The 112,632-nt window shown below is 44.8% G+C and overlaps 4 protein-coding genes across 12 annotated transcripts; 2 read left to right on the top strand and 2 right to left on the bottom strand.

Annotated features, from left to right (window-relative positions):
• Positions 1-12,715: 12,715 nt before the first annotated feature.
• Positions 12,716-21,012, bottom strand: ZNF892 (zinc finger protein 892). 4 transcript variants are annotated; one of them, XM_015112838.3, is made up of 6 exons: positions 20,698-21,012; positions 19,806-19,894; positions 17,248-17,313; positions 16,996-17,098; positions 16,437-16,523; positions 12,716-14,390 (listed from the first exon to the last, which is right to left on the bottom strand). In XM_015112838.3, the coding sequence occupies exons 1-6, from the start codon at positions 20,714-20,716 to the stop codon at positions 13,123-13,125; spliced, it is 1,632 nt and encodes a 543-aa protein (XP_014968324.3). In that variant the 5' UTR covers positions 20,717-21,012; the 3' UTR covers positions 12,716-13,122. The 4 variants fall into 4 exon arrangements, with proteins under 4 accessions (XP_014968324.3, XP_077814924.1, XP_077814922.1 ...); XM_077958798.1 differs by having other exon boundaries at positions 20,935-21,012; XM_077958796.1 differs by lacking the exon at positions 17,248-17,313.
• On the top strand, positions 20,888-60,075 carry LOC144333981 (uncharacterized). The gene is made up of 3 exons (XM_077960225.1): positions 20,888-21,417; positions 23,987-24,100; positions 59,226-60,075. The coding sequence occupies exons 1-3, from the start codon at positions 20,888-20,890 to the stop codon at positions 59,305-59,307; spliced, it is 726 nt and encodes a 241-aa protein (XP_077816351.1). The 3' UTR covers positions 59,308-60,075.
• ZNF2 (zinc finger protein 2) lies at positions 46,599-69,051 on the bottom strand. 3 transcript variants are annotated; one of them, XM_015112844.3, is made up of 5 exons: positions 68,979-69,051; positions 55,019-55,090; positions 53,064-53,190; positions 50,409-50,522; positions 46,599-49,592 (listed from the first exon to the last, which is right to left on the bottom strand). In XM_015112844.3, exons 2-5 carry the CDS (start codon positions 55,049-55,051, stop codon positions 48,595-48,597), a joined length of 1,272 nt encoding a protein of 423 aa, XP_014968330.3. In that variant the 5' UTR covers positions 55,052-55,090; positions 68,979-69,051; the 3' UTR covers positions 46,599-48,594. The 3 variants fall into 3 exon arrangements, with proteins under 3 accessions (XP_014968330.3, XP_014968329.3, XP_077814928.1); XM_015112843.3 differs by lacking the exon at positions 68,979-69,051 and adding an exon at positions 63,778-63,830; XM_077958802.1 differs by lacking the exons at positions 55,019-55,090; positions 68,979-69,051 and adding an exon at positions 63,778-63,830.
• Positions 63,965-88,393, top strand: ZNF514 (zinc finger protein 514). 4 transcript variants are annotated; one of them, XM_077958799.1, is made up of 6 exons: positions 63,965-64,638; positions 68,992-69,168; positions 72,888-72,976; positions 82,814-82,940; positions 83,307-83,402; positions 85,798-88,393. In XM_077958799.1, the coding sequence occupies exons 4-6, from the start codon at positions 82,820-82,822 to the stop codon at positions 86,781-86,783; spliced, it is 1,203 nt and encodes a 400-aa protein (XP_077814925.1). In that variant the 5' UTR covers positions 63,965-64,638; positions 68,992-69,168; positions 72,888-72,976; positions 82,814-82,819; the 3' UTR covers positions 86,784-88,393. The 4 variants fall into 4 exon arrangements, with proteins under 4 accessions (XP_077814925.1, XP_014968327.3, XP_077814926.1 ...); XM_015112841.3 differs by lacking the exon at positions 72,888-72,976; XM_077958800.1 differs by lacking the exons at positions 63,965-64,638; positions 68,992-69,168 and adding an exon at positions 70,641-71,805.
• The last annotated feature ends 24,239 nt before the right edge of the window (positions 88,394-112,632 follow it).

Below are 112,632 nucleotides of genomic sequence, written 5' to 3'. Positions count from 1 at the left end.
GTTTGGAGTGGAAGCCTCAAAAAGGCTGGCATGCTTCTGCTCTCTTGAACTCCTGCCACCAGAAGGGCATGCCTGAGTTAGCTAGGCTGCTAGGAAAGCGGAGCCAAGGCCATCACAGGGCAGCCAGCCACAGCTGATCCATCACCTTGCTGCAGACACATAACTGAGCCCAGCCTGAATGGGAGAGGGAGCACTATGAAGCTGACCGTTAGATTCATGAGGAGTTATGCATGGCTATCATTTCGTACCATTACATTTTAGAATATTTGCTTGCAGCAAGAGCTAACCCATACCGAAATGACTGATGCTAAATCATTCTAAGGTCCTTTATTTCATTGTAGGAACAATAAAGAAACTGATTAACTTTAGAGTCTTAAATACGCTTTAAGCTAATTTAGCTTGCTAAAGTATTAATAATAGCTGAGGCACAAGAATTGTTGAACCCGAGAAACGGAGGTTACAGTGAGACAAGATCGCGCCACTGCTCTCCAGCCTGGGTGACAGAGTGAGACTCTGTCTCTGTCTGTCTGTCTGTCTCTCTCTTTATATATATATATATATATATATATATATATATATATATATATATATATATATAAATAGACTAGGTGTGGTGGCTCACACCTGTAATCTCAGCACTTTGGGAGGCCAAGGTGGGTGAATCACTTGAGGCCAGGAGTTCAAGACCAGCCTGGGCAACAAGGTGAGCCTCTGCCATCTCACAAAAATTTTAAAAATAGGCTGGGTATGATGGTGTGCACCTGCAGTTCTAGCTACTTGGGAGCCTGAGGCAGGAGAATCACTTGAGCCCAGGAGTTTGAGGCTGCAGTGAGCTATGATGGTGCCACTGCACTCCAGCCTGAGCATCAGAGCAAGACCTTGTCTCTTAAAATTAAGATATTAAAAATAACCATTACAAATAATAGAAATAGAATGATATGGTTTGGATTTGTGTCCCTGCCCAAATCTCATGTCAACTGTAATCCCCAGCATTGGAGGAGGGGCCAGTGGGAGGCGATTGGATCATGGGGGTGGAATTCCTCCTGCTGTTCTCATGATAGTGAGTGAGTTCTCACAAGATCTGGTTGTTTAAAAGTGTGTAGCACCTTCCCCTTCACTCTCTTCCTCCTGCTCTGGCCATGTAACACATGCCTCCTTCCTCTTCACCTTGCACCACAACACTACAGCTCAATATCCCTGATGTATTCATTGATCAGGATTTATTGAGGAATTGATGCAAAATCCCCTTTAAAAAATACTAGCAAACTAAATTCAACAGCACAATAAAAAACTATAGTTCAACCATTGTGGAAAACAGTGTGGCGATTCCTCAAGGATCTAGAACTAGAAATACCATTTGACCCAGCCATCCCATTACTGGGTATATACCCAAAGGATTATAAATCATGCTGCTATAAAGACACATGCACACGTATGTTATTGCAGCACTATTCACAATAGCAAAGACTTGGAACAAACCCAAATGACCATCAGTGACAGACTGGATTAAGAAAATGTGGCACATATACACCATGGAATACTATGCAGCCATAAAAAAGGATGAGTTCATGTCCTTTGTAGGGACATGGATGAAGCTGGAAACCATCATTCTGAGCAAACTATTGCAAGGACAGAAAACCAAATACCACATGTTCTCACTGATAGGTGGGAACTGAACAATGAGAACACCTGGACACAGGAAGGGGAACATCACACACCAGAGCCTGTCGTGGGGTGGGGAAGGGGGGAGGGAAAGCATTAGGAGATATACCTAATGTAAATGACGAGTTAATGGGTGCAGCACACCAACATGGCACATGTATACATATGTAACAAACTTGCACGTTGTGCACAGGTACCCTAGAACTTAAAGTATAATTTTAAAAAATGAAAGTTATATAAAAATAAATAAATAAATAAGAAATTATAGACCATGACCAAGTGGGATTTATCCATGAAATGCAAGGATGGTTTATATATGAAAATGAACCAATGCAATAAACCATATTAACAGAATGAAAAACAAAAAAACACACAATTATCTCAACTAATGCAGAAAAAGCATTTGACAATATTTAACATCCTTTCATGATTTTAAAAAACCACTCAACAAACTAAAAACAGAAGGAAATTACCTCAACATAACAAAGGCAATATATAAAAAGTCCATAGCTAATATCACGCTCAATGGTGAGAAACTGAAAGCTTTTCCTCCAAGATAGGAACAAGCTCACTCTCACATCTTCTATTCAACATAGTACTAGAGGTCTTAGTAAGAGTAATTAAGCAATAAATTGGAAAAGAAAAAATAAAATTATGTGCAGATGACCTGATCTTAAATGTAGCCCTAGATTTCAAAGGATGTCATGAACAGCCTGGGGCAGAGACTTGTTACAGGGGTGGAGCCACTGTAGAGAGACCCCACTAGGACAATGCCCAGTGGAACTGCGGGGTCAGAGCCACTGCATAGAGTCCCCCACTAGGCCTAGAGGAGCTGTGGAGGCAGGGCCATTTCCAAGACCCCAGAACTGTAGAGCTACCAGTGTGCAACACCAGTCTGGGAGAGCTGCAGGCACAAGATTTCAACCCACGAGAGCTTCTGTGTGGACTGAGCCCAGGAAAGCCACAGAGTGGACTTGCTTAGGATCTCCTCTCTTTTTCTCTGTCTCTCCTTTTTGGAATGCAAATGTCTATCCTATGACTGGCTCACCACTGTATTTCAGAAGCACATAACTTGTTTAATTTCACAGGCTCAGAGCTGGAAATTTGCCTTAGGATGAATAGTGATTTGAGTCTCACCCATATCTGATTTCAGATGAGACTCTTGGGCTTTGGAATTTGGAGTTGATTCTGAAATCAGTGAAGACTTTTGGGGATATTGGGATGGAATGAATGTATTTTGTATGTGAAAAGGACAAAAGTTTTGGGGAGCCAGGGGTGGAATGCTATGGTTTGAATGTTTACCCCCTCCAAAACTCATGTTGAAATTTAATTGCCGGTGTTAAGAGTTTAAAGAGGCAGGACCTTTTAAGAGGTGATTAAGCCATGAGGGCTTCACCCTTGTGGGTGCAATTGGTGCCATTACAAAAGCGTGAGTTCAATCTCCTCTTCCACATTCCTTCATGGGATGATGCTGCAAGGAGGGCCTCATCCGATGCTGGCCCCTTGATCTCGAGCTTCTCTGCCTCCAGAACTGTGAGGCAATAAATTTTCCACCCTTATAAATTACCATCTGTGGTATTCTGTTATGGCAGCACAAAACAAACTAAGACAATGGCTGAGAGGGTAAATTTTATGTGTTTTTTACCACAATAAAAAAGTACTATCACATTTGGGATTTTTTTTTTAAAAGGAAAGAATGTTTATAAAATAAATGAAGCACTAATATATTCCATAACATAAACCTTATGAAAACATTACGGTAAGTGAAAGAAGCCAATCACAAAGACCATGTCTTAGCCCCTTTTGTGCTGCTATGACAGAATGCTATACTGGGTAATTTATAATGAATAGAAATTTATTTCCTCATAGTTCTAGAGCTTGGGAAGTCCAAAATCAAGGAGCTGGTGTCTGTTGAGGGCCTTCTTGCTGTACCATTCCATAGCCAAAGGGCAAAGAGAGGGCAATAGAGGAGCAAGAGGGAGCCAAACTTGTTCTTTTGTAAGGAATCCACTCCTGTGACAACAGACCCACTCTCACAATAGCATTAATCCATTCGTGAGGGTGGTGCCCCCATAATCTACTGACCTCCCATTAGGCCCCATCTCCCAGAACTACCTCACTGGGGATCAAGTGGCCAACACATGAACTTTAGGGGACACATTCTGATATGGTTTGGGTCTGTGACCCTGCCCAAATCTCATGTCAAATTATAATCCTCAATGTTGGAGGCGGGACCTGATTGGAGGTGATTAGATCATGGGGGCAGATTTCCCCCTTTGGTGCTCTTCTTGTGATGAGTTCTCATGAGATCTGGTTGTTTAAAAGTGTGTGGCACCTTCCCCCGTCTCCTGCTCTGGCCATGTAAGATGAGCCTGTTTCCCCTTTGCCTTCCACCATGATTATAAGCTTCCTAAGGCCTCTCCAGCCATGCCTCCTGTGCAGCCTGTGGAACTGTGAGCCAATTAAGCCTCTTTTCCTTATAACTTAGTTTCAGGTTATTGATAGCAGTGTGAAAACGGCCGAATTCACATTCAAACCACACCAGATCATATACTGTATAATGACTGTATGATTCCATTTATATGAAATGTCTAGAACAGGCAAATCTACACACATAGAAAGTGTATTCATGGTTGCCTAGTGCTGGGGAGAATAGAGGAGTTGGGAGTCATCTTAGTCTGTTCCAGCTGCCATAACAAATGTACCACACACTGAGTAGCTGATAAACAACAATAAATGATTTCTTACAGTTCTGGAGGCTGGGAAGTCCAAGATCAAGGCACCAGCATAATGAAATTTGAGTGAGAACCCACTTTCTAGCTCACAGATGACTGTCTTTTCATTGTGTCCTCACAAGGGAGAAGGGGTGAGCGACCTGTTTGTGGCCACTTTCATAAGAGCACTGAGCTCATTTATCAGGGCTACGCCCTCTTGACCTACTCACTTCCCAAAGGCCCCATCTCCTAATACCATCAGCTTAGGGGTTAGGATTGCAAATTACGAATTTTGAGGGTACACAAACATACAGACCATAGCAGAGGTTATAGCTAAAAGTTTTATTCTAGAGGTGATAATGTTCTAAAATTTATTGTGGTGATGGTTGTACAACTCTGTGAATACACAAACACTGAACTGTACATTTTAAATGGGTGAATTTTATGGAATGTAAATTATATCTCAATAAATCTGTGGTGGGGCAGAGTGGTTCATGCTTGTATTTCCAGCACTTTGGGAGGCCAAGGTGGGCAGATTGCTTGAACTCATGAGTTCAAGACCAGCCTGGCCAACATGGTGAAACCCCATTTCTACAAAAGATGCAAAATAATTTAGCTGGGTGTGGTGGTGCATGCCTGTAATCCAGCTACTCAAGAGGCTGAGGTGGAAGGATTGCTTGAGTCCAGGAGGTTGAGGCTGCAACGAGCCAAAATCACACCACCACTGTACTCTAGCCTGGGTGAGAGTGAGACCTCATTTCAAACCTCCTCCCCCCAATATTATCTGTTATAAAGTATTCTTATGTTTAAAGAAAGTTGCTACATAATGAGAAAACATTCAAATCACCACAGATTTGACAATTCTTAACTTGTATTCAGATAACCACCGAGTGTCAAAATACATAAAGTAAAACTTGACATAACATATAGACAAATATATGACAGTGGAAGCATATAAATTAGAAAAAGAATAAATTTGAAGGGCTTACATTACCTGATTTTGAGATTTACTACAAAGCTACAGTAATCAAGATAACGTGTGGTTTTGGCAAAGGGATGGACACATAGATCAATGGAATAGAATAGAAAACTGAGAAACAGAGCCACTTAAACAGGAGCAATCAATTGTTGACAAAAGGGCAAAGGCAATTCAATGGAGAAACAATGTTTTCCACAAATGATGCTGAAACAATTGGATAACCACATGTAAAAACAATGAGCCTAGGCCTTTATTTAACACATTATATAAAAATATGAAAATTGTCACAATATGAAAAACATTACCAATAAGCTAGTAGAAGAAAAATTTCCTAAACATTAGTTCCGGATGGGTTCTTAAATATGACACCAAAGTATGGTCCATAAAAGGAAAAACTGGACTTCATTAAAATTTAAAACCTTTGCTTTATAAAAGACACTGAAATAAAAATTGAATAAAGGAGAATAAAAAGACAAGCCACAAACTACAAAAATAAACTAGGAAAACAAACAATAGAATTATTTTAAAATGGCAAAAGATTTGAAAACTTCATCAAAGGTACACAGATGGACAAAAGCACATGAAAAGATGCTCAACATCATTAGTCATTAAGGAAATGCAAACTGAAGCCACAATGAGATACCACTACACATCTACTAGAATGGATAAAATAAAAACAATGAGAATACCAGGTGTTGGCAAATTATGGAGCAACCACATCTTCATACATTGCTGGTGGGAAAACAAATTCAACCAATCATTCTGGAAAAGGTTAGCCCTGTGTTACAAAGGTAAATATATACTCACCATATGACCTAACCATTTCACTCCAATATTTACCCTACAGATATGAAAATTTATGTTCATACAAAAACCTAATGTTTGTAATAGTTTTATTCATAATTACCAAAAATTATAAACAACCTAAATGTGCTTCAGTGGGTTAATGGCTAAGAATACTGTGGTACGTAACGTGGAAAACTACTCAGCAATAAAAATTAGTAAATGACACAACACTGATGCAAATCAAAGCCTTTATACTCAATGCAGGGTGGGGAGCCACTCTTAAAAAAAAGCAGCACAAGGGGAATTTGTTGGTGCAGTGGAATTGTTCTGTACCCTTTGTGGTGATGGTTACACAAGTCTACACAGGGTGTTTTAAGACAGAACTGTGGAAGAAAGAAAGGAAGAAAGGAGAAAGAGAAAGGGGTGAAAGGAGGAGGAAGATGGGGAGGAGGAGGAGGAGAGAGGGAGGGAGAAGAAGGAGGAACTATTATAACCACACACACAATTACGGTGGTAGTTACAAGGGTAATATCTTCGTCAAACATGGCAAACACCTTTAAGTGGGTGAATTTTATTGTGTACTTTGATAAAAGTTGATTTTTGCAAAAGTTCAAAAAGCCAGTTATTTTAAAAGACTAGTAAAGTTGACACATCTCTAGAAACATTACCAATAGAGGATACAAACAAGCGATATCAGGAAAGAAAAAAGGGACATAAGTTCAGATAGAACAAACACTTGAAAATAAAACCATTTTAAACAACTCAATGACCAAAAAGGATACATTTTTAGAAAAACCTACAACTTTCTAGAAGAAATAGTAAATCTAAATAGCCCCTAAAACCAACCAAACCACACACTACAAACACAATAACCCCAGTTTAACAGATGAATGCAACTAAAATTCAAGGGACACAAACTCCCCCAGAGAGAGAGAAAAAAAATCATGAACTTGCATCCCAGGAATGCAAGGATTCTTTCACATCAGAAAATCAATGTACTTTACCACATTAATAGATGAAAAGGAACCACATGGTTATCTCAAAAGATGCATATTTTAACAGGATCCCAGAAAACTTATTTAAAAAGATAAAAAGTCTCATTCCATTATATTCACAGTTGTTTTTATTGGGCCACCACTGTGAAGCATACATGATGGATATGTCTTCTAAATGACTGTATCATTAATACCTAATAGTTATGTAGCACCTGATCGCTTACAAACCACATTTGCATCCCTTTTCTACCTAACTCTAATCATTCTCAAGTAAGCATTAAATTTTAAAACATTTATCTATGAGGAGATAGATATCAAAGGATGAAGGTGACTTGTCCCAAATCTCAGTTATTTTCGTTCTTTATTTTGTTGATTCTCTATGATCTCATATGTCACATGGCAAATTAAAGTGAACAGATAGCCACATGTAGATAATATACAACTGGAAAAAAATCTGAAATTCTGAGTCCAGTTCTCCAGTGCTTCTCATATGCTTTTCAAACAAAAATACAAATACAAAAAATTTAACCCTACAGTTTATATTCTTAGTCATATCTATCCTTCTCAAGTTTATAACCTACAATTAAATACTAGTGTTTCCTCAATTTATAAACTATTGTTCCTTCAAAGCTAGATGAAGCAGGCTGATAGTTTCTACCTATCAAATTGGCAGCTTATCTTCAGGAATCCAGTGAGCATTTCTTTTAGTACCTATTCCTAACTGGTTACAAATGACCTGTATACACCACAAACCCTATATATACCACAACTTGATGTGTGATTTCAGTGTCAAGCACAAAGATGTCATGGGAAAGGTGGAGCACTACTTTCTCCTACTGCTCTCACTAAGTACGACTAAAAATCTGGGATATTATATACAAAGCAAACATAAGAAAGTTCTAGAAGGTGGAGAGAGAATGGACTGGCTAGGGACCTCAGAACCTGAGGAAGAACACAGCAGTGACGTTCTTGGGTTTTCTCGTTGCCTCATCTATCCCAGATTGGGTTCTAGAGAAGCTGACAACCCAGAAATGCCAACAGGCACAGGCACAGACCAAAAAAAAAAAAAAAAAAAAAAAAGGCCCAAGAAAAATCTGCTTTTTCTAGCCAAAGGACTGGAAAGGCAGTAGCCTAGCAAGACAGAAAATGTTTAGGAAACCACAATCCTACTTAAAAGACCACAGAAGCAAGCTATGGTCCTATCCCCACCAACAAAGGCCTATACTTCTGCCCTCACCAGGCTGTAACAAGGCTCTCAGTCCTCCACCTTTAGCCTGGGGTGGTATCAGAGAAGACCAAGTGGGCAGATAGATTTCTAAAACCCACCCCTCCCCACACATCACCCTGGCAGTGTCCCCCCTACTCAGAGCTATCTCTCTTCTTTCTTACTGGTGTGGTCTCAGTGGAAGCCAAGTGGGGGGTCAAGACTTACACCAATTCCCAACAGTAATGATGTCACCCTCAACCCCACACCATGCTGTCAATCGAGGCCATGTAAATAGCAGTAACAAAGCATTCCTGATCTTCCCTGGCCAGTGTGGTGTCAGCGGAGGCCTAGTGGGGAGCTGTAAATCCCACCCTTGCCCAGCAGTAGTGAGGACCCCTGCCCAGGAGTCATTAGAGGCCAATGGTGAACCTGGACTTCCAACACCAACTTAAAGTAATGAGGCAGCACCTCCGCAACACTTTCTCCACCACAGTGGTATCCGAGGAGGCCTGTCAATACAGAAGACTTCAACAGGATACCAAGCCTCATACCAAAAGACTCCAGATGTCCAGACTTCAACTGAAAATCACTCCTCACGCCAAGAACCAAGAAAATCTCAACTTAAATGAGAAGATAACCCAAAGATGTCAATACTGAGATGACACAGATGTTAGGATAGCCTGCAAGGATTTGAGAGCAGCCATCACAAAAATGCCTCAATGAGTAATTACAAACATGCTTAATGCAAACAAAATAAGCAAAGAAAGGCTCTCAGCAAGGAAACAAAGAATCATGTGCAACTAAAAAATACAATAACTGAAATAAAATTCAAGGATGGTCTCAACAGCAGAATCAAAAGGACAGAGGGAAGATCTAGTGAACTGGAAGACAGAACAGAAAATACTCAATCTGAAGAGAGAAAACTGTGATGAACTATGTCCCCCCACCCCAATTCATTATGTGGACACCCTAACCCTCAATGTGACTATATTTGGAGATATGTTCTGAGGAAGTAATTAAGGTTAAAAGAGACCTTAAAGGTGGGGTCCCAATCCAACTTCTCTCCACACCTATGCACTGAGAACAGGTCATGTGAGAACACAGTGAGAGTACAACCATCTACAAGCCAGGAACTGAACGCGGTTGGACCCTGATTTTAGACTTACAGCCTCCAGAACTTTGAGAAATAAATTTCTGTGCTTTGAGCCGCCCAGTCTATGGATGTTTGTTATGGCCGACCAAGCAGATTGAGATTCTGGTACCCAGAGGCGGATGCTGCTGTAACATATGCCTCAAAATGTGGAGGCAGCTTTGGACAGGGTGATGGGTAGAGACCAAGAGTTTTGAGGTACATGCTAGAGATGCGGATATTAAAGGCCACTCTGGCAAGGCCTCCGATGGCAATGAGGCACATATTATTAGAACTGGAAAAAAAAAAAAAAAAGGTGGCTCTTGTTATAAAGTGGCAAAGAACTTCTCTGAACTGTTCTAGTGTTTTCTGAAAGGCAGAACTTGAGAGTGATGAAACTGTTTATTTAGCAGATTTCTAAGCAAAGTACTGAAGGTGCAGCTTGGGTCCCCTTAGTGCTTGTAGTAAAATGTGAGAGGAGAGAGATTAAGTGAAGAAGGAACTGTTAAGAAACAAGGAAGCACAATTAAAGAAATATGAAAATTCCATTCGTATCACAAAAATATGAGAAAATGTGCTATGAAGAAAACACTAAGCGTGTGGCTTAAAAACTATTTCAACCATTTGATAAATAGATCAAATGGGTTTAGCAGCCCCAGGAGAAGCCAGGAATATAAATGGGATTATAACAGCAGAAACACAGCCACCTGGCACTAAAGGGGGCAGAAATACAACAAAATAAAATGAAGGCAGGCTTTAGGACTTCTTAGATCCTACAGAACCAGAGAGCGATTTGTCTATGAGTATGTGTTATCCTTCAAGAAAAGAGAATGACCCTGAAAACAATTCAGAGACCATTGGGGATGCCTCCTGTTTCAAAGGGTGGAACCATCACCCTGGTTTCAACAGAACAGAAAGCCTCCAACTGAAGCCTTAGGGGCAGAATTGCCCTGCAGAGGCTTAGGCGAGGGGCTACCTGGCAGTACCAGAGACAGGACCTCTACCCCAGTGGGTCCGGGAGGCACTGAGCAAAAGAGGATTATTCTCACAAGATCCGACGAAACACAAGACCTAATGGAATTTGCCTTGCTAAGTTTTGGACTTGCTCAGGACACATCCCTCCTCCTACTTTCCTATTTCTCCCTCTGTGGAATGGGAATGCCTACATTATGTCCTGACCACAAATGTATTTTGGAAGCACATAACTTGTTTGGTTTCACAGGTTCACAGCTGGGGAGTCACTGTGCCTCAGGATGAATTGTACCTTGAGTCTTACCCGTATCTGATTTAGGTGATATTTACTTGAAGGTCTGGACTTTAGAGCTAATGCTAGAATGAGTTAGGGCTTTTGGGGCTGTTGGAGTGGAATAAATGTATTCTGCACGCAAGGACATAAATTCGGTGGGGGCCTGGGGTGGAACGTTATGGACTAAACGTATCCCCTCTTCCCCAAAATTATGTTGAAGTCCTAATCCCCAATGTGAATTTATTTGGAGACAGCGTTTTCAGGGGGGTAATTAGGGTTAAATGAGGTAAGAAGGGCAGAGTCCTAATCTGCTAGAACTGGTGGACTGATAAGAAGAGGGAGCTATTTATCTCTCCCTCTCCCAACTGGCCCATCTGCATGCACTACGGATATGAGAAGACACAGCGAGAAGGCAGCCATCTGTAAGCCAGGAAGAAAGTCCTCATTAGAGGCAGAGTCAGCAGGCACCTTGATCTTGGACTTCCCAGCCTTCAGAACTGTTAGAATTATGTATTTTTTTGAGTCACCCGGTCAGTCTATGCTGTCTTGTTATGGCAGATTGAGCAGATTCAGACAAAAATCGTCAAGAAAAAATGAACAGAGCCTCAGGAACTTGTGAGATGACAACCAAAGAGCTCCTATTTCTTTCATTAGAGTCCCAGGAGAAAAGGAGTAGAAGGTGGGGGCTAAAATGTATTTAAAGAGATGAGGGCTGAAAATCTACCAAATTTGGCAAAAGACATAAACCTACACATTGAAGAAGCTAAGCAAACCCAATAGGGTAAACTAAAAGAAATTCACACCAAGATACATCATAGTACAGCTTCCTAAAATTAAAAACTCTGCACTCAAAATAATGTGTCCAATAATCTTCAAAGTTTCAATGAAAAAAAAATATAAAAAGACGCCACCTACCTCTACCCAAGAGTAAAATGGTAAAAGGTATTTCAAAGTCTTTTCAAGCTTTTCATAATCTAATATGCAGTGTCAGTGCAAATCTACAACTAAACTTTACTATAAGCTATAAAAAATCTAAGGTACAAACTAGATACAACTGAGGTAAATCTTTATAAATAAGCACATTCTCAGGTAACTCAGATACCTTAAAACAGTTTGAACACATCAAAGGTCTCTTCTGTACTCAATTTTCTAAGCTGTGGCTCCTGACCCTTGGAAATTAACATGATTTAGTAGGCGAGGTCTCAGTAAGCAAGGTCTAAAAGACAAAAAGTGCAGAAGCAAACACCCTGCATTACCTGGCAGCCAACAGTCCTTAGATGCAGGGTAAAGCTACCCTCACAGAAACAGTCAGCCAACAGTCCTTAGCTGCAGGGTAAAGCTACCCTCACAGAAACAGTCAGCCAACAGTCCTTAGCTGCAGGGTAAAGCTACCCTCACAGAAACAGTCAGCCAACAGTCCTTAGCTGCAGCCTAAAGCTACCCTCACAGAAACAGTCAGCCAACAGTCCTTAGCTGCAGGGTAAAGCTACCCTCACAGAAACAGTCAGCCAACAGTCCTTAGCTGCAGCCTAAAGCTACCCTCACAGAAACAGTCAGCCAACAGTCCTTAGCTGCAGCCTAAAGCTACCCTCACAGAAACAGTCAGCCAACAGTCCTTAGCTGCAGCCTAAAGCTACCCTCACAGAAACAGTTAGCCAACAGTCCTTAGCTGCAGGGTAAAGCTACCCTCACAGAAACAGTCAGCCAACAGTCCTTAGCTGCAGCCTAAAGCTACCCTCACAGAAACAGTCAGCCAACAGTCCTTAGCTGCAGGGTAAAGCTACCCTCACAGAAACTTTTCAACTGGACAACTATTAAGTCTAATATTTTTCACAGTTGTGAATATTCAGTTGAGTAGTTAACATAATGAACATTTTTTGGGTTCATTCCCCGAGCTTTTTTTTTCTATCCTTTCCCTCTACTTCCTTTGGCTCTTTAAACTTAAGAATGAAGGACAACTCCCCTTCCACCACCACTCCTGACTCTGGACAAACTCATTGTGAATTCTCAATCTTTTATTTCTACCCACGCAACTTCCCTAAAAGTATAACTTATCTCTTTAAAACTTATATTCTTAGTATTATGAAAATATCTAGCACAGTCAAGATGTCCCCTTTCCACCACAGCATACCCCATTTCTCTCCCAAGGATATGGGAATTTACATACACGTTAGGGTGTTACAAATAATTTCCCTCTTTCCTGAGGAAAATTCAGCGTCCTCTGCCAGAACACTTTTAAAAATGTAAAACTATACTTTCAGTCTAATCATGCTACAACCCATATCAGCAGTGACTTCTCAATAACTTTTTTGCAACACCATCTTAAATCTCTCTGTAGACCCCCATGGCAAGCACGGTAAATGCTCAGTAAGTATGCTCTGAATGTACCACATGTACATGGTCTTTATCCAGTATGAATTCTCTTGTGTTGGCCAAAGGTTAAACGCTCACTAAAAGCTTGGACATATTTCTTGGTTTTCACTCCAGCATGAGTCTTCTGATGTTGAGAGAGGGATGAGCTCTGGCTGAAGGCTTTTCCACATTCCTTACACTTGTAGGGCTTTTCTCCAGTGTGAGTTTTCTGATGCTTTGTAAGAGACGAGCTCTGGCTGAATGCTTTTCCACAATCTTTACATTTGTAAGGTTTCTCTCCAGTGTGTGTTCTCTGATGACGAATAAGGGCTGAGCGGTCACTGAAGGCTTTGGCACAATCGTTGCATTTATAGGGTTTCTCCCCAGTGTGAGTTCTCTGGTGCTGAGTCAGGGCTGAGCAGTAGCCAAAGGCTTTCCCACATTCGTTACACTCGTAAGGCCGCTCCCCAGTATGAGTCCTCTGGTGCTGAATAAGACCTGACCGATCACTAAAGGCTTTGCCACATTCGTTACACTTATAGGGTTTCTCTCCAGTGTGAATGACCTGATGCTGGGTAAGGAATGTGCTTTGGCTGAAGGCCTTCCCACATTCGTTACACTCATAAGGTTTCTCTCCAGTATGAATTCGCTGATGTTGAGTGAGGTATGAACTCTGGTTAAAGGCCTTCCCGCATTCGTTGCATTCATAGGGTTTTTCTCCAGTATGAATGATGTGATGCCGAATAAGGGCTGAGCGGTGACTGAAGGCTTTCCCACACTCATGGCATTCGTAGGGCTTCTCTCCAGTATGAATTCTCTGGTGCAGAGTAAGGTGTATGCTCTGGCTAAAGGCTTTCCCACACTCCTTACATTCATAGGGTTTTTCTCCGGTGTGAATTCTCTGATGTAAGACAAAAGCTGAGTAGTAACTGAAGGCTTTCTCACACTCACTGCATTTCCAAGGTTTCTTTCCTGCACAAATTCTCTCATGCCTAATTATTTCTGAATTTTGTTTTAAGTTATTTTTAAATGACTCACAATGATGTAGTCTCTCTCCCTGCTGCTGAACGAGTAAGGACCTCCGAGTGCAACTTCTTCTAAATTCATCAAATTGGTAACTTCTCTCCCTAGAAGATTTCTGAGTGACAGTGTCTTGTATTAAATGTTTCTCATGGTTTTCCTGCTGACTCTCTAAAGAATCCTCATGTTCACTAGAACCTTCCTTTGAAAATCTTACAATTAACACCCCAGGGGCCGATTCTTCTTCAGAAATACCCTTTTCTGGAGTGAGCTCCTTGCTTTCTGGTATTGTTTCCCAGTCTGAAATAAGCAAAAATACACACGTGTATCATTTCCTACCCTGGGAGAAAAATAACTGCTGGGGTAGGAAATTAATGAGACATGTTTGTTAAGAATATTTACAGTGAACACATGAACTTCAAAGCTCTCAAAAATAGTCTTGCAATCTTGGGAGAACACAAGGAAAAAAAGATGACTGGACAAAGAAGTACAGCTGCGTAAAACCAGAGTGTGTACAGGTACTCAACGTTCCCCTACGCAGCAGGATAGGAAATAACGAAAAATAACAGAACGAGACTAACAAGAGGTGATGTGGAGAAATAGCAGATTTTTTAAAAAGGATTTAGAGGAGACAGGGCTAGGATCAGAGAAAGATGGTCTTCCAAAGACTCACTGTACCCATCTGACCAGAGCCTTATCATTTCATGCCTCGAGAATGACCATCTTTACCTAATCTCCTTGCCACCAATCCTTTCCTACTCCAATATGTCCCAACCACTGCTAAAAGACTAATTGCTGAAAACCATCTCCCTTTCACAAAAATCTGTTGCTTCTACTGTCTCAAGATGAGACACAAATTCTAGAAGCTAGCATTCAACATGGTCCAGGTCTACAAACTCAAATGAGCACAAAGCTTATTAACTGGAAAGCAATTAATCACCTCTGATTGCTTACCATCACCCTAGACCCAGCAAACTGGAAAGAGTAAAACAGAACCAAGAAGAAAGAAAAAAGAGAGAAAGGAACGAAAGAGAAAAACAGCAGTGTGTTGGGAGAGGAAGGTTGAAACTCCATGTGTTCAGATTAGTCCCCAACCTCTCAAGATACCTGCCCCAAGTTCCTGGGCTTCCTAGTAAGAATTTGAGGGGGAAAAGCTTCATTGCTAAAAATGTTTAAATCCTTGCAAGCTTAAACGATCTTTAATATCCATTCCAATCATGTCTCTACATGAAATAAATTAATACAATACAGTGTTCTCAACTAGATATACTCAGGGAAGTGCCTGGGATTTTAAAGGACAAATAGGTAGAAGAGGTAAGGCAAACGGACTTCCAGCTAAGGGGAGTGTAAAAATTAAAGCCCCAAATGTTCACGAAGAACACATGGTTAGTGGAGGACACTGAGGGATTTGCCTATCTGATGTTAAGAGTTCAAGCTGAAGAACAGAGAAGGCAAAAAAGTTAGGCAGGTAGACTAACAACGGCTTTGAAAGCAGGTAGAGGAATACAGAACTGGCAGAGGAAGCAACTCATTGGGGCATCTAGCAGTATTATGCTGCCTCAATTTTACAAGGAGAAGAGTAAAGAAAGTATAATTAACCAATAGTCTATTGCAGTAATCCAGTTTGACAGAAGTAACAGGGTCAAATCCATAACATCTTTCAAAAACAGTTACGAGGACTTACTAGCTATCATTTGCTTAGCATATAGCCAGGTACTGTTTAAAACATTTCTCTTGGATTATTTCCTTTGATCGTCACCACAACAGTATAAGCTCTGTGATGTCACTATCCCCATTTCACCACTGAGGAAATTTAAGTCACGGAGAACACAAGTCACCTGTTAAAGGTCGCAAAGCTAATGAGTAGCTAAAGATCGGGTTTAAACCAAGGGAGCTTAGTTCCAAAGTCTGCAGTCTTAACCATCATGCCATGCCGCCTCTGCTTAGACAGAGAAGGTGGCAAGGGAAAACCCAGAGATGAATTTACAGTCATTGATCTGAGACTCAAAAACATGGCGTTCGGCAAAGATAAAATGACACGTGGAAAATTCTGATTTAGAGCCTTGAACCCAAGCAAGTTTTTAACAAACATTAAAATGTTGGTTTCATTGCACCTTATTTGGGAAAAAGAATTGGTTTGAAAGAGTAGAAAGTATTTACTTTCTAAAAAATCAAATTGTAACTTTATAAACAGATCACCATCCACGGAGCTAGGATGTGGCACGGGGGAGAGACAGGGATTTCAACTTTTCCATGGGTCTAGCAATATCTGGACAGGCTCCTCCTCCATAAGCATTTCCATTGACAATCTGGGTTTTACTCGCACCGTTTTCAACACTCACGCACCTGGAGCGGCTGCTTTTGAAACTTCTCTCTTCAGTTCCTCCTCATGCTCCAACTGAGAGATTACATCAGGTGTGGAAATTGGAAGCCCTATTCATAGCGAAAGAAAAAGGAGTCTGGTAAAGACCTCAGTGTCTGTTCCTTGGTCTTCAGGAACATGGTAAGAGAGGGAGAGAGTGAGGTCAGTTCTCCATTTCTTCCTCGACAGTGCTCACGAGGTAGGAAGATTGATAGGGGGTTGAGTCCCTTACCAATTTTACCTCCCCCTATTTAAAGAATAAGCATCCATTCTCTTAAGAGTTGTTTTCATTAGCACTTTGTCTCCACATCCTTGGTCAAGGAGTAGAGAAGAAGGATGCTACAGGTCTATAAAATATAGGTGTTTATGTCTAATTCCAGGAGGGTTAAAACTATATCCAGAAACAAAAGGCAGAAATTGCCTGTCTCAGGCCCTACTAGAATTAAGAATCATTGAATATAAGGACCCTGGAGCTCCGAGGAACTGAGGAGACCAAGGTACCACACTGGGTAAAATCACGGGCACTGGGGGAGCCATCCTTACCCAGCAAGACCAGATTCCTGGGCTTCTCAGGCACATCTCCCTGGGGAGAGTTCAGCTGCCTCCACTGGGTGAGAGCCTCGGCCATATCCCTGATCATCAGTTCCTGAAAAACCAAACAGATTGGTGCTCACCAACAAGCCTCCTTATAGAGGCCTCTGAAGAGGGCTAAAGCTGACAGCACAGGAGGAGGAAGACAGGAAGGATAAAAAGAGGACAGACAACAGGGCCTCGGCCACCCTTTCCAGTACTAACATTCTCTGGTGAATTTGTAGTCCACTGACTCACTCTTTGCCTCCAGGCAACAGAAATGCGTATTACCTGCAAGTAGGAAGGAAAGCACCTTCAATGTAAAACTTGAAGGTATGAGCTTCTTAGTTTATTTATTAATAAATTGCAGAACTACAGAATTTGCTACTACTTATATAGGAAAAGGGGGAGAAAAATGTAATGATGAATTAAATATTTTCCTTATGGTATAGTTTTTAAAATATACGGGGTTCAAGAAATTGAAGTATTGTTTTCTCTAGTTTTCCTAAGAATGAAATCAGTTCCATACATACTAAAAATTAAGACGTTTCCTACACATCACAGAATATAGACTTATTTGTAAAACAGTATCTGAAGCCCAAAATATTATGAAAGTTCCCAGAGCGTTCTTGTCATTTTTCACAATGACCCTGATCAGTCTGCCCCTGCCCCCCAGCTGGTGGCGTTCTTTCATTTGCTTGAAGTGTGTGTCCTATTCCCTTTGGCCCCTTTACACACCCTGCTTCCTATTCCTGAATATTCCACCCCCTGCCCCATCCTTTCAGCAATGTGAATCCTTCTCTCCCTTCAGATCTCAGCTCAGGTGTTACTCAGGGGAAGCCTTCCCTGACCCTCCTGTGAGAACACATGTTCCTTCCCTTCCCTTGGGTTGTACACATAGAGGAGACCTTGTGACTAACATCAGCTCCACAGGAGCAGAGGCCAGGTCTATTTTTGTTCACTGAAGCAGCCCTAGTACTTGGCACAGAGTAGAAACTCTGTAAATATTCGTTGAATATTTGAATGAAGAAAGGAAGGAAGGAACAAGAATTAATAGAAACAAGTTTAAATGGGGTGTTCTATAAAAGTGTGCAGGGGCACAGAAGTGGGGAGGAGAACAGAAGCATATTAAACATAGAAAACAGTGCAGGAGTATTTAGCCTAACCTTCTTCTAGATGACAGGCACAAAGTTTAGTTTGTTTACTAAAATATTGAAATAAGGGAGTAGAGCAGGTAATGCTCTTTTGAATCTGTTACTGCTGCTAAGATAAATGTCTAATAATTTTTCAATTCTATTTTTTAGATTTCTGTGCAACTACAGTTTAACTTAGAGTAAAATAAACCAGTCCTTGGGTTAGCAAATGAATCAATTTTACAGCTCTTTAAATTACCACTTGGGCCACAGCCCCTTGAATGAATATATATATATATATATATCAAATGGTAAATTTTATTTGTATTCAGCTTTCTAATGTATATTTCATAGTCTTTCAAAAATTATTAGTAAAACAATGCACCTAATGACATAAAGTTAAAAGAACCACCTACTCTGAAAATCCTCTGCCCAAAATACACTCTTTAACACTTTAAGTAAGAAATCCCACACATAAGGTCATATGCCTCAGGAGTAATCAGCACAAGTAATATAACGTGCACCATCTTCGTTCTGTACAAACAATGCTAACACCAACAGACTAATAGGCAGTTGCCCTCAGACTTCAGTTCCCTAAGAAAACCTCAGCAATCTACTCACTTAAGTGCCTGTGCCGGGGTCGGAAGGCACAGGCAGGCCAATCAGACACTGTCAGCAGGCGCTACTGACTTTCTCTCCCCTCATCTCTCTGAACGCCATCTACAAATTCACAGATCAAAATCAATACTGGCATTTTCTCCTATGGTTTTATAAGGATCATCAGTACCTGTATGCTTAGGCCTGGTGTGATGGAAACAAAGAGTCCCAGCACCTGAACCAAAGGGTCTGCCATCTCCCACTGTCTTGGCCAGATCTTACAGAAGCATCTTTACGAATCTTCTCTCTCCAATCAGCTACGGCATGTTTCGTCCTGCTGGGCCTCTAAAAACCTTCATGGGGCTGTCATTTACCTCTGGAATAAGACTGAGTGTAGATTGTCCTGGGGTCTGGGTACAACACAGCCAAGCTTCCCTCACCACAGTTTAGGTCACCCCACAGCGACTCACACATCCACACATCCTTGAAAGACCTCCAACTCCCTCATCATTTGAAGACTTTTTTTTTCTTTTTTTGGCCAACGCTGTTCTCTCTTGGAATATTCCCTTATTCTGCCCTCCGACTACCCAATCTCTCTTGTTTTTCAAAGTACAGTTTTTATCCCACACTTCTCCCAAACAGATGATTTTTAAAAAATCTCTTTCAGAGACTTTTACGACTTGTCTGGACCAATCATTTCTATGTTTAAAAAATATCTATTTCCTCATGTTTATTTTATCTATATATCTCTCACTGCCTTAGTAAACTCCACGATGCAGGAGCAAGTGGCTTTTACTTCTTTGCAACTCACCAAGGCCAATTACAGTACTGAGTGTGTGTGCAGCAAACATTCAGTGGGTAGACAGAAAGCAACGCTGGGAAGAGAGTCCTGCACAACCGAAGACCACTTCCTGTGGGGTTCCTCAGTCATCAGTTTATCAGGATGAACCCAGTGGTCTAGGAATCAGGGCTGAGCAATTCCGTAACAATGGAAGGAAACATATCCTTGCTCTGAGAACAGAAGGAAAAAAAAAAGAAGAAATCTAAACTTACTTGGGACCCAGGGGTCAGCAGCACAGCAGTTACGTCATTTTCTTTTGGGTTTCCAGCATGGAGAAGGTCTGAGTCCTCAAAAAGTGATCCTAAAAGAGGAGACAGGAGCCATGACGATTACTCTTTCCTTGCAATAAACTAGGAGGAAGTGCCACACACCAGCTAGTTGTCATCTAAGAAGAGTCAACACTGGGAACCAAAGGACAATCGCATAATATCCTTTAATCAAGACAGTCTTGACCATTGCTGCCTCAGGCTCCTCCTGTTCTCCTCTGCCCTTAAACTCCAGCAGACTGAGCATCTAGACATATAAATTAAACATATTTTTATCTTGCATGTGCTAAGTAGTCAAAATAATACTCCAAGTCTTTGTATGTCCATGCCTCAGTGATTCACCTCTGTTGTATTTCAGGCTCCCAGGATGAACGAAGACGAGTTAAATTCTTTTTGAACATTGGCTTTTCAGATATTGATACAATACCGACTGACTCAGAAAAGCGATGGGTCTTACGGAAGAACCACCACCACCAGCAAAAACAAACCAAGATTGTAAACAAACTCCGTGACTTCTCAAATCCCCGCCTTCCCTTCCTTCCAAAAGGGTCAGATAGTCCCTTCCTACTGCCTTATGGGGCTCCTCTAACATCAAAAGACAAGTCATTATCAAAAGCCAAACTTCAGATGCGTTGATATCTTCCCTTGGGCAAGGGAGGCGTCCAGCGCCTACAGACCAGGAGGGCAATGGAAGTGGCGGGTTGTCCCTCAAAACCCCACGTGAGACCGGCCAGCGGGAAGGGGCTCGTGACGCTACTCCTTCCTGAGCCTGCCCCACACTTTCTCCCTTTCTCCCTCTCCAGCGGGCACCAAGGCCGCCTCACTCCCAAATCCTCACCTCTGCCCCCAGGTTCCATGGAGACTCCTTCCTCCAGCCCGCGCTGGAGGCAACGCCGCGGGGGAAGGGGCCGGGGGTCCGCCGCTCGCGTTCCCCAAGAGGCCCGGAACGCAGCACGCGCTGGCGGCCCGGCGCCCCCACCCGGTGGTCCTCCCGCCACCCTCCTCCCGGGCACTCAGACTGAAAGGGGATGCGCTCAGCCCTCCTCCCCCGTGGGTTCGACCTCCAGCCACACACCGGCAAGCGGAGCCCGACTACAAAGGCATCTAACCGCCGGCTGCGAAGCCTAGCGCCGGCCAACTGTGAGGCCGGACTACCACTCCCAGAATCCTCCGCGGGGCGCGGCTGGCGGCCGTCACGCCCAACGCCGCTTCCCAGAGGACCCCGCGGCCTCCTGCGCCCGGGGCTGCGTTTCTTGGCGCCGCGCGCGCCTGACCGTCCTGCAGGAGCGTTCGGCAGCTGGCGAATCCCTGCCAGTGGCTGTCGAAGGGCCGCTAGTCCCTCAGTGCCGACTGTGGGCGGCGGACGCGCCAAACCCCGCCTGGCGTGGGACTTTCGCGTCCCCGCTACGGTGACGGCGGAGGGCGCGCCCCTGACCCACGTGGGATCCTTCCCGGGCTGCGGTGCTCCCTCAGAGGGGAGGCGCCCGGCGGCGTCCCTGCTGCTGCGCCTCCATGCATCGGCCCTTCGCGGCGGGCACAGAGGGGATCTCAGTTTAAAGTAAGCAGGGATGTTTGTTCCATATTGCACCTCGGAATAAAGAAAAATGGAATTTCAATCCCGAAATCACCTCAACCCCAACAACAGCCACGTCTCCAAGAAGAACCAGTAAACTAGTGCTGCTGCCCCAGGGAGGCTGGAGCCTGGAGGTCCTGCAGACTCCCCAGGAGCTCTAGGGGTGGGCGGGTCTTCAGGTTAGGCCGTGTTTTCACTTACCTTCCCACGTTAAAGTGCCAGGTTTCTGTCCAGTTCCGATTCCCAAGAGAAAATCTAGTTAGCGATGTGCTTGTTTGGATACAAGCCACAATGTCCAATTGACCTTTCTCCAACAGAATCTCCAATTTTTAGACAGGCTCAAGGCTTCCCAAGGCTTATCATTATTCCTGCTCTTGCCCTCCCCAGCACTCCCAGCCCCTGCTGCCTGGAACATAGTGAATCATCATGGGCCCTGTGAACTAGGTCACAACCGAGGGATGGTAAACCAACAAGGTAGAAGGAACGGAGCCCCGAGTAATTTGTTGGAACAGAGCTTGGGCTTTAGCATGAGAGAGATGCAGACTTCTATTTTGTATAAGCCACTATTATTTTGGGTTTCTTCTGCACAGATAACCGCACGTATCTCTAACTGGTCCATAGATTGGCTATATTTGGTACAGGCAGCTAGGGCTGGTGGGGATAAAGGACATGTGGTAGAGACACAGCCGTGCCAGCTCAAATGGCAGCCAAAGGGAGTCTCCCCACTCTTCTCTCTACAGGAGATACAGGATGGTCAGTTTCCTTCAGAAGATGCTTCCTATGAAAGACACCACTTGCTGATGTTGTTACGGAAACCCCAGGGATAAGGTCTAGGCCCTGCAGCTTGCTGCACAAAAAAGCCAATCACTGAGAGGAGTATTGCCAAGGAAGAAGGCTTTAGTCAGGTGCTGCAGCCAAGGAGATGGGAGACCAGCTGCAAATCCATCTCCCTGACCTACAAAAACCAGGGGTCTATATAGCAGGGAAGAAATGTGACTGTGTGGGGGGAACAGGAATGAGGGAGACATAAGGAAGCAATCATGATGAGGAGGGGTCTGGTGTATCCTTGTCTGGATGCCGTCATCTGGTGTGTTTCAGTTCTTTGATACTTTTTTTTTTCATCAAATGCTCTCTCAGAATCACCTTTTGATACTTTTTTGAGAGGCCTGAGGATCTTTCCTGAGGAAGGAACTATGATAAAACAAGTATAAGCTTCAAACTTTAAAACCAGAGAGTCTGCCGGGCACGGTGGCTCATGTCTGTAATTCCAGCACTTTGGGAGGCCGAGGCGGGTGGATCACTTGAGGTCAGGAGTTCAAGACCAGCTTGGCCAACATGGTGAAACCCCATCTCTACTAAAAATAGAAAAATTAGCCAGGCCTGGTGGCACACGCCTGTAATCCCAGCTACTCGGGAGGCTGAGGCAGGAGAATCGCTTGAACCCAGGAGGCGGAGGTTGCAGTAAGCCGAGATCATGCCAGCGCACTCCAACCTGGGCAACAGAGCGAGACTCTGTCTCAAAAAAAAAAAAAAATCACTTTCTATGTTTATCCAAAATAAAGTCTATAGGACTATTGGGCTGGTTTCAATGTGTCTGGAGCACCCCTTTCTTCTTGTTGCTAACCATCCCCATCACAGATATCCCTTCTTTGTTACCACGTCAATTGTCAGTCCTCATCTTACTTTATTAATAGGTGATAACACTTGGCTGCTCCCTGCTCCTGGAAATACTTTCTGGTTTTCTTCCTCCTTGACTGGTCACTTTTTCTCAATCTCATTAGGTATTTCCTCTTCTCCCCACCTCTAAACCAGTGTTTTCCAAACAACAGTCATGCATCGCTTAACAACCAGGATACCCTCGGAGAAATGAATTTTTAGGTGATTTTGTTCTTGTGTGAACATCATAGAATGTATTTATGAAAACCTAGACTGGCCGGGCGCGGTGGCTCAAGCCTGTAATCCCAGCACTTTGGGAGGCCGAGACGGGCGGATCACAAGGTCAGGAGATCAAGACCATCCTGGCTAACACGGTGAAACCCCGTCTCTACTAAAAACACACACAAAAAAAACTAGCCGGGCGAGGTGGCGGCGCCTGTGGTCCCAGCTACTCGGGAGGCTGAGGCAGGAGAATGGCGGGAACCCGGGAGGCGGAGCTTGCAGTGAGCTGAGATCCGGCCACTGCACTCCAGCCTGGGCTACAAAGCGAGACTCCGTCTCAAAAAAAAAAAAAAACAACCTAGACTGTATCACCTACTGCACACCCAGGCTATATGGCATAGCCTATTGCTCCAAAGCTATAAACATGTACAGCAGGTTATGTGGTGAATACTGTAGGTCATTGTAACACAATGGTATTTGTGTATCTAAACATAACATAGGATACAACATATCCTGTGCACCTGTATAGGGCACTTACCATGACTGGAGCTTGCAAGACTGGAAGTTACTCTGTTACCAAAACACTGTCATCTCCTAGGATAGCAATGCCTGCTTCCAGGATAACTCCTGAAGGACCTCTCTGAGGCTGTTTTACAGTTAACGTTTTTTCTTGTAGGTCTAGGTCCTGCCACTCACAGCACAGGAAGCCAATGACTGAGACCATGATCTCACCGCACAGGAAGCCAATGACTGAGATGATTATTGGGCGATGCAGCCTGGAAGATGGGAGGTCAGTATCAAATCCATCTCCTTGACCCACTGAAGTTAGGAGTTTATATAGCAGGGAAGAAATGTAACAATGTGTGGGAAAATAGGAACTCAGGAGAGGTAGGATGGCAATCATGATGCATGAGAGGCGTGGTGTCTCACTGTCTGAGTGTAGTGGTCTGGTGAGTTTCCCTTCTTTGATACTTTTTTTTTGAGAAGAAGTTTCTCTCTTGTTGCCCAGGCTGGAGTGCAGTGGCACGATCTTGGCTCACTGCAATCTCCGCCTCCCCAGGTTCAAGCGGTTCTCCTGCCTCAGCCTCCTGAGTAGCTGGGATTACAGGCGCCTGCCACCATGCCCGGCTAATTTTTTGTATTTTTAGTAGAGACGGGGTTTCATCATGTTGACCAGGCTGGTCTCGAACTCCTGACCTCAGGTGATCCACCCATCTCGGCCTCCTAAAGTGCAGGGATTAGAGGCGTGAGCCACCGTGCCCAACCTGTTCTTTGATACTTTTGAGATGCCTGAAGTTCTTTCCTGAGGAAGGAACTCAGACAAAACAAATTTCAGTTTCAAGCTTTAAGACTAGAAGGGACACATTCTATGTTTATTAAAAAAAAAAAAAAACAAAAAAAAAACAAAAAAACCTTGTCTATGGGACTATTGGGTGGGTTTCAGCTCTGGATGTGTCATTGAATGGTGAGTGAATGTGAAGGCCTATGACATTACTATACACTACTGTAGACTTTATAACTGTTGCACACTTAGGCTACATTAAATTTATAAAAAGAATTGCCCTTCAATAAGTTACCTTTTCTGGCCAGGTGTGGTGGCGGGCAGATCACCTATCAGGAGTTCAAGTCCAGCCTGGCCAACATGGCGAAACCCTGTCTCTACTAAAAATACAAAAATTAGCCGGGCGTGGTGGCACATGCCTGTAATCCCAGTTACTTCGGAGGCTGTGAGACAGGAGAATCTCTTGAACCTAGGAGGCGAAGGTTGCAGTGAGCCGAGATCGCGCCACTGCACTCCAGCCTGGGCGACAGAGCAACACTCCATCTCAAAATAAAAAAAAAAAAGAAGAAGAAGGAGAAGAAGAAAAGAAAAAGCTAAGAACTAAGGCACAAACACACACATTAGCCTAGGCCTATGCAAGGTCAGGGTCTTCAATCTCACTGTCTTCCACCTTCATAGCAAGGTCAGGGTCTTCAATCTCACTGTCTTCCACCTTCATAGCAAGGTCAGGGTCTTCAGTCTCACTGTCTTCCACCTTCATAGCTTGTCCCAGTGGAAAGTCTTCAAGGGCAGTAACAGGCATGGAGCTGTCATCTCCTGGGATAGCAATGCCTGCTTCTGGGATACCTCCCGAAGGACCTCTCTGAGGCTGTTTTACAGTTAACTTTTTTCTTATAAGTAGGAGTATACTGAGTATACTCTAAAATAATGATAAAAGGTATAGTATAGTAAGTACTTAAACCAGTAACAGAGTCGTTTATTATCATTAGCAAGTATTATATACTGTAGATAATTGTATTGCTGTACTTTTGTACAACTGACAGTGCAGTAGGCCTGTTTACACCAGCATCCTCACAAGCACAAGTAATGTATTATGCTAATGGCCACAACGTTACTAGGCAATAGGAATTTTTCAGCTTTGTTATAATTGTTTGGAACCACCATCATATATGTGGTCTACCATTGACTGAAATGCTGTTTTGTGGCACACAATTATATGGTAATCAGAATCATCTGAAAGTCTTGTTAAAACACAGTGCTGAACTCCACCCTCATTCAGGTGGTCTGAGGTGGTTCCTGAGAATTTGTGTTTCCACCAACTTCCCAGATGATGCTGAAGCTGCTCATCTGAGAACTAACCAAATGTTGAAATGCCCCAGAGCTCAGGCCTTGGGCCTCTCTTCTGTCAACACTAGGATAGCAGTAACTACTCTTAAATGATCTTGTTTTACCCACATGCTCTAAATACCACCCAAATGTGGTCAGCTTCCAGTTTATATCTCCAGCCTGGGCTTTTCCAAACCCTGACCTTGAGCTGTCTCCTCCACCTCTGGATTTGATGTTTCATAAACATCTTTAATGTAGCATGTTCGAAAGTGAACCTCTGCTGCTCCCCCTTCTCCACTGCCAAACCTCTTCCCCCTGCAGTTTCCCCACCTTAGTAAATGGCAGCTTGATCCTTTGGTTGCTCAATTCAGATACCTTGGAGTCACCATTTTCTTTATCTCACACTGCACATCCAGTTCCTCAGAAAATTCTGTTGGCTCTACTCTTTTTTTTTGAGACAGAGTCTTGTTCTGTCACCTAGGCTAGAGTGCAGTGGCGCAATCTTGGCTCACTGCAACCTCTGCCTCCTGGGTTCAAGAGATTCTCCTGCCCCAGCCTCCCGAGTAGCTGGGACTACAGGCGCCGCCACCATGCCCAGCTCAGCCTGCATAATCCTTCCCCCATGTGGCCGCCAGACTTGCTCTGTCACCAGCCCCAAGCCTCTGTTCACCATCTCTGTGAAGCCTTTTTGTCCTTCGTTACTTTATTGCTTTTCCATAGCACCTATCTCTTTCTGATATTATAATTATTAATTTTATTTGTTGAGTGTCCCCCCGTGCACATGCACCAGGGATCAGGCTCCCCGGGGAAGGAGCATCCCCAGAATATTTCCTGGTACTGACGTGGTCAGTAACTGAAGGACAGTATACTCTTCTCTGTATGATGCAGAGAAGGTAAAAGTACCTGAAACTAATGTGGTTCTCATTGCTTTTCTTGGCTTTAATTTGTGCGCTTCTGGAAAATTCGAACTTTCTTCACACATAGACACGGGCACTACTTTGGAATAATGTGGCCTTGAACAGCAGTGGCGCCGCCTCCCACTGCAGCACATAAATTGGTGTCACACAGCAGCAGGGTGGAATTGGAACACCTTGTAATAAAAACCCGTTGTCTCTTACAGGTAGATTAACCCTGAGTTTCCAAAACTTATGAGAACATCTATTTCCTTCTAATAGGTCTGACATCCTGTCAGGAAAGCATCCTTGCCTGTCTTAAGCAGCAGTAGTGCCATAAAAGGCCATTTACTTTGATGTGAAAGCTGATGTTAAGAGAAATGAATACGGAATCTGTTCATCACCATGGAAGAGGGCAAAGCCAAAAATGTGAAGGAAGGATTTGGGTAGCAAACGGGTGAAGATTTGGGGTACATGAGATTCAACATAAGAGAGAGAGAGGTGCCAAAGGCCTCAGATAGTGTGAGAGGCAGGCAGACCTGAGGCAGGAAGTCAGGCTTGGAGTGAAGCAGCAGAGGGAGTTCATCGGGCCTGTGTCTTGTGCCTCGTCACATCCCTTAGGCTTCTGCAGAGGCCCTCGGCCATTTGTTCCACTTCAGCTGCCAGGGCCTGTCAGTCCACTCAGCTCTTCCGTTTGCACCACCCGCAGCTGGACGGTTACCTGCCTGGGAGTGCCAGGCTCTCCTCCTGCCAGCCAAAGGCCAAAGAGCTGCACACTCAGGTTTCGGACCCCTCACACCACTTCCGGCCTTGTTGAAGGGCCATACAGTGGGTTGTGGGGTCTGGCTTCCCTAGGAGTGGCTGGGTGATGCCAGCTGAAGTGTGGGGGCATCCAAGAGATGGAGGGAGCTGATCAGATTAATTCCTTCGGCTTCCCTGTACCCATTATTGCTCCGGGGCACGGTCGCTGCACATACGCTGGAATGTGGGCTTCTTACAGAGCCGAGTAGATGCACATGCTGAATAATCTCTCTCCCAGCTGGTGAAGTAAAAATCGACAGGCAAACATCATCTTGCATTTCTTCCCATCCTTTCCTGCTTCACTCCCTTTTCCTCACTCATGTCGCCCTAGGTTTGCACCTCATAAAGCACCAGCTCTTAATCCTTGCCTCGAGCTCTATTTCCTAGGGAATTTGGGCTAAGACTAGGAGCATGACTGCCTGTGACCCCTGGTCCCTCTAATGGCAGCATTGTCGCAAGGGAGAACTGTGAGCCAGGAGCAGTGGCTCATGGTGGAGCAGGAGCAGTGGTTAGGATCAAGTGATGAAGGCAGAGCCACAGGCCTGGATCAAGCGAGGAGGAGCCTGGAGACAAGCCCCTGGGGGAGAATGACAGAGGGGCTCTGGTCCTAGCACCAGGAACTTCAAGGAAGCAAATCCCTTACTCCCTTACCGTCTTAGAGTTGCTCAAGGAGACTTAGTGTCGTGGCCAGAGCCTTAAAGAACTCTAGTATAGCAGGAATTTACTTGTGAAATTTCTGGCCATCTCTGACTGATGAACTCACGTTGGTGGTAGAGGAGCTATTGCAAATAGCAGTCCAGAAAAGAGCCACAGAATGAGGCCAAGACAGCTGCTGACATCACAAGCAATAACCAGATGGACTTCTGGAACCTGATAAATGCCGACCTGGTGTTTTATCTGGTATTTGAAAGGAGCAACCATGAAGACTGAAGAATGCAAAGATACCTGGGACGTGGAGGTCTATATGGGCAGTTTCTGTCAAGCCAGGTGGTACAGTGGTCCACACCCACTTTGCCCAGACACAGGACATTCAGGGTTGGTTTTAGCCTGTCTTTGGTTTGCTGATATCTGCTTGGCTTGTTCCCCCACAATAGCTAAACGAGTATTATGGATTCTTTGAAACTCATAAAGTCATAATCAATAGAGGGGGTCTTATTTCCATCCATGCTTCCATCAGATAGACTTACTGATATGGCTTTTCAAGGGAGTTACAGAAAACTCCCATTTCCTAGCAGGGTAGCTGTTGGGGGTTATTAGGAAAGAAATAGCAGGAATGGGCACCCATGTTGTGAGGAAAACAAATAGACCTTTAGATGAGAAACACCTTCCAGCCTATATCCTGTCATTCTCTTGCACCAAGAGGATGCTTGGGATGTCCCTTTCACCACCTCCAAACAACAGAGTGAGATAAGTAGTAGACCTGGGGGGCCATCAGGCATCTCCACAGACAGGTGTAATAATAGTCAAGAACTCCATACTGAAGTGACTCTTGGCAACCAGTTAGCCAACTGTGAACAGTGTGGTTGTATATTTTGTTTATAATTCATTCTGCGTGTACTTTGAAAAGATAGTTGTATATGGATGAATGGATTTATTTTTAGTGAGAGTGGCAGAGAAGTTGGCCTGAAGAGAACCAGCCAAAGGATGTTTGAAAGATGCTGGAATTGGACTGTCAGATACTTATGAGGGATTTGCAAAGAACGATACTGGACTGTGGGGACAGGGAAGGTCCACACCTCCTCCGTGACTATTATTCTGCCCTTGTGAGCTACAATCCTGGAGGCGTCAGTGCTCTGGAGCTGACCATAAAGCTTCTGAGGTCAGGCCAGCCACATAGTGAAGTACTGCTCACCTCCCTTCTGGTCCCAATATGAGGATGGAAGAGTTAGCTGTTTTTCTATGGAATCTATGTATTGTTTTGGAAAGTTTGACAGGAACTTCCTTTGGTTGTAAGTACAATGGTTAATTACTTCGGGTTTTATTCTCTCACATTCAAGTCCAGAAGTAAGCAGTCCAGGGCTGAGATGAAGGCTCTGTAAGATTATCAGGGAATCAGGCATCCTCTGTTTTTCTCCTCTGCCATCCTTAAGGCATGGCTTATGTCCTTAAAGTCACAAGGTGGCTATTGGGGTTCCAGCCATTAAATCCACATTCCAGGTAGAAAGAAGGAAAAGTCAAGGCCAAAAGGGAGTTTCCTAGCTGTTACTCTTTCTTTTAAGTACCTGACCAGAAGTCCTATCCAAAAAATTTGATTTTTATCAGCATAGCATTCACCTGATATTTGATTTATCAATATTTCATTGGCCTGATTAGCTATACCTAGCTGCAAAAGAAGCCAAGAAATATAGTTGGGTGCTCTGCTGCTCAGAATAGAACCAGAGTTCCTATCATTAAGGAGGTGAAGAATGACTTCTGGCTAAACACAAACAGCTTCTGCCGCAGTAAGCATTACTCAGTGCTCTTTGTCAACACTTTAGCTCTTGCCAGCTACTTTATCATGAGAATCTATAAGGTGGCTCGAAACCCTGAACCTCTGATCTTAGCGTAGATGGCCTTTTGCATCTTCTGCAGACTCTGCACAGGTTTTGTACACAAGTATGATGGGGAGGAATCCACATCTTTGTGTGGCACCTCTGGCATGTTCAACAGGCTGGGTACCACACCAGCGGCCAGATATTTGATCATCATGAGGACTGGTTTTTTTGAGGCCTCTGCTACTGGGGTTCACCATCACTTCATTTGTCCTGCCTGAAGTTCCACATTCCTGCTCATTTACAGGATGAAAGAAGGAAGGGCCATACTAATTCTCTATCCTTCATCCACAGGAGTGTGAATATGGGACAAGAAATTAAAATAATTATGCTTTTTAATGCCTGGATAGCAAGAGCCTATCCTCCTCCTCATCCTGGTGCTCACACACTCTCAGCAGCTGTCTGAAATTACTGCTTTACTCCTAAGCAGGATTTCTTAAAGCCATAGATGTGAGGAAGCTGATCTAAGTCTCTATTGTGTAGGTGTGGACAGGACAGTCTGTGTTTTGGCTTCATGGTACTGATGTTGAGGGCAAGAAGGACATCATGTCTCATAGGCCTGGCCTTCAGTCACATCCTCATGCCTGTTGCTTTGGTACTGAGGGATGACCATTTGTAGACAAGCAGTGTCTGGAGTTAACTTTCACTTTGTGGTATCCTTTGAGATTAGACAAAGCCCCATTTCCTGTAGCCGTTTTCACGGTGGCTAACCTCTTCAGCCTGGGACCCCACCCAGCTGCCACGGCTGTACCTGGATGCTGCACAGGACTCCGAACTTTTTGGGATGAACATGTTTCCCTTCCACAGCTACAAGTGAATATATGGTGAGAAAGGGAAAAGTCTGGCACGGTGGCTCATGCCTATAATCCCAACACTTTGGGAGGCCGAGGCAGGCGGATCATGAGTTCAAGAGATCGAGACCATCCTGGCCAACATGGTGAAAACCTGCCTCTACTAAAAATACAAAAATTAGCTGGGTGTGGTGGCATGCGCCTGTAGTCCCAGCTACTCAGGAGGCTGAGGCAGGAGAATCACTTGAACCTGGGAGGCGGGGGTTGCAGTGAGCTGAGATGGCGCCATTGCACTCCATCCTGGGCGACAGAACAAGAATCCATCTCAAGAAAAAAAAAAAAGAGAGAGAGAGAGAGAGAAAGGGAAGGGGCTATATCCAGGGTGCTGTGGAATGGCAGAGCCAGACTAAGGAAGCTTGGTTATCAGTAAAATTAAACAAAGATGAAACAACCACCACCACTGTAGAAACAAGGATAGTTGGGTGATGGATTTGTCTTCCAGAACCCAGAGGTCAGGTCTGGGGCCAGAAGACCACAAGTAAAGGGAAACACAGGGTGCTGAGCCGAGTGAAGAACAGGAACACATAACCAGAATCAGAGCTCCAGGAAGAGACAAGAGGAGCAGATGAAGAGCTCACAGCACAGCTATAGTGAAGGCACTGGCAGTCCTAAGTACATAGAAGCTTGATGTTTCTTATGGTTTTTTTTTTTAATTGTTTTAATTTTTTTTTTTTTTTTTGTGAGACGGAGTCTCGCTCTGTCGCCCAGGCTGGAGTGCAGTGGCGCGATCTCGGCTCACTGCAAGCTCCACCTCCCAGGTTCACGCCATTCTCCTGCCTCAGCCTCCGAGTAGCTGGGACTACAGGCGCCCACCACTGTGCCTGTAGAGACGGGGTTTCACCGTGTTAGCCAGGATAGTCTCGATCTCCTGACCTCATGATCTGCCCGCTTTGGCCTTCCAAAGTGCTAGGATTACAGGCGTGAGCCACTGTGCCCCGCCTATTCTTTCTATCTTTTTTTGTACCCATTAACCATCCCCACCTCCCTCCTACCCCCCACTACTCTTTGCAGCCTCTGGTAACCATCCTTCTACTCTCTATGTCCATAAGTTCAATTGTTTTTTAGATCCTACAAATAAGTGAGAGCAGGTGATGTTTGCCTTTCTGTGCCTGACGTATTTCACTTAGCATAATAACCTCCAGCTCTATCCATGTTGTTGCAAATGACAGGATCTCATTATTTTTTATGGCTGAATAGTACTCCATTGTGTATAAGCACCAAATTTTCTTTGATGTTTATTTTCTTACTAAAGTTTCTAGTTGTATAAGTGCATTTGATTTTTGGCTCAAGTACTCAGGTATTCATTCGTTTAGAGAATACATGATGAGGCCAGGCACAGTGGTTCATGCCTATCATCCCAGCACTTTGGGAGGCTGAGCCGGGTGGATTATGAGATCAGGAGTTCAAGACCAGCCTGGCCAATATGGTGAAACCTCGTCTCTACTAAAAATACAAAAGTTAACTGGGTATGGTGGTGGGCGCCTCTAGTCCCAGCTACTCAGGAGGCTGAGGCAGGAGAATCGCTTGAACCCGGGAGGCGGAGGTTGCAGTGAGTTGAGATTGCACCGCTGCACTCCAGCCTGGGTGAGAGAGCGAGACTCCATCTCAAAAAAAGAAAGAAAGAAAGAAAATATATGATGAGTGCCAGGCACCACACTGGGAGCACAGCAATACATAGATGTGAAGGAGCTCTTGTTCTCCTGCAGCATTCAGCCTTGCGATAAATAAATAAATAATACGTCTGTTGCCTGTCTTAGGGTTTCCTTCAAACACCTGCAAAGCATATTGATTGGAGAGCTTCTGACCAATTTGGGGATCCTCCAGGCATCCTCTCAAATTTGAGGTATCCCAACGAAGCGTATGGCATGGTTGATTGAGACTGTTTATGAAGACTGTGGTCCCAAATGGAGGTATGAGGATAAGCAGTTGATAGAAGGTGCTCAAACAGAAATCGCCATTACCTTGAACAAACACGTGCTGAGTCTCTCTGGGGACTGCTTGTCTGGCTGAAGCACCTCCACAGTACCCGGAAGCCTGATTTTCATAAGCATCACTGATGTTGGGTGATAGAGGATTTGCGACTGAAGACTTTCCCACAGGTGCTGCACTCATGGAGCTTCTCTCCAGGGTGCACTCTCTGATGGTGAGTGAGCCACCTTTTCTGCAGGAAGGGTTTTCCTACATGCAATGCGCTCATGGGGCTTGTCTCCACTATGAATTTTCTGATGCTGATAATGGGATGAGCCGTCAAAGAAAACCTTCCCACAGTCATTATCTTCGGAATGCGTCTCTACAGTGTGCACTGTCCTGTGTCGAATGAGGGATGAATGGTCCAACAGAGCTCTGCCCTACCCCTGCATTCCTAGGGCCACTCTTCAGGGCGGGTTAGCTGTGGCCGGAATACCTTTCCCGCTGAAGGGTTCTCCACACGCTGTGCATTCATAAGGACTTTCTCCAGGATGAGTTCACCGATGTCCAGTAAGGGTTAATCAGTTGTAGAAAGTTTTCATTGCATTCAAAGGGGCTCTTCCCAGGGTGTGACGTCAGTTGTTTCTCTTTTCAATTTTAATTAATGTTATAGAGACAAGGTCTCACTATGTTGCTCAAGCTGGTCTCAAACTCCTAGGCACAAGTGATCCTCCCAAAGTGCTGGGTTTACAGGCATGAACCACCACGCTGGCTGACATCAGGTTTTTCTTAAGGCTCCTACAGGTGAAGCCTTTTCTGCATTCTTTTTTTTTTTTTCTTTTTTATTATACTTTAAGTTCTAGGGTACATGTGCACAAAGTGCAGGTTTGTTACATGTGTATCCATGTGCCATGTTGGTGTGCTGCACCCATTAACTCGTCATTTACATTAGGTATATCTCCTAATGCTATCCCTCCCCTCCCCTAACCCTGTGACAGGCCCTGGTGTGTGATGTTCCCCTTCCTGTGTCCAAGTGTTCTCATTGTTCAATTCCCACCTATGAGTGAGAACATGAGGTGCTTGGTTTTCTGTTCTTGTGATAGTTTGCTCAGAATGATGATTTCCAGCTGCATCCATGTCCCTACAAAGGACATGAACTCATCTTTTTTTTAATGGCTACATAGTATTCCATGGTGAATATGATTAAGAAAATTAATTTTCTTAATCCAGTCTGTCATTGATGGACATTTGGGTTGGTTCCAAGTCTTTGCTATTGTAAATAGTGCCGCAATAACATATGTGTACATGTGTCTTTATAGCAGCATGATTTATAATTCTTTGGGTATATACCCAGTAATGGGATGGCTGGGTCCTATGGTATTTCTAGTTCTAGATCCTTGAGGAATCGCCACACTGTCTTCCACAATGGTTGAACTAGTTTACAGTCCCACCAACAGTGTAAAAGTGTTCCTATTTCTCCACATCCTCTCCAGCACCTGTTGTTTCCTGAGTTTTTAATGATTGCCATTCTAACTGGTATGAGATGGTATTTCATTGTGGTTTTGATTTGCATTTCTCTGATGGCAAGTGATGATGAGCATTTTTCCGTGTGTCTGTTGGCTGCATAAATGTCTTCGTTTGAGAAATGTCTGTTCATGTGCTTTGCCCACTTTTTGAAGGGGTTGTTTGTTATTTTCTTGTAAATTTGTTTGAGTTCTTTGTAGGTTCTGGATATTAGCCCTTTGTTAGATGAGTAGATTGCAAAAATTTTCTCCCATTCTGTAGGTTGCCTGTTCACTCTGATGGTAGTTTCTTTTGCTGTGCAGAAGCTCTTTAGTTTAATTAGATCCCATTTGTCAATTTTGGCTTTTGTTGTCATTGCTTTTGGTGTTTTAGACATGAGGTCCTTGCCCATGCCTATGTCCTGAGTGGTATTACCTAGGTTTTCTTCTAGGCTTTTTATGGGGTTTTCTAAATATACAATCATGTCATCTGCAAACAGGGACAATTTGACTTCCTCTTTTCCTAATTGAATACCCTTTATTTCTTTCTCTTGCCTGATTTCTGTGGCCAGAACTTCCAACACTATGTTGAATAGGAGTGGTGAGAGAGGGCATCCCTGTCTTATGCCAGTTTTCAAGGGGAATGCTTCCAATTTTTGCCCATTCAGTATAATATTGGCTGTGGGTTTGTCATAAATAGCTCTTATTATTTTGAGATACGTTCCATCAATACCGAATTTATTGAGAGTTTTTTTTATCATGAAGTGGTGTTGAATTTTGTCAAAGACCTTTTCTGCATCTGTCGAGATCATCATGTGGTTTTTGTCGTTGGTTCTGTTTCTATGCTGGATTACGTTTATTGATTTGCATATGTTGAACCAGCCTTACATCCCAGGGATGAAGACCACTTGATCGTGGTGGATAAGCTTTTTGATGTGCTTCTGGATTCGGTTTGCCAGTATTTTATTGAGGATTTTTGCATCGATGTTCATCAGGGATATTGGTCTAAAATTCTCTTTTTTTGTTGTGTCTCTGCTAGGCTTTGGTATCAGGTTGATGTTGGCCTCAAAAAATGAGTTAGGGAGGATTCCTTCTTTTTCTGTTGATTGGAATAATTTCAGAAAGAATGGTACCAGCTCCTCCTTGTACCTCTGGCAGAATTCGGCTGTGAATCCATGTGGTCCTGGACTTTTTTTGGTTGGTAGGCTATTAATTATTGCCTCAATTTCAGAGACTGCTATTGGTCTATTCAGGGATTCAACTTCTTCCTGGTTTAGTCTTGGGAGAGTGTACGAGTCCAGGAATTTATCTATTTCTTCTAGATTTTCTAGTTTATTTGCATAGAGGTGTTTATAGTATTCTCTGATGGTAGTTTGTATTTCTGTGGGGTCGGTGGTGATATCCCCTTTATCATTTTTTATTGGGTCTATTTGATTCTTCTCTCTTTTCTTCTTTATTAGTCTTGCTAGCAGTCTATCAGTTTTGTTAATGTTTTCAAAAAACCAGCTCCAGGATTCATTGATTTTTTGAAGGATTTTTTTGTGTCTCTATCTCCTTCAGTTCTGCTCTGATCTTAGTTATTTCTTGCCTTCTGCTAGCTTTTGAATGTGTTTGCTCTTGCTTCTCTAGTTCTTTTAATTGTGATGTTAGGTTGTCAATTTTAGATCTTCCCTGCTTTCTCTTGTGGGCATTTAGTGCTATAAATTTCCCTCTACACACTGCTTTAAATGTGTCCCAGAGATTCTGGTATGTTGTATCTTTGTTCTCATTGGTTTCAAAGAACATCTTTATGTCTGCCTTTATTTCGTTATGTACCCAGTAGTCATTCAGGAGCAGGTTGTTCAGTTTCCATGTAGTTGAGTGGTTTTGATTGAGTTTCTTAGTCCTGAGTACTAGTTTAATTGCACTGTGGTCTGAGAGACAGTTTGTTATAATTTCTTTTCTTTTACATTTGCTGAGGAGTGCTTTACCTCCAACTATTGGTCAATTTTGGAATAAGTGCGATGTGGTGCTGAGAAGAATGTATATTCTGTTGATTTGAGGTGGAGAGTTCTGTAGATAGATGTCTATTAGGTCTGCTTGGTGCAGAGTTGAGTTCAATTCCTGGATATCCTTGTTAACTTTCTGTCTCGTTGATCTAATGTTGACAGTGGGGTGTTAAAGACTCGTATTATTATTTTGTGGGAGTTTAAGTCTCTTTGTAAGTCTCTAAGGACTTGCTTTATGAATCTAGGTGCTCCAGTGTTGGGTGCATATATATTTAGGATAGTTAGCTCTTCTTGTTGAATTGATCCCTTTATCATTATGTAATGGCCTTCTTTGTTGCTTTTGATCTTTGCTGGTTTAAAGTCTGTTTTATCAGAGACTAGGATTGCAACCCCTGCCTTTTTTTGTTTTCCATTCGCTTGGTAGATCTTCCTCCATCCCTTTATTTTGAGCCTATGTGTGTATCTGCATGTGAGATGGGTCTCCTGAATGCAGCACACTGATTGGTCTTGACTCTATCCAGTTTGCCAGTCTGTGTCTTTTAATTGGAGCATTTAGCCCATTTACATTTAAGGTTAATATTGTTATCTGTGAACTTGATCCTGTCATTTTGATGTTAGCTAGTTATTTTGCTTGTTAGTTGATGCAGTTTCTTTCTAGCATCGACATTTTGGCATGTTTTTGCAGTGGCTGGTACCGGTTGTTCCTTTCCATGTTTAGTGCTTCCTTCAGGAGCTCTTGTAAGGCAGGCCTGGTGGTGACAAAAATCTCTCAGCATTTGCTTGTCTGTAAAGGATTTTATTTCTCCTTCACTTATGAAACTTAGTTTGGCTGGATATGAAATTCTGGGTTGAAAATTCTTTTCTTTAAGAATGTTGAATATTGGCCCCCACTCTCTTCTGGTTTATAGAGTTTCTGCCAAGAGATCTGCTGTTAGTCTGATGGGCTTCCCTTTGTGGGTAACCCGACCTTTCTCTTTGGCTGCCCTTAACATTTTTTCCTTCATTTCAACTTTGGTGAATCTGACAATTATGTGTCTTGCAGTTGCTCTTCTCGAGGAGTATCTTTGTGGCATTCTCTGTATTTCCTGAATTTGAATGTTGGCCTGCCCTGCTAGGTTGGGGAGGTTCTCCTGGATAATATCCTGCAGAGTGTTTTCCAATGTGGTTCCATTCTCCCTGTCACTTTCAGGTACACCAATCAGACGTAGATTTGGTCTTTTCACGTAGTCCCATATTTCTTGGAGGATTTGTTCATTTCTTTTTACTCTTTTTTCTCTAAACTTCTCGCTTCATTTCATTCATTTGATCTTCAATCACTGATACCCTTTCTTCCAGTTGATTGAGTCGGTTACTGAAGCTTGTGCATTTGTCACATAGTTCTCATGTCATGGTTTTCATCCCTATCAGGTTGTTTAAGGACTTCTCTGCATTGGTTATTCTAGTTAGCCATTTGTCAAATCTTTTTTCAAGTTTTTTGTTTCTTTGTGCTGGGTTCATAATTCTTCCTTTAGCTCAGAGAAGTTTGATTGTCTGAAGTCTTCTCTCAACTCGTCAAAGTCATTCTCCATCCAGCTTTGTTCCATTGCTGGCAAGGATTTGTGTTCCTTTGGAGAGGGAGAGCCGCTCTGTTTTTTAGAATTTCCAGCTTTTCTGTACTGCTTTTTCCCCATCTTTGTGGTTTTATCTAAACCTTTGGTCTTTGATGATGGTGACGTACCGATGGGGTTTTGGTGTGGATGTCCTTTCTGTTTGTTATTTTTCCTTCTAACAGTCAGGACCCTCAGCTGCAGGTCTGTTGTTTTCTGGAGGTCCATTCCAGACCCTCTTTGCCTGGGTATCAGCAGCAGAGGCTGCAGAAGAGTGAATATTGCTGAACAGCAAATGTTGCTGTCTGATCGTTCCTTGGAAGCTTCATCTCAGAGGTGTACCCAGCCATGTGAGGTGTGAGGTGTCAGTCTGCCCCTAGTGGGGGATGTCTCCCAGTTAGGCTACTTGGAGGTCAGGGACCCACTTGAGCAGACAGTCTGTCTATTCTCAGATCTCAAACTGCGTGCTGGGAAAACCACTACTCTCCTCAAAGCTGTCAGACAGGGACATTCACATCTGCAGAGGTTTCTGCTGCCTTTTATTTAGCTATGCCCTTCCCCAGATGTGGTGTCTACAGAGGCAGGCAGGCCTCCTTGAGCTGCAGTGGGCTCCACCCAGTTTGAGCTTCCTGGCCGCTTTATTTACCTACTTAAGCCTCAGCAATGGCGGGCACCCCTCCCCCAGCCTCGCTGCCGCCTGCAGTTAGATCTCAGACTGCTGTGGTAGCAATGAGGGAGGCTCTGTGGGCGTGGGACCCTCCAAGGCAAGCGTGGGATATAATCTCCTGGTGTGCCATTTGCTAAGACCCTTGGTAAAGCACAGTATTAGGGTGGGAGTGACCCGATTTTCCAGGTGTTGTGTGTCACAGTTTCCCTTGGCTAGGAAAGGGAATTCCCTTCCCCCTTGCACTTCCTGGGTGAGGGGATGCCTTGCCCTGCTTCGGCTCTCACTCATTGGGCTGCACCCACTGTCCTGCACCCACCGTCTGACACGCCCCAGTGAGATGAACCCTGTGCCTCAGTTGGAAATGCAGAAATCACCCGTCTTCTGTGTCGCTCACGCTGGGAGCTGGAGGCTGGAGCTCTTCCTATTCGGCCATCTTGGCGCGGATCCTTCCTGCATTCTTGACAGTCATGGGGCTTTCCTCCACTGTGAGTCCTCTGATGATGGGTGACGAATACGTGGTTATATCAGGTTTTCCCCCACACGCTGCATTCAAAGTTCCTCCCCTTACTGTTGGTTTTCTTGGCAGGAGTAGATCTTTGCCTCAGTCGTTCTCCTTGGGGGCAGATTTCTTCAACATTTCCCTGAATGGGTTTTCTTCTTTCTCCCCTCAGGCTTTTCAGGGATAAGTACAGGACCCAGAGGACAATCTTTTCAGAGTTTTTCATTAATGTATTTAGTGATTTTACTTTTTTAGAAACATCCTGCCTTTGAGTGGAGTTCTGGCTTTTAGGTCTGGTCTTCTGGTCTAAAATAAATAGCAAATAGAGATCACAGCTTTGAGTGCTAGTTAAGAAGAAAGTATTGTATGTGTTAAGAACAAGTACAAAATACTGGGTGATTGATTGGTAACTCCTTAAAAGAAAAACAACAGGGACAGAGTGAAAAATAGCAAAGGAAAAGAGAAATAGAGATTAGAAGTGGAAAGTGGGCATTTAGTCCACTAAACACGGTTCAGTTATTCATACTTTAGCTATTTATCATCTAGTGTGCCTGTTAAGTGCTGGGCATGGTAAGTCACTGAAACACGAATGCCTAAGACAGTCATAGTCCCTGCCCTCATGATGCTTATATTCTACTACACAAATGGCAAAGAAACAAACAAAATATGACAGATGGTGATGAGTGCAGTGAAGGAAATAATGAGTAGGAGTTGGAGTAGGGGCTTCAGAGAGATCCTTAAGAGTGGTCATCTAGAATTGATGTTTAAACTAAGATCTGAAAGAAGGATGTTAATCATGTGAACAGCCAAAAGAAGAGCATTTTGAAAAGAGGTATATGAAGAAAAATAGCAGATGTATGAAGGGGTGGCCTGCCCCTCCACACCTGTGGGTATATCTCGTCAGGTGGCACGAGAGACTGAGAAAAGTAATAAGACACAGAGACAAAGTATAGAGAAACAACAGTGGGCCCAGGAGACTGGCAGTCAGCGTACCAAGGACCTGCACTGGCACCGGTCTCTGAGTTCCCTCAGTTTTTATTGATTATTATTTTCATTATCTCAGCAAGAGGAATGCGGTAGGAGAGCAGGGTGATAATAGGGAGAAGGTCAGCAAGAAAACATGTGAGCAAAAGAATCTATGTCATAATTCAATTCAAGGGGAGGTGCTATGCCTGGATGTGCACATAGGCCAGATTTATGTTTCTCTCTGCCCAAACACCTCAGTGGAGCAAGGATAACGGAGCAGCATTGCTGCCAACATGTCTCGCCTCCAGCCACAGGGCGGTTTTTCTCCTATCTCAGAACTGAACAAATGTACAATCGGGTTTTATACCGAGGCATTCCGTTCTCAGGGGCAGGCAGGAGACAGTGGCCTTCCTCTGTCTTAACTGCAAGAGGCTTTCCTCTTTTACTAATCCACCTCAGCACAGACCCTTTACGGGTGTCGGACTCGGGGACGGTCAGGTCTTTCTCATCCCACGAAGCCATATTTCAGACTATGACATGGGGAGAAAGCTTGGACAATAGCCGGCTTTCCAGGGAAGAGGTCCCTCTGGCTTTTCGTAGTGCATCGTGCCCCTGGTTTATGGAGACTAGAGAATGGCGATGACTTTGACCAAGCATACTGCCTGTAAACATTTTGTTAACAAAGCATGTCCCGCACAGCCCTAGATCCCTTAAACCTTGATTCCATACAACACATGTTCCTGTGAGCACAAGGTTGGGGCGAAGGGGCTGGGGCAAAGTTACAAATTAACAGCATTTAAGCAAAGCAATTGTTCAGGTACAGGTCAAAATGGAATTTCTTATGTCTTCCCTTTCTACGTAGACACAGTAACAGTCTGATCTTTTTTTCTTTTCCCTACAGATGTACATAGAGCTATAGAAGAGGGAGTGAGCAGGGCAGCTTGCTACGGATAGAGGAGTGTAAACATCCGGGAAAAAGTAGGGAGACAGGCTAGCTCCTGGGAAAGTAGCTGCCTGTGACTACTGAGTGGATCTAACGGGAAAAGGAAGGTGGTAAAAGATAAGCAGGAGAGGCCGGGTGCGGTGGCTCACACCTGTAATCCCAGCACTTTGGGAGGCTGAGGTGGGCAGATCACCTGAGGTCAGGAGTTCAAGACCAGCCTGGTCAACATGGTGAAACTGCATCTCTACTAAAAATACAAAAATTAGCCAGGCATAGTGGCGGGTGCCTGTAGTCCCAGTTATTTGGGAGGCTGAGGCAGGAGAATCGCTTGAACCCAGGAGGTGGAGGTTACAGTGAGCCGAGATCGTGTCATTGTACTCTAGCCTGGGTGACAGAGTGAGACTTCATCTCAAAAAATAATAATAATAAAATAAGCAGGAAAGATGAAAAAGTGTTATCAGAGTTGAAATAAAGGTGTGTCTCAGCCCTCTCCTCTCCCAGCCTCACCCCTCACCACTACCACCCCCAAGAAAAACAAACAGGAAGGGCCTTGCTGTGGACAGCTCCACTTTCTCACTCATTATCTGTGTGTATGCTGTGTACCAGGTAGTGTTTCGACAGTAGGCGAGAACATAAAACAAAACATCTCTGGTGGTGTTGACATTTTAATTAGGGGTAGGTGTGTACAGACAGTAAACAAAAGTAAAAAGTAAAAATGTCAGGAAGACAGAGCTGGGAAGACAGCTGAGAGTGCAGGGGCTGGGAAGTGTGGAAGGGATGGCGAGAGTTCTGTTTTATTTAATTTTTTAATTTTTGAGATGGAGTCTCACTCTGTTGCCCAGGCGAGAGTGCAATGACATGATCTCAGCTCCCAGCTTCAAGTGATTATCCTGCTTCAGCCTCCCAAGTAGCTGGGATTACAGGCATGAGCCACCATGCCTGGCTAATTTTGTATTTTTTTAGTAGAGACAGGGTTTCACCATGTTGGCCAGGCTGGTCTTGAACTCCTGATCTCAAGTGATCCAACTGCCTTGGCCTCCCAAAATGCTGGGATTACAGGTGTGAGCCACCGTGCCTGGCTCAGAGTTCTGTTTCTAGACAGGATGGCCAGAGAAAGCCTGGCTGAGAAGGGGGCACATCTGAGCAAAGACTTGGAAAAGGTGACAAGAAAGCCATATGCTTATCTGGAGCACAGATTTTTGAGGCAAAGGCCCAGTGTGACCATGACCATCTCCATAGGCCTATGAGACCCCAAGGAGGGGTCTCTATGTGAACCTTCCACTAAATCCCACCTGCCCATCCACACATGCCTACAGAAGTACTTCCTGCGCCCTGTCTCACTTCACCTTCCTGAATATCAAGTTTCCATGGCTCTCCACCTCCATTCAACTGGAAAATCACATCAGGTTTAGGAAATAAAAGTCCTGTTCACAAAGAACAGAATGAAAAACGGCTGTTTAGGATAGAAACCCATAGCCACCTCAGGGTTTAGTAGCAGTGCCTTACTTTCTAGGGGGGAACATAAAACTGTCCAGCAAGCATATGCTACTTTCCAGAATCACATACACAGCTCTCTGAAGGGAAGTCAGGGCGACTTTCTAGAAAATCGGAGTTAGGTCTCTTTGAAGTGGTTCATGTGTTCTTTACCTCATGAGTATCTGGGAATGTCCCCCATATGGACCTGGTGTTCTTGTGGGTTGAGGGAAAGTTCTTGGCTTAGAGCAGTGGAATATGGAGAAGGTTCCACACCTCAGGAACAACCCCATGAAGCCATTTTCTTTTATAGCTTTAAAAATAATGAATTTGTATCCCTTAATTATATATCTGTGCAATTTTGTTGAATTTGATGAAAATACAAATTCAACTGGAAGAGTTTTAGATAATATAAAACACGACTATAAACATCAATAAACAGTTTTTTAGAAATCCTTAAAAAGATAAATTATGATGGCTTTGGTTTTTAAAAATGTAAAATAGGCCGGGCGTGGTGCCTCACACTTGTAATCCCAGCACTGAGAGGCTGAGGTGGGCGGATCACCTGAGGTCAGGAGTTCAAGACCAGCCTGGCCAACATGGTGAAACCCCGTCTCTATTAAAAATACAAAAATTAGGCCGGGCGCGGTGGCTCAAGCCTGTAATCCCAGCACTTTGGGAGGCCGAGACGGGTGGATCACGAGGTCAGGAGATCGAGACCATCCTGGTGAACACAGTGAAACCCCGTCTCTACTAAAACTACAAAAAACTACCCGGGCGAGGTGGCGGGCGCCTGTAGTCCCAGCTACTCGGGAGGCTGAGGCAGGAGAATGGCGTGAACCCAGGAGGCGGAGTTTGCAGTGAGCTGAGATCCGGCCACTGCACTCCAGCCTGGGCGACAGAGCGAGACTCCGTCTAAAAAAAAAAAAAAAAAAAAATACAAAAATTAGCTGGGCGTGGTGGCGAGCGCCTGTAATCCCAGCTACCTGGGAGGCTGAGACAAGAGAATCACTTAAACCCAGGAGGCAGAGGTTGCAGTGAGCCGAGATTGCACCACTGCACTCCAACCTAGGGAGACGAGCGAGACTTCGTCTCAAAAAAAAAAAAAGTTAAATAGTGAAATTTATAAAGCCCTCATTTTCTGTATTTAGTTTCTAAATGCATTATGAAATGCTTAAGACATATAAGAAGCATAAAGACTAAAGCAAACACCTATGGACCCACCACCTAATTTAAGAAATAAACATTAACACTAAGGTTGAAGTCCCTCCCTCATCTCCTCTCTTCCCCTCCATGAGCTAACCACTGTGCTAAATTTGGTGTTCATCACTCCACATATTTTAAAATGTGCTTCCTCATTTTATTTGCAGTTTTAAAAATATTTTAAAACATACCATGTTCACTGGAGACAACTGGGAAGTATAAAAAGGAGATAGGCTGGGCACGGTGACTCACACCTGTAATCCCAGCACTTTGGGAGGCCGAGGCAGGCGGATCATGAGGTCAAAAGATCGAGACCATCCTGGCCAACATGGTGAAACCCTGTCTCTACTAAAAACACCAAAAATTAGCTGGGCGTGGTGCCGCATGCCTGTAGTCCCAGCTACTCAGGAGGCTAAGGCAGGAGAATCACTTGAACCTGGGAGGCAGAGGTTGCAGTGAGCTAAGATGGCACCACTGGCCTCAGCCTGGTGACAAAGTGCGACTACATCTCAAAAAAAAAAAAAAAGATAAAGAAAGTGTATAAAGTGGCCGGGCATGGTGCCTCATATCTACAATCCCAGCATTTTGGGAGGCCAAGGTGGGTGGATCACCTGACGCCAGGAGTTCGTGACCATCCTGGTCAACATGGTGAAACCCCGTATCTACTAAAAAAATACAAAAAATTAGCTGGGTGTAGTGGTGCATGCCTGTAATCCCAGCTACTGGGAAGGCTGAGGCAGGAGAATTGCTTGAACCTGGGTGGCGAAGGTTGCAGTGAGCCGAGATCATGCTACTGCACTCCAGCCTGGGCGACAGACCGAGACTCCGTCTCAGAAAAAAAAAGAAAAAAGACAAAAGTATATAAGCTTTCTAGTCAAAGATAATTAGGGATAATATCTTGGTGTTGGTCCTTCTTTTTCTATGCATATATGTGGAAATATATTGTAACTGTATTCAAGTTCCAAACATTTTGTAACCTGGGTTTATCATTTAGCAATATATTATCATCTTTCCAACTCTGTAAATATCACTGCTAAATGTCACTGATAAACTCCAGTGGAGCCTTCTCAGGCTTTGTCTTCCTTGATTACCTGGCAACTTGGAGTGTTTTGATCATTCCCTCTTTCTTGAAAATCTTGTGACTTCTGTGACACTGCTGTCCCCTGGTATTTCTCTGACCTCTCTATCTCCATCTACTCATTCTCCTTTGAAGCCTCGTCCTGTCTTCACGCCCTTAAATCTTGGTCTTCCTGCGACCTATCACATGAGATCAGATGTGGAATTTTCCACTTGTGGCTTTAGCTCAGCACTCAAAAAGCTTCACATTTTGGAGCATTTTGGATTTCAAATTATAATGGTCAATCTGTATATACATTTCCCAATCCACTCAAACCCTTGTAAAAGCATTTCAGAGAAGCCCCCTCACTAGGATCCCCATCACCCAACTCAACATGCCTACTTCAACTTGCTTTTTACCACAGGAGTCTTGCCTCAATAACATAGACCACTTAGGAACTTGATATCCATTGCAGTCAATCTCTTAGACTTCCTGAGGAATCAGTTCTAGCTGGTTATTGAAAATGAACATATTCATCTTGTCTAATGGCTGGCACCTGGTATCTTTGCTTCCGTCTTCAACTCTGTGTGATTTACTATGTCAGACTTGCAGAGGGGGTTATTCTTAGAAATGCAGGCCTGGGGAGGAGGGGTGGGCGTGCCTGAGCCCAGAAGCTGGCCAAGCCTCCCACTGGCTGCCCTGGCATCCTGACACCCCAGATGCATTTCTGGGATTGGTGGGCCTGCCAACTGTCTGTGCCAGGTTGCGGTGCCCAGCTTTTTGCCATCTGCCATATTCTTTCCATTGCAAGGTTCTCTAGCATTGCCAACCTTTCTTTTGATTCGAGGAATGCTTCTGTGCCTTTGTGTGGCAAGCACTCAATTCTCTCTTAAAACTTAGAGTTTGGCCAGGTGCACTGGCTCACACCTGTAACCCTAGCACTTTGGGAGGCGGTGACGGGTGGCTCACGAGGTCAGGTGTTTGAAACAGCCTGGCCAACATAGTGAAACCCCGTCTCTACTAAAAATACAAAAAATTAGCCGGGCGTGGTGGCAGGCGCCTGTATTCCCAGCTACTTGGGAGGCTGAGGTGGGAGAATTGCTTGAACCTGGGAGGCAGAGGTTGCAGTAACCGAAACCGCGCCACTGCACTCCAGCCTGGGCGACAGAGCGAGACTCTGTCTCAAAAGAAGAAACAAACAAAAAACAAAAACTTAAATTTGTCATCAGTAATATTATTTCACGTCTTTGAAACTCCTTTTAAAGCTTGACATCAGTGATATTATTTCATTTCTTTGAGGCTCAAACCCCTGCAAACACTATCCAGTCATTTTTGCTTTATACCTTAAGAATGCTGATATTCTTCCAATTTGATCAATTTCTGATTCCAAGATTTGACCCTACTAATGGCCATTAGGTGAAACCAAAACCTCAAAATTTAAGGTCTCCACTACTACATGCCATATTGGGAGATATTAATTAAAAGATAAAATGGCCATTTCCTGTTTTTAGAAGGAAGTGGAACAGTATCCACATTGAAAAAAAAAAAAAGCTCTGATAACCAAATTTAAAAGGGGAACAAAGGGAAAACAATCAAATCCATATCTCCACTCTGTTTCCATTACTACTGTGCTCAAAAGTCCATTGGTATCTTTTCCAAGGATAATAGAGTAAAAAAGATGTCCATCAAATCTTGAATTCGTTCCAGTCTCATCTTGCTGAAAATGGTAGAATGTATTAGGGAAATACCTGACCCTCAATTTACTTTTAACGAGGCAGTAAAAATTCAGAACTCCCAGTCATCAGCCAAAAGTTTGTCCATAGTCTTTTTTATTTCCTACTTGACATTATTTAGCAATATCACATATTGTCCACACCCACAGATTCTGTGTTTTTCCTCAAGTTGCTTTCAAAAGTCCACAGATTAAGTCTTCCCTGCCGTTTGTCTTCTCTAGGGTGAACAGAGGAATAGGGTTGTTAGTAGGTTGAGGAGGGTCTGTTTGGTAATTCAGCTTCTCGAATCTGACTTGAACTTCCAGAGGAAATTCATCTCAATCCACGGGGAATCACGTAGGGCAGTCTAATTCCAGACAGCCTTTCAGAACCAGGTCCTTTTCTGAGCTTCACCCTAAGCGAAGAGCAAGAGAATGCAGATGCCTAGAGTCGAGGTCATCTAGTGCGTATCCTTTAACAAAAATGAAAATACAGGACTGGGCCCAGGGAATAGAAGGGTTTTTGGAGTCAGGAGGTAAAGTTCAGCAATGGGGATCATGTTAAGGCAGATCTTAAATATTGAGATAATTTTTCACTGAATAGGGAGCTATTTTAGGTCTTGAGGAAGGCAATGATGGGCAGGAAGGGGTCACTTGCAAAGACTGGGTTAACAGTAATATGCAAACTGTAATGGTGACAGAGGCTCTCGGTGTTAACCAGCTTTCGAGGTGCTTGTTTACTTTGTGACAGAGGCTCTCGGTGTTAACCAGCTTTAGAGGTGCTTGTTTACTTTCCTGGCCTCCAAGTGCTGGGTTCTGTCTTCTTAGATGTGGACAGAAGTGATGTAAGCCTGGGTCTAAAAAGAAATCCGACAAATTCCTCTAGCTTTCTCTTCCTCTCTTGTGGTGACTTTGGAAGCCAGATGTTCCAAATAATGAGGACAGAATAAGACAGAGTGGTTCCCGTCAGGTTTTAAGGGAGACATAGCTCTCTGTGGGCTATTACTGTACCACATCTTAGCACATCCCTCTTCAACAATCAAGTGGGAAGAACTGGAATTAGGAAGCTACTGCTGCCAGGAGTGGGAGCTGGGGATGATAAAAGTGTAGGCTGGGCTGTGAATTCAGACAAAGAATGCAAATCCAAGAGGTGTTTTGAATGGAGAGAATCTGGTAAGTAGAAAAGTCATTCATTCATATAAATATTTATTGAGCACCCATTAGCAAGGCACTGTGTGAGATACAAAGACCTGTAAGTCACACCTCCAAGTGCTTACAATCTAGTTGAGAGGATAATACATATACATAAATTATAAAACAAACTGTCAAGCATAATGGTAAAGAAAATAGACTTTGAAGGTGGACCTGTCTTCAAGACCTGGCATCACCTTTTACCAGCTGGGTCACCTTGGGCAAGTGATTTAATCTCTATAAACCTCAGGGTGCTCATCTAGAGATGCAGATGGTAACAGTGCCTACTTCATAGGGTTGGCGACAGGATCAGTTAATCTACTTCCTGTAAAACCCTTAGCTGAGTCTTTACCTCATCGTAAGCGCTCAGGAAGTGCCAGCTACTAGCAGTAGAAGGAAGAGGTCTAAAAGCTGGGACACAAGAGAACAAGATTAGGGCCCCAAAAAGCTCCAAGACAGGGGGACTAAAACAGCCATCAAAACAACTGTTCTGAAAAAAAATAGTACTGCTCTGGTATCATTCTGCCTTTCCCTCCTGCTGCAGCCGCCAGTTACTTAAAGTGCAGTGATACCCGGGGCCTAGGTTCTCAGACAAGAGGTGTGTCTCCTCCTAACATCTATCCTATTGTCTGACAAACCTTGTCAAACTTTTGTATCGTTAGAGACATTTCCATGGCCTGCCTGTGGTTCTATAACACAGCAGGAAGGGAGTCATCTCCGTGGCCTGCCTGCAGTTCTGTAACACAGCAGGAAGGGAGTGCCTATTGAACACTCTGGCGCACAAGCAGGCCAGGACAGCGGCAGCCAGGGTGGGTAGAATGAGTAAATGGCAGCTTTGTTTAAGACAGGGGAGACCTATCTCGAATTTGTATGGAAGTTCTTGTCCCGCCCAAGCTTTCACCCAACTCAGTCTATTCCCTGCTTGGCGTAACGCCGCTGATGCTGAATAACGGAAGATTTTGAACTGAAAACTTTCCCACACACACTGCATTCAAAGGGCTTCTCTCCCGTGTGGACGCGCTGATGCCGCGTGAGCCGGCATCGCTGGCTGAAGGCTTTCCCGCACTCACTGCATTCATATGGCTTGTCTCCAGTGTGGATCTTCTGATGCTGCGTAAGGGATGAGCGGTCAAAGAAAGCTTTGCCACACTCGTTACACTGATAGCGAGGGTCCCCGGCGTGAGCCTTCTGATGTCTGTTCAGTGACGAGACCCCATAGAAAGCTTTCCCGCACTCATTACACTCGTACGGCTTCCTGCCAGTGTGGATTAGCTGGTGGCGAGTAAGAATGCTTTTCTGGCTGAAGGCTTTCCCACACTCATGACATTCATAAGGACTTTCTCCAGTGTGAATTCTCTGGTGTCGAGTAAGGGACGAACGGTCAAAAAAGGCTTTCCCACACTCGCTGCACTGAAAGGGCTTCTCTCCGGTGTGGATTCGCTGGTGGACAGTGAGGGACGAGCGGTCGAAGAAGGCTTTTGCGCACACGCTGCACTCGTAGGGGCTCTCCCCGGTGTGCGACATCAGATGTCTGCTGAGGCTGCTCCTGTGGCTGAAGGCTTTCCCACACTCACGGCAGCCGTAGGGCTTCTCCCCAGTGTGAGTCCTCTGATGGCGGGTGAGGGATGAGTGGTCAAAGAAGGTCTTCCCACAGTCACTGCATTCCTGGTGTCTCTCTTTAGTGAGAACTTCCCTGGGCAGGGCTGACCCTCGCCGCACGCCTTTCTCCCGGGAGAGAGATTTCTTATGAGTCTCCCCTGAAGGGCTTTGCTTTTCTGTTCCCATCCTGCCATCGGGTGCATAAACTTCAAATTTAGGACACAGAGGACTTTGCCTTCCAAGGCATTCCCTCAATGATCCTTCTGATTTTTCGTCTGAAGCATCATGAATCTCAGGCTTCGTTTCTGGAACAAACAGAAAACAGGTGCAGTTTTTTCTCCTGGACTAGAAAATATTACAGCAGAAAGAAGAGATGCTTCCATGAGTCTGAAAGTAATGTATGGTCACTGCATTGCTTGCTCCCACAAACAGTACTACACTGCAGAGAGGGACTGAGACCTGGGATTGAAGAAGGTGGCAGGGAACAGAACGGATGGTGGACACCTCAGAAAACAGGAGAATGTCCAGCGGGAGCATGGCCAGCACAATTACGAGAGCATGCCGAATGGACTGGATGGCGCTCAATAGAAATAGCAAAGTGTGGCTGGGCACAGTGGCTCACTCCTATAATCCCAGCACTTTGGGAGGCCAAGGTGGGTGGATCACCTGAGGTCAGGAGTTCGAGACCAGCGTGGCCATCATGGCAAAACCCCGTCTCACTAAAATACAAAAATTATCCGGGTGTGGTGGCAGGCGCCTGTAATCCCAGCTATTTGGGAGGCTGAGGCAGGAGAAGCACTTGAACCCGGGAGGCGGAGGTTACAGTGAGCCAAGACAGCCCCACTGCACTCCAGCCTGGGCAACAGAGCGAGACTCTGTCTTGGAAAAAAAAAAAAGGAAAGAGCAAGGCATGAGTGTGCCGTGTGACAGATGTGAGAAAGTAACACTTGGTGAATATAGACAAATAACACGTTAAGGTGTAAAGGGAAAAAATGAAAGCTAGTGGGTGACACACAATAAATAACAAGCAAAAGACTGGAATGTGAGAGAAAGGCGAGAGCTGATGTTCCCCCATCACCCAAATAACAAAATTCCATCCTGTCCTGTTCACACTCAGTTACCTAGAGAGACACTCTCTGGCCGTTCTCTCTCCTCAGACCCATGCAGATCTACTACCCATGGCTTGTCCCCTCTCTTCAACTGGAAAATCACATCAGGTTGAGGAACTGGAAGGCCTGCTCAAAGAGAAAGAAACAAAGCAAGTGGCTGTGTGTGATGAAATATCACTCTCCCAAAGCTCAATCCCAGCTTCTAAGACTTTTTTGTTGCTGTTGAGACAGCGTCTCATTCTGTCGCCCCAGCTGGAGTGCAGTGGCCCGATCTCGGCTCACTGCAACCTCCACCTCCCAGGTTCAAGTGATTCTCCTGCCTCAGCCTCCCCACTAGCTGGAATTACAGGCGGGTGCCACCACACCTGGCTAATTTTTGTATTTTTAGTAGAGAAGGAGCTTTGCCATGATGGCCACGCTGGTCTCGAACTCCTGACCTCAGGTGATCCGCCTGCCTCGGCCTCCAAAACAGCTGGGATTACAGGCATGAGCCACTGTGCCTGGACACAGCGTCTAAGTCTTTTAGAGAGAAAATGCAAAAGGCAGAATGCACAGGCCAAGAATGCAGAGTCCAAAGCAGAGGAAACTCTGGACAGAGGCCAAGACTGAGGCTATAAAAGGAGCAAGTGGCACAAGGTCAGAAGGTTGAGAGAACCCATGTGGATTCACATGTTTATTCTTCCCCGTGAAGTGAATGGGAAGTTCCCGGTGTTAGTACTGGTAGGATGAAGGCTTAGGGGAGATGAGAATGAAATTAAGTCACCTTGAATAAAAAAGTGTATCAAAACTGCCCATTTTTGTTCATTTGTTTGCCTTGAGCACTATGCTTTCATTGAAACAAATCTGTCCGGTTCATTCTAGGAAAATTAGAAGTCTATACAAGCAAAAAGAAAAAAAATCACCTTGCATACAGTGTATTTTCTTTCTTTCTATTCAGATATCCAAAGATGCCTCTAGATACATTCTGTTAAAAACTGGATAATGAGGCTGGGCACAGCGGCCCCCCCCTGTAATCCCAGCACTTTGGGAGGCCAAGACGAGTAGATCACCTGAGGTCAGGAGTTCGAGACCAGCCTGGCCAACATGGTGAAACCCCGTCTCTACTAAAAATACACAAATTAGCAGGGTATGGTAGCTCATGGCTGTAATCCCAGCTACTTGGGAGACTGAGGCACAAGAACTGCTTGAACCCTGGAGACGGAGGTTGTAGTGAGCCGAGATTGCATCACTGCACTCCAGTCTAGGCAACAGAGTGAGACTCTCTCAAATGAAACAATAAAATTAAATTAAAAAATAAAAAACTGGATAATGAAATGATGCTGACTTGTAAACTTGATTTTTCTTTTCACATAATAAATTTAAAATACTATTTTACTTCAATCAGCACTGATCTACCTCACCATTGTAATAGCTACGGGATATGACATTGTATGGATAACATAGTTTATTTAATGAATTCCCTTATGACAGACATTTAGATCATTTTTAATGTTTTGCTATTAACAAACAATAGTGTAATGAACATCTCCATATACCACGGATTGTTAGTCCTATTATTTCCTTAGGATAAATTCCCTGAAGCAAATCTATCCATTTTTGGTTATATTAAAAAATAGGTCCTGGAAATAGGCTTGGGCTCTAAACTTCCCTTTTGTTGAGGCCCCAACTTGGGAAAGAGGCACTTTCTTATTGGGCCCAAGGACTGTCTACTGGGTTTTATGTAGATTCTCTGTTGACAAAATGGCCACACCCAGCATCTCCCTGTGGCTCTCGGTCCCTGACCTCAGGGGCTCTATTTTCCTCAACAGCCATCGGCTAACGGCTAACGCCTGTAACAAAGGCTCCTTCCTGAATATTCCATTCTGTTTGGGAGACTACTGGCCTGATTACATTACTCTGGGGGGTGTTAGCACTTACTTTGAGACCTGCCTGGTAGGAAATCTGCACTGCGAGTCCTGTTACTGCTGTTGAGTTTAAACCGGCTTCTTATTCTGGGCACTCCCTCAGCCTCTCACTCGTGAAGCCCCTGAGAGGTTCCCATAACCTCCAGGAGCCCAACTTTACTTTTCACTAATACCGGAATCAGTAGTGACTCAACTTTCTCTGTCACACAAGTCTCTATAGTTACAAAGTGTGTTCTGTGAGCATCTAAGACTGTACCTAAGACAAATACTCAAAATCAAACATATCTCTGGTGACCTCAGAGGCACAACCCTCTATTCCGACAAGATGGCCCCCTTCCCCAGCACACACTCCTCTGGGTGAGCTGAGTTACCTGACTGGCGAGTTGGGAGAATAGCTGGGCATATGGAACTCAGCGTTTTCCGCCTGCCCCTCTGGAGACCCAGCTCCCTGCCTCTAACACACATTCTGCTCGGTCGCTCAGCCCTCACTGGCCCTCCCTCCATTTTGCCAGGGCAGGCTGCTGAGCGAGAGAGCCTATGGTCGTCCAGCGCCGCCCATGGCTGGGGAGGCATGTCTGCCCAATGCTGGGGTTCAGTATTGAGCCCGCCGTTGCTGTACTCTGATGCCACATCTTTCAACTCTTACTTTGTCTCTCAAGTGGCTCAGGACTCAGTGGGGAGGAGAAAGGTAATAATTCCTCAGCCCTCTCAGCCCCACATTAGCATAGGACAGACTGTACCTCCTCATGGAGGCTCCCCTTACCCAATGACACGATGCTGTTATAGTTCTCCAGCATCACCTCCTTGTAGAGGTCCCTCTGTATGGGGACCAGATGACTCCACTCTTCATCTGTGAAAACCACAGCCACGTCTTCGAATGTCACTGATTCCTGAAAATACAATCACATTCTCCTTTACTCTTAACCCTTCTCTTTATTTGGACCAGACCAAAAATGTCAAAGATGACAGCCCTGGAGGATGCATGGTGGGAGGGAAGAAAAACAATGGACTGAGTAGAACTTTAAAGCCCTTGGGAAAAGTGGCCTCATCACCCAGGACATGGAGCTCTTGGTCAGAACCTCACAGCACTACACCTGCAGCTGAGCTTCTGAGTATCAGCCTCTTTCTTCAGACCTCTCAAACCAGCACAAAAAAAGCCGTGTGTGCCTTTCACCTGGCTTCCTCAAATGGCAGCATTTTCCACGTTTGCTTTATCTTTCTGTCTCTCTCTAGATACACATTCTCCTATCTTTTTGCTAAGCCTCTTGACTAACTTGCCGACATCAGATGTCTTTAATCCTAAACATTTCAATGTGTATTCTGTAAAAACAAGGGCGTACTGTTGTTATGATCACAGTATAACTATAAAAAATGGAGAAAATAGGCTGGGCGTGGTGGCTCATGCCTGTAATCCCAGCACTTTGGGAGGCCAAGGCGGGCAGATCATGAGGACAGAAGCATGGTGAAACCCCATCTCTACTAAAAATACAAAAAAATTAGCCAGGCGTGGTGGCGGCGCCTGTAGTCCCAGCTACTCCAGAGGCTGAGGCAGGAGAATCGCTTGAACCCAGGAGGCAGAGCTTGCAGTGAGGTGAGGTCGTGCCACTGCACTCCAGCCTGAGTGACAGAGTGAGACTGTGTCTCAAAAAAATAAAATAAAATAAAAAGGAGAAAATAGGGCCGGGCGCGGTGGCTCACGCCTGTAATCCCAGCACTTTGGGAGGCCGAGACGGGCGGATCACAAGGTCAGGAGATCGAGACCATCCTGGCTAACACGGTGAAACCCCGTCTCTACTAAAAGTACAAAAAAAACTAGCCGGGCGAGGTGGCGGGCGCCTGTAGTCCCAGCTACTCGGGAGGCTGAGGTTGGAGAATGGCGTAAACCCAGGAGGCGGAGCTTGTAGTGAGCCGAGTTCGCGCCACTGCACCCCAGCCTGGGTGACAGAGCAAAGACTCCGTCTCAAAAAAAAAAAAAAAAAAAAAAAAAAAGGAGAAAATAGCATTGATCTTATCCTATTACCTAATCTACAATCTTACTCAGATTTCACCAATTGTCTTTGTTTTTTACAAATCCTTAGAATAATGGTGTTGATTAGATCATCTGTAGGATCCCCCTCATTTCATTCCAATGCTCTGTGATTCTGTAAGATTGCATCTCTTTACCTCCAGTTCTAAAACCTCAGATGAGTCTCCAGTGCGTCGGCAAAAGTTCTAGGCCAGGGTGCCGAATTCAAGACTCTGCCCTTGGGCAGGAATGGAGCAAGCCACATGTCTGTAGCACAGGAGACTCTTCAGGGCTCTCAGCACCTGCAGACAGGTGCTCTACAGTGTGTACCACACATCCCCGCCTAGCCCCACACTCTCTGAACACTGGGGCCTCCTCTCAGTCCACACGTGAATGTACCAAAGGGACAGTCAGGACCAGAACCAGCCCACTATTCCTCAAACCTTCCAGTCAGACCCTACCATTGGCTTCTAGGCACAGTCACTCACAGCGAAGGCTCCAGGAGTTGTAAGTCTGGTGACGAGCTAGTGGGCACATGCTCACGGCAGGAAAAGGTCACTAAAGGACACCTCAAGTGAAATGGGAAAGAAATACTCCCTGTGGAGTCCTTCATCTGCCTGGCTGGGTCTGCTCAAAGAGGCTCCAGGATAAAGAAAAGTGGTTCTATTCTGGAGACGAATGGAGTACTTCGGAAACACAAAAGGCCACCTCACCTGGCATCTGGTGGTCGGAGACACAGCAGCCATTCTTTCCTGTGTGCTCTCCCTGTAGTCAAGGGCAGAGTCCTAATGAAGCAGAAGTGTGGGGTGAGAAAGAAGGTACGAGAAAGAGCAGTACCGTCGCATAGTGTTTTGACCCATGAAGCCCATACCAGGGGGATACGTCATTCTCAGTACCTTACAAAAGGGGGTCAAAGTCAAGCAAGGCCAGGCACAACCCCAGACCACCCCAGAATGAGAGCCAACAACCACGGAATTGCGAATTAGACCACAATGTGGTGGTGGTTTTACCATGATGCTAGAGGCAGAGTTCTATTCCTGAGAGTCAAGAACTGTGTAAGATTCACACAGTGCGTATACGTATAAACTCACATTCAGTATTGCCCTGAACAATTACTGGGCAAAAGCCATAAGCAATTTTGTAAATGACTACACGGACAAGACATATCAAAGACAATCCATTCTCTTCAAAGGAAAAAGACCCCACTCGTAGCCCCTGCTAAAGGACCGTCCCTTGGGCAGGTTTTGTACCATGTGACCCTGGGTCTCATTCCCAGAGCCACACTGATTAGGCCACAGGTGGGCGATGCATAGGTGAAGAGTAGACTGAGACGTGGTCTGGCTTGAAAAGGGGTGACATCCTTCCTTGGGAATGTGAACTAAGAAATGTCAGGACAAGCAAGTGACTAGCTGAAAGGATATCATGAGGTCCCGAAGCAGCCACGAGGATCGGGGAACCAAAGTTACCAGCAGCAGAACCCGTGGGCACGTGGGAGGTACAAGGTAGAGAAAAGGTCATAATAGACCACGGGACCAGGGGCAGGCAGGGGGATCCCAGTGCAGTCCCACCAGCGGTGGAATACCGACGCAGAGACCTAAGAATTCCTGGGGAGGCCCTCACCTCGCCTAGCACCACCCACGGGTCCAATTTCCATGCAAACCAGCCTTATTTATTCATAGATTGCCGTAATACTCTAACCCTCTTGGGCTCTGTGTAAGATCTTATCACTAATTCCCTTTACTGGGATTAGCGAAGTCTCAGGTTTTCGCAATCGAGAGTCTAATTAAAACAACAGACCAGGCACAGTGGCGTACATCTGTAATCCCAGCACTTTGGGAGGCTGAGGTAAAAGGATCACTTGAGGCCAGGAGTTCTCGAGACCAGCCTGGGCAACATAGCAAGACCCCTGTCTCTACAAAAATAAAAACTATAAAAATAAAACAAGAGCATTAAATCCCACATTTCTGGGATTTATGGTGGCTGGGAGATGGTGTGGTCCTCGTGAGGAGGAGGAAAAGGCGTATTTGTGGTGCACTGACCATTCTCCAACAGTCAAGGGGATATGGTCACTGCTTCTTGTGACTCATTCATCCTTCTATTCAACCAGCATTTATTCAGCACCAACTACTTATACCAAGCACAAAAAAACTGTCAGACGCTGTCTTTGTCCTCCAGAAGCTATAGCTTAGCACAGAGAACAAGTAAATGAAACAATATTTCACTCCAGGATGTGTAAGTGCAGCAAAGCGATATGCAATCCATGACAGCACCTCAGAGGCTCACCTAGCCCAGCAGGGAGGGGTGGAGGGAGGAGCACTGCAGCTTTCTTGACAGGAGTGGGATCTAAGCTAAGTTTTCATTTGTGGGAGGAGCCAGAACCTTCTAAATCTTGAGAAAAAAACCTCAAGTTTCTCAAAAAGAAGGAGGCAGGTCTTTACATGGAAAGGATTAACAACAAAAATCAGCTTAGAATGGTAGAAGTCTAGGCTGTGAGTCGTGCTGTGGGGAAGATGCAGCTAAAGAGGGAGGCAGAGGCCAGTTTCCTCAAGGAGAGTTTTGCACGGCCCTTTCTCCACAGGCATGGAGGTTACCGAAGGGCTTGGGTGTGGACATGTCATCACATCTGTGCTTTAGAAAAACCACTGTGACTTACAGCAAGGGCCTTGAAACATACTGTTTGACCCAGCAATTATCTCCTAGGAATTTATACTAAGGAAATAAGTAATAATATGTACACAGCTTTTTATGACTCATCATTAACACTAACCCTTACTGACAGCTATGTTCCAGGGCACTTCCTAAGCACTCTATATGTATGATCTCATTTAATCTTTTCAATAAGGCAGCAAAAATTTGAAATGCCTTAAACATCTGGAGACTTGGTTAAGTAATTTCTGGTCCAGTCCATACATAAGTGGAACACTATTAAACATCATCTTGGCCTGGCGCATTGGCTTAATCCCAGCACTTTGGGAGGCTGAGGCAGGTGGATCACGAGGTCAAGAGATAGAGACCCTCCTGGTCAAAATGGTGAAACCCTGTCTCTACTAAAAATACAAAAAAATTAGCTGGGTGTGGTGGCACGTGCCTGTGGTCCCAGTTACTCGGGAGGCCGAGGCGGGAGAATTGGTTGAACCCAGGAGGCGGAGGTTGCAGGGAGCCAAGATCGTGCCACTGCACTGCAGCCTGGCGACAGAGAGAGACTCCATCTCAAACAGACCAAAACAAAAAAACCCCATCATCTTAATAACAACTAGCATTATTGAGCATTTGCTATTTGCCAGGTATTGTGCTAAGTGCTTTTTATAAGGATAATTTAACTCCATCCTCATAAATCAATAAGGAAGACACTATTTTACATATTAGGAAATTAAGGCTTTGTAAGAAGCTGAGGTAGAACTTGGATCCAAGTCAGCCTGGGAGCTTTTAACTTTTATGCTATCATGATTTATTTTCATGAAAAGATAGCCACATCAATTACAGATGAATAGACTAGAACAGAAAATTCCAAAACATATCCAAGCATTAGGGAAGCCTGATGTGCGACTGAGGTGGCATTACAAGTCAGTGGGGAGAAGATCACTAGTGATAAACTGCAAACAACTTCAATGTCCATTAATCAGATAATGGATTTGTGAATATACACACATATATGAATATTATATATTATTAACAGATAAATTGCAAAAAACATAATTACTGGGCAAAAAATAAGTTATAGAATGACTTACTGTATAATATTTACATAAAATTTAAAAACAGGTAGATAATACCTGCAAAAATCTATTAACACATGGGACAATAAGCACCAATGTGTACATATCTGAGAAGACAGGGAAATAAGACTGGGGAGGGATAGCCAGGATACTTCAGCTTTATAATGCTTTGTTTCTTACAAAAAAAAAAAAAATCAACAATTGAGAAAAACTCACAGAGAATGACCAGGTGCGGTGGCTCACACCTGTAATCCCAGCACTTTGGAAGGCCGAGGCATGCGGATCACTTGAGGTTAGGAGTTCGAGACCAGTTTGGCCAACATGGTGAAATCCCATCTGTACTAAAAATACAAAAATTAGCCAGGCATGATGGCACATGGCTGTAGTCCCAGCTACTCCGGAGGCTGAGGCAGGAAAATCGCTTGAACCTGGAAGGCAGAGGTTGCAGTGAGCTGAGATCATGCCACTGCACTCCAGCCTGGGTGAAAGAGTGAGACTCCATCTCAAAAAACAACAACAACAAAAAAAAACCACTAAGAAATTCAAAAATACTACGTGAAGAATGTACACTCTTAAAATTACATACTTGTACATGCACATTATGTATAGAAAAAGGACGAACACATATTAAAATGTAAATGAAATTTGAGTGGTGAGTTATAAGATATTTTTATTTTCTTACCATTCTTTATACATTTTTTTCAACAAGAGTATGTGCTTATTTTGGTGTACAGAAAAAATAACAGAAAGGAAAGAAGAGTGGTGTGCAGAAAAGTTATAGTGGACCTGAGACTGCTATTCCTAGAAAGTTCTGCTTGCGTGCTGGCCCTTCGCTGGCAGCTGGAAACCTCGATTTTGAGAGGGTTCCCCAGTTCCCTAAGAGATAATGGGGGTCTACTATGCCTAAACTATTCATGCAAACAATGTGGTTTATGGTGAACATCTGCTTTCCTATTGGAGGGTCTGGAATTTTGGTATGTGTTAGACAGACGGTGCCTAGGTGACCAGCTCTCAGTAAAAACGTGGGCTGAGTCTCCAGTGAGCTGCCTTCAGCAGAGATTGTTGCTGCATTTTCGTTGCTGGGGGAAGGAGTGTGCTCCATGTGACACCCTCATGGGAGAAGGAGAATAAAAACAAGCCTGTATGCGGATTCCTCTACCTGGCTTGTCTTTTCCCCTTATGATCTGGCTGCCTGTCCTTGCAGGGTCATCATCACACTCTTAGCCAGAAGTACAACTACGGGTCGAGTCTTGAGTCCTTCTAGTGAATCCCTGAACCTGGGGTGATCCTGGGGACCCCAACACAGGTGGCCACGCCACACTGAGCGGCTGTGGTGTGATGAGATTACAGGAAGGAAAGAATGGAGGTGAGCAGACCACTGAGGAGAGTGTTGTACTTCAACAAGAAAGATGACAAACTGAATGAAAGTTGTGAAAGCAGAAATGGAGGAAACTGCTGTCAAGCTATTAAGAAGAACAGACAGGCAGGGCGCAGTGGCTCACACTGTAATCTCAGCACTTTGGGAGGCCGAGGTGGGTGGACCACGAGGTCAGGAGTTTAAGACCAGCCTGGCCAAGATGGTGAAACCCCGTTTCTACTAAAAATACAAAAATGAGCCAGGCACAGTGGTGGGCACCTATAATCCCAGCTACTTGGGAGGCTGAGGCAAGAGAATCGCTTGAACCTGGGAGGCAAATGTTGCAATGAGCCAAGATCACGCCACTGCACTCTAGCCTGGGCAACAGAGCAAGACTCCGTCTCAGGGGGGAAAAAAAAGAAGAAGAACAGACAATACACTGGCTGGAAGAAGAGGCTGAAGGTGATGAAGGCAAAAATGATGTCCAGGTTACCATTGCGGCGTGGATAACAATGCTGTTCATGGAGATAAGCAACAGAGAAGGAGGACGGAAAGGAAAACCAATGAGTACAGTTTTGGACATTCGGAATTTGAGCTGACCCCACATCCTTGAATAAGAAAACTCAGATGACTCTGGCTCCCACTGGCCAGATAAGTAATAAAAATCATTAGTGCTAAATAAAATAATTTGAACTTTGAAGGGCTATGAGTTTCATACTCAAAATAGAAAAGTTAATATAAAGTATGCCATAAAAGTTGCAATACAAGGAAGGCAATGTTTAAAACTTTAGTTATATAAAAAGGTACTTTTTCTATTAATTGTATGACTATTCATAAAGTATAGATGTACCCTTGGGATATATACTTGTATCTATTCACATAAGTATGTAAAAAGAAATTTGGAATAGGAATAAACCAGGTAATCCCAGACACGGAACTACACACCCCAAACAGGGAGGACTAACAGTACTGGGGCTACAGGTAACTATCAGGTAGAAAGAGAAATGGGCTCTACTAACAATGAACCTACCTCTGGTTCCAAAGAGGCATTGTAACTGTGCAGATTTCATCCTTTCTCCCTTAGGAGATGAGTCCTACAGCTAGACTTATGAATCAAAGATACAAATAAGGAACAACTAAGTTTTCAAAAATGTCAAAAGACCAGATCAATAGATATTCACTGGTCTGTCTGGCAGCATTTAACTCTATTCTATAATGGGGCTATCACATTCTTGGATATTTGGGGATTTTCTGTTCTAGTCTATTGGTCTGTTACCTTTGCTATCTTTTCATGAAAATAAATCATTATAGCTTAAGAGTTACAGGTTGCCAGGCAGCTCAGGGTTATTTAATAATGGGTTCACACTGGCCAAGCAAAATTTTAAAGGAATATTACCTTGAGGGTGAATACCAGTTTGCAAAAACTATGTGAAAAACAAGCAAAAACTTTTTGGAAAAACAAGTTTAGCTAAGTATAAGCAAGAAATTTCTGCATAACTTTTGTCTTCTACCACACCAAAGAGTCCCAGGAATGAGTTTCAAGGGAAGCAGGGTTATACGGTAGAAAGTACTACACAGGCATGGAATTATTAACCATGAAGCCTTGGATGAGTTACCTAAGCCAATAGTTGTTTGCTGCCTAACTCACAGAGTAGTTACAAATGGTAAGACCATTAATATAAAGCATTTATCATCCAGTTCATTCAACAAATACAAGTTCTCTTCCTTTCTACTGCTCAGTGCAATCCATCCACTTATTGCACTATTCAACGACTATGTACCAAGTAGCCGTTATGTGCTAGGCAGCGAGATGTGTGAGGTCAACAAGACAGAAATGTCTATCTCCAGGACTTTACCTGTGTTCTAACTTTTTTCTTTTTTTTTTTGGAGATGGAGTCTTGCTCTGTGGCCCAGGCTGGAGTGCAGTAGCACAATCTCGGCTCACTTCAAGCTCCGCCTCCTGGGTTCATGGCAGTCTCCTGCCTCAGCCTCCGGAGTAGCTGGGACTACAGGCATGCACCACCACGCCCAACTAATTTTTGTATTTTTATTTTTTTATTTTTTATTTTTTTTTTGAGACGGAGTCTCGCTCTGTCGCCCAGGCTGGAGTGCAGTGGCCAGATCTCAGCTCACTGCAAGCTCCGCCTCCCGGGTTCACGCCATTCTCCTGCCTCAGCCTCCCGAGTAGCTGGGACTACAGGCGCCCGCCACCTCGCTCGGCTAGTTTTTTGTATTTTTTAGTAGAGACGGGGTTTCACCGGGTTAGCCAGGATGGTCTGGATCTCCTGACCTCGTGATTCGCCCGTCTCGGCCTCCCAAAGTGCTGGGATTACAGAATTTTTGTATTTTTAGTAGTGACAGGGTTTCACCATTTTGGCCAGGATGGTTTCAATCTCTTGACCTCATGATCCACCCGCCTCAGCCTCCCAAAGTGCTGGGATTACAGGCGTGAGCTGCCACGCCTGGCCCCTAGTCTTTCCCCCGCCCCCCCAGCATTTTCCACCCCAGTAGTACTTTCTTTCGACATCTTCAAAGACATACAAGCCTCCTCTACCTGAAACTATTTTCACTGAATCCCATGACCTCCTTCTAGCAAAACAGTTCTCATTTAAGCTTTTCTTTCATGATGAAACTTTTTGGAGAGTAATACAAACCTACTGACTCCACACTGTCACCACTTACTCTTCTCCAGTCCCTGTTTTTCAGTTTTGCCCCTCACACAACTGAAAGGGCATGCTTGAAAGCTACCTTTTTTTATTTTGAGGCAGAGTTTCACTCTTGTCACCCAGGCTGAAGTGCAATGGCATGATCTCAGCTCACTGCAACCTCTACCTCTCAGGTTCAAGTGATTCTCCCACCAAAGCCTCCTGAGTAGCTGGGATTACAGGCACCCGCCATCATGCCCAGCTAATTTTTGTATTTTTATAGAGATGGAGTTTCACCATGTTGGCTAGGCTGGTCTTGAACTCCTGACCTCAAGTGATCTGCCCACCTCGGCTTCCCAAAGTGCTGGGATTACAGGCATGAGCCACTGTGCCTGGCCTACCAATGCACTTCTGATCTTATCTCTATTTCTCTGTAGCTTTTCACTGTTCTGACAAGCTTCTGCTTGTTCCAGTGGTTACTGTAACTGCTATGATACTGCACTAGCCTTTCTTCCAACCACTAAAATTGCTGTCTGTGTGTGACTCTTTTTCCCCACTTTTGCCCTGGAAACATGGATGCTGCCCATAGCTCAGTCTTTGTACTTTCTTCATTTTTGCCATCCCTCAGAAAGTCCATCCACACTCAGGGCTCCATTTTCCAACTCTACAGATGTCCATGTCCTGTAACTGTATTGTAATTGTACAACTGTACTGCATTCTTCCAAACTTATCCTGCATTTCCAAATGACTGCAAACCTTGAATTAGGCGTTCCGCCATCACCTCAAAATTATCTTCCTTTAGGCAATTCCCCACATCCACGCCTCTTCCTGGCTTTACATTTGTATCAGATGTTTTATTCTTCTCCCAGGTGTCCCAAACTCAAACTCTTACCTCACTGTCTTTCCTCCCAAATCTAGTCACCAGGCCCTTTTGACTCTTCTTTTGCAATGTCATCCGTATCCTTCCCTTTCACTACCACCACCTGAATTCAGGTCCACAACAGCTTACTTCAAAACTGCCATACGTCCCTAACTGGCTCTCTGCTTCTGGTCCTTTCCCCTCTCTAGTCCTGAATGTGACCTCTAGAACAACTGTCCCCAAATAGTTTGATTCGTGTCAGTCCCTGGATCACACCTATACAAGCCACCTTGCCTACTGGTCTTGTCCTGATTCTCTGAGTCCCGGGCCCTGGCTCCCAGCGTACCTTTTCTTCAACCTTGTCTATCACTGTTGCTAAATTTCTGTAAAAATTCTCTCCAGCTCAAATCTGCCTAACGCTTAGCTGCTGCTTTCCTGGTTTTTTCTTTTTTTTCACGTCAAATCCCACCTCCTCCATGAAGCCCTCCAGCACTCGTGCGGAGGCCCAGGGCAGGGAGCTAAATGAGGCAATCTGAGGCGCTTGCTAGGAAAGAGGGAGCGGGCAGCACCCTAAATTTGGTGTCAATTCCACCCACGTTCATTAAGCACCCACTATGGGAAGAAGAAACGGGAGAGGCGGAGGAAGACTCCAAACCTCCAACCTGAAAGTCCGGGACCGACAGACAATGGGTGCCCAGACCCCACGGGACACACGCACACACGGGGGTGGGTGCACAACTTTCCGTCCGCACCGAGTCGTCGCGACACACTCTCTGCTGGCCTCGCCCTTGTCACCCCGTTTTGCTCCCACAGCACCTCCCCAAAGTTCTCAAGTCCCGTCTCTAAGCTGCTGCGCTCAGTCCGCTCCTCGAAGACACACACCCACAACCCTCACCTCCGGCACAGAGTGCTCGGGACCCGGGAAGACGGCGCCTCTTCAGGTCGGGTAAGCAACGCGCCTGCGCAAAGGGTCCTGGCGCCCGCGCTCCCAATCAATGCGCTGCCTTCGCAAGGACTTCATCTCCCAGAAGTCTGCGCGCCCGGTGCGCCTTAATATGACGTCAGAAATCTGTGCAAACGCAGGCTTCGCGCGGCTGAACAGGATCCAAAATGGCAGCGCTGTCGCCTTAGCTGAGAGAGCGAGCCGTTGTGGATGTTTGGGAGACTTATGGTCACCCTGAAGTACTGCCTGCGCCTGGTGTCCAGTCCCTCCAGTCATCCGATGGGAGCGCCGTCCACAGGGAATGTGTCTGTCTGATCCTGGTGCCTCTGCCCAGCCGGCAGGGGAAGACCGAGACGAAATCGAGTCATCTAGCGTTGGAAAGGGCTTATTTCCGCTTCCGTTTGTCCACTTGCAGAAATTTGATTCTGGAATTTTGGCCCGAGAGGCAGTTTGGTTGTGAGAACAGGGCTGCGGTTCCAGGCAGGGTCTATGCACATATTTGCGTTGGAAGGAGAGAAGAGCCTAGGACATATATGTATTAACTGTGCAGCTGGTCCGACTCCCGACTGCTTGAGCTCACACCAGCCGGCCTTGGAGTTGCTGGAAGGGCGCTGGCTGCAAGCTAAGATCACCCGGAGAGCTTTAGACATTGATGCCTGAGGCCCAGCTGTGGAGCGAAAGTTTGCAAAGAGCTGCAGGTGACTCTAACGTGCAGCTAAAGCTAAGAACTATTGAGCTATAGCTCCGGGAAGACTGAAAATTACAAAGAATATGATAAAATCCTACTTCAGGAACAAAACTACATTTTTCCAGGTTAATACTTAGTTAGTTTTTTTTTTTTTTTTTTTTTAAGTTTTTTTGGGGTACACAGTAGTTGTAAACATTTATGGGCCACCTGAGATATTTTGACACAGGCATGCAATACGTAATAACCTCATCAGGATAAATGGGATGTCCATTACCTCAAGCATTTATCCTTTGTATTACAAACAATTCAGTTATATTCCTTTAATTACTTTAAAATGTTCAATATTATTGGCTGTAGTTACTCCGATGTGCTATCAAATACTAGTTATACTATTTCTTATTCTATTTTTGTACCTATTAACTAGCCCCACTTCCCCACCCCACCAACCCTTCCCAGTCTCTGTTAATCATCCTTCTACTCTGCATCTCCATAAGACTACACTTTCATTCAAAAAAATCCTAATTGCTCACCATAGGCAAGGCACGGTTGAGTAAGTTACTGACCCAAATGAACTCTTGGTCCAATGGAAAAAATCACAATAGAGGCAGTATGTTCTACAATTATGTCACCCCTCGGCATACTATGAGAGTACAATGGAGGAAGGAAGCTATTAACTATGGTTGGGAAAGGTGGGAAAGGATTCCTATAATTGGTGTACTTAAAGTAATTAAGAAAAAGAAGTGTGATCTAAACAGAGAATAGCACCTGCAAAGGCACAGTCTAGAGGATAAAAGTGAAAAGAATTTGTAGCAAAGTGAATGGCTTGTGGATGAGGTTTAGGGGCCAATAACTATCTTGAGGTAAGGCCAGGTTGTGGCTGACTTTGTGTTGTACTAACGGGTTTGGACCTTCCTAGAAAATTAGAGCTTGATTAAAGTCACAACATCCACAAGAGAAATATTTTCTTTTTGTTCCATTCTGTGTGGTGGTTTTTATTATTTATTTAGCTTTTTTTTTGAGACAGAATCTCCCTCTGTCGCCCAGGCTGAAGTGCAGTGGCCGGATCTCAGCTCACTGCAAGCTCCGCCTTTCGGGTTTACGCCATTCTCCTGCCTCAGCCTCCCGAGTAGCTGGGACTACAGGCGCCCGCCACCTCGCCCGGCTAGTTTTTTGTATTTTTTTTTAGTAGAGACGGGGTTTCACCGTGTTAGCCAGGATGGTCTTGATCTCCTGACCTCGTGATCCGCCCGTCTTGGCCTCCCAAAGTGCTGGGATTACAGGCTTGAGCCACCATGCCCGGCCTTATTATTTATTTAGCTTTATACTGAGGGTGGAAACTGGGGTCCTGAAAGTGTTTCTTTCTAGAATATTCTGCACCCACTGGCAGGCCTTAGGCTTTGTCTTTACTGCTTCCATGTAGCTGCCAAAGTGGAAGTTTGTATTCTCTAGGATTTAGCGGCCTCAAAGTCAGGTTTGTTGCTCGATTCTCAGAATTCTAGCTCTCATTTTATTTTATTTTATTTTATTTTTATTTTATTTTTTTTTTGAGACGGAGTCTCGCTCTGTCGCCCAGGCTGGAGTGCAGTGGCCGGATCTCAGCTCACTGCAAGCTCCGCCTCCCGGGTTTACGCCATTCTCCTGCCTCAGCCTCCCGAGTAGCTGGGACTACAGGCGCCTGCCACCGCGCCCGGCTAGTTTTTTGTATTTTTTAGTAGAGACGGGGTTTCATCGTGTTAGCCAGGATGGTCTCGATCTCCTGACCTCGTGATCTGCCCGTCTCGGCCTCCCAAAGTGCTGGGATTACAGGCTTGAGCCACGGCGCCCGGCCACATTTTATTTTTTGAGACATGCTCTGGCTCTGTCATCCAGGCCGGAATGCAGTGGCATGCTCTCAGCTCACTGCAACCTCCACCTCCTGGGCTCATGTAGTCCTCCCATCTCAGCCTCAAGAGTAGCTGGGACTACAGCTGTGCACCACCAGGCCGGGCTAATTTTTGTATATATTTTTTTTTAGAGACAGAGTTTTACCATGTTGCCCAGGCTGGTTTCAAACTCGGGCTCAAGCAATCCACCCTCTTCGGCCTCCCAGAGTGCTAGGATTACAGGCATGAGCCACTGCGTCTGGCCCATTTCACTTTATTTTTTTGAATGTTTACACATTCCTCACTTTCATGCCTGCTTATCAGTGTGTTTATAAAGATGTTTGTAATTTTTCAGCATTTTTAGTTTTTTTGATTAAGAGGGCTGTTTAGGCCATCTAATCTGCCATGTTACTGGGAAGATTAAGAGAATTTTAACTGATTTTCTCAAAAGAGTTAGGAGCATATCGAAGCTAAGCAGCCAAGAAGTGACATACATTAATTTTTTTAGAGTAAAACAGATATCTCTTGGGCCCACAAGCTTGTAGGTTCTGCCAAATTGCAGGATGTTATGACCATCTGATGCTGTTTAACAAACCAGTCCAAACTTAGTGACTTAAAACAACAATTTTATTAGGCCAACACATTCTGTCGGTCGGGAACTTGGATGGGCACAACAGGGATGGGCACACAAGGATATCATTTGGATATCCCCTCCAAATCTCATGTTGAGATGTAATCCCCAGTGTTGGAGATGGGGCCTGGTGGGACGTATTTGGGTGATGGGGGCAGATCCCTCATGGCTTGGTGCTGTCCTTGTAATAGTGAGTACTCCTGAGATCTCGTTTTTTACGTGTGTGGCACCTTCCTGCCCTCCCCAACTCTGTTTTGTTCCTGCTTTCACCATGCAAAGTGCAAGCTCCCACTTCACCTTCCACGGTGAGTGAAAGCTCCCTGAAGCCTCCCCAGGAGCCAAACATGCCAGTGCCATGCTTCCTGTACAGCCAGAAGAACCAAGAACCAATGAAACCTCTTTTCTTTATAAATTGCCCAGTTTCGGGTATTTATAGCAGTGCAGAATGGCCTAACACAGCTCGTTTCTGCTTCCCAATTTCTGGATCCTCAATTGGGAGGACTGTATCTGGCACCCAGATTGGCACGTGTGGCTAGGCTCAGCTGGGACTGTTAGTCCCCGCACGTAACCTCTCTTTGTGCTTGGACTTTCTCACAGCATGGTGACCTTGGGGCAGTCAGGCTTCTTGCACCTCATTTCAGGGCTCTAAGAGGGTCCCAGGGAACGAGACAGAGGCTTCATGGCTTTTTTCTTTTTGAGACAGAGTGTCGCTCTTGTTGCTCAGGCTGGAGTGCAATGGCACGATCTCGGCTCACCACAATCTCTGCCTCCCGGGTTCAAGCGATTCTTCTGCCTCAGCCTCCCGAGTACCTGGGATTACAGGCATGTGCCATCATGTCCGGCTAATTTTGTATTTTTAGTAGAGATGGGTTTTCTCCATGTTGGTCAGGCTGGTCTCCAACTCCCGACCTCAGGTGATATGCCCACCTCTGCCTCCCAAAGTGCTGGGATTACAGGCGTGAGCCACTGCGGCCAAGAAGCCTTTTTTTTATTTTTTATTTTTGAGACGGAGTTTTGCCCTGTCACCCAAGCTGGAGTGCAGTGGGCAACCTCGGCCCCCCAGGTTCCAGTGATTCTCCTGCCTCAGCCTCCTAGGTATCTGGGATTACAGGTGCACACTACCATGCCCAGCTAATTTTTGTATTTTTTAGTAGAGACGGGGTTTTGCAGAGACAGGTGTGAGCCACTGCACCCAGCTACCAGTCTTAAAAGTTTACAAACTGCAGTCTGGGCGCGGTGGCTCATGCCTGTAATCCCAGCACTTTGGGAGGCTGAGGCGGGCGGATCACGAGGTCAGGAGATTGAGACCATCCTGGCTAACACGGTGAAACCCCGTCTCTACTAAAAATACAAAAAATTAGCCGGGCGTGGTGACGGGTACCTGTAGTCCCAGCTACTCGGGAGGCTGAGGCAAGAGAATGGCATGAACCTGGGAGGCAGAGGTTGTGATGAGCCAAGATCGTGCCACTGCCGTCCAGCCTGGGAGACAGCGAGACTCTGTCTCAAAAAAAAAAAAAAAAGTTTACAAACTGTATGATTCCATTTATGTGACATTCAGGAAAAGGCAAAACTATAGGGACAGGTAACAGCAGTGGTCACGGGTTGGGTGGAAGAGGTGTTTGCAGAGCAACAGTAAAAGGAATGTTGAAGGTGGTGGAGAGTGTATAGGCTGGTGAGGACTGGAGCTCCACCAACAGTGCTTTGAGATGAAATGGTGCACTAGAGCACTGAGCAGGAGAGAGAATATGCCTGGGATAATTAACGTGCATTGTAACAAACAAGGGCCTCTGGATCAAGATCTGTCCCAAAGGACACAATGTAAGATTGGGGAATTTTAGACACTGTAGCAGGCCCAGAGGATGGGCATCAGGAAAAGGCAGTGGCCCTCAAGTTCATCTGAAGTAGTTCCATCTCTAGTTTTGTTGACCCATCAATGAGATGAAAATCTTTTCTCACTTGTCCATCCCCTCACCTTTTTGGTTCAGAGCACCGAAGATGGAAAAGCTCCTATACCAGCCATGGTTCCCAGACAATGTCCCCCTGCGTGGATGAGGGTTTGCTTGCTGCGCCATCCTGGCCATCTGTGCCACTGGAAGTGCTGGCAGAGAAGTGAAACAGACTGCAAAAGCAGGAAAGGAGAATGGGCTCTTTGCCTTGATTTTGTAAGTTATTTTGTCCTGAACTCCTAAATAGAGTTGATAAACCAATCTCTCTATCCTCATGAGTGGCCCTTCTCTGGCTGAGGGCTGCCTCCAGAAAAGCACTGTTTTAATACTCAGACTGTGCCTTAGGCATCAGCGCTGCTCTAACAGAGTATCTTAAAGGGGGTAATTTGTAAATAATACAGATTTGTTGTTCACAGTTCTGGAGGCTGGGAAATCCAGTATCAACATGCCAGCTGATTCAGGGGCTGGTGAGGGTGCGTTTCTCATAAATGGCACCTTCTGTGTCCTCACATGGCAGAAGGAGCGAAGGGGGCTAAGGCCCGTTTTTATTTTTATTTTATTTATTTATTTTCTGAGATGGAGTCTCGCTCTGTTGCCCAGGCTGGAGTGCAGTGGCATGATCTTGGCTCACTACAACCTCCGCCTCCCAGGTTCAAGCAATTCTCCTGTCTCAGCCTTCTGACTAGCTGGGATTACAGGTGTGCACCACCATGCCCAGCTAATTTTTCAAAATATATTTTTGGTAGAGACAGGGTTTCACCATGTTGGCCAGGCTGGTCTCAAACTCCTGACCTCGTGTGATCTGCCCATCTTGGCCTCCCAAAGTGCTGGGAATACAGATGTGAGCCACCACGCCCGGTCTAAGGCCTGTTTTTAAAGGGCACTAATCTCATTCATGAGGGCAGAGTCTTCCAAAGGCTCCATCTCTTAATACTGTCACCTTGGGAGTTAGGTTTCAACATATGAATTTGAGGGGGACACATACATTTAGACCATAGCAAGCCGTTTTTCCATTTCTTTTGGGTCCTAAATGATATTTGTTTCTGGAGTAGGAGGGCATCCAAAGTCCTCTTTTGTTCTCCATCACCCTTTGCTGAATTCAGGGGCAGATGGAGAAAGGCAAGAGGCACGGGGCAGCCTGTAGAAGCAGTATCTAACACTGAGCCCCCAGTATCTCCTAGGCAGCCAGGAGAACCTCCTGGAAATCCTCACTCAGCAGATCCAGGGTAGGACTGCGGCTTCTGTTGAACAGCCTTACATCGAGATATGCGGCTTGGGCGCCGTGGCTCACACCTGTAATTGCAGCACTTTGGGAAGCTGCGGTGGGAGGATCATCTGAGGTCAGGAGTTCGAGACCAGCCTGGCTAACATAGTGAAACCCCCGTCTCCACTAAAAATACAACAAATTAGCTGGGCGTGGTGGCGGGCACCTGTAATCCCAGATACTACGGAGGCTGAGACAGGAGAATTGCTTGTATCCAGAAGGCAGAGGTTGCGGTGAGCCGAGAGCGCGCCACTGCACTCCAACCTGGGCGACAGAGTGAGCCTGTCTCCAAAAAAAGAGAGGGAGATGAGGCTCGGCTACCAAAGGCACACGCGAGAGCGGAAACGCTTGTAGGTCCGGCCCTCCGGGGAGAGCGGGGTGAAAGCCGGCGCGCACGGCCCTTCCCAGCTGAGGTCCTCTCGGGCCTCCCCGCGCCCCCCACCCCGCCCCCAACCCCCGGCGCTCGCTCCGAAGGGCCTCGGCGGCGGCCGCGTCTGCGCGAGCTGGGGACGGCCTCGGGAGGCGGGGCTGGGCCTATCCCTGTGCGCGTTCGGAGACTGCGGGCGCGCAGGCCTGTCCTGGGCCCGCTCCCCGGCGTCTTACAGAGCGGGGCGTGTCCCTCCGAGTGCCCCCCGCTAGGGACTGTGCAGGCCGGAGCTAGGCAGGGGCAGCGGGGAAGCCGGGCTGATGGGGCCTGTGCCTGCCCCGTGAGGCTCTTACCGAATCCCTGCTGTCTCCGGGCAGCTGAAGGGCGCCGGGCCCCCGCGTCGCGGGCGTGGCTGTGGCCGTGTCTCCTGGTGGTCTGAGCCCAGTGCGCGTGTGGATCCACGTGGGAGCTGGGTTCCAGAGCCTCGCCCTGAGGCGGAGCCGAGCGCGGGGAGGAGGCTGGACTTGGCGGGGGAAGAGCACGGCGCTGGGCGCACCCGTGTTTGCCGGCCCTGCCCTGGGCCTTGCAGGTCCGCTGGCCCCGCCGCGCCTACTGGGGATGTCCCGTGTGCCCCAGGCAGCCTCAGCCTGCGTCCCGCTCCCTGAACCCTCGGGAGGACCACAGGGCTGTGGCCGAAAGACAGAGATTTGGACCTAGTGAAAGGACGTCGCTCCTTAGCCCCAGCTATGGACTCCACAGCATCAGGTTTGGCTCTGGAGCGTGCAGAGGGCCAGGAGCCCTCTTGGGGAGCTAGTACCGGGCCCGATATGAGGAGGACCCCAGGAAGAGGCCGGGGAATCGCACTGAAGGGGAAGGGGAAGGCTGTACTGCGTCTGCCTTCCCGGTGGCGACATCTAACCTTCCAGACCCAGGAGGCTGAAGCCGCGGTCTGCTGGGTCTGGCAGGGGTCTCTAGATGACCGTGGCAGAGGTGGAGGAGATGGCCACGGAAAATTGTCCCAATGGCCAGAGGAGAGAGAGGAGAGCAGAAGAGGATCTGATCTCGTCCTGCTGCTGCAGGGAGAGGACAAGCAAACCCAAGAGGGAGTGGCCCTTGGCCAGGGATCAGAGAACAATAGAGCCATTTGGAGCCTTGTCATCCACCTCCTTAATCACCTCACTAATAAGGTTCTTCCAGCCCTTCTAGCTCAGCAGTGTATAAGGTCAGCAGTGTACACGGTTGGCACCTCCTGTGAGCTCTTCCCCCAGTAGCACTGGGGCAGGACAATCCAGGGGACCCAGGAGATTTTAAGCCAGTCCTAGGTTTAGAACGTCCTGTCTTTCACCAGGTGGCCGTTTTAATGCGACTGTTCATCCTTCAGTGCACATGCTCAAGGACACAAAACTGGCCAGTGGAAGAACTGGGCCCAGTCCCTGGGCCTCCCAACCCTTTTTTCCTTTATACCCTTGCTAATCAGTGTGGCTCTGGCACCAGCAGAGGCACTGCCCAGAAGCTCTCTAGAATTGCAGACTCTGGGGCCCCACACATCCTCAAACAGGGTCCTAGCAAGTCTTGAACTGGAGTTTCACAAGATCCTCAGGGATCCACACACACATGAAGCTTGAGGAGTGCCGACCTGTGCTATGCTGCCTGCTTACATCCATATTGTTAGCCTTAACTACTCTGGCATGATTTGGGCTAGTTTTTTTGTTTGTTTTAAGGCTCTGCAAACAGTATGATACAAAGCTTTTTAACGAAGGAGCTCTCAAGTGTGCTGCAGAGACCTAACAGAGCTTGGGAACACCAGGGGCAGTTTCTCAGGAAGAGGCAGCCTCTGAGCTGGGTTCCCAAGGATGAGGGGAGAGGTGTAACTTCCTCCCCTTAAAGCCTCATCATCCCGCATGGCCTCGCCTTGGGTCTTGTGTAGTTGTTAACCTGTAGGCTAGATTGAAAGTTCCTTGAAGGTCTTTTCCATGTTTATATTTCCAAAAGTCCTAGGAGATGACCTGCATACCGTATGCCCAGCAAATAACTTCAGTGGTGTGGCCAGACTGGTCACACTTCACTCACCTGTAGACTGATGTGGGCCTGTGGACAGATGGGAGCCTCATGCAGCTGTGTACAGGGGCACTTCTCTCAATGTTTGAAGGCTAGAAGCTGCCCCTCAGATCCCTTTGACCCACTGGTGTCCTCAGGACCACGGAGGTGACATTCAGAGCTGTTCTGGGTCTCAGGCTTGGGAAGTCTGAGAGCTGTGTGTGCCAGCAGGGTCAGCTTCCCTCACATCTCCTTCTACCTTCCCAGCTTCCCCTTCTCAGAATCCTGCTCTTCCTCCAGAGAGATTCCCAGGAGCAAAGGGAACAACCACTTCATTCCTGAAAGCGAGGCCTCAGGTGAGCTGTGTTCTCCATTTTTCCTCAAATGCCTGAACCATGGTTAGCTTTGCCTACTTTTCACCAAACAGTAGCCTCTTTGTTCACTGAGGGAACTGACCTGATGCTGTCTCTGCGGGAGGCTGAGCCCGTCCAAGTGAATGATGGCTCCCTGCCCTGCCCAGGGTGTTCTCTTCTTGCTATGCACCTTCTCAGATCATATTTCTGGAAAGGGCACTGTGGTGACCACCAGGTAATATGACAGCCCTGGCCTTGAAAGAATGTCACAGCCACAGTGGGAGAGGACCCTGACACCCTGAACGCAGCCACCAGTAACATGATGTGAATGGTTTGATGCCAAATGGAGTGGCACACACAGGCCTTTCCATCGAGGTTCACGAAAAGGGGAATTGGCCTGTTCGGAGAGGTTGAGAAAGCTTGTGGAGAATTGGGGACAAGTGGGTTCTGAGGGTATAGACAGGTGGGCAGGCCATTTGAGGCTGGGTCCCTGTTCAGATGTTATCTCCCTGGATTAGGGAGGAGACACACTTAACTTTACTGTTGACAGGCTGTGTGGCCTTGGATGAGTCACCTAACCTCTCTGTGCATTGGTTTGCCTCCTGTAACATGAAGACTATAATAATGTTAACGATAATGAAAATAATTATTATTTATGGAGAACAAAACCTGTATCAGGAACTATTCTCTACAATTTACAGATACTAATTCATTTTGTCTCTAAAACGTTCCCATAAATGGTTACCATTTTGAAGAATGGTAACCAAAGTGTGGAGAGGTTAACTGAAGAAATCAAGGCACAGAGAGAGAAAGTAACCTGTTTGTGGTTATCCAGTTAGTGAGGAAGGGACCCCAATTTTACATCCAGGCTGTCTAGCTCTGAGATCTTAACCACTCAATCATAGAACCGCCTCATGTGGTTGTTAGAGTCCGCTGGTAGTTCCACTGGCAGATGGTAACTGCCTAATCCTTGTTGGCATCAGGATTCATGGTGACTGGCCCTCAAGGGGGATTCAGGTTTGGCTCTCGTGAGCTGGATGTGGAGGGGTACAAATGCCAGCCTCCGGGGTTTCCCAGCATCCAGGATAGGCATGGGATTCAGGCTTGATGATAGACACTGACATTTAACTTTTAAGCCAAAACGGGAACCCCCCCCAGTAAGGCATTTAATCAGTAAAGTCATAAATAGCGTTCAGATCTTTTTGGCCCTGACATACATCATTCAGAGATTTATCGAGTGCTTAGGTGGGTTCAGTGTGGTAATCATGGCCCCGCATCTCAGTGGCTCGCAGTCAGAAAGAGTGTCTTCTTTCTGCTGTCTTTATCGGTCGTGGGCTAACTGTGACTCTGCTCCACACCCTCTTCTCTCTGAGTTTCAGGCTGACGGGTCAGCCCCCTCTGGGATATGCTGTTCTGCTTTTGTTTTTGTTTTTGTTTAGCATTATTATTATTATTTTTTATTATACTTTAAGTTCTAGGGTACATGTGCACAAAGTGCAGGTTTGTTGCATAGGTATACATGTGCCATGTTGGTGTGCTGCATCCATTAACTCATTTATATTAGGTATATCTCCTAATGCTATCCCCCGCCCCCATGACAGGCCCAGTGTGTGATGTTCCCCTTCCTGTGTCCAAGTGTTCTCATTGTTCAATTACCACCTATGAGTGAGAACATGTGGTGTTTGGTTTTCTGTGCTTGCAATAGTTTGCTCAGAATGATGGTTTCCAGCTGCATCCATGTCCCTACAAAGGACATGAACTCATCCTTTTTTATGGCTGCATAGTATTCCATGGTGTATATGTGCCACATTTTCTTAATCCAGCCTATCATTGATGGGCATTTGGGTTGGTTCCAAGTCTTTGCTGTTGTGAATAGTGCTGCAATAAATCTATGTGTGCATGTGTCTTTATAGCAGCATGATTTATAATCCTTTGGGTACATACCTGGTAATGGGATGGCTCGGTCAAATGGTATTTCTAGTTCTAGATCCTTGAGGAATCGCCACACTGTCTTCCACAATGGTTGAACTAGTTTACAGTCCCACCAACAGTGTAAAAGTGTTCCTATTTCTCCACATCCTCTCCAGCACCTGTTGTTTCCTGACTTTTAATGATCGCCATTCTAACTGGTGTGAGATGGTATCTCATTGTGGTTTTGATTTGCATTTCTTTGATGGTGAGTGATGGTGAGCAGTTTTTCATGTATCTGTTGGCTGCATAAATGTCTTCTTTTGAGAAGTGTCTGTTCATATCCTTTGCCCACTTTTTGATGGAGTTGTTTGATTTTTTCTTGTAAATTTGTTTAAGTTATTTGTAGATTCTGGATATTAGCCCTTTGCCAGAGCATTTGTCAATTTTGGCTTTTGTTGCCATTGCTTTTGGTGTTTTAGACATGAAGTCCTTGCCCATGCCTATGTCCTGAATGCTATTGCCTAGGTTTTCTTCTAGGGTTTTTATGGTTTTAGGTCTAACATTTAAGTCTTTAATTCATCTTGAATTCATTTTTGTGTAAGGTGTAAGGAAGGTATCCAGTTTCAGCTTTCTACGTATGGCTAGCCAGTTTTCCCAGTACCATTTGTTAAATAGGGAATTTTTTCCCCATTTCTTGTTTTTGTCAGGTTTGTCAAAGATCAGATGGTTGTAGATGTGTGGCATTATTTCTGAGGGCTCTGTTCTGTTCTATAGGTCTATATCTCTCTTTTGGTACCAGTACCATGCTGTTTTGGGTACGGTAGCCTTGTAGTATAGTTTGAAGTCAGGTAGCATGATGCCTCCAGCTTTGTTCTTTTGGCTTGGGATTGTCTTGGCAATGTGGGCTCTTTTTTGGTTCCATATAAACTTTAAAGTAGTTTTTCCAATTCTTTGAAGAAAGTCATTGGTAGCTTAATGGGGATGGCATTGAATCTATAAATTACCTAGGGCAGCATGGCCATTTTCACGATATTGATTCTTCCTATCCATGAGCATGGAATGTTCTTCCATTTGTTTGTATCCTCTTTTATTTCATTGAGCAGTGGTCTGTAGTTCTCTTTGAAGAGGTCCTTCACATCCCTTGTAAGTTGGATTCCTAGGTATTTTATTCTCTTTGAAGCAATTGTGAATGGGAGTTCACTCATGATTTGGCTCTCTGTTTTGTCTGTCATTGGTGTATAGGAATGCTTGTGATTTTTGCACATTGATTTTGTATCCTGAGATTTTGCTGAAGTTACTTATCAGCTTAAGGAGATTTTGGGCTGAGGCGATGGGGTTTTCTAAATATACAACCATATCATCTGCAAACAGGGACAGTCTGACTTCCTCTTTTCCTAACTGAATACCCTTTATTTCTTTCTCCTGCCTGATTGCCCTGGCCAGAACTTCCAACACTATGTTGAATAGGAGTGGTGAGAGAGGGCATCCCTGTCTTGTGCCAGTTTTCAAAGGGAATGCTTCAAGTTTTTGCCCATTCAGTATGATACTGGCTGTGGGTTTGTCATAAATAGCTTTTATTATTTTGAGATACGTCCCATCAATACCATATTTATTGAGAATTTTTAGCATGAAGGGCTGTTGAATTTTGTCGAAGGCCTTTTCTGCATCTATTGAGATAATCATGTGGTTTTTGTCTTTGGTTCTGTTTATATGATGGATTACATTTATTGATTTGCATATGTTGAACCAGCCTTGCATCCCAGGGATGAAGCCCACTTGATCATGGTGGATTTTGATGTGCTTCTGGATTCGGTTTGCCAGTATTTTATTGAGGATTTTTGCATCAATGTTCATCAGGGATATTGGTCCAAAATTCTCTTTTTTTGTTGTGTCTCTGCCAAGCTTTGGTATCAGGATGATGTTGGCCTCATAAAATGAGTTAGGGAGGATTCCCTCTTTTTCTATCTATTGGAGTAGTTTCAGAAGGAATGGTACCAGTTCCTGCTTGTATGTGGAATTCGGCTGTGAATCCGTCTGGTCCCGGACTTTTTTTGGTTGGTAGGCTATTAATTATTGCCTCAATTTCAGAGCCTGTTATTGGTCTTTTCAGGAATTCAACTTCTTCCTGGTTTAGTCTTGGGAGAGTGTATGTGTCCAGGAATTTATCCATTTCTTCTAGATTTTCTAGTTTATTTGTGTAGAGGTGTTTATAGTATTCTCTGATGGTAGTTTGTGTTTCTGTTGGATCGGTGGTGATAACCCCTTTATCATTTTTTATTGCGTCTATTTGATTCTTAACTCTTTTCTTCTTTATTAGTCTTGCTAGCGGTCTATCAGTTTTGTTGATCTTTTCAAAAAACCAGCTCCTGGATTCATTGATTTTTTGAAGGGTTTTTTGTGTCTCTATCTCCTTCAGTTCTGCTCTGATCTTAGTTATTTCTTGCTTTCTGCTAGCTTTTGAATGTGTTTGCTCTTGCTTCTCTAGTTCTTTTAATTGTGATGTTAGGGTGTCAATTTTAGATCTTTCCTGCTTTCTCTTGTGGACATTTGGTGCTATAGATTTCCCTCTACACACTGCTTTAAATATGTCCCAGAGATTCTGGTATGTTGTGTCTTTGTCCTCATTGGTTTCAAAGAACATCTTTATTTCTGCCTTCATTTCGTTTTGTACCCAGTAGTCTTTCAGGAGCAGGTTGTTCAGTGTCCATGTAGTTGAGCAGTTTTGAGTGAGTTTCTTCATCCTGAGTTCTAGTTTGATTGCACTGTGGTCTGAGAGACAGTTTGTTGTAATTTCTGTTCTTTTACATTTGCTGAGGAGTGCTTTACTTCCAATTATGTGGTCAATTTTGGAATAAGTGCGATGTGGTGCTGAGAAGAATGTATATTCTGTTGATTTGGGGTGGAGAGTTCTGTAGATGTGTATTAGGTCTGCTTGCTGCAGAGATGAGTTCAATTCCTGGATATCCTTGTTAACTTTCTGTCTCGTGGATCTGTCTAATGTTGACAGTGGGGTGTAAAGTCTCCCATTATTATTGTGTGGGAGTCTAAGTCTCTTTGTAGGTATCTAAAGACTTGCTTTATGAATCTGGGTGCTCCTGTATTGGGTGCCTGTATATTTAGGATAGTTAGCTCTTCTTGTCGAATTGATCCCTTTACCATTATGTAATGGCCTTCTTTGTCTCTTTTGATCTTTGTTGGTTTAAAGTCTGTTTTATCAGAGACTAGGATTGCAACCCCTGCTTTTATTTGCTTTCCATTTGCTTGGTAGATCTTCCTCCATCCCTTTATTTTGAGCCTATGTGTGTCTCTGCATGTGAGATGGGTCTCCTGAGTACGGCACACTGATGGGTCTTGACTCGTGATCTAATTTGCCAGTCTGTATCTTTTAATTGGAGCATTTAGCCCATTTACATTTAAGGTTAATATTGTTATGTGTGAATTTGAGCCTGTCATTATGATGTTAGCTGGTTATTTTGCTTGTTAGTTGATGCAGTTTCTTCCTCGCATTGATGGTCTTTACAATTTGGCATGTTTTTGCAGTGGCTGGTACTGGTTGTTCCTCTCCAGGTTTAGTGCTTCCTTCAGGAGCTCTTGTAAGGCAGGCCTGGTGGTGACAAAATCTCTCAGCATTTGCTTGTCTGTAAAGGATTTTATTTCTCCTTCACTTATGAAGCTTAGTTTGGCTGGATATGAAATTCTGGGTTCAAAATTCTTTAAGAATGTTGAATATTGGCCCCCATTCTCTTCTGGCTTGTAGAGTTTCTGCTGAGAGATCTGCTGTTAGTCTGATGGGCTTCCCTTTGTGGGTAACCCGGCCTTTCTCTTTGACTGCCCTTAACATTTTTTCCTTCATTTCAACTTTGGTGAATCTGACTATTATGTGTCTTGGAGTTACTCTTCCCAGGGAGGATCATTGTGGTGTTCTCTGTATTTCCTGAATTTGGATGTTGGCCTGCCTTGCTAGGTTGGGGAAGTTCTCCTGGATAATATCCTGAAGAGTATTTTCCAACTTGGTTCCATTCTCCCCGTCACTTTCTGGTACACCAATCAGATGTAGATATGGTCTTTTCACATAGTCCCATATTTCTTGAAGAAATGTTCGTTTCTTTTTACTCTTTTTTCTCTAAATTTCTCGCTTCATTTCATTCATTTGATCTTCAATCACTGATATCCTTTCTTCCAGTTGATTGAATCGGTTACCGAAGCTTGTGCATGCATCACGTAGTTCTCGTGCCATGGTTTTCAGCTCCATCAGGCCAGTTAAGGACTTCTCTGCACTGGTTATCCTAGTTAGCCATTTGTCTAATCTTTTTTCAAGGTTTTTAGCTTCTTTGCGATGGGTTCAAACTTCCTCCTTTAGCATGGAGAAGTTTGATCATCTGAAGCCTTCTTCTCTCAACTTGTCAAAGTCATTCTCCATCCAGCTTTGTTCTGTTGCTGGCGAGGATCTGCATTCCTTTGGAGGAGAAGAGGTGCTCTGATTTTTAGAATTTTCAACTTTTCTGCTCTGGTTTCTCCCCATCTTTGTGGTTTTATCTACCTTTGGTCTTTGATAATGGTGATGGGGTTTTGGTGTGGATGTCCTTTCTGTTTGTTAGTTTTCCTTCTAACAGTCAGGACCCTCAGCTGCAGGTCTGTTGGAGTTTGCTAGAGGTCCACTCCAGGCCTTGTTTGCCTGTGTATCACCAGCGGAGGCTGCAGAACAGTGAGTATTGCAGAACAGCAAATGTTGCAGCTTGATCGTTCCTCTGGAAGCTTCGTCTCAGAGGGGCAACTGGCCTTGTGAAGTGTCAGTTGGCCCCTACTGGAGGTACCTCCCAGTTAGGCTACTCAGAGGTCAGGGACCCACTTGAGGAGGCAGTCTGTCCGTTCTCAGTTCTCAAACTCCATGCTGGGAGAACCACTACTCTCTTCAAAGCTGTTCAGACAGGGACATTTAAGTGCCTCTTGTTCAGCTGTGCCCTGCCCCCAGAGGTGGAGTCTACAGAGTCAGGCAGGCCTCTTTGAGCTGCAGTGGGCTCTACCCAGTTCGTGCTTCCTGGCCACTTTCTTTACCTACTGAAGCCTCAGCAATGGTGGGCACCCCTCCCCCAGCCTATGCTGTTCTTGTATCAGAGGGAAAGAGCAGTGTCAGAACCTGGGGATAGCTCTTTGGGCTTCCAATCAGAAGTGGCCCATGTGGCTTCTGCTCACAACCAACTGGCTGTTGCAGGTCCTGTGGCCAAGCCTAATGTTAATGAAGTGGGAAGTATTAGCCTCCTAGAGTGAGGATCCCAAAGGGAAGGGCAGGGATTATATTAAGCAAATAATTCATCTATCACTGTATATTTTCTTAACCATTGATGTTCACTTCCCTCTCTCCTGCACACAAAATGCCCTCCAAGAGAATTAACCCAGGAGCCGCATCCAGTCAGAGCATCATGATCAAAGTCCTGGATGGTGCGATAGTCTGGATGGAGATCCTGTGGGTCTGGATACCTATAAACTAAAAGGACAGTTACCTGAATCCATATATCCAATATACAATATACAGTGAGCAATGGGGACAGGATGGCCTCGGTAAACATTCCTTTGCAGAAAGGGGAAGCATGGGAAGAGCCAGTCCCAGGTCCAATAGCAGTGGTGAAATTCCACTGGACAGACACTGTGAGGACCCGTGGTCTTGGAGTGGGAAAGTCTGCAGGTTATTCCCTGGTTCTGCTCCCTGGGTGATGCTCCCCAGCCTAGTGTTTTCCTTGGCTGTTGGCTTTGCCCTTGGGAAGTTCCTTCCTTTTGATACCTGCTTGGTGTCATATGAAGATGATACTGGAGAATAAGCTTTCTTGGGGGCAAAGCAGCTTTTTCATCCTGCCAGAGTAGGTTGGTGGCCCAGGATTGTTTTAAGTGCAACTCTAAAAACTTCAACAGCTTTTTATGACTTTGTTTCCAGTTGGCTCCATGTGTCAGTGGTTTGACCCACAGTTCTTTTTGAAATATGCCCCCTTCGTTAGCCTTAATTGTGGAGTTTTTGGATTTCCTTTGAAAATCCATACTTTTTTTCACTCTAAACAGTTTGGTCCCACTGAAAGCCTTTACTGGGAGCCTTTTGAAATTATTGGGAGATTTACTGGGAGCCTTTTGAAATTACTCAGAGGTTTAAACCAAAGGTTTGACAACCCTATCTATGATTTGGTCCCTGATAATGGGCTGAGTTTTAATTAGTCGTTGTCATGCAGAAGCTGATGTATATTGTCTTTGGCCAGTTGGAAATGAGAACTGGTTGTCTCCAACCCTGCAAGTCCTAGCATTTCTGGACGTTTCCTATTGCCTTCCATTTTTGTTTTGCAAACCACAACTCTTGAGCTCATTTTTTCTTGTAATACTTTGTCAAACTCAGCCTATAAAACCACCTCACACTACTAATATTATGTTTCCAGTCTCTTCTCGTAACATCACAAGCTCATGCTTTCATCGTTCATCTTTCAAGTTACCAAAGGCAATCGTTTCACCAAACAGTTCACCACCAAATTACATGGGTTGCCACCTTGCCAATAAGTTTCCTCACTGCCTGGCCCGGACTCCAGTGTCATCTAGTTTTGGCTTTTCGTTATGGCAGAACTCCACTTTGAGTACCAGTTTTTTAATGAGTCAGTATAGGCCAGTTATGCCGTGATAGCAACAGCAAACCCTCAGAGACTTACGCCATGAAAGGTTCCCTCTTGCCACGTTACATGACAGCCGTGGCTTTGCCCACATCTTCACTCAGATCATTTGCTGTTCTCAAGGCAGACAGGAAGGGACAACTGCAGAACCCCCACTGGCCCTGAAGGCTTTTGCTCACCTGTAGCTCGTGTCTTTCACGTTCAGTGTGAGAAAGCAGATGACATCGCCCCACCTGGGGCAGGGGGAGGCAGAAGCTCAATTCTTCAGGGAGGGCCAGTGGATATTTTGGACAAATAATATAACCTATCAAAAGAGGTCAGTATAGTAGTGAATTTTTCATGTTTGATTATTTTGGATGATTTTTATATTATAAAATTGTTACTTCAGCTTTTCTGTGGAATCCGTGTCTAAATGGGATTTGATTTCTAAACACTTTGGGGTAAAAGTAACAGGAATTTATAGTGCTTTCACCTACTCTGCTTTTCAGTGGATTGCCATACACTGTAAGCCAAGTGGGAGGTGTTCCAATTACTGAGATTGAAGGTGACAGGACAGTTCTGGCCAGGACCTATGGAGTCGTTATACTTTACAAGGGCGACCTGGGGTCCAGGGTCTCATGCTCAGCTTTGTAAACTTAGGGACTGAATAATGATCAGGCTTTGGGGGAAAGGCTCATGCTAGTCAGACTCACAAAACCTACTGTTTCATCGTAAAGCCACTCAATTTACTTTTGCGGAACTGTGTGCTGGCAGGCAGGTGGAGGATAAATTATCACAAGCTCCAGATTACTTGATTTGGCCTTACTGTTGTTAAAATCATAGGTCACAAGTTTCAAAAATACTTTATTAGAAAACTGTTGATCCTTGTGCATTTGAGAATGCAAAGCATATTCATCATTAATTCTAATTGATTCCAATTAAATGTAACTAGATTGAGAATAAGACCTTTTGACAAATGAGGAAATGTATTACATTTACCTCTGACTAAGAAGAATGTCTCCGTAGGCCTGATTCACCTGAGACACTGGTTATATTTCATGTTGATAGTGGACATTAGGTGGGACATTGGGTGGGATACCAAGTAGTAAGGATGGTACAATCCCTGGAGCAGCTTAAATATTTTTGAGATAACAAAACCCACAACTCTGTGGGCCCTGGGCTAGCTGGCGGGCACTGAGAATCCCTTGTTGCATGCCCTGAGGTTCTCCGTAGATGCCTGCCCGCTCTTCTCCCCTGGGCCGTGAGGGAGGTCCTTCAGGGCACAGCAGGAGTGTCTTCTGTGTTTCAGAACCTGATGACATTCGAAGATGTGGCCGTGGAATTCACCCAGGGGGAGTGGGGGCAGCTGAACCCTGCTCAGAAGGACCTCTACAGGGAGGTGATGCTGGAGAACTTCAGGAACCTGGCCTTTCTGGGTGAGCAAGGCCTCCAAAGCCCAAAGCCTGCCCACAGGACTTCTTGATTTCCTTGATGTGTAAGAGTTAGCGATGTCTGGGCCAGTTGACTGAGTCTTGCCCTGGGTTTCCTTGGGAAGTCTGGAATCAGACATTTACATTCTCTCTGGAGCCCAGTGATACGGTATTTCTGTTCCTAGTTCCAGGAAACATCCAGCTACTTACGGAGTTGAAATAGGAAGTTACCTGGTGTGTTCCTGATTTTTCACAATGCCTGTTCCCTGGAGGCTTTCCACACCTACAGTGTTTCTCCACCTTGAAGATGAAGATCCAAAGACACGGCCACTGGCACACGCAACCAAAATCCTTTTCCTTCTCTACCGTCAGGCCTTCCAGTATCCAAACCATATGTGATCTGCCAGTTGGAGGAGGGGGGCGAGCCCTTCATCGTGGAGAGAGAAATCTCAACAGGGGCCTACTCAGGTGAGTGAGGCAGTGAGAGCATTGCATACGCTAACGCCCAGCTGGGGTGGGAGGTAGCCCTGAGCCTCTGGTCAGGGTGCTGTCTTTTCAGAAGATGAGCTCACTTGGCAGGAGCACTCAACTCTGGTATGTTGAAGTTTATAATTATTTCTGGTGTCAGAAGAGGAGATGTTCATTTTCTTTTCTAGGTTTTGTGCTTTGTTTGGTGCCCATCTCTGCCCATGCCTTCTGGGTTATTGGTGCCATGCAGCATCACGAGATGTCTCATAGTCGATGTTAGATGGATCAACAATCATATAGGGCCAGGCAGTCCTAGATCAGCAGAGTTAAGGGAGTTAGTGAGGGATCAGGCAGAAAAGTTGAGCACCCCAGAAATGAAAGGGTGACAGGCAGTGACAGACAGGAGATGTCAGAAAGATCCAGGTGAGGACACTTCAAGCTTGATTAAGCTGAGTCTCAAAAAAAGTGGTTCCAGGAACAAAGACCGCTCCCTGACAGCCGTTGACAGCATCCCTTTGAGACCTGGGATTCTTAGGTGACTGGAGAGTACCTGGTAGGCTGTATGCCTTGGAGCAGAATTCTTGACTCAAAGCTTTCTGACTGCCGTGTGTGACCCAAGCACACTGGAGGCACATGACAGTCTATGCCAGTTCATTTCCATGAGCCAGAATCTTACCCGTGGCCATAGCTGAAGCTCAGGAAAGTGGTGCTAAATTCCTGAGAGGACAGGCTGGGCTTTATGAGAGGAACCTAGGTTATGGCAGAGGGGGAAGATGCTGATCTCCTCTGTACTGGTACTTGATCTTTTTTCCTTCCAAAATGAGATCAAGGGTTTAACATCTGGATCTGGTCATCTGTTTATTTAACAGTGGTGTATAAGCATGGCTATGTTTCAGAACGTCCCAGGGAGCTTGTTACACATTCAGGTTCCCAGGAGCCACACAAGACCTGCTGACTCAGAAACTCTCTGACTGGCCTCTGGGACCACTGGTTAGGCATTACCAGTCATTTCCTTCTTCAGAAGTGTGCCTGTTATTATTATTATTGTATTAATTTCCCACTGTGTCTGAAACAGAGTGGCACAAACCTGGTGGCTTTAAACAACACAAACTCATGTCATAGTTCACAGGTCAGAAGTCTGGCGCGTGTGTCACATGGTTCCAGCCAAGATGTCCACAGGGCTGTGTACCTTTCTGGAGTGTCTGGGCACCTTTTTCTTTTCATTTGGGTTGTTGGCAGCACCAATACCTTGCAGTTCTAAAACTGAGGTCCTTGTTCTCTTGCTGGCTATAAACAGATGGGTGTTCCCAGCTTCTAGAGACTCCAGATTACTTGGCTGAAAGTGTGCCTCCTCCATCTTCAAAGCCAGCAGCGGCTCACACACCTTTCTGTGCAGCCAGGAAATGCTCTCCGATTTTAAGCACGCGTGATTAGATTTGACCTATTTAAATAGTCCAGGAGAATCTCCCCATCTCCAGCTCTGAGCCCTTAGTCACGTCTGCAGAGTCCCTCTTGTCATGTAAGGTGACCACTCACAGGTTCTTGTGCTTAGGACATGGGCATCTTTAGGGGAGAGTTTCTCTTCCTGTCGTAATTATGTAGAGTGATATGATACGTGTGATATGTATATGTCCATAATATATAATAATATAGAGTATGCACTCAGGTATTAAAGGAATACTTCGTGGAGGACATGAGCTTGTCCCTGAAAGGTACGCAAAGTCTTAAAGAAAGTGGTGAGATGGGCAGTGGATATATGGGAAACAGGAAGGCAGCCAGTTTCTGTGCTCAAGGCACTTGCTGAAAAAGAGGACAGGACCTGGTGAAGTATTATAGAGCTATAGTGAAAGATTAAGGGTTTATCCTGTAGGCACTGGAGAGCCTTTGGAAGATTAAGACTGGGAAGAAACTTAAGGAAATGGGCATTTGGAAAAGAAGAAAGTGAAGGGTTTCAGGAAACCTGGAGGTAGGAAGACTGGGTAGAACTCTGTTACAATTATGTAGGCCTGAAGAAATTGTGAGAATATAGAATCTGTACCTGGTGACTTACAATCCTATACTTTATTGATTTTTGTCACCATCCCTTAAACTTAATCTATTTCCCTTGTCCCCCTTCCTACCCTCCTCTCATCTTTGGTCTTTGGACTCACTTTGTGTACTGGAATCTAAACACAGATTTCTCAGATTTTCTTAATCTCCAGTCATCTGCTCATCCCTTGTTCTCGATACTCCAAAACCATTTTCAGACATAAGCCATTATTGAAAAAATCCATACATCCCTTTTAGGTATTATTTTAAAGCTTAATTATTTCACATTTATTATAGGAGCTTGCTTTTCTTGGTACATAGGACATTCTACATACTAGAATGTCTTCATTTTTTTTTTTTTTAACAGACTGGGAGAGAAGGTCTAAATCCAAGGAATCAATGCCAAGTTGGGGAATTTCCAAAGAAGAATTATTCCAGGTAGTATCAGTGGAAAAACATATTGAAGATGTGCTGCAGTTCTCAAAGTTGAAAGCAGCCTGCGGTTGCGATGGCCAGTTAGAGATGCAGCAGATAAAACAGGAGACACATCTGAAACAAATGTCAACCACTCACAAATCTGCTACCACCCTTAGCAGAGATTACGAATGGAATGGATTTGGGAGAAGCTTAGGTTTAAGATCAGTCCTTGTTAACCAACACAGTGTTCTAATGGGAGAAGGGTCTTATAAATGTGACACCGAATTCAGGCAGACTCCAGAGGGAAATAACTCTCAGAGAACCCATCCAGAAAAGAGATCTTGTAAATGCAATGAATGTGGGAAGTCCTTTCACTTCCAGTCAGAACTCCGGCGCCATCAGCGATGTCACACTGGAGAAAAGCCCTACGAATGCAGTGACTGTAGAAGAGCCTTTGGTCATATTTCATCCCTTATTAAACATCAAAGAACTCATACTGGAGAAAAGCCCTATGAATGCAGTGAATGTGGGAGAGCCTTCAGCCAGAGCTCATCTCTTGTTCTGCACTATAGATTTCACACAGGAGAGAAACCCTACAGATGTAATGAGTGTGGACGAGCCTTTGGCCACACTTCCTCCCTTATTAAGCATCAGAGGACTCATACTGGAGAAAAGCCCTATGAATGCAGGGAATGTGGGAGAACCTTCAGCCAGAGCTCCTCACTCATTGTGCATTACAGATTTCATACTGGAGAGAAACCTTACAAATGCAATAAATGTGGGAGAGCCTTCAGCCAGAGTTCATCTCTCACTCAACATTACAGATTTCACACTGGAGAGAAGCCCTACAAATGTAATGAGTGTGGAAGGGCCTTTGCTCATACTGCATCGCTTATTAAACATCAGAGAAGTCATGCTGGGAAAAAACCCCTATGAATTCAGTGAATATAGAAGGGCTTTCAGCTGGAGTGCAGATATCACCAGAACTTAAAGAATTCATATCAGAGAGAGATCCTGAAGGGGTAATGTGTGTGGGAAGACCACCTCTTGTTCCACATCAGGAAATAATTACTAAAGAGAATCCCTATCAATGTCAGGAGGGGGTGGGCCTCCCCTCTCTTACCAAACACAGAAGAATCCATACTATTGAGAAACCACGTGAATGCAATGAACGTGGAAAGGCTTCGATCAGAGGATGCATATTATTCAGCATCAGACAGCCGACACTGGGGAGGAGGCTTATCAGTGCAGTGAGTGTTCAGTTACATACTGACTGTTTAAGAAAATCAGATAACTTGTACTGGAGAGAAATTCTACAAGTGTGGTAAGTATGGAAAAATCTTTAGTTGTATCTCTTCCTTTGCTAGGCACCAAGAACACATACTAGAGAGAGGCCCTATGAAAGCAGGAAATAGAGGAAGGGCCTTCAGTCAGAGCTCATCCCGTATTAAGCATCAGAAAATTCATACCTGAGAAAAACCTGTGAATGTGGGCATGTGGGAGCGCCTTCCGCCAAACCTCATTGCTTTATAAGCCCCTTAGAACTCTCCCTACTAGCTGGAAACTCTGGTAATGTGATGAGCGTGGGAAAGGCTTTCATGGATGTTCCACAAAAACACGTTAGAGAATTTGTACATTAGAGAATTTGTGCCAGAGCAACTCTTCAAATTTAGTGAAACTGGGAAAACCCACTAGTACAGTTCAAACCTCAGTATTCACCTCAGAGAGAAACCTTGGGAACATGATGAATGTGAGGAAAGTTCCTTTCCAGGTTGAGATGTATGAAACTAGAGCTGAAAAGAAGCTGAGAAATGACCTTGTCTGGTGATTTTTTGCCTGGCGGGGCCATTTGTATAACCACACTTGTGCATTGCCTCCTCATGCTGTTACTGACGGGGCAGGGTGCCATGCATGGTGCAGAGGATGGAGGCTGAGAAAGGTAGACGGCTACCCGTGATCTAGCCCAGTCGTAGTTTAGAGCTAATGAAACTGATGTTCAAAAAGCGACAGGCTGGGCCTCTTTCCTGTGGTTCACAGCTGTAGCGTGGAGATTAGTAGACTGGACCTTTCCAGCACAACACCTCCATGCACTGCTTTCTCTGTAGCACATGTTACCTTTCTTTGTGAGGCAATGGAGTGGTCTAGGATTGAACAAAAAGCAATTTTCATTACATCTTTATGCTAATAGATTTGGAATTTTTGAAGTGAAATGAAACCTTGTTTAAACATTAAAATTACTAAAATATGGGTACATTACACACAATCCAGATCTCAAACACGTGATTCTAAGTGAAAGAAGGCAGATGTCAGAGACCGCGTATTTTCTAGTACCATTTTAGGAAATGTCCAGAAATGGCAGATCTTCAGAAACAAAGTAACTGCAAATGTTACAAGGAATCTTTTCGGGGTGATGAAAATGTTCCAAAACTATATGGTGGTGATGGTTGAATAATTTGGTAACTTCACTAAAAATCATTGAATTGTTCACTTTATATGGGCAGATTTATGGCAAATATACTTCAATAAAATCAGTTTTCAAAATCAAATTTACAGATATACCAACCATTGCTAAACAAATGTTCCTGTTTTGTTTGTTACTTCAAACCATCTGTGCATTTTTGGTGTCACTTTCTATTTTCTATAACAGTTACCCCTGCATGTACTGGGTCTCAGAACCTTGTCAGACTCTTCTTTAGAGTCCCTACGATGTTGGCTCGGTAACCCAGGTGGGGAAGCCTAGACCAGGAGCTGGTGTAGACCGAAGGATACTTGCCTAATAGGATTAGCCTATACCGAGGGAAATCCTTCAACTATTTAAAGTCCAGAGGAGGAACTTGAGCCCAGAATTCAGGGAAGCAGCACAAAGCGGGCCCATGCAGACAGGCTGGGTCTAAGAGTCCACAAGGTTGGCCAGGGCAGGCAGGATGCACGGGGGCATCTGGATCTGGAAGTACTTGGACAACTGAGGTTGAGATGCCAGTCTTGGAGCCCAAAAATCACACAGAAATTTCTTCCCAGACAGCCAAGGTTTACAGGAGCAGAAATAGCAAATATTTTCTTGCTCCATCTCTCCCTTTTTTCCCAGTGCCCTTTTCTGTACCTACCCAGATCGCTTTATACCTGGACATCTGTCACAATTTTGTAACTGGTCTTTGTCCAAACTCTGTTCTTCTCTTGTATCCTTGCCATGTTAACCATACTCACCAGTTTGAACCCAGTGTCCTGCCCTCCAAAAATCCTTTGCACTTCCTCCAAGATAAATCCTCACCCCCGTGTGTGGTATACAATGTCCTCTTTAGGCTGCCCCAACCTCCTGCCGCTCCTGACAGAAGCCTCCGTTGCACACAAACGCTCTCTTATCATCCCTCAGACATGCCTTTCTACTTCTCAGCCTGTAAACCTTTACCTTACTGTTCCATCAGCCTGGGGCACCTTTTCTACCTACGTGAAGCCTACGTAATCAGTCAGAAACCCGTGTAACTTTCCCTTCCTCGGGGAGGTGTTCTCTTGGAAACTGATATGAAGTCGTATCTTACCATCTGTGATCATAAACCTTTGTTCGCATAAGTTTTTTAAAATGGATGATATCTAGACTTGTGGTAAATCTTATCACTGTCTTGATCTATTGAAATAATTTTTATAACTTTACCACTTTCTTATTTCCTGAACCAGCTGACAACAGAAAAAGTCAAATGGTAAAATATTTTAAGAGATTTGTTCTGAGACAAATATGACTGACCTGTAGGCATAGTTGACCAGCATTTGCCTTAAAACAGAGGCCTTACGACAAACAAAAACAGACTCTTTGTAGCAATAACAACATGACAGTAAGTCCTGAGAGAAATCAAAGGGTTTTACTCCAAAATAGATTTCTCTTAAGTCTGATAAGAAACCAGTCTGACAGAGCCCCAGGAGATCCTGAGAACATGTGCCCAAAGTGGCTCTTGTCAGGAGCAGCAGCAGGTTGGCGCAGCCTAAAGAGGACATTGTATACCACACACGGGAGTGAGGATTTATCTTGCAGGAAGGGCAAAGGATTTTTGGAGGGCAGGACCCTGGGTTCAAACTGGTGAGTATGGTTAACATGGCAAGGATATGTGAGAAGAAGAGACAGTTGTGCTGTCAGGCTACAGCTTGGTTTCATACATTTTTACATTTTAGGGGAATGTCAGACATCGATACGTGTAAGATTTACATTGGTTCGATAGAGAAAGGCAGGACAACTTGAAGCTGGTGGGGAAAAGATTTTCTGATTGGCAGTGGGTTTGTCCAAAGACCTGGAATCAGTAGAAGGGAATGTCTGGGTTAAGATAAGGTGTTGTGGAGACCAAGGTTCTTACTATGAGATGAAGCCAGAAGGCAGCAGGCTTCAGAGAGAGTAGATTGTAAATGCTTCTTATCAGACTTAAGAGAAATTTATTTTAGGGTAAAACACTTAGATTTCTCTCAGGGCCTGTTATCTGTCGTGTTACCTTTCTGTTTTTGTCGGCCTTAAGGTCTCTGTTTTAAAGTTAATGCTGGTCCACTGTGCCTGAATGAGAGGAAGGTATAATGAGGTATGTCTGACCACCCATTCCCATCGTGGCCTGAACTAGTGTTTCAGGTTTACTTTAGAATGCTCTTGGCCAAGCAGAAGGGTCCATTCAGTTGGTTGTTGCTTAGAATTTTATTTTTGACTTACGCAGACTGCCAGCTGCTTCGTGTCACATCTCACGCTTCTCTTGTGTTGCCCAGTTTTCTCAGTGCTTCCGACTGCATGTTTTTGTACTAGATGAAAAGCCTTCTTTCTAGAAAACTACCAGTTAAATATTTCTTTAGAAAAATGTAATATTGCTTACTGTAGTTATTTTTCAAATGCAAATATAGATGAGCACTGTTCCATCTTCTAGGGATAGGTTGGGGTGTGTGTGTAGGGGGGGCTTACATAGAAATTCAGTGTTATTTTGTAGCAGTATGATGACTTCTGATACCAATTACCAAGAGTTAAGCCAAATTTCATGTGTTAAGGACACAGTAGCCCACAAGACTGCCCTCACTTCAGACACCAGCCACAAATCTGGGAGTTCCCAGGCTACCTTTACTTATAACCAATTGGCTACAAAGTCAGGAATTCCCCTAACCCCTGCAGGTTGATAACTTTCTAGAATGAATATCTGAACTCAGGAGAGTTCTGTATTTATGATGACAATTATAGAAAAAGGATGCGAATCAGAACCAGCCCAAGGATGAGATGCGTGGGGAAGAGTATGGGAGTACCCCAAATGCAAAGCGTCTGTCTCCCCTGCAGCATGTTACCCTGCTGGCACACTGATGTGTGACAATGCACAGAGAAATGCCTACCATGGAAGCTCACCGGAGCTTTGGTGTCCGGAGTTTTTATTGGGGTTTCATTACGTATTCATGAATGATTGAATCATTGACCTCACAGTGGAACTCAAATCACAGCTCCCCCTCCTCTCCCTAGAGGTGTGGCTGATATTACATGGCTCAAAGCCCCAACTCTAATTACATGCTTGGTATTTCTGGCATGACCAGCAGCCATCGCAGCCATCCTGTTATCTCATTAGCATAAAGTAGAGGCCAACTGTGAGTCACCTCTTTAGCATAAACTATCAGAAAATGCGGGAGTCTGTCCTGCAGACCCTGACCTAACAATGGATGGATAAAGTACACTGACACACAGACATTCTGCTTTGCCAGTCCAGCTGAGTGTCCAGGCTGCTTACAGACTCCAAGCAGAGTGCTGTCAACAGTTGGGACCGCAGCCCTGACCAGCCAGTGAGACTTGCATTTATTCAGTAAAGATTAATTGACAGAGGCTTGAGTCAACACCACTAGATGGTAATTGACATTGTGGACTTCCCGAGTAGAAAGCAGTAAAGCACCCGCTGTACATCAAAGGTTAGTCTTAGGACCACATGAGTAAACAAACTAGTTAGGTAAACTCCCCACATTCCTTTGTTTCTACTCTAATTTATTTAAGGGGACAAGGCTGCCTTCAGCCAAGTTTATTACTTGAGCAAACCCTCCAGGTTTTCCAAGAAAGTTTGCGTCATATAATTTTCCCCACCATCCTGACTGAACCCCCACAAGATGTGGCCCACCATGAATAGTAAAAGGTACTTCTATCCCTCAGGAAATTCCAGTGATCTAGAGGTGATTTCCTAGGAACTAGGGACAAAGTCCAGCCAAGTTCTTCATTTTTATTTTATTTTATTTTATTTTATTTTATTTTATTTTATTTATTTTGTGACAGAGTTTCACTCTTGTTGCCCAGGCTGGAGTTCAGTGGCGCGATCTCAGCTCACTGCAACCTCCGCCTCCGGGGTTCAAGCAATTCTCCTGCCTCAGCCTTCTGAGTAGCTGGGATTACAGGCATGCGCCACCATGCCCAGCTAATTTTGTGTTTTTAATAGAGACGGGTGGCCGGGCGCGGTGGCTCAAGCCTGTAATCCCAGCACTTTGGGAGGCCAAGACAGGCGGATCACGAGGTCAGGAGATCGAGACCATCCTGGCTAACACAGTGAAACCCCATCTCTACTAAAAAATACAAAAAAAAAAACTAGCCGAGCGAGGTGGCGGGCGCCTGTAGTCCCAGCTACTCGGGAGCCTGAGGCAGGAGAATGGCGTAAACCCTGGAGGCGAAGCTTGCAGTGAGCCGAGATCCGGCCACTGCACTCCAGCCTGGGCGACAGAGCAAGACTCTGTCTCAAAAAAAAAAAAAAAAAAAAAAAAAGAGACGGGTTTCTCCATGTTGGTGAGGCTGGTCTTGAACTCCTGACCTCCAGTGATCCGCCCGCCTCGGCCTCCCAAAGTGCTGGGATTACAGGTGTGAGCCACAGCGCCCGGCCCAAGATCTTTATTACACAAGCACACAACCTCAAACAAATAAATATGAAAATGATTCAATTATTATTCAAATAAACAAGTCACAAACACTAAGACTGTCAAGGACTTCCTTTTTGATCATTCTCTTTACTGAGAAAGATTGACTGGTTCAGAGAAGGCACGACATCCAGACCTTCACCACTTGGAGATTGTTTCGTTGTCTCTGTAGTAAACTGTGCCAGAATATCTTCTTGATCTTTTTCTTGTGTCATTATGGCAGTTGTCTGATAAGAGAGCAGTTGTACAGAAGCACCGAGCAAAGGAGTGCTTTCTTTAAGATGATGTATCGCTTATTCTACCACGTCTGTGTCCTTAATCCAAGTAGAGAAAGAAGTAATAGCAGTGACACAGATGGTACCTTGATTAGCCAACAGGCAATCCTAGCACTGCAGTCGTCCATCACAACTTGTGCCAGTGAGTTGAGACAGATCTGTGTTCCATCTAGGGAAGAGGTGGTGTCATTCATACATTCTGCCAGAGGTAGTGATAGGTCTTTTTCAGTCTTTTTATTTCCTACCATTGGAACACTGCTCTGTTCACATAAACAGTAAGGAAGCAATTCCTCAAGTAGAGTGCCTGAATAATCACGAGGGATCTCATTTTGGAGCTCCTGCCTGAGTTGGAATTTCCAGCATTGGTGACTAGAGTTAGGATTTCAATATGCAGGCAAGTCTTGAAATACTATTCCTTAATCTGAGGAAAATAAGAATAGATGTCCTAATGGCCGGGCGCGGTGGCTCAAGCCTGTAATCCCAGCACTTTGGGAGGCCGAGACGGGCAGATCACGAGGTCAGGAGATCGAGATCATCCTGGCTAACCCGGTGAAACCCCGTCTCTACTAAAAAATACAAAAAACTAGCCAGGCGAGGTGGCGGGCGCCTGTAGTCCCAGCTACTCTGGAGGATGAGGCAGGAGAATGGTGTAAACCCGGGAGGCAGAGCTTGCAGTGAGCTGAGATCTGGCCACTGCACTCCAGCCTGGGCGACAGAGCGAGACTCCGTCTCAAAAAAAATAAAATAAAATAAAGAATAGATGTCCTGGCTAAAAATGAAGTGAACCTGGTTAGGGCACGTAAAACTCCAGAAAAAAAGGGAGTTATTTCATGGCTCAAAATTGGAACAAAGGCCTTACATTAACTGTGTTACAAATTTGGATTCCTATTAATGTCTCTTCCAGGTGATAGTAACTCACTCATCACCCTGTGAAGTTCATTGGGTTCAAACTTAGAATTACCTGGAGTCAGATCAACATATTATCATAATTGTTTCTTTTTCTGGGAGAGAAGGACACTGGTAAAACCACAGGTGTGTTTATTTAATGTCATTTGTTCTGTGGGTGCAAGTGAAAAAGCCATGGCCTGTAATTCCCCTGTGGACTCGTTTGATGAGACTAGAACTTGTCAAATGTATCTGTCATGCTGGTCTGGTGACAGATGGTGTAACCAGTGTTGGTAAGATGGAGGGCAGTGGCTACTGTTTGGGATAATGTAAGAATGGCATTAGAATGAGTGTGTTCTGACCTAACAATTACAACAAAAATGAAAGAAAAGAGACAAAGGGCCATCGCGAGTGGATGACAACCAGGGGTGTATAGAAAATGAAAAGAAGAATGACCATAAGCAAGCAGAGGAAAAACAAAACAGAATCTTTACAGAGGTCTGGTCTGACATCTTGCACAGAGGCTATCTACTATTCAGGGTAGTTTATTCTGAGGATCTTGAATTATCTGTATAGTTCTGAAGATCAGCTATGTATAGAACACCCTGGAGAATCCTAGTTTGCAATTTTCTATGGGAGTAGGCATCTTGTTATGTTAATTTTTTTTTTTTTTTTTTTGAGACGGAGTCTCACTCTGTCGCCTGGGCTGGATGCAGTGGCCGGATCCCAGCTCACTGCAAGCTCCGCCTCCCGGGTTCCCACCATTCTCCTGCCTCAGCCTCCCCAGTAGCTGGGACTACTGGCGCCGCCACCTCACCCGGCTAGTTTTTTGTATTTTTTAGTAGAGATGGGTTTTCACCGTGTTAGCCAGGATGCTCTCAATCTCCTGACCTCGTAATCCACCCGTCTCGGCCTCCCAAAGTGCTGGGATCTTGTTACGTTAATTCTTGTTTCCTTAGTTGTGAAATGAGGACAACTTGACTCCCCAGAGTTTGATTGATTGGTTCCCTGGAGTTTCACTGCTGTATTTTTTGCTAATGGTACCTGATAACATCCTTCACAATAAGGTTCAAAAGCAGTTTTTCTTGGATGACTCTTCCAGTAGACAAAATCTTATGATTTAACATTATAAAGAGGCTGTTTAGGAAAATATGGGAAGGTGGCCTCAGCCTGTTGGTGATAATGCTGTTGGTGACAGTACTTGAGTCCTTTACCCTATTTTGCTGTGCCTGCATACAGCATGGTAGCGTATAGTACTGGAGGTAAAATCCCTAAATAAGTGGGCCTTCCAGTTACCAGTTCTTAGCGGAAGAACTGATATGTCCCCAGGGGAGTGAACCAAATGGCCATAAGGGGTTCTGGAAGTACCTTTGCCTAGAGAGCACAAGGGTTTCTGAAAATTTTGTTTATTTTAACTTAAGGATGCTATTTATTCTTCCAAGCATTCCAGAAGATTGTGGATAGTAAAGGAAGTATAATTTTTGAGTAAGGGTTAATACCTTATGGAGTTTTGTTATAGTGGTTCCTGTGTTAGGCTGTTCTTGTATTGCCACAAAGAAATAACTGAGACTGGGTTTTTGGGGAACAGGTGGCATTTGGTTACATGAATAAGTTCTTTAGTGGTGATTTATGAGATTTTGGTGCACCCATTACCCAAGCAGTGTACACTGTACCCAATGTATAGTCTTTTATCCCCATCCTCCTCCCACCTTTCCCTCCCTGAAGTCCATCCATTGTATCATTCTTTTTTTTTTTTTTTTTTTTTGAGATGAAGTCTCTGTTGCCCAAGCTGGAGTGCAGTGGCATGATCTCAGCTCACTGCCACCTCCACCTCCCAGGTTCAAGCAATTCTCCTGCCTCAGCCACCTGAGTAGTTGGGACTACAGGCATGCGACACTATGCCTGGCTAATTTTTGTATTTTTAGCAGAGACGGGGTTTCAGTATGTTGGCCAGGCTGGTCTGTATCTCCTGACCTCATGATCCGTCTGCCTCAGCTTCCCAAAGTGCTGGGATTACAGGCGTGAGCCACTGCACCCGGCTCCATTGTATCATTCTTATGCCTTCACGTCCTCATAGTTTAGCTCCCCCAACATCCCAACATGTTTTTTTTTCAAGATGAAGTCTTGCTCCATCACCCAGGTTGGAGTGCAGTGGTGCGATCTTGGCTCACTGCAACCTCTGCCTCCTGGGTTCAAGTGACTCTCCTGCCTCAGCCTCCCTGGGGTTACAGGCACACGCCACCACACCTGGCTAATTTTTGTATTTTTAGTAGAGATGGGGTTTCACCATGTTGGCCAGGCTGGTCTCGAACTCCTGACCTCCAGTGATCTGCCTGCCTCACCCTCCCAAAGTGCTGGGATTACAGGGATGAGCCATTGTGCCTGACTCCCCACCATACTGTTTCTTTTAATTTTTAAATTTTTTTCTGGCCTTTTATTATTATTATACTTTAAGTTCTAGGGTACATGTGCACAACGTGCAGGTTTGTTACATGTGTATACTTGTGCCATGTTGCTGTGCTGCACCCATCAACTCGTCATTTACATTAGGTATTTCTCCTATGCTGTCCCTCCCCCAGCCCGCCCTCCCCGCCCCTGACAGGCCCCGGTGTGTGATGTTCCCCTTCCTGTGTCCAAGTGTTCTCATTGTTTGATTCCCACCTATGAGTGAGAACATGTGGTGTTTGGTTTTCTGTCCTTGTGATAGTTTGCTGAGAATGATGGTTTCCAGCTTCATCCATGTCCCTGCAAAGGACATGAACTCATCCTTTTTTATGGTTGCCTACCAAGCATACTTTTAAATGACCAGATCTTGTAAGCACTTTTTCCATTCATGAGAACTCCACCCCCATGAACCAATCACCTACCACCAGGCCCCACCCTCACCATTGGTATTACATTTCAACATGAGATTTCAATGGGGACAAATATCTAAGCCATTTCATTCTGTCCCTGGCCCCCTCCAAATCTCATGTCCTTCTCAAATTGCAAAACACAATCATGCCTTCCCAATGGTCTTCCAAAGTCCTAACTCATTCCAGAGTTAACTCGAAGGTCTGAGACAAGGCAAGTGCTTTCACTTATGAGCCTAAAAAATAAAAAACCAAATTATTTACTTTCAAGATACAAGGGGTATATAGACATTGGGTAAACGTTCTTGTTCCAAATGGGAGAAATTGGCCAAAAGAAAGGGGCTATAGTCCCCATGCAACTCTGAAACCCAGCAGGGCAGCCATTAAATCTCAGAGCTCCAAAATAACCTCCTTTGACTCCATATCCTGCATCTAGGGCACACTGCTGCAAGGGGTGGGCTCCCAGGCCTTGGGCAGCTCCACCTCTGTGGCTTTTCCATGCTGAGATTGCAAGCTGCTGGTGGCTCTACCATTCTGAAATCTGGTGGGCAGCAGCTCCCTTCCCACAGATCCACTAGGCAGTGCCCCACTGGGGACACTATGTGGGGGCTCCAACCCCACATTTCCCCTTGACACTGCCCTAGTTGAGGTTCTCTATGAGGGCTCCACCCCTGCAGCAGGCTTCTGCCTGGACACTGAGTCTTTCTCATACAGACTCTGAAATCTAGATGGAGTCTGATAGGCATTCTTCACTCTTGCACTCTGCACACCAACAGGTTTAATACCACATGGAAGCTACCAAAACTTACTGCTTGCGTCCTCCAAAGTGGCAGCTTCAGCTGTACCTGAGCCGCTTTGAACCCCAACTGGAACTAAAGCAGCAGATATGGGCAGCATATTCCTGGGCTGTGCAGGGCAGTATGGCCATGGGCCTGGCCCATAAAACCATTCATTCCTCCTAGGCCTCAGGGCCTGTGATGGGAGGGGCTGCCACAATGGTCTCTGAAATGCCTTAGAGGCTTTTTTCCCATTTTCTGGGCTGTTAGCACTTGGATCCTTTTTAGTTATGCAAATATCACTAGCAAGTAGTTGCTCCACATCCGGCTTGAATTCCTCTCCCAATAAAGCTTTTTCTTTCTCTGCCACAAGATCAGGCTGCAAATGTTCCAAACTTTTACACTCTGCTTCCCTTTGAAATATAAATTCCAACTTTAAGTCATTTCTTTGCTTCCACATCTGAGCATAGGTTATTAGAAGCAGCCAGGCCACATCTTAAATGCTTTGCTGCTTAGAAATTTCTGCTGGCAGACACCCCAAATCATCACTCTGAAATTTAAACTTCCACAGATCCCTAGGGCGTGGATACAATACAGCCAAGTTCTTTGCTAAGGCATAATGGGTGACCTTTGCTTTGGTTCTCAATATGTTTCTCATTTCCATCTGAGACCTTGGCAGCCTGGACTTCATTGTCCATATCACTATCAACATTTTGGTCACAAGCACTTTACTAGTCTTTTAAGAAGTTCCAAACTTTCCCTCATCATCTTGTCTGCTTCTGAGCCCTCCAAACTCTTCTACCCTCTGCCTGTTACCCAGTTACAAAGCTGCTTCTGCATTTTCAGTTATCTTTATAACAATGCCCCACTGCTGGATACCAATTTTCTGTATTAGGCCATTCTTGCATTGCTATAAAGAAATACTTGAGACTGAGTAATTTATAAAGAAAAGAGGTTCAACTGGCTCATAGTTCTGCAGGCTTTACAGGAAGCATAGTGCTGACACCTGCTCAGCTTCTGGGTGTGGGCTCCAGAAGCTACAATCATGGTGGAAGGTAAAGGGTGATGGCCACATCACATGGTGAAAACAGGAGTGAGAAGGAGTTGGCAGGGGGAGGTATCACCTAAATGGCCAGATCCCATGAGAACTCACTCCACACCCATGATCCAGTCACCTCCCACTAGGCCCCAACCGAACATTGGTGATTACATTTCAACATAAGTTTTGGGTGGGGACAAATATCCAAACTGTTAATTTATCAGTTCCCCTAATGTGTGTGTGCCTTGATCACTTGCTATAAAAGTTTGGATGTTCCAGGTGAGAAACCTCTTAGTGGCTGTAAGGACTGCAAATTTTCAGAGAGGAAATGCTTCAACCCATTAATATAACACCTACAATACTAAAATATGCAATAACTAAAATATATTCGAATATCATGAAGGGAGGAAGCTGGATAAAATCCATCTGAAAGTTTCCAGAGGGCTCTTGAGACTTTGGTTCCTGGCCATGTCCTACCTTTACAGTTTTTCCAGGACTATGTTGACAGATGGTGTACAGCCTAAAAATACTGTTTAAAACCTGTGCTTTAAAGTGTCTTCATCAATGTTAATTTAAGATAGTAGCTGATTCATATGTACCATAATGGATAATATAATGGAGAAATTTAGCTGATGCCCACTTGAAAAAATCTGGCACAACCACATGGCCATTTTGGGAGCACTAGGGATTATTTGAGTGAAGGTTATAATTTTTAACACTTTTCATTTCCAGAATGAGGGCCTTAATATTGATATTTTTTAATCTCTTGGAATTCCTCCAGAGATGGATCCTTTGAGGGTTCAGTGAGGAACATAGCTTTGGGTAAGGCTCCTTCTTTGGCGTAGAAATCAGAGCATTTTCTTTCATTTCCATATTATCTTTTTCATATTATCACTTCTCGTACTATCTTTTCATGAGCCTTAGCTTTCGTAACAGCTACAATCTAAGAAGTAGGAGTGCATCTACCTAATATAAGTTCTTTAATTTGTTGTTCATTTTTGAAGAGGGTTCTATCTGAGGTTAGGAAACCCTCTTTGTTTGTAGAGTACCCTCAAGTCATGTACTCCTCCCAAGGATGTCTGCTATCTGTATATATGTTTACTGTCTGGTATTTGACTAGTTGATGAGCTTTATATAGTAAGTGGGATAAGTTCTGCCATCTGGGCTGACTTTACCTCAGATAGGGGACTATATTCTAAAGATAAATTAGTAATAGTTTATCCTGCTTAATAACCTCCAGTTTCAGTTTTAAGGTATCATCCATCATAAACAACAATAAAAATATTAGCCCATGGTTCTCACAGGAGTCTCTAAGGGATCTGAGTGAGCTACAGGAAGTTCCATAACTGTCTGTTAGGTAAGACAATTGTGAGGTCCCCCCTTTTCTTAGTGTTAGGAGCAGGAGAATGGCAAGATTCAGAGTGCCGCAGTGGTGAACGGAAATGTCAGAGGGAGAGAATAATAGATACTGTAGGCCAGGCACGGTGGCTCATGGTTGTAATACTAGCTCTTTGGGAGGCAGAGGTGGGTGGATAACTTGAGGTCAGGAGTTCAAGACCACCCTGGCCAACATGGTGAAACCCTGTCTCTACTAAAAATACAAAAATTAGCCAGGCGGGGTGGTGCATGCCTGTAATCTCAGCTACTCAGGAGGCTGAGGCAAGAGAATCACTTGAACCTGGGAGGCAGAGGTTGCAGTGAGCCAAGATCACGCCACTGCACTTTTGCCTGAGCAACAGAGTGAGACTCCATCTCAAAAAAAAAAAGAACATTGTAAATGTTTAATTAGTTGGTTGAACATGAAAAACTTTGTTCATAAATGATATGATCTTGTGTGTAGAAAATGCTAAGGAATCCATTAAAAACCTTTTAGAGTAAATGAGTTTAGCAGCATTGCTGGATACAAGATCAATATACAAAAATGAATAATATTTTATTTATTTATTTATTTATTTATTTATTTATTTATTTGAGGTGGAGTCTCACTCTGTCACCAGGCTGGAGTGCAGTGGCACAATCTTGGTTCACTGCAACCTCGGCCTCTGGGTTCAAGTGATTCTCCTGCCTCAGCCTCCCAAGTAGCTTGGACTACAGGCCACCAGGCATAGCTAATTCTTGTATTTTTAGTAGAAAGTGGTTTCACCATGTTGGTCAGGATGGTCTCAATCTCTTGACTTTGTGATCCACCTGCCTCGGCCTCCCAAAGTGCTGGGATTACAGGCATGAGCCACTGCGCCTGGCCAAAAATGAATAATATTTCCATACATGTGTGAGGAACAATCCAAAAATGAAATTAAGAAAACAATTCCAGACCAGATGTGATGGATCATGCCTGTAGTCCCCACACTTTAGGGGGCCGAGGCAGGAGGATTGGTTAAGCCCAGGGGTTCGAGACCAGCCTGGGCAACATAGTGAGACCCTGTCTCTACAAAAAATACAAAAATTAGCCAGGCATAGTGGTGTGGGCCCGTAGTCCCAGCTACTTGAGAAGCTGAGGTAGGAGGACTGCTCAAGCCCAGCAGGTTGGGGCTGCAGTGAGCCATGATCATGCCACCATACTCCAGCCTGGGCAACAGAACATGATCCTGTCTCAAAAAAAAAAAAAAAAAAAAGAAGAAGAAGAAGAAAGAAAGAAGGAAGGAAAGAAAACAATTCCATGTATAATACAATGGCATCAAAATGTATAAAATACTTAGGAATAAATTTAACTAAAGAAATGGCGGCCGGGTGTGGTGGCTCAAGCCTGTAATCCCAGCACTTTGGGAGGCCGAGGTGGGTGGATCATGAGGTCAGGAGATCGAGACCATCCTGGCTAACACGGTGAAACCCCGTCTCTACTAAAAATACAAAAAATTAGCCGGGCGTGGTGGCGGCGCCTGTGGTCCCAGCACTCGGGAGGCTGAGGCAGGAGAAGGGCGTGAACCCGGGAGGCGGAGCTTGCAGTGAGCTGAGATCCGGCCACTGCACTCCAGCCTGGGCGACAGAGCGAGACTCCGTCTCCAAAAAAAAAAAAAGAAATGGCAAAACTTATATTCTGAAAGCTATATGACACTGTTGAAGGAAATTAAAGAAGATATAAATAAATGAAAAAGCATCTCACGTCCATGGATTGGAAGACTTACTATTGTTAAGATAACAATACTCACCAAATTGATCTACAGATTCAAGGCAATCCCTATAAGAATCCCAGCGATATTATCTGTAGAAATTGGAAAGTTGATTCTAATATTTACATGAAATTGCAGGGGATCTAGAAGAGCCAAAACAATCTTGGGAAAGAATAATGAAGTAGAAGGACTCACACTTACTAATTTCAAAACTCACTATAAAGCAACAGCAGTCAAGATAATGTGGAACTGGTAAAGCATGGACATGGAGACCGACAGAACAGAATTTTGAGCTCAGAGATAAACCTATGTGTCTGTGGCCGACTAATTTTCAACAAGACCATTTTGTGGAGAAGGAAGGAATAGTCTTTTCAGCCAATGGTGCTGGGATGTCTGTACAGCCACATGCAGAAACTGCACCCTCACCTAACCCAGTGTGCAAAAATAAACGCAAAATGCATCAACGCTAAAATGATAAGACTCTTAGAAGAAAACAGGGCTAAATTTTGTGACCTCAGATTTGGCAGTGGGTTCTTAGTTAAGTTAGTGGTTGCTTTGAGCTAGAGTGGCAGACCGGACGGAGTTTAGGGGAGAAGCAGCTACAGGGTATGGGGTTTCTTTTCGTGTAGTAATAAATATTCTAAAACTGACTCTGATGATGAGTGCACAGCTCTGTGAATATACTAAAAACCACCAAGTTTTACAGTTTAAATGAGTGGATTGTGTAGTATGTGAAATATATCAAAATGCAGCTGTTAAAAAAGGGGATGAGGTCAGCCCTACGGAACTGGGGAACCTTAACCATGGCCTGAACTGCCTGTATCTAGTTCTCCTGAGCATCGGTAGCAAGTCCTTCCAGGGAAACACCTGGGAGGGAAGCCTTGAAAAGTGGTTTGAATAACCAGGGTGCAGAAATAGGGGTGATCCCTAAGACTGAGGCCTAATTTGCTGGCCTGGTTTGAGCAAGTGAGTAAGGGTGATGAGATGTGGTTTGGACATCCAGCGACCACCAGAAAGAACCTTTGTAAAAATCACAAAGTTTATGATTTTTGAGAGGCTATCAACTCCTAATAAAAAAAATTTGGCCAAGATTCTTGGTAGGGGAAAGATTCCTTTAGTCCTTGGTATAAGATATCCATTCTCACGGTCAGCTGAACTTTTTTGAGTTCATATGCTTGTTACATTAAAATTTTTATTTGGAAATAATTACAGATTCTCATGCAGTTGTGAGAAATAATACAGGGAAATCCCATGTACCCTTCACCTAGTTTTCTTAATAGTAACACTTTGCAAAACAGTAACATTATGACAGCCAGCATATTGACATTGATACAGTTAAGACACAGAATATAATCATTTGTCAATATCCCTGAGGGATTGCTTCCAGGACCCCTGTAGAGACCAAAATCTGAGACTACTCAAGTCCCTGATCCAAAATGATATGTAATAATATTTGCATATAACCCATGCACATCCTCCTGTATACTTTAATCTCTGGGTGACTTATAACACCTGATACAATGTAAATGCTATATAAGTAGTTGTTATACTGTATTGCCTGGGAAATAATGTCAAGAAAAAAGTCTGTACATGTTTAGTACAGACACAACCATCCTTTCTTTTCCTTTTTTTTTTTTTTTTGAGACGGAGTCTCACTCTGTCGCCCAGGCTGGAGTGCAGTGGCCGGATCTCAGCTCACTGCAAGCTCCGCCTCCCGGGTTCACGCCATTCTCCTGCCTCAGCCTCCCGAGTAGCTGGGACTACAGGCGCCCGCCGCCTCGCCCGGCTAGTTTTTTGTATTTTTTCAGTAGAGACGGGGTTTCACCGTGTTAGCCAGGATGGTCTCGATCTCCTGACCTTGTGATCCGCCCGTCTGGGCCTCCCAAAGTGCTGGGATTACAGGCTTGAGCCACCGCGCCCGGCCTACCATCCTTTCTTTTCTGAATATTTTTTATCTTGGTTGGTTGAATCCACAGATAAGGAACCCACGGATATGGAGGGCCAGCTGTACTTCCTTTACCACAAGAATTCAGGTTGCCCTTGTATAGCCACACCACTTCCCTCCTGCCCCCACCCCCTTCCTAACTCCTGACAACCACTCATCTGGTCTCCATTTCTATAAGTTTTTCATTTCAAGAATATTATGTAAATTCAACCATACAGTGTGTGACCTTTTGAAATTGACCTTTCCTTTTTCTTTTTCTTTTTGAGACAGGGTCTTGCTCTGTCACCCAGGCTGGAGTGCAGTGGTCTTGTCACAAGTCACTGCAGCATCAGCCTCCTGGGCTCAAGCGATTCTCCCACCTCAGGCCCTCAGAGGGCGAGGATTGCAGGTGTGAGCCACTGTGCCCGGCCTGCATGTTTAGCTTTTTAAGAAACTGCCAAAATGTTTTCCAAAATGGCGGTACCATTTTATATCCGCACCAGCAACGTATGAGTGATCCCGCTTCTCACATCCTCATCAGTTCATGGTGCTGGCACTACTTTTTTCTTTGGCCATTTTGATAGGTGTGTAGGGATATATCACTGTGGGTTTGATTTGCATTTCCCTAATGGTTAATGTGGTGGGACATCTTTTCAGGTACCTCTTTGCCTTCTGTAATTCTTTGTTGGCGAAATGTCTTTTCCTCATTTTCTAATCAAATTGCTTGTTATTTTACTGTTGACTTTTGAGAATTCTTCATAAATTCTAGATACTAGTGTTTTGTCAGGTATGTGGCTTGCAGATATTTCCCTCCCAGTCTGTAGCTTGTCATTTAATTATCTCTCTCTCTTTTTTTTTTTTTTTTTTTTTTTTTGAGACAGAGTCTGGCTCTGTCGCCCAGGCTGGAGTGCGGTGGCGCAATCTCGGCTCACTGCAACGTCTGCCTCCCAGGTTCGAGTAATTCTCCTACCTCAACCTCCTGAGTAGCGGGGATTACAGGCGCCGGACACCACACCTGGCTAATTTTTGTATTTTTAGTAGAGACGGGGTTTCACCATGTTGGCCAGGCTGGTCTCAAACTCCTGACCTCAAATGATCCGCCCTCCTCGGCCTCCCAAAGTGCTGGGATTACAGGTGTGAGCCACGGCGCCTGGCCCATTTCATTCTCTTAATGGAGTCTTTCATTGAATAAAAGTTTTTAAAATTTTTTTGTGGAAGTCTAATTCTTTGAACAGCTACCATCAAACTGAAACACTAGGCCGGGTGTGGTGGCTCATGCCTGTGATCCCAGCACTTTGGGAGGCTGAGGCAGGCGGATCACCTGAGTTCAGGAGTTTAAGACCAGCCTGGCCAACATGGTGTGGGGAAAAGAAAGAGAGATCAGCCTCTTACTGTGTCTATATAGAAAGAAGTAGACATAAGAGACTCCATTTTGTTCTGTATTTGAGATGCTGTTAATCTGTGACCCTACCCTCAACCTTGTCCTTGCAAGAGACATGTGCTGTGGTGACTCAAGGTTTAAAGGATTTTGGGCTGTGCAGGGTGTGTCTTTGTTAAACAAGTGTCTGAAGGCAGCTTGCTGGTTAAAAATCCTGCCCGTCCCTGGGCAATGGAACATCTCGGTGTAAAACCCGATTATATGCTCTGTTTACTGAGACAGGAGAAAACCGCCTTATGGCATAAGGTGGGGCTCGCTGGCACAATGCTGCTAAGAGGTTTGTGGAGATGTTTACATACGCATATCAAGGCACAGCATTTTCCTTTGAACTTATTCATGTCACAGAGATCTTTGTCCATATGTCTTACTGCTAATTTTCTCCCTAAAATGATCCTATTGTCCTGCCACTCCCTTATCTTTAAGATGGTAAAGATAATTATCAATAAATACTAAGGGAACTCAGAGACCGGTGCTGGCGTGGGTCCTCTGCAAGCTGAGCGCCGGTCCCCTGGGCCGACTTTTTCTTCCTCTATACTTTGTCTCTGTGTCTCATTTCTTTTCTCAAGTCTCTCGTTCCACCTAACGAGAAACACCCACAGGTGTGGAAGGGCAGGCCAGCTCTTCAACATGGTAAAATCCTGTCTCTACTAAAAATATAAAAATTAGCTGGGCGTGGTTGTGGGCACCTGTAATCTCAGCTACTCGGGAGGCTAAGGCAGGAGAATCACTTGAACCCGGGAGGCGAAGACTGCAGTGAGCCAAGATCATGCCACTGCACTCCAGCCTGGGCAATAAGAGCAAATCTCTGTCTCAAAAAAAAAAGGCAACCAAAAAACCCCCCAAAAACACTAAACACAATGAAGATAATGACGTGACAGGTACTATGTGGCGGCATTTAATCACTGAACAGAAGTTGGGTATGGTTACCATATAGACAGTAGAACAAACCGTCATCAGAATAGCCAGGCTCACCAGGACCTTTGGCGTTGCTACCTGGTGCTTCTGGAAATAAAAGAAATGGGGAACCTACTGAAATCTTACTGGATTTGTATAAGCAGAAAAGATCTAGGCCTAGTAAACAGAAGTCTGACTTAAATCACCAAAAGAGGGAGTCATGTCTCCTCCATCAATTCCCAGACTTGAGGGAGTTCACAGATGGAGAGTCCCCTGAGTGAAGGGGAGGCCAGGTCCCCCTCAGGAAAGGCACTGGTACACTACCAAAAGTGGACGCTGTTCATCTTCCTTTCAGCCTTCCCTAAAGGTGCCTGTAGCCATTTACTAGGATGACTATGCATGAAGGACAGAGAATATCAGATGTTTTAAGGATTACTCAGCACTGGCTGAGCTGACACCAATTCCTAGAGACCCAAAATGTCACAGTGACCTGTCAGGGCAGAGGGATAAAGAGATCAGGCGACTGATGGAGGTTTAGGTCAGGTCTGTCTCGCGGTGGGTGCAGTAGGTCCCAGAACCCATCCCGTGATTATTCCTGTAGCTGTGGATTCCATACTTCACATAAACACACTCAGCAACTGGCAGAATCTCCTCATGGCTTCTGTGACCTTCTAACGAGAGCTATTAGGGTAGGAAGAGCCAAGAGGAGGCCTTTGAAACTGCCTCTACCCACAAAAACAGAAAACCAAAAGCAGTATCATATCCTGGAGGGATTGCAGAGATTGATGCCACCATCAAGGACTTGAAAGATGCCAGGAGGCAGTTCCTACTACATCTGCATTAAACTTGCCCATTTTGCCTCTTCAAAAGATAGATGGCTCTTGGTGAATGACGGTGGATTATTGTACTCTTAATCAGGTGATGACTCCCCTGGCAGCTGCTGTTTCAGATGTGGTTTTACAGCTAATCAGTACATCCCCCAGCACCTTGTATGCATATTGATGTGGTCAATGGTTTTTTTCTCTAATCCTGTTCATCAAGAGTATTAGAAGTAGTTTGCGTTCAGATGGCAAAGTCAGGACTTTGCCTTCAGTGTCCTACTTCAGGCATATATCCAACCTGTACTCCGAAGTCATAATCTAGTTTCAAAGGACCTCGAATGCATTTCCCTCCCATAGGAGATCAGGCTGGCCTATTACACTGATCATATTATGCTGATTGGATCCGGTGAGTAGGAAGTAGTGACTAACCTAGATACATACATTGGCAATGTACTTGCATGCCAGAGAGTGGGAAATAAATCCCACAGAAATTCAGGGGCCTTCCACCTTAGTAAAATTTGTAGAATCCTAGTGGTCTGAGGCATGTCAAGATATCCTTCCAAGGTAAAGGAAAAGTTGCATTTGGCCTCTTAAGGGAGACCACTAAGAAGGAGACACAAAGCCTAGCAAGCCTTTTTGGATTTTGGAAGTAACGTACATCTTATTTGGGTGTGCTACTCTGACCTATTTACCGAGTAACCAGAAAAGCTGCTAGCTTTGCGTCGGGCTCAAGACAAGAGATGGCCAGAAGATCCGGACTGCTGTGTGAGCTTCCCTGCCACGCTGCCATGACCCAGCAGATATGACTGTGTTTGAAGCATCAGTGGCAGATAGGGATGCTGTGTGGAGCCTCTGGCAGGCTGCTGTTGGTGAATCACAGTGCAGACCCTGAGGGTAGTGGAGCAAAACCATGCCATCCTCTGTGCATAACTTCCCTTTTCAAAAATGCCTTGGAACAGAATGGAAAACCTGGCCGGGCGCGGTGGCTCAAGCCTGTAATCCCAGCACTTTGGGAGGCCGAGATGGGCGGATCACGAGGTCAGGAGATCGAGACCATCCTGGCTAACACGGTGAAACCCCGTCTCTACAAAAAAATACAAAAAACTAGCCGGGCGAGGTGGCGGGCGCCTGTAGTCCCAGCTACTCAGGAGGCTGAGGCAGGAGAATGGCGTAAATCCGGGAGGCGGAGCTTGCAGTGAGCCGAGATCCGGCCACTGCACTCCAGCCTGGGCGACAGAGCGAGACTCCGCCTCAAAAAAAAAACAAAAAAAACCAGAATAGAAAACCCACGCAAGTGTGTGCAGGTGATTTTTTTACAAAGGTGCAAAAACAATTCAATGGAAGAGCAACAGTCTTTTCAGCAAATGGTGCAGGAGTGATGTACACAGGCAACAATAAAGATAAAGGATAGACCTTGACCTAAACCGCACACATTTGTCCAAACATTCACTCAAATTGGGTCACATACTTAAATGTAAAATCGGGACAACAAAACTTTTAGAAGAAAACACAGGAGAAAGTCTTTGAGACCATGGATTAGGGAAAGAATTCTTGGACATGACACCAAAATCATGATCCATAAAACAAACAAAAAGGATAAATTGGACGTCATCAAATTTAAAAACTTTTGCTTGGTGAAAAACCCTTCCGCAAGAATGAAAAGGCAAGCTACAGACTGGGAGGAAATACTGGCAAACAACCTATTTGAAAATGAGCTTGACTGGGTGTGGCAGCTCACACCTATAATCCAGTGCTTTGGGAGGCCAAGGCAGGAGGACTGCTTGAGGCCAGGAGTTTGAGGCTGCACTGAGTTATGATGGTGCCAGCACACTCAACCTGGGTGATACAGCAAGATCCTGTTTCCAAGAAAAACGAAAGAAAAACAAAGAAAATGGACTCACATATAGAATAGACAAAGAATTCTCAAAACACAGCAGTGAAAGAAACCAAACAATCCAACTAGAAAATGAGGAAAAGATATGAACAGACATTTTACCCAAGAGGGTGTACAGATGGCAATTCTAGAAGCACATGAAAAGAAATTCAGCATCATTAGCTATTAGGGAAATGTAAATTAAAACCATGACGATATGTCCCTATACCTATGAGAGCATCTAAAAACAATGGGGACAACACTGAGTGTTAGTGAGGATACAGAGAAACTAGATCTTTCACACATCGCTGGCAGGAATATAAAATGGAATGGCCACTTTGGAAAGTAGTTTGGCAGTCCCTCCCTCCCTCCCTCCCTTCCCTTTCTTTCCATCCCTCCCTCCCTCCTTCCTTCCTTCCTCTTTTCTTTTTATTTCTTTTTTTTTTTTTTTGAGATGGAGTTTCACTCTTGTCACCCAGGCTGGAGTGCAATGGCTCAATCTCAGCTCACTGAAACCTCCACCTCCTGGGTTCAGGAGATTCTCCTGCCTCAGCCTCCTGAGTAGCTGGAATTACAGGTGTGCACCACTACACCTGGCTAATTTTTGTATTTTTAGTAGAGATGGGGTTTCACCATGTTAGCCAGGCTGGTTTCTAACTCCTGACCTCAGGTGATCCGCCCGCCTTGGCCTCCCAAAGTGCTGGGATTACAGGCGTGAGCTACTGCGCCCAGCTGGCAGTTTCTTAGAAACTAAACATATACTTACCACACAGTCTGACAATCTCACGGCTTGACATTTATCCCCCTAGATGAAAACGTATAGCCACACAAAATCATGTACATGATGGATATATTTCAAAATAATTGAAAGCAGAGATTTGAAGAGATTATCTGTACACTCATGTTCACAGCAGCATTATTCACAATAGGCAAAAGGTGAAAGAAACCCAAGTGTCCATTGACAGATGAATGGATAAAAAAAAATGATCTATTCATACAATGGAATATTATTCGTAATATTAAAAGTAAGGACGTTCTGTCACATGCTATACCTGGATGAACCTTGAGAACATCATGCTAAGTGAAACAAGCCAGTCACAAAAGGACAATACTACATAACTGCACTTACATGAGGTACCTAAAGTAGTTAAACTCATCGACACAGAAGGTAGAATGTTGGTTGCCATGGCTGGGGGAGAAGGGAATGGGGAGTTATTGTTTAATGGCTGAAGTTTCAGTTTTGAAAGATAAAAGACTTCTGTGGATAGATGGTGGTGATGGTAGCACAACAAAGTGAATGTAGTTAATGCCACTGAACTGTACCCTTAAAAATGATTAAGGTGGGCCACGCATGATGGCTCACGCCTATAATCCCAGCACTTTGGGAGCCGGAGGTGGACGGATCACGAGGTCAGGAGATCAAGACTATCCTGGCTAACACGGTGAAACCCCATCTCTACTAAAAATACAAAAATTAGCTGGGCATGAGGGCAGGCACCTATAGTCCCAGCTACTCAGGAGGCTGAGGCAGGAGAATCGCTTGAGCCCAGGAGGCAGAGGTTGCAGTGAGCTGAGATCATGCCACTACACTCCAGCCTGGGCAACAGCTTAAAAAATTAAGATGGCTTTTTTTTTTTTTTTTTTTTTTGAGAGGGAGTCTTGCTCTGTTGCCCGGGCTGGAGTGCAGTGGCGCAATATTGGCTCACTGCAAGCTCCACCTCCTGGGTTCCCGCCATTCTCCTGCCTCAGCCTCCCGAGTAGCTGGGACTACAGGCGCCCACCACCCCACCCAGCTAATTTTTTGTATTTTTTTTAGTAGAGACAGGGTTTCACCATGTTAGCCAGGATGGTCTCGATCTCTTGACCTCGTGATCCACCCGCCTCGGCCTCCCAAAGTACTGGGATTACAGGCGTGAGCCACCGTGCCCGGCCGGCAATTTTTATGTTATGTGTATTTTACCACAATTTTAAAATTTCTGGCTGGGCACAGTGGCTCATACCTACAATCGCAGCACTTTGGGAGGCTAAGGCGGGTGTATTGCTTGAGGCAGGCGGATCGCTTGAGGTCAGGGGTTTGAGACCAGCCTGGCCAACATGGTGAAATGCTGTCTCTACAAAAATACAAAAATTAGCTGGGCATGGTGGAACAGGCCTGTAATCCCAGCTACTCAGGAGGCTGAGGCAGGAGAATCGCTTGAACTTGGGAGGGGGAGTTTGCAGTGAGCCAAGATCATGCTACTACACTCCAGCCTGGGTGACAGAGTGAGACTCTGTCTCAAAAAAATAAAAATAAAATAAAATTTCTAAATATCAAAAAATCACATACATGAATGTTCATGGCAGCTTTGTTTGAAATAGTTAATAACTGGAGACAGGCTGGGCGCAGTGACTCATGCCTATAATCCCAGCATTTTGGGAGGCCGAGGTGGGTGGATCACTTAAGGCCAGGAGTTCGAGACCAGCCTGGCCAACATGGTGAAACCCTGTCTCTACTAAAAATACAAAAAATTAGCTGAGTGTAATGGGACACGCCTGTAATCCCAGCTACTCGGGAGGCTGAGGCACGAGAATCACCTGAACCCAGGAGATAGAGGTTGCAGTGAGCTGAGACTGTGCCACTGCACTCCAACCTGGACAACAGAGCGAGACTCTGTCTTAAGGAAAAAAAAAAAAAAAAAGGAAAAGAAAAAGAAAAATAATAATTTGAGACAAACTAAATGTCCTACAACGGGTGAATGGTTAAACAAATGGTAGTGCCATGGAATACTACTCAGCAATGTAAAGGAAGAAACTATTGGTACATGGAACAACTTGGATAGACATCAAGGGTATTATGCTGACTGAAAAAAAGCTGGGCATGGTGGCACAGGCCTGTAATCCCAGCTACTCAGGAGGCTGACGCAGGAGAATCGCTTGAACTTGGGAGGGGGAGTTTGCAGTGAGCCGAGATCATGTATTATATGTATTATATGATTCCATTTATATAATGTTCTCAAATGATAAAATTATAGAGATGAGAAACAGATTAGTGGTTGCCAAGGGTTAGAGATGGTGGAGGAGAGGATAGAAGAGGGGGTGGGTTTGACTTGAAGGGAGAAGCACAAGTAGTCTTGGAGATAGAAACAGTTCTGTATCTCTATTGTGGTGCTGGTTACAGAAATCTACATGTGACATAATTGCATAGAACTACACACACACACACAAATGAGTATGTAAAACTCATAAAATCTAAATAAACTCTATGGATTGTACCGATGTCAGCTTCCTGGTTTTGATGTTGTACTATAGTTACGTAAGTTGTACCATTTGGGGAAACTGAGTTAAGGATACGTGGGACTTCTCCGTACTATTTTTGCAACTTCCTATCTGTATCTTTGAATCTGTAATTATTTCAAATTTAAAAGTTAGAAACAAATGACTAAGTAATCAAAACCAAACTGGTTTTGGGCCTTAACAGAGTCTGAAGGCGTGACCATCGACCAGCAACTTACCATGCAGTTTAAGCTGCTCATCATGAACTGGCTGTTGTATGATCACCAAGCCATAAAGTTGTGCGTGCACAGCAACACTCCATCATCGAATGGAAATGGTACATATGAAACTGAACTGGAGTAGGACCTGAACATGCAAGCTACATGATCTTCTCTCAACCCCTACCCACAGCTTCATGAGGAATTACCTATGACCAGTTGCCTGAAGAAGAAAACTCTTGGGCTTGGTTTACTCATGGTTCTGCATGATCTGCTGGTATCACCTGAAAGTGGACAGCTGCAGTACTGCAATCCCACTCTGGGATGCTTCTGAAGGATGGCAGTGAAGGGAGATCCTCCCAGTGGGAAGAAGATAAGAGTAGTGTACCTGGTTGTTCATTTTGCCTGGTTGGAAGTATAGATCTATACTTTTTCATGAGCAGTGGCTAATGGCTTGGCTGGATGGTCAGTACTTGAGAGGAACATAATTAGGAAGTTGGTGACAAGGACGTCTAGGGAACACGTATGTGGATGGACTTCGGCCCA

This window comes from Macaca mulatta, chromosome 13 (assembly GCF_049350105.2).
Source record: "Macaca mulatta isolate MMU2019108-1 chromosome 13, T2T-MMU8v2.0, whole genome shotgun sequence".
NCBI classification, from domain to species: domain Eukaryota; kingdom Metazoa; phylum Chordata; class Mammalia; order Primates; family Cercopithecidae; genus Macaca; species Macaca mulatta.
This window is presented reverse-complemented; position numbering and strand designations above follow the sequence as displayed.

What these genes read in the sequence shown, in the direction of transcription:
- ZNF892 (XM_015112838.3), bottom strand. An exon ending in TGCTGACCCCTGGGTCCCAA is followed by an intron (nt 17,314 to 19,805) that starts GTAAGTTTAGAT and finishes TCCTACTTGCAG; the next exon opens with GTAATACGCATTTCTGTTGC. An exon ending in TTCAAAAGCAGCCGCTCCAG is followed by an intron (nt 14,391 to 16,436) that starts GTGCGTGAGTGT and finishes TGCTTATTTCAG; the next exon opens with ACTGGGAAACAATACCAGAA.
- LOC144333981 (XM_077960225.1), top strand. Translation starts at nt 20,888, where the DNA reads ATGCGCTCAGCCCTCCTCCCCCGTGGGTTCGACCTCCAGCCACACACC. An exon ending in AGAGGGGATCTCAGTTTAAA is followed by an intron (nt 21,418 to 23,986) that starts GTAAGCAGGGAT and finishes TTTTTCTTGTAG; the next exon opens with GTCTAGGTCCTGCCACTCAC. An exon ending in TGCAGCCTGGAAGATGGGAG is followed by an intron (nt 24,101 to 59,225) that starts GTCAGTATCAAA and finishes CTGTCCTTGCAG; the next exon opens with GGTCATCATCACACTCTTAG.
- ZNF2 (XM_015112844.3), bottom strand. Translation starts at nt 55,051, where the DNA reads ATGGCTGCTGTGTCTCCGACCACCAGATGCCAG. An exon ending in CTCCGACCACCAGATGCCAG is followed by an intron (nt 53,191 to 55,018) that starts GTGAGGTGGCCT and finishes TTGTATTTTCAG; the next exon opens with GAATCAGTGACATTCGAAGA. An exon ending in TAACAGCATCGTGTCATTGG is followed by an intron (nt 50,523 to 53,063) that starts GTAAGGGGAGCC and finishes CTCTTTGAGCAG; the next exon opens with GCCTTCCAGTTCCTCAACCT.
- ZNF514 (XM_015112841.3), top strand. Translation starts at nt 64,597, where the DNA reads ATGATAAAATCCTACTTCAGGAACAAAACTACATTTTTCCAG. An exon ending in CAGGAACCTGGCCTTTCTGG is followed by an intron (nt 82,941 to 83,306) that starts GTGAGCAAGGCC and finishes CTCTACCGTCAG; the next exon opens with GCCTTCCAGTATCCAAACCA. An exon ending in CTCAACAGGGGCCTACTCAG is followed by an intron (nt 83,403 to 85,797) that starts GTGAGTGAGGCA and finishes TTTTTTTAACAG; the next exon opens with ACTGGGAGAGAAGGTCTAAA.